Below are 144,179 nucleotides of genomic sequence, written 5' to 3' on the forward strand. Positions count from 1 at the left end.
ACTAAGTTTGCTGGGAGCTTCTTTATGCATATTTCCTCCTCCCCTTAGCCGTATTCATTCCTTCATTCATTTATTACATTTACATTGTGCTATAGTCAAACTATGTCTCCTCAAACTAAGTAAGATCACTCCATTATAAATTCATTCTGTAGTTCTCCATGGTAATTTTATCACTCTTTACAAATTAAGTATTTGTATGATGTCTACTCACTGTGCCAAAAGCTACAGTAGCCTCGGGATTGGGCACACTGCCTGACATAATAGGATCTCCAAAACATCACTGTTGAATGAATATATTACCATGTCCGTTTATAGTGCCTGGCATCTACCTGAGATTCACTTTATATCTGTTGTAAATAGGTAATCACTATGGAGTGTTGGAAGGGTAGAAAAAGAAGAAACACAACATGATCCTTATGTCAGGGAGCTTACAATTCACCAGAGGAAAAGGAAGTATCAAACCCATAGTTCTGAGTTAGGTGCTGTAGGAAATGAAGAGAAGGACAAGAGATAGCAGGCAGCATGGAAGGAAGACTTCTCAGTGGAGACCTGATACGGGGAATGACTTATGGGTAGAGAGAACATGTCAAGTAATCTGAAAAGCAGGATCAGCAAGAAGGGTGAGGAAGACCCCTTGGTGCAGAGGCCACTGCAAGGAGTCTATAGAATTTCCCCAGTTGCAGAACTGTCTCTGTCTCTGTCCTCGGGCACTAGAAACAAGTGATTTGCCTAATATCAGTGAATGAAGAGCCACGACCAGATTAGGGGGCTGTTGGAAATTTGTGATGGGGAAAAGGGTTTTTGAAAAGGAGAAAGAGCAGCACTGGGAGCAATAGTAAGGCTCTGATGGTAGTCTTGGAGCACAGGATGCCCTAGGGTGGAGAGCAGAGGAGGGCAAGTCTTGTGTGAAACGCAAGCGTGAGATGCTAAAAGGAAAGTATAATAATAGCTAAGCAAGTTTTGTTCTAGAAGGAGACAGGATATCCACGAGCCAAGCACCATCTATGTATCTCGTGAACCTCATGCAGATGAATGAGGATGGTTAGGGCAGAAGCCAAGCCAAGGAAGGAACATCACTATGACCACCATGAGGGGTGGGGACTTCTGGGTTGGGACACCTGCATGTGTGGTTGATCTTGCAGAGTAGCTGTAAAACCAAGACGTCACAGGCTAACCATTCCCTTCCCCTGCCCAAGCATTCACTTTGTATCTATTTGGGGTCATTTTAGCCTTTTGTCCAGTAATTGTTTTCCCCTTTATCTCCCAGTGTATCTGCCTCCTGAGATTCAAGATGGCCCCAGATGTAACTGTTCCATCCTCTTAAGGATAGGAATACTGGTACCTTCATCCACTACAACTCCCAGTCACATACTTTCCACAAATAATAAAGTCTGCTTTTCTGCTAGCAGTTTGTTATTTTCTCTCATCCTTGCTCCCCACCTTGCATACCACATATTCTAAATCCTGATTTGTTGGCTTCATTTCCCCTTTCTTTAAAAAAAAAGGTTTTGGTCACAATTTAAAAAACAAGAATAACACCAAAATCATCAACTTAAAAAAACCAAGAGGGGCTTTGTAGAGTGAGAAACCATAGCACAGAAATTAGAGTTTACCAAAAATACCCTTAGAGAGTGTCATCAATAGTGTCAACAATAAAATCCTGGGAGTTAGGAATCTGATTCTAGTCCTTCATTTTCAACAGAAATAATTATTTTTATGGATGACTGTTCCCAAGTGTTTGATGATTCCTGGATTCAGTGTTCCAGATGAAAGCATCTGTTCTAAACCCTGCTAAAGTACCTCCAGAATCATTTCTTCACATTCCCACATTTCAGTGAAGGCACCAAAATGTAGCTGGAAGTAATTACTTCAGACTAAGCCCTGATGCTAATGGCACTACCTCATTAGTGTTGTGGCTCAGTGAGGAGTCAGAGTGTATTTTTAATGAGTTTAGAATGGTAATAAAATAAAAGTGGAATTGTTGGGCAGAAGGAATATGTAATCCTATTATACTAATGTCTCAACGTAAAGGGAATAGTGACAGGAATTGTAGAGGATTGTATTACTTTTGCTCTCATCTCTGCCTTTAATGTTCCTGGCTGCTTGAGATCTTGCCCTTTGTGAAATGCATACTTCCCTCTCCACCTAAATCTCCCCTTCCTGCAGGTGTCAGATCAGATTTCAAGTTCTCTGTGAAGTTTTCCTGACCACAAGATGTATCTTTCTCTAAAAGCTGGTGGTAGTATTGTTTGGGCACCAAAAATGTTGTGTTTCATGCCTCAATTCTGTCTCCTTCTGTGGCAGTGCCACACACAAAACAACCTTGGTAGGTTAATTTATTTCTAAAAAGCATAAGAAGAGGATATGTAGAGAACATGGACAACATTAAATTTTGTTCAATAGTTTTTGAGGAATTAGAATTTTGAGGAATTTAGAGCACTCTGAGGGAAAAACAAATCTGAAGCCTTCGCTCTTATCCAAAATGTTATTGAAGCTTAATAGATATGCAAATACATCAAACTTCCCAGAATCCCATCCAGAAGTACATGAACATCTTTGTAAACATCATATGAACTCTTTGTAATGTGAGCACCATCAATGAATGATGGCCTGGAAAGACAAAATTATCCATATATCCATCCACCCACCAGTTTAGAAGCACTAAGTGTTAGTGCTAGGTGTTGGGACACAGAAATAAAAAAAATGTCATGAGTAGAATTCCTGCCCTCATGGAGATCCTGCCACCCCAAATGTAGGAGACAGAAATGAGGGTAGAACCAAACCATGAAGGACTTTTTATGCTGTGGTAAGGCATTTGCATTTTATTTTGAATTCTGAGGAGAAATGATGAAGATGTTAAGCAAGGAAATAATGGTAATGATTTATGTTCTAGAAATATCTCTCTGGGAGCATTAGAAGTAATAGAGTGGAGATGTGGCAAAGCAAGTTTGAATATAGGGAGGTGAGAAATAGACCATTGGATATTCAAAATAGTCTCTCCAAACTCTCTTTAAGAATAGGTATCCACATATGAGTGAAACATACATCTGTCTTTCTCCGACTGACTTACTTCACTCAGCATAATACCTTCCAGTTTGATCCACATTGCTGCAGATGGCATGATTTCATTCTTTCTCATTGCCAAGTAGTATTCCGTTGTATATATAAACCACATCTTCTTTATCTATTCATCAGTTGATGGACATTTAGGCTCTTTCCATAATTTGGCTATTGTTGAAAATGCTGCTATAAACAGATGACCTTGGGGGAAGGGAAGGGGAAAAAATAGTTACAAACAGAGAGGGAGGGCGGCAAACCATAAGAGACTCTTAAATACAGAGAACAATCTGAGGGTTGATGGTGGGGGGTGGAGGGGAGGGGAAAATGGGTAATGGGTATTGAGGAGGGCACTTGTTGGGATGAGCACTGGGTGTTGTATGTAAGTGATGAACCATGGAAATCTGCCCCAAGAACACACTTTACACACTGTATGTTAGCCAATTTGACAATAAATTATATATATATTAAAAAAACAACAGTAGAGAGTCAATCACCCTCAAACTAAAAAAAAAAAAAAAAAAAAAAAGAATAGGTATGTAAACCACCAGTTGGAGAGCTAAAGATATTTCTGGCTGAAAACTGTACCAGTTTAAAAGCTTTCTGATCATGCACACCAAAGACGAATTAAAGCAACCAGGGGCTTCTTGGCTTTATAAAAGGAATTTATTTTGAAAACAAAATTTGGTTATAATTATAAGCATTTTTATTAAACTTATGTGTAATGAGATGCTATATTTATTTAATTTGTTGAATTAAAAAAAGCATGGAGCTTTAAAAAATAAAGTTGCATTAAAAGGACTTGAAAATATTTTGTGGTTTAATAGAACTTTTTGTTCTCTCACATAGGATTTTATTTTATTAATAAGACATACTAAAATTCAATTTGTTTCCTTCATCATGACTGTGTTCTCTCCAAAGAGTTGAAGGATTCATTTTCATATAAAGGAATGCATAAAAAAATTATAAAATTCAATGAAAGTAATAAAATTTTGTCTAGACATGCAGAGAAACATTTCATGAGCAAAGATTCTTTAGTTGACACGCCAGAGAAATTCAGAGATCTGCATAGCTGTTACCCACCCTACTGTCTAATTTGGTTAAAAGAAAATAATTCCTTAGCCTAGATTTGGTCCTTCCATTCCACCCCCCCCCCCCCCCCACCTCCTACCTTGGAACAAATAGGACATTTTTAGGTTGAGCATCTTGTGGGGTCCATAATTAAAGATTCTACTGTGCACATAAATTTAGGTTATCCTTTTCAGTCTTGATGGGAGATTTATAACCCCACCTGTCAAAAAGTCAAAATTCTGTTGCTTATTAGTCCTAATAAAGCAGCAGAAGTTTCCTGAAGGAAATGCTGATGAGCCTAATTGTTCACAGCTGGAGGGTGAAGGGTTGGTTTTATCAATGAAATTTTAACCTTCTTCTTCCCCATTTTGGGAAGGTAACAGGATAGAGAGTTATTGTGCAAAGACCAATAGTATTTCTATATAGTAGCAATGAATAACTGCAAAATAAAATTAAAATAACATCATTTACAATAGCCCAAATCATAAAATGCTTAAAGGTAATTTTATCAAATATATACTGTACCTTGAAAATTATAAAACACTGCTGAGAGAAATCAATGAAAGCAAAATAAATGTAGGGAAATGCTGTGTTCATAACTCAAAACATTTAATATGTTTAAGATATCAATTCACTTCAAACTGGGCTAAAGATTTAACATCACTCTAATTAAAATCCCACCAGGCTTGTTTAATAAAATTTTTGGAGGGGGGGTATCTGGCTCCCCAGTCAGTTAAGCATCCAACTCTGGATTTCAGCTCCAGTCTTGATCTTGAGGTTGTGAGTTTGAGCCCCGCATTGAGCTCCACATGGAGCCCACTTAAATAAATTTTTTCTTCTTAACTTTTATAATGCAAATTCTAGGAATTCTAAAATCTTTGAAGAATTAGAACAATTTTGATGAGAAGAAAGTTGGATAACATATACTATGTGATTTCACAACTGACTATAAAGATATGGCAATCATTCTGTGTGATTTGGGACTTGACTGACACGTAAACAGACCAGTGCAGCAAAATAGAGCCCAGAAACAGACCCCCACATGACTTGGCAATTGATATATCAAGGTAATTTCACGGGGGAAAGGATGGATTTCTTCAATAGTGTTGGGAGAATTGAATATCTTTATGTAGGGAAAAAACCCAACCTTCAATACTTCCCTCATACTATATTCAGAAATTAATTCTAAGTGGATCATGGACATAAGTATAAAATAAAAATTAGAAGAAACAAAAATTAACATCTTTGTGACCTTGGGGTAGGCAAAGATTTCTTAGGAGAAATAAAGCACTAACCATAAAAAGAAAAACAGATCAATTGTTCTTCATCAAAGTGTAAGTATTATTAAGAAAATAAAGATGAAAAGACAAGCCTCAGACTGGAAGAAAATACCACAGTACATATATTTAGAGCTTTTATTAAGCACAACAAGAAGCAAAACCACCAAATTGACCAAATGGGCATATTTGAACAGGCATTTCACAAAACTAGATCTATAGCAAACACATAGTAGATGCTTGACATCATGAGTCATCAAGGAAAAACAAAACCACAATGAGAACATAATTCTTCCATGAGAATTGTCAGAATTAAAGACCCAATACCAAGTGTGAGGATGTGAGGCAGCTGGAACTCTTATATAGTTCTGATGAAATGCAAAATAGAACTATTAGAAAAATAATTGGTAGTTTTTAATAAAGTTAAATATACACTTAACATAAGACCCAGCGATGCCACTGTGTGGGTATTCATTTACCCAAGAGAAATGAAAAGACGTGTTTACAAAAAGACTTTTATGTGAATATTTGTGGAAGATTTATTTATAATACCAAAATGGAGACAACTCAAATGTCCATCAATAACTGAATGTATAAACAGATTGTGCCATATCCATATCAAACAAAAAAAACTATGAATTACTGATAGATACAACATTAATTCATCTTAAAACATAATGGTGAGTGAAAGAAACCAGTCCCCCAAAAGCATATGGTATATAAATTTCTAGAATAGTCAAACCTAACATATAGTGACAAAAAGCAGATGCGTGGTTATCTCATGCAGAAGATGGAAGATGACTGGATGAGGCACAAAGGAACTTTTGAGGGAGATGAAAACATATAAATCTGTCACACTGCAGGTGTATGTATGAGTAAAATGTGTGCATTTTATTCTATGTAAATTATACCCAATAAAGTTGATTCAAAAAGTAAAAAGACATGATATGTATCCAAATTGTATGGTTTTGTTTTGTCTTGTCTTTTAGAATGGGATTAATGTTATATATAGGTAGCACAGTGTCCAATATAGGAAGATATGATATAATTAAAAATTAATGATAGAATGCTTTTAGTGCATGATTTATGTTATATTTAAGTTCAGACTTTAAAATATGAACCTCCACAGTAAGTAACCAAGCAGCTTTTTGGTTCACTAAACAAAATCTTAAAAACACATTAGATTGTACATACTAGTTTATTCCAGATAGTCTTAGAAGTTGTTAAGCTCTTATTCCTTCTGTATCTTCATTTTCTTCTTGTTATTTTAATAAAATGAAAGTGTAAAAAGTATGTTACATTGGCTGATTTCAATCTAATGAAAGAATGCATCTGACAGCCATAAAGTATGGATGAGAAAATTCTAGTTCTCCTATTTGCAGTAAAGGAAACCAGCTAGTATTTGTTTTCCACTGGAAAAATACTTGCCTTTCATAACTTTTTTTATATACAATGGGCGAATTAGGGACCCCAGAGACATGTTCAGGGCAAGATGAAGGAAATGTTGCTGATTTTTTCTTTGGAATTTTGGTTACTCTTTATTGCATTATTCTTTTGCATTGTACCAATTTGCTAGCAAATGACAATTTAGTCTCATGTATAAACCTCTAGACTCTATCACTCTATGATAGAAAATTTTCAGAGCAGTTTGATGTGGGCATGTGTTTTGGTTCAGGTCAAAAAGTGTATCTTTGAAAATAACGACTTAAAATATGACCATGGTGGGGTGTGTGGGTGGCTCAGTCAGTTAAGTGTCCAATTCTTGATTTCAGCTCAGGTCATGATCTCACTCACAGTTTGTGAGATTGAGCCCTGTGTTGGACTCTGCACTGACAGCATGAATCCTGCTTGAGATTCTCTCTCTCCCTCTCTCTCTGCCCCCTGCTCACGCACATCTCTAGCTCTCTCTCTCTCTCTCTCTCTCTCTCTGTCTCTCTCACTCTGTCAAAATAAATATACAAACTTAAAAAAATATGATCATGGTACTAGATTTTTAAAAGGACAAGAATGGAATTTTTCTGTCATAAATTCAATTGGGTGAATTAAATGTATGTGTTGCAAAGCACTGTGTTGGGACTGCAGGGCAGACACAGATGAATAAGGCACCCACTATTCCAATATACTCAGAAAAACTAAATGACTGTCTTCATTTGAACATTAATTTACACATGGTTTGGTGACTGGAAATACAGCAACAATGTGATAGTACATCAGTGAGAAAATGAAATCGATGGCAAATAAAATGGAAACATTTGATTAAACAAGTCACTGTGAAGGTCATTAGCAATAAGAAGCTGTCTAGTCCATAAGTGTTGAACAGTAGTAGAGTCAGGACACTTGTGTGTTTATGAGAAAGAGGTGTGGGCGCAGAGCCCATGGTTTGGTGTGCAGAGGCCACTATTGTACATCAATACTAAGGCTTCCCTTTCCCTGAACGGATACAAGCTCCAGTCCAAGGGTGTGTGTTGTTTCTGCCCCTATTTCACCTCAGCTCAGCACCCTTGCACTATTGCATGGTAGTGGTCTGACCTCAGTATGACAGCTGAATTAATAAGGGCATGTTCAAAGTCAAATTATACTTTTATCTTTCAGGATGATACTGTGTTACATTCCACTTTTCCTTCCAGGAAGGAAGGGATTGACAGACTTTTTGATATCCTATTTCTGTGCTTATTCAAGTTGAATCCAGTCATTCTTTGGCCAAGAGAGACAATTATTTCCTGTATGTGTGTGGCCTGAAAAGTGTAGGCTATACATAGTGTTTTGGTATTTTCAACTGAGTTATGCTCACTGTTTTAGTAATGTCTACTTTGTGTGCCTATGTTTGCTGGACATTGTGTTAAGCCACTCATATAATTGATCTCATTGAAATCCTTTCAACCTTATAAGGCAGAAATTATGATGGCAACTTTACTGCTAATACACCTGCAAGCCAAGGAGGTTAAATGGCTTGCCCAGTCCCCCATATCATCACTGGCTGAACCAAGATATAAATGGGTCAGCCTCCCTTCCTGGGCTCTGCTGGATTGGTCACACTCAGATGTCCTGTGGAAAGAAGGAAACCTAGTTTTGAGATCTTAGAATAAAAAGAATCATTAGAGATCACTCTAGAAATGGAGGCCCAGAGGTTTTTCAGAAGGTCTAAGGATTTGCCCAAAGTCACGGAGCTAAAATAGAAGAGTTTGCCTGAGAGAAAAGGGTCTTTATTAAAGGGTTTCAAGAATCAGAACAACAGCTGTCATCAGCAAGCCTAACTAGTGAGTAGTTACTATTTAGGGGCCACAAGGAGGCAGATCAGTGCCATGAATAAAGGCTTGGATTTGTGGGGTCATCTGGGCCCCAGTAACATCCTTGGTCTGTCATTCACTTGTTGTGTGACTTTGGGCTATATGACTGCCTCCATTTTCCATTCTGGAAGATGGAAATGGTGATAGTAATAACTCCTACCTGGTTAGAGCGAAGATTATGTGGGGCCATCAATATGTAGTTACTACTATTATTTGTAGTATGTGTAATACACCAACCCAGTGACAATGCTTGAATAATAATAAACAACAACAATCAAAAAGAAAAAACAAAAACCTAGTTTTGATAGGGACAGAAAGAAGTTTCAAGGGATAAATTTGGTTTTTGTTTGTTTGTTTGTTTTTTCTCTCTGTGATTGTATTTTACTGTCTCCTCTTTGACTGTGCAGCTATGTAGTTACTGTTCACTGCCTCACCCAGACCACCTAAGGACTGGGGTAGGTGTCTGGGAATCTGCAGACAGATAGCCTCATTGTCAGGATTCATCATAGATATGGATCATAACAGCTGAACAAATTAGAGTGTTTTTTATTGATTTCTGTTTTTACATTAAAAAACACTTTGATTTGATTAAAAATATTAAATTACAAGCAAATAGGCATACAGATTGCATAGTAAGACATAGTAGAATTTCTGATTTCTTCAGCAGCTTTCCAACATAAACTTCTTTTCTGTGCCTTAAATCTAGATTGTCAGGTCTATGGAGAAATCAGGAAAAGGTTTCAAAAGTTACAAAACTGAAAGAAACATATTTCATTTTTATATAAACCATGATTATGATGCATACATTACTTCTACAATACTGATAGACATATTAATCAAACTTTAAAATCCTGGTGTGAATAACATTTGTATATATGTCTTGAATACTCTTTATGAGGGTCAATGTGGTTCTCATTTCTACTCTACAATCTTATTTATGGCTTTCCCCTAAGGAGCTAGCTTTCTATGAGAGTGAAAATTCAAAATAAAAAATAAAAAAAAATACACATCAAATATTTCAGAAGTCAAGAGTTTAAAAAAGTCTACAGGCTGTTTTTAACATAACACAGATCTTTGTCCTCAAGGTAACAATAATCAGAGTTCCAACTGCATATCTACAGAGCTCTTTGTCCAGGTCACTGTCTCTTCTCTGTGCCTTTTGATCTCTGGCTACTATGGCCTGCTCCAGGCTTGGGAACTTTCTCCAGGGCAGTTAGCTGGGACAATTGTTTCCATCTCTCAGGGGTCCAGGGGTCACTGGCCTTCCCTGCCTCATGTTTTGTGTGATTTTTGTCATTTGGCTTGATTTGTTTATTAGGAAAGGTGAATTTTAGTGTTTGGCAAGATTGTGCAGATAATGACTTATTCCTCACTTTCTAGCCCCATCTGCAAGGGTACTCAAATGCTCATACCTTAACTGTAAAGCCACATTGAGACTGGGAAGGATAGTAACCTGTTCTTTGGATGAGTTTTGTTTGGGCTAAGAAAAAATTTATTGTCTCCTATATCAACAGTATTTACATGCTTTAGATTGTGCTGTGTTTTATTAGGCCCACCTACTCTACTGAAAGGCTTTGACCACAAATGTAAGGTGATCTATTTGAGGTGGAGCTGTAGGTCTGCCAGAAGCTGAGGTTGCAGACTGTCTTCTTTAGCCCCTGTGTGAACTCAGCTCAAGAAACTCATGGGCTTTAATTTTTTTTAATTCTTTGTTTTGAAATTATTTTAGATTTAGAGAAAAATTGCAAAAATCATACTAATTAGGAAATTAGCATTGATACAACTTTATTAAGTAATCTATAGATCTTGTTCAATACCTGCCACTGTTCCATTAATGTCCTTTTTCTGGTGCAAGATCAACTTCAGAATCCCACATAAAAACACACTCATGTTAAGTGTACATGTAAGTAAGCTTTGACAAATTTATACATCATGTAACTACCATCTAAATTAATATGTAGAACATTTTTCCCATTCCCAAAAGAATCCCTTATATTTCCAACACACCCCAAAGTTCACTGTGCCCCTTCCTAGTCCATCCCCCACCTACTTGCAGCCATGGCAACCACAGGTCTGCTTTCTGTCTCCTTAGATGAGACTGTTTTTTTCTAGTATTTTAAGTAGATGCAATTATCTAGCATATATTCTTCTGCATCTGGCCCTTTGTGTTCAGCATACTTGCTTGGATATTCATTCATGTTGCTGTACCTGTAGTTATTTTTTTTTTTTATTGCTGAGTTTGGAAATACCACCACAATTTGTTTATTTGTTCACCTGCTGATGAATATTTGGATTGTTTCTGGATTTGAGGTATCTAGAGGAGAAATCATAGGAAGGTGGACCCTTCCCTGCCATATTGCTTACTCTTCCTCCAAGTGGGATTCTTGACTAACAAAGGTTAATACAAAGAACTAGGCTAGTTCTAGCAGGCTAGAAACCAGAATACCATTAAATATCCCTGATTCAGAGCACTTTTTTCTGAAAGCTGCATTGGTGAGATTTATTTTGGGCTTAAGGCTTTAGTGACGCTTCTTCTTCCCCCTGCCTTAAATCTGAGATGTCTGGAATTATAGATCTGGCTCCAGCCTAAATTATTCACCCAATTTCAGACACAAAGCTGGGATAAAGAGAAAGAGAGCCAGTATTGAGAATGTGGGCTCAAAACCAGACTGCACAGGTTCAAGTCTCAGCTCAGCTAATTGCTGGACATATAACCATTGGCAAGTTAATTCACTCCCTGGGCCTCACTTTTCTATAAAAGAGGGGTAGCAATAGCACCTTCTTCCTGGGGTTGTTATGAGGATTGAAAAAGTTAATAGATGTGTTCAGCCTGTCTGACCTCAGTATACATTCAGTGGATTTTAGATGTTGTTATTAAAATATTCAATATGTGCCTTTCATTCAGGTTTGCCTGGATGTTCCTAGAGGTAAGATTCACAGATATGTTTTTTATCTTTTCCATTACCTCTAAGTCTATCACAGGGCTGGACAGATGGTAGCTGCTTAATATTTCTTTTCAAATTGAATATTGATGTCCAAATCATTCATCATTTTCATAGTGATGAAGTTATAGCTATTCTTTTGTGGGTTTCCCAAACTGAGCACTAATATCTTGTTATCCTGGGTTATCAGTCTTTATAACATATATCATTGATGTATTTGTATCTCTGGGAATAGTATTTGAAGTTTAAATATCCTCTTGGAAAGGTGAAGATAGAGATTTTGCAGATGATAATGTAGGTGGTAAAGCATCAATGGTTAAGGACATGACCTAGGCTTAAATCTGACTTTACTTACTAGCTGTGAGAACTTGGGTAAGTTACTGACTACTAAGTGCCTCAATTTCCCCTCTGTAAAATGTAGCTAATAGTAGTACCCATGTCATTGAGTTATGCTGAGGAGTGATATATTAATGCAAATAAGGCACTTAGAAAAGTCCCTTGCACAAGGTAAGCATTCAATACATGTTATTTGTTGTTACTGTTTTTTGTAAGGTGGAATATCCCCAATTTTTGAAGATAGTTTCAATGTCAAATATTCTACTTCACTAGCTTAATTGTGCTAAAATTTATTGCCCCCTGTATCCCAATTAGGAATTCAGAAAATCTGATTATAGCAATATTGGCTTTTTAAAAAAAGTCTTCTTAGTACTAAGCTTACTTATGCACCTGCATGAGTATGTACTGAAAGAAGTGATTTTGTTTGCTTGGATTCCTTGGAGCTCTTCTGTGCAGTAAGTTTGGACAGATGGAAAGAGAAGAAAAAAAGATATTAAATTCCACATACTTACAGTCATGCAGCTAAGAGAACACTGAACTTCAGAAAACTCAAATTCATGTTCATTATTCACTGCCTCTGACCACTTTACCTCTGTGAGCCTCATTCTTAATATGGGGACAGTGTTACTGTCTGCCAACCTCAAAAGAGTCTTTCAAAGATTAAATAAGAAAATTGATGGAAAAGCCCAATGTAACCTATACACTGATATATAAATACATAATGTGTATATTTATTTGAGTGACTGATATTCTGGCAAATTAAATGTTCAGATAATAGAGAATTCTTATACATAACAAATTATTAACCAATTAGCAAAAGATTGAAATGCATTGACAAAATACTTAGCATCTAAATCATTTCGACATATACATATAACATGCTTTTCTCACTCATCTTTACCCATGATTAGGAGAGTATTTAGTTCCTGACACAAGAGCCTTCTCAATATTTCTGAAAGTTCCTCTGATGATATGCCAGATGTTCTCCCAAAGTACTGTTGTCTACCTCTTATTCTGGCTCTCATCTCTGCTATTGCCCTCTGGTCCTTGGACATTGCCTCTCCACCCATTACCCAATTCCGTGGTGATGTATTCTTCTATGACTCCAGAGTGGCACTGTACAAATGTTGTACACTGCAGAATCTGCCCTGCTCAAAATCTGATCATGCCATCTACTAAAGCCCTTCTGCATACTTGTTCTCTTTCAATTCTAAGATTTTTTTAATGCTCTTCCAAGTCATCTTCTGTCATCTCATGAATTCTTCATCATTCTTTATGTGTAAGCTTCAGTGCCATTCTTTCAGGGCATTTGTCCATGACCCGCTGTCAGCTTCAGCTTGCAGCTTTTCTCAGCTTGGGATGCTAGGTCTGTGTTTTGGGGGCGGGTTGACAGTTTGGTCTGAGAAGCTATAGTGTAGTGATCTGGTCTCGGGTTTCCTCTCTCAACTGTGTGTACCCTTTCCCTATGGTCAGTTGTTTTCCACTTGGAATTTCTAAATTAACCTATTCTATATAGGGTTCTATTTTATCTCACAGTTTCCAATATGTATATTTATATTTTAAAATATTTTGTAGAGGGCCCTTCAGGACTGCACACTGCCTAAGTTCTTCCTTCCTTCCTTCCTTCCTTCCTTCCTTCCTTCCTTCCTTCCTTCCTTCCTCCTCCCTCCCTCCCTCCCTCCCTCCCTCCCTCCCTCCCTCTTTCTCTCTCTCTTTCTTTCTTTCTTTCTTTCTTTCTTTCTTTCTTTCTTCCTTTCTCTTTCTTTATTTCTACAAATGTTTATTTTGTATTTACTGTGTGCCAGGGACTATTCTAACTTATGGAGACATCCAAAATATGTGAAATGAGGTGGTTGTTTTTTAAATAAAAACCAACACTCATTGTATTACAGACACCCAGAAATACCAGTAAATACAAGATATCAAGTAAAAAACATGCTGGATAAACCAACTTTTATTTTGCTTCTACAGGGTCTAGATTAGTTGATGGCTTTGAATTTGTGTTGTGTCCTACTCTACTATTAGGCTCTGGGCTTCTGGATAAGAAATTTCCTAAGCCTCATCTGCAAGACAAGGAAGAGTTCTGACTCAGACCATCATGAGGATTAGAGAAGATAAAGCATGCAGCGAGTGTGCTTTGCACAGAGAACAGCACATATTAAATGCACTAAATGCCAAATCTGTTATTATATTGGAACTTCCCTGTTAACCACATAAGTAGCTGATAGCACCAAAATTGATTAAAGCTATTAATTGTAGAGAAAATAGAAATGATTCCTTTGGGGGCTCTGACTAAATTATGGTATAGTGTATTGAGAAAAACACTGGACTAAGCATAAAGAATCTGAACCCCAGTTGATTTTTGACATTTTGACACTACATGACTATATGACTTTATGTAAATCATTTAATATCTTTGACTTTCTTTTTCTTATCTATAAAATTACAAGAGCCCGTATGGTCCCTTTTTATTAGAGTATACTAGAACTTTCAAACTGGTTTAGAGAATTAAAATTATATCCCCATAGGTCCTCTGTATCTCCTATTTCTACATTTTCTAGTATGATAACAGGACATATTTTCTTGTACGCAATTCTTTCTTCACAAGTAACATGCTGGAATATGAGTTTAAAATTTTAGGAAGAAGAATTTATTGTAGCTATGGAGCAAGATACTGAAGGTTAATTGGAGTTTTGATGCAGTGGAGACATTTGTGAGTGTCTTTTTTGACTGGTTGGACAGCTTCTTCCCTTCCAAATCTCCCTCTGATTATCAAAGGAGACATCAGAGGTTGTTCTCCTCTGTAGAATGCCATTGGTTATTAAAGTTTAGATGAAGCACTTCATTTGTTTAATGGAGTACATTTCAGAGAGAACCCATAGACACTTAAATTCTCTTTATTATTTTTGTTAAACTGTAATCTTTCCTAATATGAGATGCGTCTTTGCAGTTGAGGTCAGCTGAGAAATCTTTTTCCCTACTGTTCAAGGGGAAATAGGATTTCTGAATTTTTATTCTAAAAACTTTAAATTCCAATTCTTTCTTATTAGAAGATGTGACCCTTTCTTCCTCCATTTTATTGCTTAAAAGAACAAGGAAAACTATATCAGTATGAATAATGTTTTAGAAATTTTATATAAAACTCTTTGCTATTTATAGGTATAATGTAAAATAGTAACAACTCTTTGCAATGAGGTGATGGTCACCAGAGTCAGTATTTAGGCAAAAATTAGTAAGTGTTTATATATTCTATGAAGGGCTTGAAACTCTACCAGAATATTTTTATTGAAACACAAGATATTAAGGTGGGTAAACAATACTTTCCAAGTGGTTCTTCCCCTCCATTCTGTTGTCCATATCCCAAACTGCGAGCACTCTTTTTTTTTAAGTTTATTTATTTTGAAAGAAAGAGTGCAAGTAGGGGAGGGGCGGAGAGAGAGAGAGAATCTCAAGCAGGCCCCACACTGCTAGTGCAGAGCCTGATGAGGGGCTCAAACCCATGAGCCATGAGATCATGATCTGAGCTGAAGTCGGACACTTAACCGACTGAGCCACCCAGGCACCCCCAAACTGTGAGCATTCTTATTTTTCACCCTGGTTAAGCACTGGCTGGAAAGAAAAAAAAGAGATCAAGAGAGTGAGAAAGAGTAAGGGAGATAGCAGAAGTGGGGAGTGAGAGTTCTACCTGGAGGAGCACTAAAGATTTTATAAGTTCATTTAAGCTCAGTAAATATTTATTGATCATCTTGCTATAAGGTTAGGTATATCATTGTCATTTGATGGTACAAATGAATAAGGAAGAAAGCTTCTTCATTGTCCAGGAGCTCACAAACTTGTGAGAGGGATGGGTAAATGCATTTTTGACTACTATCAGGCTGATTTCTTGAAAGGGCTATCATAAAGACACCAAAGATGAGTATCTACAGAGTTAAGAGCAGAGACTCCCAAAGAAGACAGACCTGGTGAAGCTAAGCTCTGTTCTTTATATTTTGTGTAACCTTGACCAAGGTATTGACTGTTCTAAAGATCCAGTGTCCTCCTTTATAAATGGAGATAATGTCTGTCTCTAAGGGTCACTTTGAGAATTACAGGTATAGAAGATTATATGCATAGACACCTATATGCATTCACACAATGTCAGACATTTGGTAAAAGTTCTCAAAATGATAACTAAGTGATAGGAAAGTCCAGGGAATGGAGATATTAAATCCTACTGGGAGATTGTAGATACCCTCCTTGAGAAGGTGAGATTTTATTTTGATGTTAAAGAATGAACAGATCTCTGCTAGGAACCATGGGAAGGAAAGGCATTCTGGGCAGAGGAAGCTGTTTATTCAGAGGTTGCAAAGGACAGAGGAGGACCCAGAGAACCCAGGAGAGATTTGGGTGTGTTGTAGTGGGAGAGCATCTGGATATGCCAGGTAGTCAGAGTTTGGAGATTTTGAATGCCAGGTCAAGAAATTTGGACTTTAATTTTAGTAAGAGCTATGTATTTGAAATGAATCTCACAGTTTTCAAAGAGTTTTCTCACACATTAAAAAAAAAAGTCTGTGTAGCCTATGAGGTAGGTCAGGAAAATATTACATCATCTCACTACATACATAAAGAAATTTATTTTCAAATAAGAAAGAAGTACAAGGCTGCAGACCCAGTAAGTAGTAGACTTAGAACTGGGTCTCACATCCTTTGGCCTAGACAAAGTGTCTTGCCCTAGATGCTACCTCTGGCTGCAGTGAGTGTGGCTGAAAGTATTGATTAGGGGGCCTGGTGAGATCTTTTCTTTTAAGAAGGGAACTCCCCTTCAAGTGAATGGCATTGAGGAAAAACAGCCAAGTTGGGAAGACCAGTTAGGGGGGCGGGGCTTTAAGATAATCAAGGGGGAGATAACAGGGAGCCCAACTATGGAACTTCCAGAGCAACAGACTGAATAGCCTTCATGAATATGGAATCAACAGGATCAACAGGATGGGAAGACTGATTAGCCATGGAGGGTGAACTTTAAGTAAGGAGAAGGAGTTTATGGCTTTGATGTTTTGAATGTGACCAGCTGAGAAGGGGGATGTTCAGTCTCAGAGAATTTGAAGTGTTTTTATTATTCACTGTCTTTGCAGCAGCAAACCTTGGAGAAGTTGAACAAGATTGAAAAGTAGCTAATGACATTGGAATTGTGCCTTATGTTTACACAGCACATTCAGGTCTTTATCTCATGGTTGAATTAAGTAGCTGAGAACATCTGATATAATTATTATTTCTAGTTCTTTATTTTTCTCATCTATAAAATGGGGAATATAATGATTTCCCCCCTGGGCTTATATTGCGTTAGTTAATATATTTAAATCACAGCAGTGTCTGGCACATACAAATTGTTTCCCATTATTATTTTTGGTTTTATTGTTGTTAAGTTTCAGTTCTATAGGCTGTATATAATAAATGGGCTGACGAGGAAAATCCCACAGGCCACTTTTACAGGGATGCGAGGGAGGAGGAAGAGATTTGGAGAACTCAATCCCTGAATTTATGAATTTCAGTCTCTGATATAGAGTGGGGAAAAGGCCAGATCATTGTTGGCTTATTTTCTATTTTATTATGAATTGATAAAGAGAAATAGAAACCTTGAAATAGAGGTAATTTCTTAGAATTAGAATAGAATGGTCAGTGACCCTCATTGCTATGGAAAGCTAACTCTTAATTAAGAGTAAATTATTTGGGGGTGCCTGGTTGGCTCAGTTGGTTGAGCGTCCGACTTTGGCTCAGGTCATGATCTTGCGGTTTGTGGATTTGAGCCCCGCGTTGGGCTCTGTGCTGACAGCTCAGAGCCTGGAGCCTGCTTCAGATTCTGTGTCTCCTTCTCTGTCTGCCCCCTCCCCCATTCGTGCTCTGTCTCTCTCTGTCTCTCAAAAATAAATAAATGTAAAAAAAAATTTTTAAAAAGAGTAAATTATTTGGTTCCTTTATATTCACTTCTTGAGGAAATGGAATTTTTCATGGAGGTAGAATTGCCAAATAAGAAAGAGCCTCATAAATAAAACTCTTCATACAACACCCCTAGCATACTTTCAGGGAACTGGAACATGAGAAATATACTTCAACATAACATTTTAAAAGAAATCCTCAAACACAAAGTTTGTCATTGCAGAAAGGAGGAGCCGCTTCTAATTTCATTTGCTATGTTAAAATAAGTAAACAAAAGAAGAAATGGAGAAAGTAAGCTTTCAGGAGTACTTTTTCATTTACCTCCAGCCCCCCCAAGTACCTTTTTCCACACTGCCATTCTCTTTCCTTTCTTACTACTCTTCATTTTGATCCTATAAAGAAGTTGCAGGAGCATATGATCCAGTAATTCTACTATGGATACTTACCCAAGAATATGAAAACACTAATTCTAAAAGATATATGCTCCACTATGTTTATTGCAACATTATTTACAATAGCCAAGCTAAGGAAGCAGCTGAGGGGTCCATCAATAGATAAATGGATAGAGAAGATGCGGTATCTATACATAATGGAATATTACCCAGTCATAAAAAAGAATGAGACCTTGCTATCTGCAAAAACATGGATGGCTCTAGAGGGTATAATGCTAAGTGAAATAAGTCAGTCAGACAAAGGAAAATACCATATGATTTCACTCATTTGTAGAATGTAAGAAACAAAACAAACAAAGAAAAAAGAGACAAACAAGAAAACAGACTATTGACTATAAACTGATGGTCACCAGAGGGGAGATGGGTGAGTGGAGATGCATAAAATAGGTGATGGGGATTCAGAATACACTTATCTTGATGAGCACTTAGTAATGTATGACTTGTTGAATCACTATATTGTACGCCTGAAACTAACATAACACTGTATGTTAAATATACTGGAATTAAAAATAAATAGATAAAACTAGAAGAAAAAGATAAAATAAAATTAGATTAAATAAGCAAGAGAGATAGAGAGAGAGAGACAGAGAGAGAGAGAGAAGTTACATAAGTAACCAGAGTTTGGTCTTTGTGATGTTGAACTGAAAATAATTCCACCAGGGAGCCAGGGTTGAGAGGAAGAGGATACTTAGCTGGGCTTTAGCAATTTGGGATCACAGATCACATTGAGATTGAAAATCAAAGGTAGACTTTTACCCCCAAAATGTTTTAATGCAAATATATGCAAAATTTTTCTTATATTTTCAAGGGTTATGGACTGCCTTAGGCCAGTCCTGGGTCAGGAGCTGCACCTGTTTTGGGAGAGCTGGTAGGACCTCTGGGCTTCCTCCTTGCCAAGCCCAGAGGGAGCTAACATAGGCGGAGGAGAGGGAGCTAACATAGGAGGGAGGGAGATAAATAATATGGTGCTTGGGGTGAATCCAGTCCAGGGCTTACTAAAAGGGATTCGGTTTCGTTTCCAGATTCTTTTCTTTTTTTTCCATTCCATAAATACTCACACAGCCAGTTTTCTAGGAACTTTTGCCAGGATTGTTGGTATGGTAGCAGGAAACCTGGTATTAAGAGAGAAAGAAGGAGGAGTGGGGAAAGAAGACACACGATCTGAGTGAGCTGGTCATTTCCTCTCTGTGCCATTTGGGTAGTTAGGTGTTAGGAAGTATATGAGGCCACATGTATTTTCTAAGTATCAAAACAGAAGCTTCTTTTGGAATTACTGATTCACTCTCATAGTCAGGCTTTACAGGATTTTCCCTGAGAGAGCTCATTCAAGTTCAAAATTTTGAGGGAAATGGGGAGAAATACTCTGAGGAAAAATTGTATGAAAAAAGAGTGAAAGGGTGAAAAAAGAGTAGCAGTGTGTGGAGAGTAAGGGTGAGAGAAGTGGTTGTAGGATTTTATGATTAGATGCAACTCTCTTTGTCTCCTCTCTGTCCTTAAAATATAGTTGATTTGCATATAGTTTGCACATAGTAATTGCCTCTGGATATAACCAAAGAATATATGCAAAATTTGACATTGAAAAGAAAGTAAATGATCACATAATTTAAAATTGTGGGCCTGAAAATCATAGAGGAAATGATGACACAGGATGTAAAGCAGGTGGCCACGGAGCCTACCTTTGAGGCTTATTAACTCTGACTTTGGGAAAATTACATAACCTTGCCTACCTATAGTGTCCCCTCCTTTTTAGTATAAGCAATAGGTCTGTTTGGGAGATATTCAATAACATAAAATAACTCATTTATTCTACAGAATAGAACTACGAGGTAGATAACTATTATTGTCCCCATTTTATAATTAAGAAAAATACAGAGGTGTAGAAAAGTTAAATAAGTTGCCCAAGATGTTCCAGGGAGTAACTAGCAGAGCTGGGGGATTTAGACACAGCTGGTCTTGCTCCAGAGGCCATACCCTTAGCTTTGGTCCTTGTTGGTTTGCAAATAGGCCCCCATACATGGAGAGCAAGGAGAGACAGAAGAAAGAGGCAGGCCACTCCATATTGGCAGGTGGCAAGTATAGTAAGCAAGGGAACTCACCTACAAGAATTGTCTTCGGCAGCCACAAGAGTACATTTGTGTGCCTGCTGGCCAGAATCTTCAAAGTTTATATAGAGGCCTTAACTGGGTTCAATCCTGCATACTGTCCAGGTGGTCTCAACAGAACATCACTATCTCAAGGCTATTTGCTTGGAACCACTCCTACAGTAGGAACAATAGGCAGAATGTATCTTCCAAGGATAGAGTAGGGAGTGACCAACTCCAGGGGGTAAAGTGGCAGTTATGTCCTCTCAAAGACCTCTTCCAAAAATTCTTTACAGCTATCTGAAATTAATGCAGGTTGAGTGAAACATTTTTGAAGAGTAGAGTAAATTAGTTTTGAAAGAATATTATACATGTAGTATATTCTTAACATTGTTTTAGGAAACATTTTTCCTTCCTGTTTCACATATCTGACTAAAAAGTAGCAATAGCTATTTCTGTTCCCATAAGACTGTTTTTAAAAGGACCACTCTGGTCATAAGCTATGTAAATATGTATATACTTTTGGACTGTCTGGTAAGAAATGTTTTTGCTTTTATTTGGCTGAGACATGTATTTCATAAACTCTGCGTTGGAGTCTAATAACATGATCTAATAACAATGGATCTTGCTCATCCACTTGAAGTTGCTGAATCAATAAATGGTCCCACAAACCAAATCATTCTCCTGTGTTGTTGGAGTCTCCCAGTCAGCCAGCTTAGGAGGCCAGCCTTGTGTGATATTAATCTTTCTCATAAATTCCCTACCAACAGTTATTTATAAAAATATCTTTCTGCTTATTTGTAATGTCAGTCACTAACATAATGTACTTATTTACCAAACATTAAAACATATTTGTGGGAGAAGAGACTTATCTAAAAATGGACTGAAATGGAGATCAGCTTTTAAAAAAGTGGGAGGACCATGTGTCTAGAAAATACCCTAAAGCATCTTGCATAGAATTAAGATGCCATTGCCTGCCCTACAAATCTTTGTGTTTGTGTGTATGTTACTGTGATGAAAGTTGTCAAATTTCAACCCATCTGTTATTCTTTGAATAATTCAAGTCTCACAGATCACTTTACTATCAGTTTTCTTACCAGTTTTGTTGTTGGTATCACTACTTAAATGTCTTTAAGAATTTAAGTTTAGTCTGAAAATTCTCCAGTCACCTTAACCCACCCTAAAAGAGGACACTGTGTAAGTGTGAAATTGAAATGATGTTAAATTATTGCATATCTGCTGTCACACTAACATTGGACTGATGCCACATGTGTATCCCAATTTTTGGATTTGGGCCATTATACTAATAAGTCTGTGATATGCATTTAAAAACACTTTTTTAATGTTTATTTTTGAGAGAGAGAGAGAGAGAGAGAGAGAGAGAGAGAGGATGAGTGAGGGGGGTGGGTTGCAGAGAGAGAGGGAGACACATAATGAGAAGCAGGCACCAGGCTCTGAGCTGTCAGCACAGAGACTGATGTGGGACTCAAAACCATAAACTGTGAGATCATGACCTGAGCCCAAGTCGAACTCTCACTGACTGAGCCACCCAGATACCCCATGTGATATTCATTTTTTAAAAATCCAGCCATGACTACTTCAAAATATAATTCTTTGTCTTTTATTCAAGTGAAGAATGTCCAGACCACTGTAATTGGTCTTCACAGAAATGAGAAGAATGTCCAGCCTCAACTGTGAACAATACTTGCCAGGGCAGTAATGTCACCTCAGCCTCTGCAGTCCCCCTGCCCAAGGTAGCCACAGGGTCCCACTGGTCAATGAGATGAAAAAAAGGGGAGGAAAATCTTCCCTTGGGGTCTGTTGAAATAAACCTTTGCTAGCATTTTGTCTTAAGTCATTCAAGAATTGGCATTTTTCCAACTGTTTTCATGCAAGAAACAACAACATTATGCATCACATTAAAAATAACTTTCAGAAGGCTGCATGAGCAGGATGGTTAAGAGCTTGGGCTTTGATCTGAAAGCCTGGCTCTTGCCATTTTCTAGTCGTGTGACCCTGGACAGATTACTTAACTTCCCTAAGCCTCCATCTTTGTGTAAAGGGTGGGCAGTGATATCTACATCCTCGAGTATTATGAGAATAAAGTAAAATGAAAAGCATTTAGCACAATGATAGAAGGGCACAGTGACAAGCAGCTGCTACCTTATCAGTTTTGCCTTTGCCTCATCACCTTCCTTACTTGCTCTTCTTCCACACAGTGAATTTTGCTCTTCCTCCTCAGTTCGTCATTAAGATAGAAAAGCTCACCACAAGGAGTGTGTGTAAAGTGTCTTGAGATGACCAGAGAAGTGTATCACTCCACTGAGTGGTTATTTAGTCCTTAGTTTTTTTTGTTGTTGTTCTGTGGAGCAATTTTGCTTGTGCTGCTGTATTTCTGCCTGTGGATGATGGAAGAGTCCAGGCTACTCTTCTGAGCAAGACAGTCCAGTTTCATTCTTGCCTAACATTTTTGCAAGGTCAGTAGGAATGACATTTGAAACCTCATCTAGGTATTTGTTGGATAGTTTTAGTAATCTTAAGTGTTTTATTTTGGTTTTGTACTTTGAGGAAACAAAAGTCACGTTCTGTTCAGGGTGTGGAGAAGTTAAGAGTAGTAAAAAGAAATTAATAGGTATTTTTGCAAAGATACACTCAGTCATGTCTTTATTTGTCCATAAGAGTTCTAGAGTTATCAGGTCAGAGGGTATATGTTGATCAATAAGTTTGATTCAATGGTAAGGCTTTCATAGAAATTGATGGCATTATTGGTTTGGTTATGGGGCTATGTAAACATTCTATTATATGGTACATTTACCACATGGAGTTTATATTTACTTATTACTTTTATTGAAGCATACTGACATATAAGATTGTATAAGTTTCAGGTGTACAACATTATAATCTGTCAACTGTGTGCACTACAAAATGATCACCACTAAATGTCTAGTTACTATCCATATGGTATTTATATGGGAAACTGTATAAATAATGCTAAATTAGGACACATTTGTTCCTTTGCATTTAACCTCACCTTGAGGTCTACTTTTTAAAAAATTGGAACTCAAGATTTTCATTTGTGGGGGAAGTTTTGAAGGATATTTATTGATTGTCACCATGCTATCAATGATGACTGTAACAATAATCATGAAAAATGTATTTAGAGCATCTAATAAACTCTTATGTTCTTCAAAACCTGTAAAATCAATTCTGAACAGCATATGGAAAGCTAGAGGCAATTATTTGAAAGTGAGACTAAAGCAGGGTGGGATTTCATTTGAGAAAGTGAAATATTAATGAATATCAACATCTTCTTAATTTCTACACCATTGAAACTGTTTATACTAGTGTGTAATACAAAAAATACGGTGTCATATTTAATAAAAAGTTCACACTTCACATTATTTCCTTTTTATCACAAAACAAGTCAGCTGTAATAACTTCTGATGCTTATTTTTAGCTACTGTAGAATGATTTAAATGATAAATTTTCATTTTTTAATGTTTATATATTTATTTTGAGAGAGAGAGAGAGAGAGAGCACATAAGTGGGGGAAGGGCAGAGAGAGAGAGAGAATTCCAAGCAGGCTCTGTGCTGTTAACACACAGATGTGGGGCTTGATTCCATGAACCATGAGATCATGACAAGATCAAGAGCCAAATGCTTAACTGACTGAGCCACCCAGATGCCCCAAAATAATAAGTTTTCTATTATGTTATCAACATTTGTTACAGGGGCGCCTGGGTGGCTCAGTCAGTTGAGTGTCTGACTTTAGCTCAGGTCATGATCTAATCACTGGTAAGTTTGAGCCCCACACCTGGCTCTGCACTGACAGCTCAGAGCCTGGATCCTGCTTCAGACTGTTTACCTCTCCCTGCCTTACCTTACCCCACCCCTGCTCATGCTCTGTCTCTCGCTGTCTCTCTCTCTCTCAAAAATAAATAAACATGAAAAGATATTTACAAATTAGACCTTTAACAAAAGCCTCCAGCAGTGTTATACTAGGCCTCTACTCCTAATCTATTTGATAGGCTAACTTCTATCATGTGTGATTCGGTGAAAGCTGGGAGGAATAGCAATGTAGATGGTGGAGAGTTGGAGGTTAAGGGGATAAAAATGAATATTAATGAGTATTATTTTCTATTTATATCTCCTTAACATTTACTATTCTATGTGAGGGTTATATTCCATAATATTAAGATATACCAAATAATATGTTTATTATTCTGTATATTTATAAATCCTTTATTTTTTAAAATATTGTTTTAATGTTTACTTATTATGAGAGAGAGAGAGACAGAGAGAGAGCGAGAGAGAGCAGGGGAAAGGCAGAGAGAGGGAGAGAGAGAGAATCCCAAGCAGGCTCTGTGCTGTCAGCATAGAGTCCAACATGGGGTTCAATCTCACAAACTGTGAGACCATGACCTGAGTCAAAATTAAGAGTTGGATGCTTAACCAACTGAGCCACCCAGGAACCCCTATATATCCTTTAAAAATACTTTATTATCATCTGAATTTTCTCTATGACATAAGCATTAAAGGTATAATTTAAAATTTTTCACATAGTTGAGCAATTTTAGAGGCTGCTTTTGTTATTTCTCACATCACAAGGTGAAAAGATAGGATATATAGATTTTATGCCTTTCTGATACTTACTTTATTTTTCTTACTTAAGCAATTCTTTATATATATATATATACGTATATATATATATACGTATATATATATACGTATATATGTATATGTATATATATATATACGTATATATATATACGTATATATATAAAATTTATTGTCAAGTTAGCTAACATAACAGTGTATACAGTGCGCTCTTGATTTGGGGGGTACATTCCTGTGATTCATCACTTACATACAACACCGAATGCTCATCCCAACAAGTGCCCTCCTCAATGCCCATCACCCATTTTCCCCTCTCCTCTGCCCCCCACCCCCCAAGCCTCAGTTTGTTCTCTGTATTTATGAGTCTCTTATGGTTTGCTTCCCTTTCTGAAACTATTTTTTCCCCTTCCCTTCCCCCATGGTCTTCTGTGAAATTTCTCAAGTTCCACATATGAGTGAAAACATATGATGTGTCTTTCTCTGACTTATTTCGATTGGCATAATACCCTCCAGTTCCATCCACATTATTGCAAATGGCAGGATTTCATTCTTTCTCATTGCCAAGTAGTATTCCATTGTGTATATATACCACATCTTCTTTATCCATTCATCAGTTCATGGACATTTGGGCTCTTTCCATAATTTGGCTGTTGTTGAAAGCACTGCTATAAACATTGGGGTACATGTGCCCCTGTGAATCAGCACTCCTGTATCCTTTGGATAAATTTCTAGTAGTGCTATTGCTGGATTGTTGGGTAGTTCTATTTTTAACTTTTTTGAGGAACCTCCACACCGTTTTCCAGAGCAGCTGCAGCAGCTTGAATTCCCACCAAGAGTGCAGGAGAGTTCCCATTTCTCTACATCCTCACCAACATGTGTTGTTTCCTGAGTTGTTCATTTTAGCCACTCTGACCAGTGTGAGGTGGTATCTCAGTGTGACTTTGATTTGTATTTCCCTGATGATGAGTGATGTTGAGCATCTTTTCATGTGTCAGTTGGCCATCTGGATGTTTTCTTTGAATAAATGTCTATTCATGTCTTCTGCCCATTTCTTCCCTGGATTATTTGTCTTTTGTGGGTTGAGTTTGGTAAGTTCTTTATAGATTTTGGATACTAATGCTTTATTCAGTATGTCATTTGCAAATATCTTCTCCCATTCTGTCGGTTGCCTTTTAGTTTTGTTAATTATTTCCTTTGTAGTGCAGAAGCTTTTCATCTTGATGAGGTCCCAATAGTTTATTTTTGCTTTTAATTCCCTTGCCTTTGGAAACGTGTCGAGCAAGAAGTTGTTATGGCTGATGTCAAAGAGATTGTTGCTTGTATTCTCCTCTAGGGTTTTTATGGTTTTGTCTCACATTTAGGTCTTTCATCCATTTTGAGTTTATTTTTGTGTATGGTGTAAGAAAGTGGTCCAGGTTCATTCTTCTGCATGTTGCTGGCCAGTTCTCCTAGCACCATTTGCTAAAGAGACTGTCTTTTTTTCATTTACCTAGGCAATTCAAAAATAATAATAGATATGGATTTAGTAAGAAAAAAAAAAAACAAAAAAACCCAGTGACTCTTCCATCTTGTCATTAAATTTTTACTATTACAAAGTTATTTGTCATTTATTATTTGATGTAGCTTTAAAAATTCTGTTTTATCATTATTCTTAATTTGATATCTACTAAACCTGATATTATAAACTGATGAGGTTTTCAGGTACAATTATATTTTCCATTTTTAATCTCTTTTTCTTCAGAATATGTTGTTACCATGTTGTTTGGAATAGACACATGCGATATAGTTAGATAGTGTCTTCTTGAATATGACTTCATATATGAAGTTATTTGTTTATTAATTTGTCCTAACTTTTTGCCATAGTAGAAAACTCCAGATTTTTTCTTTTTGTATTTGCACAGATATAAAAGACTTTAAATTATCACTTAACTTTTAGCCACTTATATTTTAATTTTAAGTATGTCTCATATAGGCCTCAGCTTGTTAAATTTTATTTTTATGCCAGTGACCTATACCTTATATTGGGGTTTAGTTCATTTGCCTTAAAGATTTTAATTGATAACTTTCTACTACTTCCTGTTTTCTCCTATTGTTGCCTTCTTTTATTCCATTTTATAATATTTCTGTAGCAGATTATAAACTTTTTTAAAAAGTTTCTTTAAATTCCAATTAGTTAACCTACAGTGCAATATTAATTTCAGGTGTACAGTTTAGTGATTCCATATTTACATATAACACCCAGTGCTCAACAAGTTCCCTCCTTAATCCCCATCACCTATGAACCCATCCCCCCACCTACCTCCTCTTTGGTACCCATCAGTTTGTTCCCTATAGTTAAGAGTCTGCTTCTTGGGTTGCTCTCTCTTATTTCTCCCAATGCTTGGTTGTTTTGTTTCTTAAATTCCACATATGAGTGAAATCATATGGTATTTGTCTTTCTCTGGTTGACTTATTTTGCTTAGCATAATACTCTCTGGATCCATCTATATTGTTGCAAAATGCAAGATTTCATTTTTTTTTCATGACTGAGAAGTAATATTCCATTTATTTATCCATTTATCAGTTGATGGGCATTTGGGCTCTTTCCATAATTTGGCTATTGTAGATAATGCTGCTGTAAACATCAGGCTGCATGTATCCCTTTGAATCAGTGTTTTTTTTATCCTTTGGGTAAATACCTAGTAGTGCAATTGCTGGATGGTAGGGTAGTTCTATTTTTAAGTTTCAAGGAATCTTCATGCTGTTTTTCAGAGTGGCTTCAACAGTTTGCATTCCCACCAACAGTGTAAGAGGGTTCCCCTTTCTCCATATCCTCATCAACACCTGTTGTTTCTTGTGTTGCTGCTTTTAGCCAATCTGACGGGAGTGAGGTAATGTCTTATTGTGGTTTTGATTTGTATTTCCCTGATGATGAGTGATGTTGAGCATCTTTTCATATGTCTGTTAACCATCTGGATGTCTTCTTTGGAGAAATGTCTATTCATGTCTTCTGACCATTTCTTCACTGGATTATTTGTTTTTTGGGGGTTGAGTTTGGTAAGTTCTTTATAGATTTTGGATACTAACCCTTTATTCAATATGTCATTTGCAAATATCTTCTCCCATTCTGTCAGTTGCCTTTTAGTTTTGTTGATTGTTTCCTTCACTGTGCAGAAGCTTTTCATTTTGATGAAGCCCCAATAGTTTATTTTCCCTTTTGTTTCCCTTGCCTCAGGAGACGTATCTAGTAAGAAGTTGTTACTTCCTGTATTACTGCCTGTATTCTCCTCTAGGATTTTAATGGTTTCATATCTCACATTTAGGTCTTCAACCCATTTGGAATTTATTTTTGTGTATGGTGTAGGAAAGTGGTCCAGTTTCATTCTTCTGCATGTTGCTATCCAGTTTTCTCAACACCATTTGTTGAAAGGATTTTTTCCCTGTAGATATTCTTTCCTGCTTTGTTGAAGATGAATTGACCATATAGTTGTGGGTTCATTTCTGGATTTTCTATTCTGTTCTATTGATCTGTGTATCTCTTTTTTGTGCCAGTACCATACTGTTTTGATAATGACAGCTTTGCAATATACCTTGAAGTCTGGAATTGTGATATCTACAGTTTTGCTTTTCTTTTTCCAGATTGCTTTGGTTATTCGATGTTCCATACAAATTTTAGGATTGTTCTAACTCTGTGAAAAATACTGTTGCTATTTTGATAGGGATTACATTAATTGTATAGATTGCTTTGGGTAGTATAGACATTTTAATATTTGTTCTTCTGATCCTTGAGCACAGAATGTCTTTCCATTTCTTTGTGTCCTCTTCAATTTCTTTCCTCAGTGTTTTATAGTTTCAGAGTACAAGTCTTTCACCACTTTTATTAGGTTTATTACTAGGTGTCTTATGGTTTGGGGTGCAATTGTAAATGCGACTGATTCCTTAATTTCTCTTTCTGCTGCTTCATTATTGGTGTATAGAAATGCAACAAATTTCTGTACATTGATTTTGTATCCTGGGACTTTACTGAATTCATCCATTAATTCTAGCATTCTAGAATTCTTTGGTGGAGTCTTTCTGGTTTTCTATATAGAGTATCATGTCATCTGAAAATAGTGAAAGTTTGACTTCTTCCTTGCCAGTTTGGGTGCCTTTTATTTCTTTTTGTTGTCTGATGCTGAGGGTAGGACTTCCGGCTTCCAGCACTATGTTGAACAATAGTGGTGAGAGTTGACATCCCTGTCTTGTTCCTGACCATAGAAGAAAAGCTCAGTTTTTCCCCAATGAGGATATTAACTGTGGGTTTTTCATATATGACCTTTATTATGTTAAGGTGTATTTCCTCTAACCCTACTTTATTGAAGGTTTTTATCATGAGTGGGTGTTGTATTTTGTCACATGTTTTTTCTGCATCTATTGAAATGATCATATGGTTCTTATCCTTTCTTCTATTCATTGATTGATTTGTGAATATTGATCCACCTTGCAACCCAAGAATAAACCATGATCATGATGAATGATTTTTTTAATGTACTTTTGGATTTGGTTTGCTAGTATTTTATTGAGAATTTTTGCATCCATGTTCATCAGGAATATTGGCCTGTAGTTCTCTTAAGTGGAGTCTTTATCAGATTTTGGTATCAGGGTAATGCTGGCCTCATAGAATGAATTTAGATGTTTTCCTTCCCTTTTTTATGTTCTGGAATAGTTTGAGAAGCATAGGTATTAGCACTTCCTTCAGTGTTTGGTAGAATTTGTTTGTGAAGCCATCTGGCCCTGGACTTTTGTTTGTTGGGAGATTTTTGATTACTGATTCAATTTATTTGCTGGTTATCAACCTATTCAAGTTTTCTATTTCTTCCTGTTTAAATTTTGGTAGTTTATATGTTTCTAGGAATTTATCCATTTCTTCCAGGTTGTCCAATTTGTTGGCATGTAGTTTTTGGTAATATTCTCTTATAATTGTTTTATTTCTGTGGTGTTGGTCCTCCCTCATTAGTGATTTTATTTATTTGGGTACTTGTGCCTTTTCTTTCTGATAAGTTTGACTAGAGGTTTATCAATTTTATTAATTTTTTCAAATAGTAGGCTCTTATTTTCGTTGATCTGTTCTGTGGGTTTTTTTAGTTTCCATATAATTTATTTCTGCTCTAACTTTATTGTTTCCTTCCTTCTGCTGGCTTTGGCTTTGTTTGTTGTTGTTCTTCTAGCTCCTTTAGGTGTAAGGTTGGGTTTTGTATTTTAGATTTTCCTTGCTTCTTAAGGTAGGCCTGTGTAGCTATATACTTCCTCTTAGGACTTCTTTTGCTGCATCCCAAAGGCTTTGGAACATTGTGTTTTCATTTTATTTCTTTCCATGTATTTTTTTTAAGTTTTTCTTTGAGTTCCTGGTTGTTAAGTAGCATGTTGTTTAACCACAATGTATTTGTAGTCTTTCTAATTATTTTTTGTGTGTGGTTTACTTTAAGTTTCATAACATTGTGGTCAGAAAATATGGATGGTATGATCTCAGTCTTTTTGTGTTTGTTGAGGCCTGATTTGTTACCTAGTATGTGATCTATTCTGGAGAACATTCCATGTGCACTTGAAAAGAATGTGTATTCTCCTATTTTATGATGTAATGTTCTGAATATATCTGTTAAGTCCATCTGGTCCAGTGTGTCATTCAAAGCCATTGTTTTCTTGTTGATTTTCTCTTTAGATGATGTGTCCATTGATATAAGTGGGCTGTTAAAGTCCCCTACTATTATTGTATTATTATAAATTAGTTCCTTTATGTCTGTTATTTTTAAAAAAAATTTTAATGTTGGGCATCTGGGCAGCTGAGTTGGTTAAGTGTCCAACTTTGGCTCAGGTCATGATCTCACAGTTTGTGAGTTTGAGCCCCACGTTAGGCTCTGTGTTGACAGCTTGGAACCTGGAGCCTGTTTTGGATTCTGTGTCTCCTTCTCTCTCTGCCTGTCCCCCACTGGTGCTCTGTCTCTCAAAAATAAATAAATGTAAAAAAATATTTTTAATTTTTTAATGTTTATTTTATTTTTGAGAGAGAGAAAACGTGAGTGGGGGAGAGGCAGAAAGAGAGGGAGACACGGAATCTGAAGCAGGCTCCAGGCTCCAGGCTATCAGCACAGAGCCCAACGGAGGGCTTGAACTCACAAACTGCAAGATCATGACCTGAGCCAAAGTTGGACACATAACCAAGTGAGCCATCCAGGTGCCCCTCCTTTATGTCTGTTATTAACTGTTTCATGTATTTGGGTGCTTTCATGTTGCATGCATAAATATTTACAATTGTTAGATCCTCTTGTTGGATTGTCCCCTTTAGTATTAAATTTTTTTTTAACGTTTTTATTTATTTTTGAGACAGAGAGAGACAGAGCGTGAACAGGGGAGGGGCAGAGAGAGAGGGAGACACAGAATCCGAAACAGGCTCCAGGCTCTGAGCAGTCAGCACAGAGCCCGACGTGGGGCTCGAACTCATGGACCGTGAGATCATGACCTGAGCCGAAGTCGGACGCTTAACCTACCAAGCCACCCAGGCGCCCCGTCCCCTTTATTATTATATAGTGCACTTCTTCATCTCTTGTTACAGTCTTTGGTTTAAAATCTATTTGGTCCCATTTAAGTATTGCTACTCTGGCTTTCTTTTGGCATCCATTTGCATGAAAAATGTTTCTCCATCCCCTTACTTTCAATCTGCATGTGTCTTTAGGTCTAAAATGAGTCTCTTGTAGGCAGCATGTAGATGGGTCTCATTTTTTATCTATTCTGACACCCTGTATCTTTAGATTGGAGCATTTAGTCCATTTTCATTCAGGGTAATTATTGATAGATATGTGTTTAATGACATTTTATTACTTGTTTTATTATTGTTTCTGGAGATTTTCTCTGTTCCTTTCTTTTTTTTCCCCCCGTGTTCCTTTCTTTTCTTTGTCACTTTTGGTCTTTGCTTTACACTCAAAAAGTCCCCTTCAATATTTTTTGCAGGACTGGTTTAGTGGTCACAAACTCCTTTAGTTTTTGTTAGTCTGGGAAACTCTTTAACTCTCCTATTCTGAAGGATAGCCTTGCTGGGTACAGTATACTTGGCTGCAGATTTTTCCCATTCAGCACATTCGAACAGTCATGCCACTCTCTTCTGGCTTGCCAAGTTTCTGTTTAGAAATCTGCAGTTAGCCTTATGGTCTTCCCTTGTAAGTTAAGGACTTCTTTTATCTTGCTGCTTTTAAGATTTTTTTCTTTATCACTATATTTGGCAAATTTAATTATAATATGTCCTGGTGTTGGTCCTCCCCCCCCCCACTTTTTTTTTTTTATTTTTATGGGAGTTCTCTATGCCTCCTGGATCTGGATGTCTGTTTCCTTCCCCATATTAGGGAAGTTTTCAGCTATTATTCCCTGAAATAAATTTTCTGCCCCTCTTTCTCTGTCTTCTTCTTTTTATAAAAATAATGCTTATTTATTTATTATGAGGGAGACAGAGAGAGCATGAATGTGGGAGGGGCAGAGAAAGAGGGAGAGAGAATCCCAAGCAGGCTCCATACTCAATGTGGAGCCCAATGCAGGGCTCAGTCTCACAGCGGTGAAATCACAACCTGAACCAACATCAAGAGTTGGATGATTAACTGACTAGTCACCCCAGCGCCCCTCTCTCTTTTTCTTCTGAGATTCCTATGGTATGAATGTTATTACATTTGATGGAGTCAGAGTTCCCTAAGTCTATTCTTGTGTTGCATGATTCATCTTTCTGTCTTTTGTTCAGCTTCATTGTTTTTCCATTATTTTGTCTTCTGTATCACTTATTCATTCCTCTTCTTCTTCCAGCCTTGGATTCATTGCACCAAACCTATTTTCAATCTCAGTTATTTTTCATTTCTTTTTTTAACTATCCTTTCTTTAAATTTTTTTAACGTTTTATTCATTTTTGAGAGAGAGAGACAGAGTGAGCAGGGAAGGAGCAGAGAGAGAGAGGGAGACACAGAATCTGAAACAGGCTCCAGGCTCTGAGCTGTCAGCACAGAGCCCAATGCGGTGTTTGAACTCTGAATGGCGAGATCATGACCTGAGCCCAAATCAGACATTTAACTGAGCAACCCAGGTGCCCCTATATTTTTTATTTATAACTGATTCTTTTAAAATTATTTTATCTCTGTTGTATCTCCCTCAAGTCTTCCATTCTTTTCTCAAGCCCAGTGAGTATCCTTATAATTGTTGTTTTAAATTCTCCATAAGGCATATTTCTTATATCTAGTTTGATTAGATCTCTGGCTGGACCTTATCTTGTTTTTTCATTTGGGATGAATTCCTCCTTCTGGGCATTTTGTCTAAGTGTCTGCCTTCTCTGTTAGAAAAGCCCATTATGTTTCCCTCTTCTAAGAGTAATGGTTTTATGAAGATGCAGTCATATAGTGTCCAGGGCTTGGTGCTTGATTGAGTGTCTCTGGTGTGTGCTGCATGAGCTCTGCTGTTTGGCTGCTCTATCTTTCAGGCCAGTCATCTGCAGAGGCACTCCTTGCCTGCAGTGGGCAGTGTTTGTTCCTTGGCCACAATGTGGCAGATTTTAACTAGGTGTGCTCTGGTCTGCTTATGAAATGGGACCTGACACCACCTCCACCAGAACTGAAGCCCCTCAGAACTCTCTAGTTGGGAGATGTGTGGGTAGGGGTTTGTGCTGGTCTTCTGGGGAAGGGGCCCACTATGCTAGGACTGAGGCAAGCTTGACTGAGAAGGGCAATCTCACCATAGTACAGGGGTGTGCACTTGGTATAAGCAGGTTATGCCTAATAAGTAGCCAATGTGGGCACTGCCCTGCTTCCTGTAGGTGGTTCTGTGTTTATGCTGGGGCAAGGGAGAGAAATGGCACCAGCCAGCTCCTTTGTCCCTGAAGAAGCATCTCTGTGCTACTTCTTAAGGAAGCACTCCAAGAAGAGCAAATAATCTCCCTAATGTGTACCCCAGTCATTCTTCAGATCACTGTTTCCACACTGTCTCCAGGTTGTTTGTTGCCTTCTCTCTCAGGAGCAGGGCAGTGCCTTTAGCGATCTATCCCAGCCAAGCCCGCCAACCTTTAAACATCCTGTCTTTAAGCCCCACTGGTTGTAAGAGCTCACGAAAATCAGCTCCTCTCCCAGCCAATGGCTTTTTCCTGGTCAGTGGCTTTGGAGAGAGGTCCTCCTTGTGCATTCTCCTGTGTGCTCCTGTCTCACCTTTCTCTGAGACCATGGCCCCTTCCCCTCCACAGCACCTTTGATCCTTTTCTCCCGCAAACCACATCTCCACCCTTCCTACTTTCTTCAATGTTTCTTCTCTCCCTTTAGTTGTGGAGTTTGTTCTGTCAGTCTTCAGGTTGATTTCTAGGGTATTTAGAATGATTTGATAGTTATATAGTTGTGTTCGTGGGACAAGATGAGCCTAGGGCCCTTCTACTCTGCTGCCATATTGTCTGATACCTGATTTTAAAGTTTTTATTTCCAACTGAAAAGATTATCTACCAATCTGATTACCTATTTTTAACAACAATACATTTTGACACATTTGTCATCATTAGTTTTAATATACACTTCAACTAAATAAATTAACCTTTATCATTGTTTCGGAGGTGACATGAAATCTAAATTCTATGCTGGCATTTCCATTGGCATAGCCTGGAACACTTTATAAAATATTTACATGCATCTCAAAATGAGGTCTAATTTTACATGGTATTTCTAACCATTCCTTTTATTAATTTTGCAGTCCACTGGTTCTTGATAGTTATCTGTCATTTCATTCTTCTCACTGGAGTATTTTCATCAAATTTTTTCCAGGGTTTTGAGGTTTTCTTTCATTTTCAAAAGCTATCTTTTGTCTTCAAAGAAAAAAATGATCTTTGTTGGATTCTGTTCTTTTATAATGCCTCCTTTTCCCTTAGCTTTGGGTTGATGTCCCTTGAAGCCTGCCTTGTGCCTCAAGGCTGAGCATCAGGGCATTCTTACCTTTATAGTAAGATGGAGCCTGTTTTTTGAGGCCACCAATCTCTAGAAAATTAAGATGCATGGTCAAACAGATAGTTAGATGAGAGCAAGTGTAATCCTCACACCAGAGTGCTCTCAACTCACCAAGCAATGATTTCTATCATATGTTCTGCCATCAGTAAGGAAGTGGTCCTACACTCCTTTGATCTCCAACTTACTGTTCTCCAAACTGTGCCATCTTACCTGCCCAAGGGCTTGTGTTATGGCTTCTTATCATCTGATGGCCTGAAAAAAAAATTCTTCCCTTTTATTGGTGGATCTCAAGGCAAAATTAATACATTAGGTCATTCATTTATCAGGCCTTTCCCTCAACTCCTAAGAATCCAGACATACACAAGTTATAGGAGTAAAAATACTCCTTAGAAGGGGGCTCTGGAGGAAATTTGACCTTTGACTTCTCCATATGAGTTTATCCAGGTGTCTATACTCAGGTTACACAATCCATAGAGTGCAATAAAAATATCCCATTAATCACATCTTTATCTTCTTTTATGCCTTTCTACTCAAGACCTCATATTCTTTTGTTCATGTGTGTCAGACTTTAAAAATGTAACAAGTAGGTACCCAGGTATATTTCAGTGAAGCCTGTTTCCAACTGACTTTTCATATTTGTTCAAGATATCTGTATTGTAATTTGATTTCTTGACAGTCCACAAAATTATCTTTAATTTATTCCCAAGTAAAATTCCACTTTATTTACATTTTTGTTTCCTTTAATACATCGATTATTCTCAAATTGGTTATCCTGGTTTTTACCCTGGTTTGTAGGTTTCTTTTCTTTGTCATTGCTGTGTACCCTTGATGTACTTTCATTTGTTCTGTTATTGTCTTTTCAATATCACAGGTTCTTCGTTCTTGATGTCAGTTATGCTCATAATGGTCTTCTCTGATGCTTGACTGCTTTTATAGGATTTATAGATCATACAGTTTTTAATAGAATCTTTGCACCTTGTTTGGGTAAAAATTATTTCTTCTTTTAAAGTAGTGGGAATAAATTGCTCTCCAATCACATAAGCAGCTTTCAGACAATGGATGTTTTGTCTAGCTTCCTGTCCCTTTAGTAGTTGCCCTACTAATAAAATGTGGATTTTCAAAAATATTATTTTTGTTCTATATAACTTGTTGACAGTTGCTCTTACAGTTTCCTTTTTCAAATAATATCTTCTTGCAAGTTTTTATCTGAGTTTCCTTTTTCAAATAATATCTTCTTGCAAGTTTTTATCTGAGTTTCCTTCTCTTTTGGATTCTCTTTACCTAAATTTAGCTAAGAGGTCATTTGCTTTTCAGTCTGTCCAAGAAGTTCTCTCTTTTGCTTTAACTAAACTGAGGAGAAAAAAACCCAAGACATTGTGGTACGCTTATGTAAAAAGGCAGAGTGCTTGCCACCCCCAATTCATTTTTCCATCATCTTCATATTAAATTCATTTATATACTAACTGTAGAATAATCCCTGCCTCCATATTACTTAAACAAAAGGGTTGAAATAATAATAGTGGCAATAATACTTATGAGAATTTGTCAATGATTAAAAAGTATGCAATGTTAGAGTGCTTTCCTATCTTGCATGGTATATTGGATAGACAAATTGTCCACATTTACAAATGAGTAAACTTAGTTTCAGGGAAGTTCAGTGACTTGCTCTTGGTCACTTAGCAAAGCCAAACCAGTTATATAAATTTTGGCTGTAAAGTTTGAGGATCCTGATTTCTAAATTAATGCTAAGCCTTTCAACTAAGCAGAAAAATTCTTTTTGTCTAAGTTTTTATTTAAATTCTAGTTATCATACAGTGCAATATTAGTTTCAGGTATACTATAGTTAAGAGTCTGTTTCATTGTTTGCCTCTCTCTCTTATTTTTTCCCTATGCTTGATTGTTTTGTTTCCTAATTCCACACATTAGTCAAGTCATATGGTATTTGTCTTTCTCTGACAGACTTATTTTGCTTAGTATTATACTCTCTAGCTCCATCCATATCATTGCAAATGCCAGTACATACTTTTTTATGAATACAAATAAAATATTTTATATAAATATATATACACTCCATATCTTCCTATTGTTTTTTCTCAGATCTATGTTTAGGGTTTAGGTTAAGCTTATAGTTAGAAATAGGGTTGGGGCTTGGGGTTTATGGTTTAGGGTTCTGGTTAGTGTTAGGGTTAGGGTTGGGGTATGTGCCTGGTCTCCTGCAGTTCAGAGACCTCTTCAGAGAATAAAACCCTAGACTTCTAAGCAGAAAAAATTCTTAGTCCAGTAAGAGATAATATTACCCCAATAGGGTCTTTGTGATGCCCTAAAGTCAAACTAAACTGGTAATTTACCACATTTTGTTTGAGTGAGATATTCTGAAGATCAGCCACATAAGCGCTACTCAAAAATACCTAACGACATGACTGAGAAATAGTTAATGTTCCCCAAAGTTTGGATGCCTTTAAGAACTTGACTTCTTAATTTTGATCAGTTGGCCTGTCAAATCACACAGAGGACCATTATAATTGGGGACCATTATTCAAATATGCTAGTGACAAGAACCCTTTAATCTTTCACATTTCTGTTTTATCTCAAGTGGGCAATTGTAGGCTGTCAGCACTTCTGTGTGTTTGATCAATAACTTTTCCAACCTGTAGTGAATAGAGTGTGCTGATCAATTGAATGATATGACATTGAATCATAAATGTGTTTGCTTTCAAGTTGTGTAGAAAACTGTAATTAAAAGTTTAGGGATAAAGGAGTCATTGCATTTTGATTGCCCATGCATTAGCAACGTATAAGGAGTGAGCGAAGTCCCCGAACAACTTTCTCTTGCCTATAGAAGCTCCCGGGGGTTCAGTCCTTCTACTAATTGTCCATGTTAAAACACTTGGCAATCATTTTGTCTACTGTTTCCCTTCACCAGTCACAGTCAAGCAGTCACCAGGGCCTGTGGTTTTGATCATTCAGGTTCTCCAGAATTTGACCATTTATCTCTATCCCCAGTGCTTCCACTTTAGTTAAAGCTCTCATCATAGTTCACCTGGGTTACTGCAAATAGCTTCTTTACCAATCTCCATGCCCCCAGTTTTATACCTCTTCAGACCCATTCTCCACATTGCTGGTACTTGATCTTTATAATTATCTTAAAATAGTAAGTGGTTTCCTGTAACCTTTACGGTAGAGGCTAATAGTCCTTGGTAAGGCATATGATTATGATCTGACCCTTGCTGATCATTTTGCCTCATCTCTTGACACCTCCCTTGCTCTTCTTTAACAATAAGCACTCTCCACCCTAAATTACTCTTGGTTCCTCAAATATACCAAGTTCTATTTGTCTCAGAGCTTTATCACAAGCTTCTTCCTTTTCCTGGAATGCTCTTTCCTTTATCCTTGGCTGCTATTGCTTCTATATGGCTTCTAGGACTTCTTGCCTGAACTTTCTTATCCCCAGTGTTTGTTATGTCTGATGTCCTAAGACTCTGTACTTTCTTTTCTTTTATTGCACTAGATATTATTTGCTAGTGATTCTTCTTCCCTTTGATGTGAAGTCCTTGAGGGCTGAGACCATGCCTTCCTTTATGTCTCCAGCAGGTTGTATGGTGTTGAATCTAGAATAGACCCACAGTAAGTGGTTTTTTCCAGCTTCATTGAGATATAATTGACCAAAAATTAATATGTATTTAAAGTGTACAGCGTGATTATTTGATATACATATATACATTGTGAATGATTACCATAGTCAAACTAATTAACACATCCATCACCTCACATAGTTATTTTTTTGTGGTGCAAACACTTAAGATCTATGCTGTTAGCAAAGTCAATAGTATTCACTACAGTCACTATGCTATATATTATTAGATCCCCAGAACTTATTTATCTTAGAACTGAAAGTTTGGGGGTGCCTGGGTAGCTCAGTCGGTTAAGTGTCTGACGTTAGCTGAGGCCATGATCTCATGATTCGTGATTTTAAGCCCCACATCGGGCTCTCTGCTATCAGCACAGAGCCTGCTTTGGATCCTCTGTCTCCCTCTTTCTCTGCCCCTCCTCCACTCATGCTCTATCTCTCTCTCAAAAAAAAAAAAAAAAAGAAGAACTGAAAGTTTGTACCCTTTGACCGACATCTTTTCATTTTACCCATTGTCCAGTTCCTGATAACCTCTAGTAACCCCTATTCTACTCTGTTTCTGTAAGTTTGACTTTTTTTTTTTTTAATTCCACATGTAAGTTAGATTATACAGTATTTGTCTTCTTTGTCTGGCTTATTTTCCTTAGCATAATGTTCTTCATTGTGCACATAGCACAATTTCCTTCTTTTTTTAATGAATGAATAATATTCCATTGTATATATCTATATATCATCTGTATCTATATCTGTCTATCCATGTATCTATACATATACGTCTTTTTATCCATTCAGCCTTTGATGGACACTTAGGTTGTTTCCATGTGTCAGCTGTTGTGAATAATGTTGTAATTAACATGGGAGTGCAGATATCTCTTTGACATAGTGATTTCATTTCCCTCAGATGTATAACCAGAAGTGGGATTGCTGGAAGATATTAGCTGCGGGTTTGTCATATATGGCCTTTATTATGTTGAGGTAAATTCCTTCCATATCTAATTTGTTGACAGTTTTATCATAAAAGGATGCTGAGTTTCGTCAAATGCTTTTTCTATATCTGTTAAATGGTCATCTGAATTTTACCCTTCATTCTGTTTGCTAGAGTATCACTCTTACTAATATTTGTGTGTCAACTCATCCTTGCATCCTTGAGTCCTTTCAGTTTGCTGTTGAATTCAGTTTGCTAGTATTTTGTTGTGGATTTTTAAAACCTGTGTTCTTTAGGGATATTGGTAGTTTTCTTGTAGTATCCTTATTGATATCAGGATAATGCTGGCCTTGTAAAATGAATTTGGAAGTGTTTTCTTCTCTTCATTTTTTGGAAGAGTTTAAGAAGGATTGGTATTACTTCTTTAAACATTTGATAGACTTCATCATAAAGTCATTTGGTCCTGGGCTCTTTTTTTTGTTGGGAGACTTTTGAGTACTGACTCAGTCCCCTTACCCATTATTTGATCTTTCCACATTTTCTATTCATGGTTCAGTCTTGGTTAGTTTTATGTTTCTAGGAACTTACTCATTTATTTTAGATTATCCAATCTGTTAGATGTTGCCATTTTTGAAAAAGTTCTTGGGGCACCTGGGTGGCCCAGTCGGTTGAGCGACCGTCTTCAGCTCAGGTCACGATCTCACGGTCCATGAGCTTGAGCCCCGCGTCGAGCTCTGTGCTGACAGCTCAGAGCCTGGAGCCTTCTTCTGATTCTGTGTCTCCCTCTCTCTCTGCCCCTCCCCCACTTATGCTCTGTCTCTGTCTCAGAAATGAATAAAATAAACATTAAAAAAATTTTTAAAAAAAAGTTCTTTAGCCACCCTTGCCACAGGTGACTTCTTGTTGGTTGATTTTTTCTTTTTCCTGAAAATCCCTTGCCTGTACTGTGTTGCCCGACCTTTCCTTCTTACCCTCAGTTTCCTCTCTGTGCTCCTTCTCAAATTCATGCTAGTTTCTTATCCAGTCAGCTATCCTATAAGTTACCTCTTTGGCTAGCTCCATACCATATAGGCTATTACAGGCTACCCCATATTCAAAATCAAATCTTCCTATTATTATTTAGGTTAGGCTAGGCTACACACTTACACTGAGGTATCAAGTAACCACAAAATACCAGTGGCTTACCACATAAAGATTTCCACCTTGTTCACAAAAGGTCTGCTTTGGGTTATCAAGGCAACTCTCCTCTGTGCAGTGACCTGGGATTCCACCCTATAGTATTATCCTAAAGCTTTACTTCTGGAATAGGTGGTTTTTGGATCACTTTAATAGGAAGGTAAAGGGAGAGGGTGTCAAACCAGTTGATCTTTTAAAAATTTGTGTTAATAGATTTCAGTTATGTAAACAATCATCAGTTCAGTTTTGCTTCAATTGTATCCCTACTCACCATATCTACTCTTACTGGACGATTTTGAAAATGATCTCAGAAATTTCCTCTATAAATGTTTAAGTATGTACCTTTAAAAGACATGGATTCTTTCTAAAAGCATCATCAAAATACCATTTTCACATCTAAAAGATGACACAATTTCTTAATATTATCAAATAATCACTCAGCCCCACCGGCCCTTAGGTATTTTAGCCAGAAAGAGACACATTACACACATTATTGGCCAGAACTAGTCACATGGCTCTAACTAAAGCTGGGAAGGCAGTTTTTTGTGTACCCAGGAAAAGAATTATGAAGCAGGACTTGGTGAACACAACCTAACATTAGATAAGTTTTACTGAGCTCACTCTGCTTCTTTTTAAGCATTTCTTTCTTCCCTTGTGTTTATCAGTAAAGGTTCTCAGGCATATTGAGCAATGCTACTGTCATTAACTATTCAAACATGACATCTCAGAATTTTGGGACAGACACACAGATCTACTTTGTTTACTTAATTCATAAGTATTCCATTCTGATTCCTGCCCATACATTTCATAAAGGTCCAATTTAAGTGTTAACCTCTTTTGGAGAAAGGTTTTCCTGACCTAAAACTGGCAGTGAACTTTCACTCCCTAATTGTTTAAACATAGTAGTTATTGGTACTAGATTGCGAATTATTTCAGTCATGGTGCTTTCTTTTTGCAGTCAAATGCTCTACCACTGAGCTATACCCCCGTGGTGCTTTCTTTTTGAAGCACAGCCAGGATCTGATCCCTAAGTGAGTGGGTGCCCTGCCTGGTGATTTTGCAGCATGAAGTATCTGCGCATGCTGCATAAGTGAAGATCGAGTAGGTCAAGAGAAGGGTGAGCCACAGGTGATATGGTGATATGGTTCAGGGTGAGCCTAGACTATAAAGGGATGTAGGTCTTAAGGTCAAGAGGAGCAGCCACTTATTTGCAGAAATTTTATCACTAAGTTAGGTGGGAGGGTGTGCTAATCGACAAACCTATCTCCTGCTCAGCTTTTCTTATATTCCTGGGGGTGACAGTGGCACCGATGACATACTTTTTTATGCCATCTGTCATAGACTCTGGGTCTAGAGTTCTTTCTTGTCCAGCAAGAAAGTGGGACACAGGATTAAAATGCGAGAGATGGCTAATGTCCAGGAGAAGACAAGAGCCCCTATCAAGGGTCCTTGCTCCATTTTTATTAGGATCAGAAGACTTACAAACATGGTGATGGACGTGCACAAAGAGACAGTGAAACTGTGAACATTAACTCATGGGCGTGAGGGAAAGGGGGTTTTGAAAACGTGCCGTTTCAGGGATTTGGGTTAATACAAAACAAAATCCTGGCTCTGGAGGAAAGTTGTTTATAGCAGATGTGAGGCACCACCTCTGTTTACCTAAACTGGTCTAGGGGACAAGAAAAGCAGAGCTGTCTCAGGGTCACCAAGGCACCTTTCTTTTGCTAATTAGCTTGGCTCTGGGCAACTTTGCTGGCAGTGGTCTATAGCCCTATTTACCTGTTTACCTAATTTGGTCCTTCCTTCCTGTGAAAGCAGCTTCCTGCTATAGTACTAAATTAGGGGGCATTTCCTCCCTGAATACCTAATCTTATTTACCTCACAGACTTTTGTTCTATATTGGGGCCTTTGCCCCGCTCTCTCTGTGCCTATGTACCTAATCTTGTTTACTCAAACTTGGGTGTGAGCATCCTATGGCTTTCTAATTCCTTATACTTGTTAATCCGTAGGTGCAAGCCCAGGGAATTCCTAAACTTATTCCCCGCAGACATCAAAATTTCTTAGCATATTTATTGGCCTTGGCTGATTGAAATAATTTAGCTGACCTGGCCCCCAACTAAATCCTGTGTGCCTGATGGGAAGAAGGACTGCTGATGCCTGTGATGCACTTAGCAGTGAGACAGGAGGGACACTTGTCGAGGTACCCTCTGAAGCAGCAGCATCCACCTGATAGTCCATGCTGCTGCATCAGAGTTTTGATAGGAAGTTAAAATTCCATGTCTCATTCCTTGTCCAGTTTTTTAATCTGAAAGTTTAGTATCTACAGAAGTCTGCACAGTCATAGGCTTCCTTGAGAGTTTCTGAACTGATGCAGCGGAATGAGAAGTGGGACTTTCTAGTTAATTTAAGCATAGTTTCATCTAAAAGAAGATGTAAACTCTATATAGAGAAGATTTCTCTATATCATGCATGTTGTTCTTCAACAGTTAGCTAGTCACTTTTTTTTTCCTAATTAAGAAAGGTTTAGCTCTCATATGTCCAAAGTCCTGTATCTCTCTTATCCTGTATCTTCTCTCTTATCCCAGCAGGAATTTCTATAGGAGCAAGTGCTAGAACAGAAGTTTTCACTAAAAACAAAGGAAGTAAGTAGAGACAAAAGCAATACAACAAGACGAAGGAAAAAAAAGCCAGGATGTTGATTTGGGGACTCTTGACAGTGGAAGGAGGTGCCAGCCAACTACTGAGAGTAAGTATAGGGTCAGTAACCCTGAACTCAAAAGATGAGAACCATGATGTGTGTGAATGGACAATGATGGAGGATGGGGTTGAAGGCTGTAGTGATTTTCTAGAACAAGCTCTGGTGTTCCTGGTTTGACTTTATGAGATGGAAGAAACTTGATTAGTGGATGGGATGGCCAGGTGTGAAAACTAGGTGGAACACTGTGCACTCTGCAACCTTTGTTTATCTCTGGTTTGGATGTTCTCTGAATCTGCCAACTCATGTTTTGTTCGGCTTACTCTCAGTGGTGGGAGGTTTGGGTTTTATTTATACTTTTGTTGTGATAAATAACTTAGAATTTAAGATCCACCTGAAAATGAAGGTGTTTCCTCCACGAGCCAGCAAAATGGTGCTATGACACTTCCCAAGTATGACCATCTAGTAGCATGTCCTGGCCAGAGCCACTCAACTTGTTCTGTTCCACTTTCTGGCCACTGTAGGGTAGAGAGTGGTTCTCCCAGCCCTTGGCTGGGCATCAAGGACACCAGGAGAACATGTTAAAAGTACCAGTTCTGGCTGCTGTGCCCATGAGATTCTGATTTAGTACACTGAGTGGATTCAAATTTGGGAACTGATATCATAGATTTGCATGTAACTTGTTCTGTCAGAGTAGTGGCATTATATTTCTGTGAATATTAATCTTTAGAAACTGGGTAATTAGCACTTAACTATACAATCTGAGATTGTAAACAAACTAACAAAAAGCCCAAGTTAATTATGATTCTCCAAAAAATTGGAGCCTGCAGTAGACAACATAAGCTGGCAGTTTTCAAGGCAGACTAAATGTTGTGTAAATGGTAGCCAATCTCCACCTCCTAGTACTTGAAAGAGAGAAGAAGTGACACATTGTATGCTTCATCAAAGATGTTTGGCCTTTATAATGTTTAACATCTTGGCTTCCATATCCACATAAATGGATAACATTGGACCCGTAGGGAAAGACATAAAGAATCCTTATTAACATCATATTATTTTCCTGAAAAGATTAAATGGATTTACTTAAGTGACAGATATATTTCTGCTATAGAGAAATGTAAGAAAAAGCATGTGATACTTTTTAGGAAAACAATAGGATATGAAATGACAGAAAAGACTATTTAAGACAGAATTCATCATTGTTCCTTCTCTTTCTCCTGACTTTTCCATTTCTATCAATATCACAGAGACTCAAACCCTCAGATTTTATTTGTTACTGCCTTACAGGCTTTACTTTAGAGTGAACCACCACCCATAAGACAATTCTGGCCCCCACTGATTTTTGTAAGGCCCCCAAAATTGTTTTTACATTTTTTAAATGGTTGGAAAAAAACTCTAAAGATGAATGATATTTCATGACATGTGAAAACTATATGACATTCAAGTGCTAGTATCTATAAATGAAGTTTTGTTGGAATGCAGCCAACTGCATTCATTTACATATTATCTCTGGCTGCTTTTATAGTAACAGAACCCAGTAGTTACACAGAAGCATGTGACCCACAATGCCTAAAACACTTAATCTCTGGCCCTTGACAGAAAAAGTTTATCTTAGTAGATTATAAGCTTCTTGAGCCCAGGAACTATATCTTTCTAATACCTTTATCCTAAGAAACCACTAACACAGTGCTTAGCACAGAGTAAATTCTCCATAGAAGTTTGAAGAAATACGCGTTTAAAAAGTGATGTAGTACAAAGTGAGCTGCTCTTTTTTCCCTGAAGCAGCTAACCCAGGGACTTTACTCAGGAGGGTCTCAATATATGTTTTTTTTAAATTGAAATTTAACTATTCTCTCTCTTGTTGAAATCCGTGGTTCTCAAACTCCACCGTGTATCAAAACCATCTGGAGAACATGACAGAACACAGATTTCTGGGATATATGGTTGGCTTAGTTGGTTAAGCATCCAACTTTTGATTTCAGCTCAGGTCATGATCTCACAGTTCGTGAGTTCAAACCCTGCATCAGGCTCTGCACTGACAGCACAGAGCCTGCTTTGCATTCTCTCTCTCTCTCTCTCTCTCTCTCTCTCTCTCTCTCTCTCTCTCTCTCCCCCTCCCCCCTCTTAAAAAGAAATAAACATTAACAAAACAAAACACAGATTTCTGTGGCCCCATCCTAAGAGTCTCTGATTTAGTAGGTCTGGGGCAGGACCTGAGAACTTTCATTTCTAGAATGTTCCCAGGTTCCCAAATGGGGGTGAACATCAGAATCATCCAAGGAAGTGTGTTAGAAATACATATTTCTAAGTCTCATTCCAGAAATTCTGATTTAGTACGTCTGGGTTTGGGCCCAGGAATCTGCTCAACAAGGCATCCAAGGCATATATAACAAGGTGTCCAACTGTTTCTGGGATTTCTGGGGGTCACCCCTTTTGGGATCCACAGTGATAACATCCTCTGAGGTGTGAGTACTGTTTGATATTCATATAGTTAGTGCTTTTTTTCATAGACTAATAGATTGATGGGTTTAGAAGAGATCATCTAGTTTGCTAGTTTGGTTTCCAAAACTCAAATGACACCAGGGTTGGCTGAAGTATTTGCTTTTTTTTTTTTTTTTTTTTTTTTTTAAATCTCATACCTGGGAATGAAAAGATACATATGAAGTAGGGTGAAGAGGAGAGCTTATCGATCTGCGTTGTCTCTGGGAATGGTGTCTGGGGAGGTTGCTGTGGAGCTGACAAAATTTGCCTTTGGATAATGGCCCTACAGTTGGAGAAATACTGTTCCAGTCTAACTGCTGGGCTTTTACTTCATGGAGGAAACTACATAAGCCTACATGTTAATATTTCCATTAAATTCTCAGTTGCTGAAAAACCGATTAAGTTAAGAGAAAATCCTTTTCTTCATAAATTAGGACATAATGACAAAAATAATTTTTGTAATGACAAAATTGCTAGGCTCCAGTGAACATTATGTAAAGCTTTTAATTTACAATTTTATTTCTGGCTGTGTGATGCTCTAACAAATTTTCAGCAGTTATCTATTAACTGAGCTGTTAGAAGAAATGGTACACTCATTGTAAGCTTGTGTCAGCTCTGATATAGTCACATAGAAACTCAAGTTCACCTGGGCTGCACTGCTAAACAGTCTGGATCTCAGGCACAGTGCTTCCATGAAAGCAATATTTGACACAACATATTCCCCTGTCCATTCTCCACATTAATAAAGGAGCTGAAATGAGAGGCCATGTGTTGTAGCAGAGAATTGGGTTTGGAGCCAGACAACCTACTCTCACATGGGAGTCGACTGTGTACTTGGAATGACCTTGAGGGAGTCATAACAACCACTCTATGCTATTCCTCCACTGTAAGATTAAAGGGGTTTTGTTGGTAGCAGATGATTCTTATATGAAAGTATTCATGAGCCACAAAGCATTCTACCCACTTACGGCATTGTTAATGTGATTGCTAATGTGTTTGTTAACAGATAAACAAGACTCTTGTCTGGAAGTCCGGAAACATGTGCTTGGTGCATATAGTATGCAATCTGTACATGTTTATTGGATGAAACTGAGAGAATGAAATGACAAAGAAAATTTATTGGTTTAAAATAAATATGTTAAATGCTTTATAGAGCAGAACTAGACTAGAGGTAAGAAATGAACCAAGTGTGTGTTTTGCAGAATGTCACATTTGCTTTTTTGCAGGTATGTGCTTTAGATTTTGTTAGCAGTCTTAGACGTAGAAATTTACTTTATTAAATTTACTCTGTTAATAAGATAACTGTATTAATACTGTATTAGAAAATTCACTGAGTCTTAATGGCATTTCAAATCCACTTTAGATTTATTCAGGGTGAGAAAAACCCTGATTTAAACTGTGTTGTTGTTCAATACAAAGTAAGAAAGAATCTCACATAGCTTTTTTTATATATTGATATCTCTTTATTGTTACTTTTTTGATTTAAATATAGTTGACGTATAATGTTATATTAGTTCCAGGTGTACAACCTAGTGATTCAAGAGGTGTATACATTACGCTGTGTTCGTATATATTGATACTTCTGTAGCCTGTAAAGGGGACTGCGTTCTCATTCATTTCTCACTGGTTCATTTCAGATAGTTACTATTCAAAAGAAGCAGACCTTCAACATGTGCCCTCAGCTAGATGCCTCAACAACTAGAAGCATAGCAGATGCTTTTATAGAAATGTAGAAATTTGTATGGTGGCTTCAGCAAGAGCAAAAAGTACAGACTTAATGTATTTCCATATTTGTAGGTATTATTTTAATATAGGGTTAATCCAAACCCATTGAGCCCATGTTTATTTATTTAAAGAGCTAGATGCTGAGAAAATAATAATCCATGAGACACAACCCTGGCCCAGGAGCTTCTACTGGGAAGACAGACAAGTGAACAGGCAGTTACTGGGCGGTGTATAAGTCTGGGTGGGGCTGTGGGAGCACAGAGAGGCACCCACCTGGTCTAGCAGCCTGTGACAGGGCAGGTTTGTCAGAGGATGTGACATCCTCACTGCGACCTAAAGGGTCAGCGGGGGGTGGAGTTCAGCAACTTGTAAGAGTTGGTCCCAGAAGGTGAGGTGAGTTGATGGGCACTGCTCTCAGGACCTGGACACCAGAAAGAGAGCTGTGAAGACTGTAGTGATAAGTGTGTGAGGACAGGAGAAAAGGAGAGGGGGCCGCCCTCATGACCATGCTCCAGCCTCAGTCCAGAACAGGCCCAATAAGCCCATGAGCAGAGAGAGCAGGGGAACCACGTGCACAGGGTGAAGCAGGGTGGCCATGAAAGAGGCCCGTGACCAAGAAAGGAGTACTACCCCTCTCCTATCAACTGATGGGAACTGCATGTGGTTTCCCACCACTACGCCCTTGACCTGGGCTCTGGCCCTGTTCCAAATCAGTCAAACCTCAGTTTCATGCTACTTTGCTTCAATGAACTCTTTGTCGCACACTCTCAGAATTTGCTCCCAACACTCATTAGGTGGTCTGTGCTGTTGGTCTGTGGTCTGTGCTGTTGGTCTTGATGCCTGCTTCGTATTATTATAATCTGTCTTGACTCCACTGGAACTTGAGCTATGATTGTCACCCTTCTCAAGGTGACACGGTTGCAGATCTATCACCATTTGACTCTTATGCAGTCACTAGGACACTAAATGTACCACTGTTTTCCCAGTTTACCTTTGGGTGTCTGTTGGTTGAAGTTATCAGAACAAAAATTCTCAAATATATAAGGTGCTACTTTTCTTTTATCTTTTCTTCCAGCAGTAGAATTGAACAAAAAGTAATGGTTGTTGGTTACTGCATGATATATGATAACATCAGAGTGGGCTGGGTAGATGTGATGCCAGCAGCTGGTATGAGGACTCCCATAGTGAAGCTAATGGGAACTCCCAGGGAGAAAAGGATGGAAATGAAATCCCATGTTTTTAAGAAGGGATATCCCCAGCCTAACTGACATTGTGATTTGTTATCCATATTAGACAGATTTTAGAGCCTGTAGGCTATAGTCAGCACCATAACCCATGTCTTCTTGCTCTTGAAGTGACTCAGACTCCTGAGATAATCAGGAAAACGACTCCTCTAACTCACACACACATCATCTACTTGGCTAGAAATATAAGAGTTGGGGGTCCCAGGAGCTCATCTAGTCAAGTCTGCCATACTGTCTGAAGCAGATGCTCTCACTGCAATATCCTTGCACAGCAAGTTTCTTTCCATAATTCCTTAATTGCCATGATTCCAGACTTGCCAATAAGCAAACATATTCTCTTCGCCCACACTCTATTCTATAAACTTGAATTTCCTTCCTGAATGCTCTGTTCTGCCAGTGTATACTACCACTGTCCAGCCAACTAAGCCAGAAACAGGAGTCACATCTTGGACAAGTCCTCCTCCTTTCTTGTATGTTAGTATCTGAATCCTGGTTTTGTTTTGTTTTGTTTTGTTTTGTTTTGTTTTGTTTTGCTTTGTTTCTTTGAAGCAGCTTTTCTCCTCTTCCTTTTTTTCTGTTATCACTGTCTATCTCCACCAAGACAATTATTTTTGTGCTCTATTAGTAAATTTCACACAAGATCGATGTTTCTGTATCATTGATTTTGTCAGATCTCTCCTGTTTAAATCTCCAGAGAAAACTGCAAAATAAGTTTTGCTGTATACCTGGAATTTAAGGATCTCTACAGCTTGAGACAAATGGCAACCTCTTCAAACTGATTTAGTAATTATTGCTACTATATGGTACACAGTCTTTACTGTGTTTTTAAAATTTTTTTAATGTTTTTTATTTTTTGAGAGATGGAGAGAGACAGAGGGCAAGCAGGGGAGGGGTAGAGAGAGAGGGAGACATAGAATCCAAAGCAAGCTTCAGGCTCTTAGCTCTCAGCACAGAGCCCGATGCAGAGCTTGAACTCATCAATGCAAGATCATGACATGAAGTTGGACACTTGACCGACGGAGCCACCCAGGCGCCTTTGTACTGTGTTTTTACCATCCTCAGAAAAATGTCACATTTGTTCATAATGTTAAGGCTTTCTGATTCAGTGGCCCCTGCCAGACTGGTTCTTTTCCCATCATTCCAACTATCTAAATTCTGGCTAGAAAAGATACATCTTCCCATATTCTTCCCTTATTCATTAATGTCTTATTTCTTGAACTCCTTTGACACTTGGTGTTGGTGGCCCATACTCCATTCCACCTTGCAATGTGAGTGGGAATGTGTGTGTGGCTATTACTTGGAGTATAAGCAGATAGGGGACAGGTTCTGCACATCCAGTGAATTAAATGGTTCTGTTGAGAAGAGTTGTGCTAATAATAACTTTCTTTGGATGGTCCTGGAGAAGGTAGGTGACAAAAGAGTAAGATGGTGATACCTGCCTAGACCTATTATAGCTGGTGCCAGGTCAGACCAAAGGCCCTTTGAAGCATCAGTGCTAACTCAGAAATGTTGAGGGCAAAAATAGGGGACAGACTTGGCAAGGAGGTCAGATCACCAGTATCTGGCAATTAGAACAGAAGGAGTTAGGGCAGGGTGAAGTGCCACATGCTGGTCTTAAATGTGTTTAAATTGAAACTAGTGTCCTTGATAAAGCCAAATGATGTTCTTCCCCAAGGCGGAGGCAAGTCCTAAGAAACAGACTAAGCCACTCTAACTTTATATAAACGGAGTTTTTAAGTAAAAGAATCAGAGGGGTCATTTGGCTTTGAACACTAATGTTCTGATATAAGACAAACACTTGCTGCTTTTTAAAAAAAATTTCATATGTACCTTCCCCATGCTCAGGAAGTATTTTGGACTCCTGTTACTTCTCAGTGTTCCTCAAAGACAAAAGAACAGAGCTCTGATCATCTTTTTGAATTTAAGGCATCCTGGGATTAAAAATTTTTTTCTTGATTAAAATAGTTTGAATACAAAGGGCTATACAATTTAATTAAGTGCCAGTTGATGGATGCCAATTTCCCTACAGTCTTATCTCCCCTTTCCCAGTCATATATTTTTGTTATGAATTCCTTTACTCTTTCCTGATTAACCAACAAAAATGCATGACTAAATTGTTTAAGCTTAATTCTTGGCTTATTTGTGTTTTATATTCTATTTTGTTGGCAAGATATTTTAATGTCTTTCCTCCCACTAGCAGAATTTATGGCAGAAAAATTGCTTTAGCTTTAAAAAAGAGACCTGGCAGGGCAGGAATTTTCGGCTGATCACTTGGTTTCTGAAATTTTAGCAGAAATAAACAAGATGATTAGTTTGAAATGTAATTCATAGTCAATGAGTTTAAAAAAAAATACTTGAGTTGCTGATTACAGCTAGCTCAAATAGACCCCCTAAAATGTAATTTACTTTTGGAATGATTCCAAATGGATTCTTTCTGCTTAAATTTGCAAAATTTCCCAATGCTGTGTCAATATTTCAAATAGTACTTAAAAAGTTTATTAGTAGCATTGATCTGACTTTAATCATCTGGCCTGAATGTTGGTGGTATCTCGAATTTTATGAGCACAATATACATGAATCGAAAAGAGACATTGGTTTGGATAAATGCATAGCCCTGATTTTCCCCCATGCACTTTCACTATTGCCCTTTTTCTTCTAATGTTTTTCTTTTTTCTTTTTGAAAATTTTTATTATGGATAATTTCAAATTTACAGACACAAGAGAAGAAAGCAAAGTAAAGCTCTAACTATGCAACACTCAGCTTCAAGCATCATGAGCTGTGCCAATCTTGTCTCATTCATCTTCTACCTGCTTTTCCTTTCCCTGTGCTGATTTTTTTAAAGCAAATTCTGGATGTGCATGTCATTTCATGTGTAAATATTTTAGCATGATATCTAAATTATGATTCTTTTAAAAAATAACTTTAATACCATTATCACATCTAAAAAAATCGAGATTTCTTCCTTCATCAAATATCCAACTCAAATTCCCTGTTTTATCTCATATAGATTTTATAGTCCATATATTCAAATCAGGGTCTGAATGAGGTCCATCCATATATTATAATTGCTCAGCATGTCACTTAAATTTCTTTTGAGTATGGGTTTCTTATTCTTTTTTTCCCCTTCTAATACATTTTTTGGAGAAACTAGTCATTTATTTTTCTAGATTGTCCTACAATATAGATTTTCCGGGTTGTATTCATTCCCATGTTTTTACTTGGCATCTTGCTCTGTCTTTTGTATTTGTTGAATAATCTGGTCACTGCATGATCTGTCCATGCCTGACTATTCAGTGTCATCTCACAGAAGCATTCTGTACTCATCCAGAATTTGCCCACCTCTACCTAGAATGGTCTGACTGCTCAGCTCAAATGTTGTTTTCTTAGGAAAGCCTTATCTAAGGTAGGAACCTATCTCGTGCTCTTCTAGCACTTTTTTCTTCATAGCAATTATCTTTATAACATATTTGTTTGTATGTATATTATTTAATACATGTTTAAAAAACTGTCTTTTTTGCACACCATTGAATAGTCAGCACCTAATATAGCAACCAATCCGTGAAAATGTGTCAAAAAATGATGAATTTGATGATTAACTAAAATGAATTCTATACTATGCACTACTCAGCTTCAAGCATCATGAGCTCATGGCCAATCTTGTCTCATTCATTTCCTGCCTACTTTCTCCTTTCCCCTACACTGAATTCTTTTGAAGCAAATTCTAGACATGGAAGTCATTTCATGTGTGAATATTTTATATCCCCCCTTGCTTCTTGAATATTACTTAATACAAATGAGGTGACCACAAGTTGTGCTCCAGTTATTCTTTATCTTGGTCCTACCTCCTGGTCTTCCACATGTGGCTACTTTTCACACCCACTATCGTGTAATACTGCAGACAGCTGGTCAGTATTCCTCTAGGGGAGACTATAAAGGACATGTGGAATTTAGTCACATTTCTTTTGGTGGTCGTGATGGTCTTGGGAGCCTGCATTGCTTAGGGAGCTTTAAGGGAAATTTTCTCAAAATGCAAATGAACTCTTTATTTAAAAAGAGATGGTTATACTTATATATTAGTGTGCTTGGGGTGCCATGACAGAATACCACAGACTGGGTGGGTTAAGTAATAGAAATTTATTTTCTTATAGTCTTGGAGGCTGGAAGTGCAAGATCAAGGTTCTGGGAAAGTTGGCTTCTGACACCTGTCTTTCTGGCTTGCCAACAGCTACCTTCTCACTATGTCCTCACGTAGCTTTTCCTTTGTGCCCTTGAAAAGAGAGAGAGAGATACCTTTCTGGTGTCTCTTCCTCTTCCTAGAAGGACATCAGTTCTGTTGGATTAGGTCCCCACCTCACCTTTTTTCTGTTTTTGTTTTTTTGAGACAGAAAGAGAGAGAGAATGAGTGGAGGAGGGACGGGGGGTGGGGGGGGGGACAGAGGATCTGAAGCAGACTCTATGCTGACAGCAGAGCCCAATGCAAAGCTCGAATTCATGACCCGTGAGATCATGACCTGAGCTGAAGTCAGACACTTAACCGACTGAACCACACGGGTGCCACAAACCCCCACCCTTTTACCTCATTTAACCTTAGTTACCTCCTAAAAGGCCCCATTTCCAAATATAGTACAGTCATTAAACATTTGATTTAATATAATGGTTAAATAACAATTTTAAGTACTAAAAATAAAGTTTAAAACATACAAAAAGGGTAAAAGCAGGGCTACATTTAGAACGAAGATTTGAATACAAAATGTAATATGTATTTCTGAAAATCTTTGTAAAGTACTTAAAACATACTTATGTAACCGTGACATCTTAGATCAATTTATAAGTGGGCCTTAGAAAAATGATGTGAAAAACCACTCTGACATACCAATTAGTGACCCAAAGCTCAAATTTTATGAACTACAACCATGTCGTATCAAATGCATTTATGCCCCTTCTCATCAATGCCCCATATTCCTTTCATTGTTTTATTTCTTCTACAGTATTTATTTTCTAAAATACCATGTAGTTTGCTTATTTTGTTTGTCTGCCTACTTCAACTAGAATGTTTAATGATCCATGAGGTCAGGGTGTGTGTCTGTTCTGTTTGCTGTAGAATCTCTGGCTTCCAGAGCAATAGTTATTACAAGATGGGCACTTAATATACATTGGCTAAATAAGTAAATAAATTAGTAGTAAGTCAATTATTCTGTCCAATTGGATTTTAATAGTCAGGTTTTTAAAAAATTATAAATTAAATATTACTTATAATGCAATGCACCAGAATCACCTGGAGGGCTTGTTTTAGGGCTTATTGAACTCCATCTCCAAATTCTGGACTCTGTAGATCTAATGTGAGAATCTGCATTTCTAATGTGTTGTTACTGGTGCTGTTACTGGTGGTAGAGGAAACATACTTTGAAAAAACACTAACTTACAAAGACCAAAACTCAATAGCATCATGAAATTTGGGGGAGGGATATGAATTATTAGCATTTGGCCCTAACTCATGGTATAGTGCATCTGCTACGTTGTAATTAACTTGCAGAAGCACATGTAGTGGAACACTGGATTGGTGTGTTGGTAAGTGATTTTCTTGACTCCTTCGCAACAAATTAAAGGGAGTGCTGACTCCCCATAGGCTGTCATCTCACTCACGTATTTTAAATATGGACCTTCATGATGGCAGTAGATTCACAGAAGGCAAATCTTGGCTGTCCCCAGAGTGTCTTTGTTAATGTGATGAATGAATGGAAATTTCCCTTTGGAAGGCTGTTCAGGCTTTTCTTTTGGTAGAATGTATTTAAAAGTATTTGTAATGTAGCATGAAAAAAAAAATAGCATTCCAGTTATTGAGATAGTAGGATTTAGCTCTTCTCTGATACTTTTCATCTTGAAAATTTTTTGCAAACATTAACTAATGCCTCCGGCAATCCTTGGAGGCAATTTATACTCTATATTTTGTTCTTTTAAAGGTTGGAGACAGAAGTTTGGCTTCTATTTCATGCTTTTGTGGCCTGGCCTCTCTGCTTTTTGGTCTGTTTATGCACTGGTAGAGAGTTGGAAATCAGCCCTTAAAAATCAGATTCTCCTGCTACTCGGCAACCTCTTGAGGCCTGTTGTTTCCTGCCTCACTTGTTATTTCTGACCATCCTATTTTTCATGTGCAATGATTAGTTACTAAGGCAATGATCTTAAGGACTCTGACTCTGTTTATCATCCAGTAGGGAGTGAACTTATAGGAAAAGAGAGGTCTTGCTTTTATAGACATTCTTTTGTGTTAAAAAAAACAAATATTATGCTGAGTGAAATAAGTCAGTCAGAGAAGGACAGATATCATATGTTTTCACTCATATGTGGATCTTGAGAAACTTAACAGAAGACCATGGGGGAAGGGAGGGGGAAAAATAGTTACAAACAGAGAGGGAGGGAGGCAAACCACAAGAGACTCTTAAATACAGAGAACAAACTGAAGGTGGATGGGGGAGGGGGGAGAGAAAACGGGTGATGGGCATTGAGGAGGGTGCTTGTTGGGATGAGCACTGGGTGTTGAATGTAAGCCAATTTGACAATAATTAATGTTAAAACAAACAAACAATGAATGAGATGTATACAGAATTATCAGCAAAATAAGCACAACTCTGTTGGCCTAGAAATGTTTTCATTAACGTGCTCACTGTATTCAATAATTATTGGGTTAAATTTATCTCATAACTCTTCCTATGTTCTTAAATTTTGAGGGGATAGGAAGCCTATTATCAGAAAGTATATTTTTTATTGGATAAGAAAGCATATACACAAAGTCCAGAGGATCAGACAAAATATTTCTTTCATTTTTAAGTATACCACAGCCACCTTGACCAGTAAGGAGAGGGCAGGTGCTCTTTCTAGTCTTTCTTCTTCCTTCATCATTGAATATTTGTTGAGTGCCTAGTACAGACTAGGTACCTGTCTAGTTCTGGGATTAGAGCAGAGAACAAAACAAAGGTTCTGGTCTCATGGACTTAGATTATAGTAGAGGGGAATAATTAATAAATAAAATTGTATGTCTGTATTAGAATTAAGTGTTGATAATGGCGCTTGGGTGGCTCAGTCAGTTGAGTGTACGGCTCTTGATTTCGGCTCAATACATGACTTTGAGGTTCATGAGATGGAGCCCCACATTGGGCTCTGTGCTGACAGCATAGAGCCTGCTTGTGATGCTCACTCTCTCTCTCTCTTTGCCCCTTCCCTGCTTGCACATGCATGTGTATTTCCTCTCTCTCAATATAAATAAATTAAGAATAAATAAATAAAATTGAATTAAGTATTGATAAATACTGTGTAGACATTAAGACAAGAGCTTTCAAGTAAGATGACACATGGTACAAGTCCAGAAGGCACCAGGGGAATGAGCCACTTAGAGTATTGAGGGAAAAGCATTCTAGGCAGAGGAAAATTAGGCACCAGGATCCTGAGGAGGGAGCATGGCTGATAATTCAGGACCAATAGGGAAGCAATGGGCTGCAGTACAATGAGTCAGGAGTACAGTGGTACCAACTGAAATCTGAGAGATACAGGAGTATACAGAGAGTTACAAATCATGTCTTCTCATTAAAAAAAATGTTTATTTATTCTGAGAGAGAGAATATGCATGTGCACATGAGCCGGGGGGGGGTGGTGCAAAGAGAGAGAGAGAGAGAGAGAGAGAGAGAGAGAGAGAGAGAGAATCTCAAGTAGGCTCCATGCTGACAGCACAGGGGCCAGATGCGGGGCTCGATCTCACAAACCATGAGATCATGACCTGAGCCAAAATCAAGAGTCAGATACTTAATTGATTGATCCACCCAGATTCCCTGAGTCTCCTCATTAAAAAAATTTTTCATAAACTAGTTGGAGGGTTAGGTTAGGTAGGAGACCCGATGAATAGATATTTAAAGTTTATAAGATATTGTCCAGAATTGGGTAAAAGCCCTAAGATATGTTACCTAGGTTTTCCTCTAGAAAAATTGCAGATTGAATATATGGATTGTTTGAAATTTATGCTTTTTCATAGCATTAGAAATTCAAGACCTCAAGCTTAGCTTCTTATTTATCTCAAAAGAACTCAGGTTTCATCTCTAAGTGTTGTGCCCCTTAAAGAGAATCACAGTGAGAATTTGTGTGTAGAACTTGGTTCATTCTGTGCCTTTCTATCATATTCTCCTCCTACTCCTATTATACCTGCACTAAGACTGAATTTCAACATATATTACATCATGCAAACAATCATATAAGAATTTAGCATTTAATTCAGTCCTCTGTTAGCATTAAATTTTTAAATGAACTAATTTGTTGTTGACCATTATGATTAGAATAATCACCCCATTGGAATGTATGTACAGTAGAGATAAAGGGAATTAAAACTGAAGGCTGATTCTTTCTTCTATGAATAGTTAATGTTATACCCCAGGAGGACCATCATCTGAAAATGTACTTGGATTTCCTTTATGACTCTTGCCCATTTAAGCTGGACTAAGAATGTTGGTTTGCAATAAATAGTGGCATAAATCAGGAAAATAACCAGTCTAATTTTGATTGGCAGAATCAATGTCATTGGATCTATTTTTTATAGTTCTCAATTTCCTATGTCTTCTAATGTGGTTTCCCTGCATAACAAAAAACATCATTGAATTTTATTTATGAGTAATTTATTTGGTATTGGTTTTTCATTACTTTCTCACAAGGTGCCTTGAGGTTTGGGGTTATTTTTATTATGTATTTTACAATCATATGGCCTACTTACAAGGGGAGAATGTTGCGTGGGGTTGAGGGTACCAGAGATCCGACTTGCCTAAAAATGACAATGATATATCTTTTCATCATTTTGTGAAGCAATGGAACCCCCACTGGAAGGGTGGGTGATTTGAAGGCTTTTTTTCTCCAGTAGAGGTGACCTCATCCATCCATCCATCCATTCATCCATCCATCCATCCATCCATCCATCCAAACCCTCCCTTGAGCTCACATTTCCCTTCAACTACCATCTCATTTATAAATTCCCTTTTCATAGAAAAAAGTCATAATTATTGTATACACATATTGCCTTTATACCTCTTTTCTTTCTTGAATGCTTTCCAGGTAGTCTTCTGTTTTTACTATACCATGAAAGTAATTCTTACTGAGGTGATCAAGAATCACAATTTCAAAGTTCTCACCCTCATCTTGACCTTTCAACTCATTAAACTCTCTTCATTTTTTTCTTCCTCCATGAAATACTTCCTTCAATTTGTCCTCACTCTTGTTTAGATTTCCTTTGGCTTCACCTTTTCTCAGTCACCTCCTCATTTCCCTTCTAAATTTTATAATACTTCAAGGCTGATCCATAGATTTCTTCTAGCCTATGAATTGTCTTCTTTATCTTATCTTTATAGTGATCTCATCTAGTCTCTTGGCTTTAAGTACCATCTGGATAGTGCAACCTCAACATTTAGGTCTTCTGCTTGGACTTCTCCAAACTTCAAACTCATATTAAATTGTCTAAATTATATCTCCTACTGGTTATAAAAATATGCATCTCAAGTTTAATGTGTCTAAACTGGACTTCTGATTCCCACTACCCCAACCTGTACTTCCTGAAATCTTTCCCATCTAGTAATCACTAAGCCCACTGTTCCAGTTTTTCAGACAAAAATCTTAGATTGCCATAGATTCCTCTTTCTCTTACATAATACATTTAATCCATCATAAAGCCTGTTGACTTTTTCCTTAAAATACATTCAATCTTTTAACCTCTACCACTACCATTCTAGTTCCAGGTACTATCATTACTTGAGACAGTTTTCTAATGTGGTTGTCCCTTTTACATTTCCATAGCAACATGAGGGTTCCAGTTTCCTAATCAATATTTGCTCTTATCACTCATTTTCATTTTAGCCAATTTAGTAGGCATGAAGTGGTATCTCATGGTGACTTTAATTTTCATTTTCATTATAATTAATGATGTTGAGCAGGTTGACCCATCATATTTAATTGCATCTCATCCCATGATACCCTCCAGGTACTCTTTATCTGTTCAATCTCTAATTTTTTTCATAGCACTTATTACCTTCTGACATGATGCATAATTTATTTATATTTACTGCTTATTACCTCCTTCCCTGATAATCTCCCTTCCCAACTAGAATGTTAGCATGGAATCTTCCCCCATTTTGCTTGTCAATGTAGCCCAAAGAGCCTAGAATAAAACCAGTATTTATTTGGTATTAGATACATATTGCTTGAGCAAATGAATGATCAATAGCCTTGGATTACTAGGAGTACCACTGCTGAGAATGGGATAGTTTCCAAGACTCACACAAAAGAAGTGAAGTGGAAGCTTCCTGTCCATTATTTCCCTTCATCATCCCTGTGCCACTTGTACTTTCTGTGTCTGTCATAGGCAGGGACCAGGTGTCTGAGTAGCATGACTAGTCACAGTTAGCAGCTACATATATAGATATATATATACTGCACTATATGGGGATTCTCACTTGGAGAACATGATGGACATGAAAAATTACTGTGAAAGTGACAAAGTATTCAAGTGAAACACAATAGCTTTCATGGTAGTGAGATACACACACACACACACACACACACAAGGCAATACCTTTGCAAGAAAAATCAGTGGTAAAGTAGGAGACAAAATACTAGATATTATGCTGAATGTGGCAAATAAAAATGGAATAAGACCTACTACCTGCCTTGAGGAGCTTGGCTTGCCCTACTTCCATTTCATTCACTCCACCAGGGATATGATGTAAACATGTCACTCCCATGTCAAGAACTCATCATGGTCTCTTTGTTCTCCATTAAGTCTATATTCCTTAGTGGAGCATTCAGGCTCCTTCACAAACTGGCTCCAGCCATCTTTCTTTCTAGTTTCAGTTCTTTTTTTTTCCCCTCATCCAACTCCCAGCAACACAAGAATCAAAGTTCCAGGTTATGGGCTCTTTCTGACACAGAATACTCATTTCATATCTATTTGCCTTTTCTCCTGCTCCATTTGCATAAAAATTTCCCAAGCCCCCCACTATACATTTCCACATACACAACATGCACACAGCACCTTTCCACAGTTAATAAAATCCTCCTTGTTGTTCAAGACTTGATACTTTTGGGGCAACATTCTTTCATGATTTAAGCAGAATGAATTTCTTCCCTTCCTATACAATTATGATACTTAATACAGTCTTATTTTGATTTTGGTTTTGTTTATGCTTGTTTCCATCAAATATGAAGTCCGAGACCAGAGGTTGGGTCATATTCATGTTTTTGCCCAATATTCCCCCCTCCTGTTGCCTATTGTAATTGTTTACTGAACATTGAAACAGAATAAAACAAATAATAAATAGACTCCTCTTTCCTTGTACTTAGAATATAATGAATAGATTTTTTTTAACGTTTATTTATTAATCAGAGACGGAGAGAGACGGAGCATGAGCATGGGAGGGGCAAAGAGAGGAGGAAACACAGAATCCGAAGCAGGCTCCAGGCTCCGAGCTGTCAGCACAGAGCCTGACATGGGGCTCGAACTCACAAACCGTGAGATCATGACCTGAGTTGTTGTCGGCCGCTTAACCGACTGAGCCACCCAGGCGCCCCTGAATAGATTTTTAAAAACGTAACTAAAATGATAATCAGATGCATTTTGACATAAAGTTATTTGCATCATAGGTACATTTGCACAAATGCAATTATAGTAGATTAATTTTAAATCTCAAAAGCAAAAATGAAAGAGAAAAATCACAACTTAATAGTGTGGATACAATTCACACTATTGCTCTCACTGACTGCAGTCCCAGGAGAAAGCAGGAAGTAAGAGATATGGATTGGTTCTTCTCTTTGTCAGTTCCAGATCCAGCTCCTGTGAGTCCTCTTGGTGTGAGCATCTTGCTGTGGTGAACAGGATTCTAGTGTTTAAAGATACGCATTTTTCATACAACGTGGCCTCTGAGAAGAACCCAACTACTTTATTTGGTACAGCCCCTAGATCTGGAGGGAGATGCATCTTTGGGGATGGCATGTCCTTCTTCACCATCAAGCCTTTAATAGGGTCTGAAGAGTATTTAACTCTACATGATTTTGCTTCATTTGTTGCCTTTTAGACCTGATTCCCACATGAGGTATTACTCCACAGTAATCTGTCAGCACTGTGGTACTAAGTACCGGTCATATTTCTAATAGAGTAGCTATACTTACGGACTTTCTAACTTAAAAATGTAATGGAGAAAGTAGATGATTCCAAGTAGAGCTGCAAAGATAGTTAACATTTGTGGAAGATGAATATCTAAGAAAGATTTAATCATTGTACTTGCTCTTGTTGTGACAAAGAAGGTAGATAGATGCCCTAAGACAGGTCTCTAAACGAAAAATGATTTCTCACATGGAAAATGGTGGCCAGCTGTTCTTCTCCGCAGAGTACGCAACAGCAGGGAATGTTTAAAATGTAGCATGAGGGATTTATCTCAGATACAGAAAGATTTTCTGTTTGTCAGACACTTAGATGACTTCTTGAGAGAAGTTATAGAATCTCTGAATGTGGAAACTTTTCTTTTTAACCTCATTCTGTCTGGAATAGTTCATACCCACATTTTTCATAGTATGTTCTAGTATTTTATGGGCTGTTAAGGGAAGTTACTCAAATAAAGATTCTGTTATCAAATGCATTTCAGAAACACTAGGTTTAACAAAGTTAAAAAAGAAAAAGCTCTACTGAAGGGCTTTATGGCATTTGCTTTATACTTTGTGAATTTCTGGTTAGAGTTAGGGACATGTAGTAAAACTTCTTTCTAAACTTTATTTAATCATATATAACCCATTTTTTAAAGAGGCTTTTTAAAGGATTGGTGTTCTGTGTTACTTTCTGGGAGATATGTTGACCTACATATTTGAAGTGGACTTTCACATAATGTTGAAAAAATTTTCACTTGCCACATTCCTACTTTTGAAAACAATAACAAAGTAATCCACAGAGATATCTCTTTTTAAAAACCACCTAAATATGGATTCCTTTGGAATAATTTCTTTTATAGTTTTAGATGTCCAGTGAGCCATAGTGGAGTGAAAACAATGAGTGTTCAGAAGCAGAAACAGATTTATGGAATCTTACTCCTCATTCTGGTTTCCGAGCACATTATTTGTGCTAATGTAGAGGCAGAGGCTATACATGTGCATGTTGGGTTTTGCTGTAGTGAGGATTGCAGCTCCAAACACTTCTAATGAAATGAGAGGTGAGTATATTCATAAGATAGTATAATTTGGGGAGGACAATTTCACCTAGAATAGCTAGCTTACTCACTACTACATTACATGACATCTTACCCATGGAAAGCAAAACTATCACCCTACATAACTCTTCACTACTTACACTTGCTCTAGTAAGTTCTCAGGGTCTTGAGTGAATCTTTTGGGAGCTACATAAACGTAACTGGACAGATGTACGGGAGAGAAGTTATCTCCACATCTACTTAACTGTTAATCTGAAATGAGGCAAAAATATATAGAAGAAACAGTGAGGGAAGGGACATACAGAACAAGGTGACATATTGTCTGGATGATAATATACTTTGATATTGTATTGAATGTGTGTGGGATTAAGTGACCTATAATGTACACTCTTAGAGGTGGTTAGTTAGCACTTGAAGTGCTTCAAGAAGCACTTGAAGGTCCCCCATTAGGGATCTAAGTTGCTCTTGGTTCTCCAGAAAAACTGTGTGTGTGTGTGTGTGTGTGTGTGTGTGTGTGTGTGTGTGTGTGTGTGAAAGAGAGATTTATTTTAAGGAATTGACTCATGGTGATCATGGGGGTGGGCAAGTTTGAAATTTGTGGGACAGACCAGAACCTTGAACAGGCAGGATTTCTATGTTGGAGTCTTGAGGAAGAATTACTTCTTCCTTTGGAAGCCTCAGTCTCTGTTTTTAGAGCTCAAGCTGATTGGATGAGGCCCACCTAGCCATGGAGGTAAGGTCCTTTACTTAAAATCCGCTAATTATAAACATTAATCACATATAAGAAATAACTTCCCAGCAACATCTAGACTGATGTTTAACTAAACGATTAGAAACTATAGCCTAGCCTGAAAACTATCACAGAGTCTACACTTCCGATATTGTCAAAATTCCTACCAGAGCTTTGTTCTTTAGCATGAGAATTGTTAGAAAATAATCTTACATCATTGAAATAAGTAGTGGTCAAACTAAGTGGCCGGCCAGAAGGAGTGTACGGGCACTATTGGCCTTAAATTAACAAGATCCCACTCTGGCAAGCCCAGCAGGCTTATGGAGCTAGAACTGAACTCTGTTCGGGTGTGTTTCCCTACAGAAAAGACTATCCACTGTCCTGACTAGAAGGTAAGCTGATGCTGCCTCACAGCACTGGACATCCTCCTCAGAGTGAATCTGTTAAGCAAGATTCTCCTAAAAGGCCTGAAAACAGAGGGGGTCTCTCTGAGGTTCCAAGAACAGGTGGTGTAGACTTTATCTAGTTGCGCATAAATGTTTACATCCCAGCAGACCCTTGTCTAAGACTTGTTTTCATTGTTACGTCCCATCTGGCTCTTATCGCTAGAGGCTTTTACAAAGGTTTTGGCTGTTTTCAGATAGCCAAACCAGCTCAGCTTAGTTCACAACAAAAGGAATTTGGAAGTCAGTATCAAAAAACTATCCATTGGGAGAAACGCTGTGATTTCCTCTCCATCCCAGCCAACTACCGTCCTTTTTTGGTTTGAGTGACTTCGGTCAGCAAAGTCTAGTCTTCTGTCTCCCACAGATGTAGGTCTTCATTATGATATTCATGTAAGAATAATTGAATGCCAGGGGTTGTTGAAGAAACCATTTCACTCTTTTTGTTTCCTGACACTTAAAATTCTTTTTTTTTATTAAAAAAATTTTTTTTAACGTTTATTTATTTTTGAGACAGAGAGAGACAGAGCATGAATGGGGGAGGGTCAGAGAGAGGGAGACACAGAATCTGAAACAGGCTCCAGACTCTGAGCTGTCAACACAGAGCCCGACGCGGGGCTCGAACTCACGGACCGCGAGATCATGACCTGAGCCGAAGTCGGCTGCTTAACCGACTGAGCCACCCAGGCGCCCCTTAAAATTCTTAAAGGAATTAATTAATGTGTTGGGGCTTCACTCTTACCTTTAATGTAATTTTGGTACACAAATTTGGAATACGAATCACACAAAGCTTCCTCTCTTGTATATAAACTTAGGAGATGTGGGTTGATGCCACTTGATGGAAAACAGTCCTTTTAAGAATGCATTTTCCATACCATGAAACAGTGAAAATAGGGGTATGAGAGTCTGAATTCTGAAAAACACAGATATTTGACCAATTCAAAAACATAGGACCTTTATTACATTTTATTACCCCATTAACATTTTCCCACTTAAGTTATGGAAGGTAGATGTTTGCATACTTAAAAGTGGAGAAAGGGGAGTATTCCATCAAGTGAGTTTTTTCTTAAAATAGCTGTTTAACCACCTCTTAAGAAGCTAAATAATCCATCATGCTTTATTACCATGAACTTGGAAGTAGGAAAGTGGATCTTGTCCAGAGAGATACACTGTATTTTGATTTAGAAGATATTTTGCTTTTGGATGAATACATTGATTGATAACAGGAATCAGCTACACTATTAATAGTAGCTCCCCCAAAAGCTCTGTTATACAAATAAATCTCTCCCATCTTTCTTAGCTGCTAAATTAGATGCTTACTAGATTTATCTTTCCTTTCATACTATGTGGCCTTGAAGTAAGCCAAGAATTTCTCTGCAAATTTGTTAAATAAAGCAAAGTGAATTCTTACCTGTTTTTAGGAAACAGTGCTCTAAACTATTTAGATCTTTACAAGTGAGTGAAACTGGAATTTTTGACTCTTTCTTTTTGTTTATTTAATTTATTTTTTTTAAATTTTTAATTATTTATTTTTGAGAGAGAGAGAGCCAGGGAGGGGCAGAGGGAGTGAGACACAGAATCTGAAGCAGTCTGAGCTGTCAGCACAGAGCCTGATGTGGGGCTTGAACTCATGAACTGCACGATCATTACCTCAGCCAAAGTTGGACGCCTAACCAACTGAGCCACCCAGGTGCCCCACTTTTTGTTTATTTTAGATTATAGAATGAAGGGCACCACTTTCTGTGTGTCAAACTGTGGTGACAGATGAATGAGAAGTATTCCTTGAGTGAAGACAACTCAGCAGATTTTGGTGGACAAATGTTTTACTAAAGCAGTACTGAGTAATGTTAGAAGGCTACTTTATCCACAGGAACAAAACTATTAATGCCAGCTTCTAATTTATACAGATCTATGTTATCTACCTTCTCATTTTCTCTACCTCTGTTTTCTCCACTTCATCAAAGCTAACTTCACGGTATGGCTCCATTTAGGATTCCATAACCTAGGGGTTTAGGGACTTAGGGTGCCATAATTCAGACCTTACCTGAACCATACGCTTCTCCAACCAGGGCCACAATGTGGTGAATGAGGTGCTGCCTGGGCATCTAAGGAGCTGTTGACTTGTTCACCTCTTCTTGCCTTTCTGCTCTGAGTTGGCTCTGAGCACAGGAATGGGGTTTGCTTAGGTTTTCTCTCTTTGGTTCTCATGAGTTACCCTGGTCTAGTGTCATATCAGGTGCTCACACTGTGGTATAGTCTTGCCTGAAGCCAAGTGATTCTGATGGGGGGTCTTGGTACTTTACCTAATCTCCTGCTTGACCCTTACTCAAGTAGCTTTGGTCCTACCATGTGAACACATCTCCTACACAGCAATACCACTGCTTAGATTTTACAACTGTGCCCACTTAAGTGAATACCCAGCATTTAATGCTGTGAGAGTGGGACTGAAAAGCTAGCAATATTCTTCCAAGTGAGCATTTGTAGCTAAGTGGATATCTGTCCCCACATCTGCCTGATGTCAGCTCATCCTGCCTTCCCACAACAGTTTCTTGTTGCCTCAGTAACCATACTGCTTGTGATGGTTAATTTTTATGTATCATCTTGGAAGGTGTTTTGAGATGAAATTAACATTTAATTATGTGAACTCAGAGTAAAGCAGCTTGTCCTTCATAGTGTGGTGGGCCTCATCTAATCAGTTGGCTTGAATAGAACAAAAAGACTGGTCTTCTCAAGCACGAGGGAAATTTACAGCAGACTGTCTTGGGATTTCCTCTGCACATTGGCTTTTCTGGATCTCTACCTGCTGACCCTCAGACTGGAGCTGCACCATCAGCTCTCGTGGGTCTCATGCCTGCCAGCCCACAGTGCAGATTTGGATTTGCCAGCCTCCATACTTGCATGAGCCAATTCCTTGTAATAAATCTCTTTCTGGATATATACACATCCTATTGGTTCTGTTTCTTTGAAGAACCCTGAAAATTATAATGTCTTATGTTGTAGTACCTCAAACTGTAACACTATTATAAATGTTTATGTTAAATTTGCCTCTGTATATATGCATGTTTTTACTGTGGGAAAAATGAGGCTTCACATTGACTTTGGATCAGAACTCTAATAGGTAGTTTTACTATCCACAGTCAAGGGAGAATGTCAGCCCCAAAACCTTCTAACAAAACCTCAAAGCTTTTGTAGTTGCTGTTTCTTCTTCTGGAATACTCTTCCTCCTGAGAGTTGCAGGGATTATTCCCATATTTTGATTTAGGTCGATACTCAAATGCCTCTTCTCAAAGAAGACTTCTTCAACCACAGTCTAAAATAACCCCCTTTATCACCCTGCACAGCCTTACCTTAATTGATATTTCTTTATAGCATTTACAACCACTTGGTATTTTATTATGCATGTATTTATTTCTTTGTTGTCTAGCACTCCACTAGCATGTGAAGTCCAAGGACTTTGCTTTATTCACTGCTGTATCCCTGGTGCTCAGACTTGCTCAGACTAGATTTTTGAATAATATTTGTTGTCTGAATGAATAAACGAATAAATGTTCTATGTAATAATAGAATAATTAACCCAAGGCTTGTGAATTTATGTACCACTCAGTTTGAGCAAAATTAGAATCCTATAGCAAGTGTTATATTACTTTAGTGAAAAATGTAATTTCCTGTAGCAAATACGTTACAAGGTTGAGAGGTCATGATAAAATTATATTATTGGGAAGTTAACAGAAAATTTTATGGAGTAAAGACTTGTGGATGAAAAAGATTAAAAAAAGTGTGGTTGTGATGACAAGTAATAGAATATGTATGGATGTCATGTTTAAGATCTTTGTCCCATTTGGCCCATTTCCAGATGTGCTGTTTATTCATGGGCCCTCTGTGGTCCCTGGAATATGAATGCTCTCCAGCCTTCTCTAGCTTTTCTTACTGAGAAGGGCAGTTTCAACAGAGCACTTCAGTGCTTATGTTAAAATAAACAGGGAGAAGAGGGTATTTGTATATAGTTGTTTATTCCCAAGGTATAATATTGTGGCTAGTACTCATGATGTGTGTGTTAAGTGCTAGCATAAGCAGGTGGTTCATACAAAGTAATGGGACAGACTAATTTGTAAGGAGCTCCATTCTGGAGTTATCTCTCTCTAGGTTAAAGAATAGCTGTTTCTCTATTCAGCTGGCAAATTGAAGCAGGGATGCCCATTGCTAGAGACCCACAGGGTTGAGATATTCCTAAAACACTGTGGCAGTCTTACCTGGCAACCCCAGCCCGCTGTACCTCATCCGCTAGCAGAGTGCATTTCAACTACATAACAATTAAGCAGTGGACAGGCTGGAATTACTTCCCATATCTGAGGATGGCTTTGGGGTTCAGAGCCAGATGGGCTGTGGGAAGAGAACAGGCTTTGGAGTCAGCCAAATGTCAGATTAAAACCCAGCCGTGCCCCTCACTGGATGAACTTGGCTAAGTTATTAAATCACCTTGAGCTGTAATTTCTTCACCCGTGGCATAGGACTAATTGTACTTATCTGGTAAGGTTACCAGGAAGGTTCATCTGGCTCACAGCTGACACTTGAAGAGATGATAATTTTTCTCCTACTGTCCACCATTTGCAGCTTATTAGGTGTTTTCTTTTTATTTGTTGGCTTTTTGGGTTTTTTTTTTCCCCTTTGACATGTCTACCTCTCATAGGACACATGAAATTTATAATTTGGAAGGAATCTTACAGATTAACTAAGCCAATTCCTTCCTCCATCTCCTTCTTCTACTTTACTCTTATACACACACACACACACACACACACACACACACACACACACACAAAATTTTCTACTTCCTTTCCTGTTTCTGGTCATATCCATAGATGATGAAGAATGTTCATGTATTGTATACTCCCCAGGTCTCCATAAAAAGCTATGTTTCTTTCCAATTGGAAAAGATTTATTCATGATTTTCAGTCTCATAAACCCTCCTCCTTTCTAGCAATTGCTTAACACAAACCATGAATGAAATTTCAGTGCTAGACCCTGTCCTTTCCCATCCTGCCCCTTCTAGAGAAGTGATTTCTAAAAAGGCTTTGCCTTATTTCCCTTTGAACATTTGGAAACATATAAGCAGAATGTAGTTTGCATTTCTAAATAAAGCTACAAATTTGTGTATTCATGTTCACATTAAAACAAACAAACTGGAACTTCAGTATCTCACCCCACTTAACCTAGAAAAGTTTTTTTTTTGTTCTTATAAGATGTCTTTTTAACTGAGGTATAATTTAACACAATAAAATGCACTGATCATAATTTTTCTGAGGAGATAAGGAATTTTAAGCTCATGACATGGTTTGTAAGAAGTTTAAGACTACTGATTAAAAGCAAAACCGAACCAAAAGAGTGATGCAAAAAATCTAGTTCAGAACTCAAAACCCAGAAGTGGAAAATATCAGTGTAGGGACACCGAATTTTCCTCAGCTTCAGCTCGCTGATTATTATTGCATGTGGCAGTGCCTCTTGCGGAAGAAATTGGCCTTTGAAAGGCCAAATTGTAAAAAAATTTTAAATTGTAAAATCTATAAAATTGTAAGGCTAATTGTAATCCTAATTAGCTTTACCATTGGTAGCATTAACAAGTATAAGGATTGCTTGGATTAAAAGTTCTGTGATATTTTAAATAAACCTGGTACTCTGATTCACTCCATTAAAAATACTGTTTCATCTTCTGTGGTCAACAGCAAAAGCATTACCCTGCAGAAAACTCTTAAAGCATACGCCAGCTCCTCAGTTTTGCCACTGTCACACCTATATATGGGGTATAGTGTATGGTGTACAGACCTGTGTATAGTGTCCGCATTTGCTGGCTTAGCATTTGTGATGAAAATTATTTGTGAGGGACCCAATGGTCTAAGATATATGCCACTTTTGAATAGGGATAATACTCACCTCCATCACATTGCTGTGGAGATCAAACAAGACTTCGTTGGTACCTGGCACAAATTTAGATTGCCATGGCACAAGATTCATACAGGGGAATTATTTAACTAGTGAATAACCCGTCTGATGGCCCACTCCCCACGCCCCCTCGTGTAACTGGAGTTCTGAACATATTTCTCAAGAATGTCAAGAATTGTGCGATCAGATGATGTATGATAGGTTTCAGTTGGTTAAAAATGCTTAGCCTTCTCTGTTTTGAAATTCTTCAATAATGAAAATAATAAATGTCTCTGAAACATGTTGATTCCCCCAAGCAAGAAAGTTATTAGGAGAAATGATGATATCAAAGAATGAATGGTAACCAAGAGCAACAAACCCAATTGGAGAATTTCAAATGGCAAACACTGTATCATGATGAAAAAGATCTCCTCAAGTGTCAATTCTATCAGACCATTAGGAGACACCCTTGTGTGCTCAGCTCAAGGCTGAGAGAACTTGCCACTCAACTTCATGTCCCATCTACTATATGCTAGTGCATTCTCAGAGATCGATTACCTTCACGGGAATTCCCTTAAAGCCACACGAGTGCCTGAACACCCCAGTGATAAATATATATAGCCTTAACTGCAAATTTTTCCTAACACATTTTTATTGAGTGTCTATTTTGAATGTGCCTGGTCCTGACATGACAAATTTGAATACATTTAGCATACCCCTGAGGAATTTGCAGTGTGATGGAAAACATTGCCATATAAAGAGATATAAAACAGTGAGCTAAGGGCAACAGCAGAAGTCCGTGGAGGGTGCAGGGAGTACCCAGGAGAGGGCTGTCTAAGCTGGACGGTGGGGATGGAGGTGTGTGTGGAGTAGATCTAGTTACCCAAAATCAACTATGTTCCTACAGCATAAACAGACACAGTGAGAGAAAACAACTGCACATTTAGATCCATATCTACCGAATTTCACTCTCTGGATTGTTCAATAGCCCCTCCTTCATCCATGGTTTCACTTTCCATGGTTTCAGTTACCTGCAGTCAATTGTGGTCCCGCATCTCATCATATAAGCATCTTATCACCTCTCATCAATACAAGAAGAGGGGTGTACACAGTATAGTAAGACATGGTGAGAGAGACCACATTCATGTAGCTTTTATTATATCATTATAATTGTTCTATTTTATTATTAGTTATTGTTCATCTCTTCTGTGCCTAATTTACAAATTAAACTTTATCCATAGGTGTGTATGTATAGGAAAAATGTAGTATATATAGAGTTTGGTGCTGTCTGGGGTTTCAGGCATCCACAGGGGTCTTGGCACACATCCCCTGCAGGTAAGTGGGGACTATTATAATTGAGAGTATAGGGGGAAGTAGCAGTATCTGTAGTCCAAGAAGAGAGGCAGAAAGGAGAGGAAACCCCAAAGGGGGATGCTGGGACCCCCTAACTGCAGCCTTAGCTGTGAATTGGGTTTTGCCTCCTACCTGTTGTACCACCCTTTTCTGGACAGCTGTGTCTAATACTTGTCAGTGGGAAAGTTTATGCATTTTCAGATACGTGGCCTTTGACGTGAATCCAGCAGGGAGTCTAGATGCAGAGGCTCAGCCAGGCCAGTTGTCAGCTTCACAAGTGTCTTAATCCGGGGCAGAAGGGGAGAGCTTGGCTGTCATCAGCTTCCGGGAAGATTGATAAATTGGAGGCAGACAGCTAGAGCCTAGGGCTGCCAAATAGATCTTTAGGATGGAAATACAACTGCTGTATGTAGAACTCTGTGAAACACCCACACACCCCCAAACACATGAGGATCTTGTTTAGAGTTAGATCATGTATTAGAAACGATAATTGTAATTAATATCATGAGGCCTATTGTCTACCTCCTCGGGAAGGCAACAGCCTGCAGTGGATGGAATTTGTGTTGTTTGGGCAGGGCAGGCAGGGGTGCCTCTTCCTCTCAGGCACACTCACCCCCACACTGCTGGCCACAATGCCCGAGTCCAGGGAGAATGTGTAGTGTGGGCATATATATGGATTTGTGTGTGCCCGTCTGTCTTTGGGTAGGAGTATGCAGGCATCGATAATCTGTGTCCATCAGTCTGTACACACGTGCGTGTGTGTGTGTGTGTGTGTGTGTGTGTGAGACAGTGTCTGCCTCTGTGTCTGCGTGTATCATATGTATCTATGTTTATGTACATGTGTGGGCATATGCCTTTATCTGTGTCTCTGTCTCTGTATACATGTGTGGATATATGTGTGCATCTGTGTGTGTTTGTTTCACTGTCTACATCTGTCTTGTCTGTGTATATATGTGAAGGATTGTGTGCATGTGTCTGTATGTTATTGTGTACATGCGTGGACATATGTATACGTCTGTGTGTCGGACTGCCTGTACCTGCGTGGGTCTGTGTGTATATGTTTCCCCTGTGTGTATATGTTTCCCCTGTGTGTATATGTCCCATCCTCTGGAAGCCGAGCTTCTAAGTTGCACTTAAGCCCCAAGCTGGACTTCCTCTGTGGTGACTGATAGCACTGAGGAAGGCCGCTGTTGTTGCTGCTTGGCCGTCTGCGTGGCTGTACCCATAGCAGCTAAACAGTAATGTGGGCTTACACTCGGTCACCTCAGAGACTCTTAACGGGAATGTTGAGAAAAGATATCTACCTCTTTGTGGCTCAGGAAGACCCTCCCAAGCCAGAAAATGAAATTCAGTCTCAGTTATATCTGCTGCAGGGAATCTATTAATATCCCACTAATTGTCTTCACAGGTTTGCTATGAGGTAACGTATGTGTGTCAGCTTCAAGTATAGAGAAGTCTAAAGTCATGTTAATTATAGGCAGAAATACTGTGTGTTATCAGGGACTGTATCATTAGCTGTTTTAATTCTCACTTCTCTTAGTTCCTTGTGTGATCAGAAATATGCACCTTCCCATTGGCCTCTTTTCCCAGAAACAAATGCACTATGTTAACTTTGGAAAATGCCTCAAATGCCTTCTTTCTGGTTCCTCGAATTGTGTTTGAGTTTTATCTGAATTTATTTGGCTGAAATCAGCTATAATTTTTAAAAACAATTTTGTCACACAAACTACAAGAATGTTTAGCCAATTTTTGATCCCCGCTTTTCAAAATTGGGATCCTCTCCCAGTCTTTCTTGTGCTTAGAAATCCAGACATATCTTAGCGACATATTTTTGCCTCATTTTCCAACTTTGTACTTGGCAGGTGCATGTGCAATGTAACAAAATACCATCTTAGATATTTTAAATCCAACTTGGCTGATTGGGGAGGAGGGAGGGAAAGGAGTGTTATGAACGGTAGTGTTTGAAGTTAAAGAAGCGTTGGCGAATATTACTGTTTTCAAAATTAACCCCAGGGAGTGTGGGAGTTTTGTCTTTAGCTGAAAATTTTAAAAATAGGGGCGCCTGCGGGGCGCCTGGGTGGCTCAGTCAGTTAAGCATCTGACTTCGGCTCAGGCCATGATCTCACGGTCTGTGAGTTTGAGCCCCGTGTCGGGCTCTGTGCTGACAGCTCAGAGCCTGGAGCCTGCTTCAGATTCTGTGTCTCCCTCTCTCTCTGCCCCTGTCCCACTCGCACTCTGTCTCTCTCTGAAATAAATAAACACTAAAAAAAAAATTTAAAAAAAAAATAGGGGCGCCTGGGTGGCTCAGTTAAGCGTCTTGACTTTGGCTCAGGTCGCGATCTCACGGTTTATGGGTTTGAGCCCACCTCAGATCCTCTGTCTTTCTGTCTCTCTCATTCTCTCTGTCTCTCTCTCTCTCAAAAATAAATAAACATTAAAAAAATGAAAATAAATCACAGATCCACTCCTTGCCTCTTCAAACCAGTGCTGTGGAACAAGTAGAATGTGGTGCTTCCAGTGTTCAGAGCTCATGCTATGGGATCTCCACCTTATTCACCCTATGATGGCCTTGTGACTCAGGGTAACGTAACTCAAATAACGTGGACTTTCAGAGCTGGAGCATGTCTGCAATCACTCAAGCCCCACTGAGCCCTAAGCCTCAGGAGGTCCTTAAAGGCAGGAAAAGCCACGACTTGACTCCGGGCTTGCTGACTCCTGATCAGCAAGGATCAGCAAGGATGCTGTCCTCCTGTGCACGTGAGACTCTTCAGCAGCTTCCTAGTGACTGCTAGGTGAGGGTTGACTCCACAACAGGGCATGGGAAAACCTCACTTCCCATCTCCTGCCCACATGCCTGGTCCAACTTACTGCCATTCTTCCCTTGCCACTTTACACTCAGGAAATGCAAATGTCTCATAAATACATGGTAGCATTTTACATCTTCCTGTCTCAGTACTTTTTGTACTTTCTGCGTAGAATGCTCTTAGCTACTAGTGTCATTTGAGAGGTACCAAGAAAACTCTCACATGAGCACCTAAAACATCACCATTAATTCCCTTTATACTCAGCTTTGCTTCCATTGGTGCTCCCCCTGCCCCACACGCCTGCCCCCATAATTCATGTCATTTCTGTGAAGACAACAACTTAAAATTGCATTGGTACTGATTGAGTTTTCCAGATGCTTTGCTGCCAGGGAGGACTAGGTGCCCGGGCAACAGGGATGCTGAAAGGGGCAGGAAGCAAAGAACAGGGACTTCTGAGGGCAGTCTCATTTGATCAGAGTTTTGCTCAGGTCCAGCCTACTGACCACACCATACACCTGTCAGAAGTTTTTGGATGGCACTCGGGTGTCAGAGGTGCAACATGGGAATATTTAGGTGTGTTACGTTCTCACCTGTATGGGGTTTCTCTGTTCAGTTCAACACATTGATCAAAATATGTACACGAATTATTCATTTATTCAATGAGAATCTGAAAATAAGAATCAGAGTTAAAAACCAACACAAAGAATTAAATGAAATTTCATTTGTCCTTCATGATTGTGCTTTCAAAAACTAGATGTTCTGAAAAAAAGAAAGAAAGAAAGAAAGAAAGAAACCTAGCTGTTCTGATTATTTATTGCTGGGTAGCAGACCACTACAGTCGTGGCTTACAATAACATTTATTTTGCACATGAGTTTGCAATTTGATCAGGTCTCTAGGGGGGCTAGCTCCTGTCCGCTCCACTGGGTGTCAGGTGGGGCAGCTGGAAGGCTCATGTGGAATTATCTGACAGCTCCCCTCACTCACATGTCAAGCAGATGATGCTGGCTGTCAGCTCAGCTGAAGCTGTCACCAGGACTACCCACGGGTGGCTGCTTCCTGTGGCCCGTGCTTCCTCCCAGGGGCGTGGCTGGGTTCCAAGATGAGTGTCCTGAGAAAAGGAGCCAGGAGAAAGCCCTATCTGCTTTATGACTTAGCCTAAGAAATTATGCAGAATCATTTCTGCCACATTCCATTCATCCCCACAGCCACAAAGCCTCTCAAATTCAGGAAGGGACATGCGGGACCAGAAATACTGCTTTGGCCATTTTTAGAAAATACAATCTGCTACACTGGAGCATACAGAAATTTTAATGGACTTGTTATTGCTGGTTTTCCCATTTATTCCAGCCACCAGAGTCTTCATGGTGGGTTGTGTGGGGGCCAAGAAAGTCTTTTACACGACTAAGTAATTACTGTATTTGGTTTCTTTGTTAATGAGACCTGCCCTCCATCACCAACATCTCTTTGTCCAGAGAGAAAAGCTTTCGTGCATATAGCAATTAGATCCATGTGGATCAAAGGTTTTTATTACAACAGCTTTAAAAACAACCTCACAAACTGTTGTACAAGATTAAATTCTGGCCCATCCACTTTAGTATTTAATACTCTGTACAATTGAAAGATTTACAGGAAAATTTGAAATATTGATTTGAGTACATATAGATGATCTTTGCAGCAGGAGTTGAGCACAAAGTCTTTGGCCAAACATCTGTGTTTTCTGGAATGTTTTCTGGAATGTAATTAAAGTAGTTGTCTAGCAAATCTGTCTATTTGCATAACATTAATTAATTGTGTTTAAGTAGTTTAGTTTTAATTAAGCTTTTCTTCTTTAAAAATTAAAGATAAGGAAAATCACATTAAGAATTTGACCTTGACTCAGTCTGTTAAGCATCTGCCTCTTGATTTGAAATCAGGTCATGATCTCATGGTTTATGAATTCAAGCCTTGCATTGGGTTCTGTGCTGACAGAGGGAGCCTGCTTGGGATTCTCTCTCTCTCCCTCTCTCTCTCTCTCCCTGCCTCTCCCTCACTTACACTCTCTCTCTCTCAAAGTAAATAAATAAACTTTAAAAAAAGAATTTGGCCTTGAGAAAAATAATACAAGGTTTCAAAATTGTAGCAGTATTGCGATATTTGGGATTATGTAATGCCACTTAGCTTTTGGATATTTGAAATGTTCTGAAGCTTGTCTTTTGTCTCATTCAACCTGCATCATCCTAAGGCCATGTTTATTTTTGGATGCCTGGAAAAAAACCCTGAATCAGGAGATAGAGTCCTGGTTCAGCCCTATTCGTTGAATGGCCATAAAAGCAGAACACTACACTTGGTGGTACCTCATTTGTAGAATGAAAGCATTTGATTAAACATTCTCTAAAATTGTTTATGAATAATATATAAGAATGTCATTTACTGAGAGCATAACAAAACAAAACAATATGAAGAATTATTTTTTTCTGATGCTGGGCTAGTAATTAGAAATAATCAAAACCATATATTTTACTTAGAAGCACACTTCAAAATCTTTTATTTCCCAACAACCAATTATTCAAGGTTTCTTGAGACATTTCAGGGTCTTGTTTGGATTTGATTAAGGGAGTAGTCAGCCCTTAGCTTCTTTTATATGACTTCATTACAATTTGAGAAGCAGATGGTTACTTAATAGATACTATTTGATAATGGCAAAAATAGGACAAGTCTCTTCACATCTTAAATAGGTCTTAAAATAACAGTCTTATAAAGCCTTGCCAGTAATTAGGGCTGTGTCCATATTACGGACAAGCAAAAGGAGGAGGGGACCTTTGTTGTAGGATAGTTACTAATGCCAAAGTCTTTCTTCTTTGGGTATTATAAGCTATAATATCCCTTAAAACAGTATTATATTCATTCTATTTTGTATTAATCAAAACATTCTTTTGATATGAACAAAAAACAATAGCAAACTTTCGTGTATCCCTTATAACATGTCAGATACAATGCTGTGTACTTTATATTCATTGCCTAATACGATACCCACTTTTAAGGAGTCTTTTTCAGCATGACTTCTACAGTCATAGGTTTTGGATTCAAATTACTGCTTACCTAATAGTTGTGATGACCTCACATCTCATTGCCTTGACCTTTGAGGATTACATGAGATTCATCATGCAAAATACTTAATATAGTGTTTGGAATAGTAAACATTCAATAGACATTAACTCTTTATAATTATTATTGTCACCATCAGCTCTGTCAGGTAGGTAATGTGGATAATTTTTGTGTGGCTTTAAACAGTGAAGTAATTTGCCTGGTCACATAGCTCTTAAGCAGTGGAGCTAGAAAGATAGTTGTTGTTTAATGCCAAATTTTTTAACTTCTAAACCATAATTCTTCCTAATAATTAAAATGGTGAAACTTAGTAAAATATTTCAGTTCTTTCAATTCTGTTAAGTGATCAACCCTTGATACTTCCAAGGATCCTGGGATCAAAATCCCAAGTAGTTTCATTTTATGTGGCCTTTCTCATCTAGAGTTTCTGGATCTGGGAAAATAGTTTATGGGGGGGGGGGGTAGAAACAAGATTGTGGGTGCCCCTTTTGAACAGTCAGGAGTCTTCGTGGATTGAATTATTCTTTCTAAAACTTTTGATCTCTTATTCTTTTTTTTTTTTTTAAAGAAAATTTTTTTTAACGTTTATTTATTTTTGAGACAGAGAGAGACAGAGCATGAACGGGGGAGGGTCAGAGAGAGGGAGACACAGAATCTGAAACAGGCTCCAGGCTCTGAGCTGTCAGCACAGAGCCTGACGTGGGACTTGAACTCATGGACCGCGAGATCATGACCTGAGCTGAAGTCGGCCGCTTAACCGACTGAGCCACCCAGGCGCCCCTTGATCTCTTATTCTTATCCTAAGAGAAACTGATACAATTATGTTTCTTTTTTCACTTTTGTAAAAGCCACATTAGAATGGGTCAGGTGTCTAAAATTTCTGGGGATTGATGAAGCAGAAGTAGTTGATGAAAGCTCTCAAAATAAAGTCATAGAATGTGATCAGATATTCATTCACATGCCAGATTAAGTGTGATTTATTCACTTCAGTGCCAAAAAGCAAATTCCTAAACTACTTTAGGAAAACATGAATAAGAATGGAAAAATATACTGGAATGAAAAAAAACGAATTCTAAGCAGAGGCTTGAGGTCAGAGCAAGACTACCCATAGGATGACAGGTGCCATTCAGAGTGTTGAGTTAGTGTAAGTCCCTCTGTGTAAGGCACCCATGGTGGGGATTGGACAAGATCGAGCCTACTGATACAACTCAAGGAGTTCCAGATTTAAAGGGAACCAGACCACAGCAGGGGTAGGGAGCCCAGTTGCCTTTAGCTTGATTCTCTGTTTGACATCTCACAAAGCCATTCGTTGAAGAAACAGGAAGAGCAAACTGGGCTTGTCAAGAAGCCGTTCTACTGAGAACACCAGTAAATAAGTCAACGTGTGTTTTTCATAGTTCTGATGTCCACTGCATCACACTCTGTATCAGTGCATGCCCTGTGCATATGTGCATGGCTAAATTATAAAACTTATCCTGTCATTATTTCCTCATCCTGAATGCATTTGCTATGCCTTCCTTTTCATTTATTCTTCATGTCTGAACTTATTTTTAGTTTCATTTCTGTTTTCAAGTGCATCACATTCCTCATTTCTTGCCTCTGCTTCTCCTGCGCAGATGCTGATGAGCCATAGCTCTCAAGACCACGTATATTTAGAACCCGATCAGACAGTGTTGTAATTTTTGCTTCAACTGTTAAACATAATTCAGAAAGCTCCAGAGGAAAAGGAAAGTCTATTTATTCACCCATATTTTTGCTTACTATGTTCTCTCTTTCTTCTTCATGTAGCAGGTTTCCTTCTATCGTTTCCTCTCTGTTTAGGGCACTCCCTTCAGCCATTGTCTTAGGGTAGGTCTGCTGGTGGGTGGCACATTGTCTTAATTTGTCTTCATCCAAGAATGGCTTCATTTCCCCTTTCTTCCTGAAGGATACTTTCACTGGAGGTAGAATTGTCAGTTGACAGCTCTTTCTCTAAGCATTTTTCAATATTTCGCCATTTCCTCTGGCCTCTGTGGATTCTGGTGGGAAATCCACTGGCGTCTGAGTTATTTTTCCCCTATCGGTAGTGCTGCCTTCAAGAGTTTTTCTTTGTCTTTAGCTTCCTGAAGTTTATGATGTGACTTGGTATGGATGTTTTTTTGAATTATCCTGTTTGGCATTTGCTTAGCTTTTGAAACTGTAAGTTTATGTCTTTTGCCAAACTTGGAAAGTTTTCTTTTTAACGTTTATCTATTTTTGAGAGAGAGAGAGAGAGAGAGAGAGAGAGAGAGAGAGAGAGAGAGAGAGAGAGAGAACAAATGATCAGGGGAGGGGCACAGAGAGGTGACACAGAATCCGAAGCAGGCTCCAGGCTCTGAGCTGTCAGCATAGAGCCCAACGAGGGGCTTGAACCCATGAACCATGAGATCATGACCTCAGCCAAAGTCGACACTCAACCAACTGAGCCACCCAGGTGCCCCCCACCTTTTTTTTAATGTTTATTTATTTTTGAGAGCGAGAGAGATAGACAGACAAACCTGGAAAGTTTTTAGCCATAATTGCTTCTAGTACTTTTTCAGCCATGTCCTCTCTCTCCTGTCTTTTGGGGACTCCGGCGATATGACTGTTTGATCTTTTGTTATAGTCCAGATCTCTGAGGAGCTATCTGTGGATTTTTTTTTCCTCCAGTCTATTTTCTCTCTGTTGTTCAAATTTGATAACACATTATTCTGTCTTCCTGCTCACTGACTCTCCTCTGACCCCCTCATTCTGCTATTGTACCCATTCATTGAGTTTTTAGTTTCAATTATTGTATTTTTCAATTCTAAAAATTTCCACTTGGTTCTTCTTGTATCTTTTTATTTTCTGCTAGAACTTTCTAGTCCTTTGCTGAGGCTTCCTATTTTTTTCATTAGCTTTGATCATGCTCATAATTGCTTGTTGAAGCATTTAAATTTTTTTTTAATGTTTATTTATTATTGAGAGACAGAGACAGAGCACAAGCATGGGAGGGGCAGAGAGAGAAGGAGACACAGAATCTGAAGCAGGCTTCGGGCTCTGAGCTGTCAGCACAGAGCCCAACACAGGACTCGAACCCACAGACGGCGAGATCATGACCTGAGCCGAAGTCAGACACTTAACCAACTGAGCCACCCAGGTGCCCCAGCTTGTGGAAGCATTTTAATGATGTCTGCTTTAAAAATCGTTGTCAGATATTTCTAATATCTCTGTTATCTCAATGTTGACTTCTGTTGATTATCATTTATCCCTCATTTGGGGATCTTCCTGTTTCTTGGTATGATGTGTGAGTTTTAGCTGAAATGTAGATATTTTGGGTATTTTGTTGTGAGACTCTGGATCTTATTTAAACCTTCAGATTAGGCTATCTTTCTTTGACACCTCCCTGGCCAGGCAAGTGGGGTCTCACCTTGTCACTGCCAGGTGGGATTAGAATTCATTTCACCTGTTGGCTTCTGTTGACACCACAGTGGTGGTAGTGGGAGGGTCCCCTTGTTACTTCTGGGCAGGGGTGAGACTTCCTCCCCACTAGGTCTCTGCTGACACTTCCCTGGCAGAAGGATAGGAATGCCTGTATACTGCTCCTCCGTGACCTCCATGACACCAAGTGGGTGGGGGCTGCCTGGCTGCCTCATTACCAGCAGGTGGTGGTGAAAGTCCTGATTCTCTAGGAGGCCTCTCCTGACACCCACCAGGGGTGGGAAGGAGGGATGCCTCATTACTGCTGGATGGGGGTAGAAGTCCAGGCTCCCATGTGGTTCCCACTGACACTGGGAGTCAGGGAGGTGCAGGGTTTGTTGCCACCCAAGTGGAGATAACAGTCCCAGCTCCTTATTTGGCCTTATATGATACTATGGCAACAGGGGAGGCGGAGGATTGAGGCACTTTGTTACAGCCCTATGATGGTGGAAGTGTGGCTCCCCACTTAGCATATGCTGGAATGGTGAGAAGGGGCCACTGTGTTATCTGTGGTGTCTGGCTAGAGTAGAACAGTTTTTGTCTAAAAGTTTTCTGTCTTTCTAACTGCTCCTTTCCTGATCCTTTGGCTAGAAAGAACAGGCTTCCTTTGGGCCTTTTTGTCTGCCCATGCTGGCAACCAAGTTGCTGGCTTCTCCAGTTCCAAATCCGGGATACATAAGGCAAAGAGAAGAGCCACCATGTCATTCCTTGGGTCCTCAAGTCCCTAGCCAGTCTGCCTTCTTCTCACCAACTTTCAGAGTCTTCATAGATTTGTTTTACTTACAATGTCCAAGGCTCTTCTTCATACTTAACAGGCAGAATGGGGAAATGTATGTATGTTCCATTTTCCCAGAAGTGGAAATCAACTGCCTACATTTTACACAGAATTACTTACATGATCCATCATTGTCCTTGTTGTTGTTCATTTATTTGTTCACTCCCTCACTCGTGTAGGAGCTCTGAGGGAGAGCCGGCCACTTAGCACTTGTCAGTGCAGGAAAGTCTAGTGCTGGCGTGGGGGGAGAGGCTCCAGAGGAAGGGGAAGCCATGGCCTGGCCTCTTTCTCCCCGAGTACAGCTTCTTGACGTCTCTGGTTCTGTTGCCTGCTGCCACACCGATTCCCAGCCAGGCTTCCCCAGACTCAGCCGGAACCAATAGGATTATAATAAGACAAGGAATGTAAATATTAAATATTTACTTATAGTTATATGGCTGAGCTTGTGAATAATGAATACAAGAATTTTACAGGAGAAAAAAACTTCTAAGGGGACTTTTTTTCCTTTTTTTGTAACATGCCATTTAAAGAAGTTTTTTGGGGAAATAATCTCCCACCTGGTAAAAGATGCAAAAATAGAATAGTGAAAGGAAAGCCCATATACCCCTTACCCACATTCACCTGTTTCTAACACTTAACACTTTATTTTCTTTATCATTTGCACACTGTCTCCCTACAACACCCACCCACACACACACACACACACACACACACACACACACTAATTTAACAGACCATCTGCACTCAAATTTTTCAATTGACTCAATATCTTTTATAGGATTTCCCCTCCAGGACAGGACTCAGTATAGCATCAAGTATCACATACATTTATAGAGCCTCCTTAGTCTCCTTTCATTGGGAACAGTTCCTAACTGTGATTTTTTTTAAAAAACAATAAAATGGTAAAACTGTATCTGTCTCATATCATTAATGTTATTTATGGGTACACTTAGCAGATTGTGAACTTATTAACTTGCAAAAAAAGTAGAATTTCAGTACTCAGTAGTAGTAAAAAGGATCTTGCAGCAGCATGTAATTAAATCAAAAAATGAAGCCACAGCAAAACCATAAAAAACCATAAAATGCTTGACCCAAAATTAGAAAGTTGTTTATGTAAAGTTAGAATGGAGAGCATTGTTCTTTTATCACCTAAAAGCTTCTGGGGGTGATTAATGAAAGTGCATTTGTACAATTTACACTTAAATTAAATGCTTGCAAAATTCTAAAATGACAGTTTTTAAAGCCTAGCTGGAAAATTTGTTTTATTCTAACTTGCAGTCAAATATTGCTAATGTGCCTGTCCTGATAAATCCCCTCTGGACATGCACCATAAAAGCACAAGTGAGAGCAGCACAGTGTCTTTCCTTATTTTAAATGCTGAATTCTGAACAGACTCCCAATAAACCCATTTCTAATTTGGAGGTTCCATTAGCCTGCAAATGAATGATCACCTTTATATGCTAGGGATAATCTCTATTCCCTGAGACTGCAGTGGTGTTTCTCCAACATGCTTTGAAAATGCATCTGAAATGCATCTTCTTAGTATGCAGCAAAACTGAACATTTGGCAACCAGCTCCAAATCTGGGATACATAAGGCAAAGAGAAAAGCCACCGTGTCATTCCTTGGGTCCTCAAGTCCCTAGCCAGCCTGGCTTCTTCTCACCAACTTTCAGAGTCTTCATAGATTTGGCAACCAGAGTTTACCTTCTGGTTCTTGCGTGTCACTGGCTTGCCCTGGCTCTTTTGTGCTCCTTATTGAGATCTCTAGTCAGAGCAGAGTTTTCCTCACAGCCAGGACAGGCTGGTTTCATCTCCTTGGAGGCCAGAAAAACACATGGTTTGCTCTTCACTTGAATTTCCCTTTTCAAGAAGAGGCCTTGCCCTGTTCCTGGAGATGGAGAGAGAGTACTTCTCTCAAAACCTTGGACTGATGAGGTCTGGATTAGACCAGACATTGAAAGATCTTTCCTATTGAAGAAGCGTGTTAATCTCTGTAATGTTTGTATTAGGATTTTAAGCAATGTGACACCTGTCAAGATATTTTCAAATCCGAGTAGAGATTATTTTAGATGAATTACGGCTTCTTGAAATCCTATCTCTTTTCAGTGGTTTAGAAAGAAAATCATCTCCGTTTTATTTTATATAGATGTCTTGGGTTATTGCATCGTGTTAGGGGCAGGCTCTAGAGGCAAGGCTGCCCTCATTGCATTCCTCACCAGTGAGCATGTTACTGAACCCCGTAAGTCTCAGTTTCCTCATGTGTAAGATGATAAGAATAGTAGTGACTTCCTGGGATTTGAAGAGCAGTAAAATTTTAAATTAGATGATACCTTTAAAACCAGTGTACCTCAGACCCAGGCACGAGGTTCCCATCCCGTGCCTTAGACTTCAGAGGATTCCACTCTGGCTCTCCTATAGCAATATTCTACAAAATGAAGAATCTGGGATGAGTGGAGGGGTAGCAAGAAAGTGCTCTCCCTTCTCCCTGTCTCTCATTGCATGCTGCACCATCCAGAACAAGTTCTAGGCACTAGAAACTCCAGATCCCTGCCCAGTTGTCCCCAAGTCCACTTACAGGGTCTTTATACACTTCTTTTCTGCTTCTCCTGAAGGGTGACCTCCCCCCTGCCCCCTCTGGTATGAGCATCCCCCCTCCTGAGGGATGGCCAGAGAGTGGCAGTTAGTAGGGCTGTGGGGAGGAGCTTGGGTTCTCAGTGTGGGTGTCTACACATGCATGTGGCCCCTTGCACAGTCACCCAGAGTGAGTGGGAAGAAAAGGGGGGTGACCTGGGACTGCCTTTTCCTGAGCTTCCATATTCCTACATGGAATGTCAAGGAGTCTGAGCAAGCTAAATTCTCAGTCTCATGGCCTCCCCGGTTGTTATGAAGGCATATTTGTCAAATAAGAGACCAGATGTATTTTATGTGTTTAGCTCTATTTGTACGTGTGCCCCAGACTCCACGAATGTTGGGAGTGAGAGTGTGTTTAGGCAGTGACTGGCACATAGTAAGAACTCAATAGGGGCGCCTGGGTGGCTCAGTCGGTTAAGCGTCCCACTTGGGCTCAGGTCATGATCTCGCGGTCCGTGAGTTCGAGCCCCGCGTCAGGCTCTGTGCTGACCGTTCAGAGCCTGGAGCCTGTTTCAGATTCTGTGCCTCCCTCTCTCTGACCCTCCCCCGTTCATGCTTTGTCTCTCTCTGTCTCAAAAATAAATAAACGTTAAAAAAAAATTTTTAAAAAAGAACTCAACAAACATTGTCATTATTGTTGTCGTTGTTATCTTCTGCCACATGTGGCATGTGGCATTTCTCTGAAATGGGTGGGAAACCAGTCCTTCTCTCACCCCTTCATGGTCAAATACCAGCTCTGTTTCTTACAAGAGAGAGTAGATGACTATGAAGATTTCACGGATGGTTTTGGGGAAGGCAGTGGGGGAGGCAGTGTAATCTGGACTGGAATGAGCAGACCATCGAAGGTGACTACCCTCGCCCTTTGCTGTGGGTTCTGTCCAGGGTCTGTCATCCTGCCGGCTCCTATTTGGCACAGTTCTCAGACTCTGGTGGCCTCATTCCCTCAGACTATCCGGTACCAAAGTCATTTGATAAACACAGGGGTGTGGACATCTGCTACTTCAACTTTCTCTTAGCTTCTGCCTAATTTTTTTCTTTCATCTTTTAAATGTTGGTGCTTTTATAAGAGACTTAGGATGGTTCTGTCCTGTGGTAGGCTCTTGCCTGAATAAAGGTACCCATAGTCTAACAGCACCCATGCCTCTGGGACAGGATCTTTGGCAGACAGCAGTTTATCTCAAGGATTAAGGTGCTCAAACCCTCCTCAGGTGATGCCAGTGGCCCAAAAATATCTTGCTGATTTTGCATCTAAGATGGTTTTGTAGTAGAAGCAATCTGACAGAATACCTTAGCATAGGCCTTTGTGTTAGAGAAAATACAAATTCTGGTCAAGTTCCAGTCTTTTCAAATAAACTTCTTTGCATGAAAGAGATCCCACCATCTGATGCCTTTTTGGGAGAAACACATAGAGTCATTTTAGCTGTGAGTGATGTGCCTCATTGGCAAGAAGCATGACGACCACAAAAACACAGAACTTGGGTTTCACCAAGTTGGGTAATGCTAATGACAGAGATCATTTATGGCATGCTTATTATATGCCAAGGCTGTATTCAGTGATTCGTACATATTATTTAATCAATGAGAAATTAATATGTCCAAGTTAACAAAGCTAACACAATGAGGAGCCAAGATTTGAACCACATTTAATTAAAAAAAAAAAGCTAAGAGATATGAAACCTCACTACTCTTTTTGTTTGCGAGAGGAGGGCATTTTTCAGCCTAATGTATGTCCAATGTAAATAAGGAGAGGTGCTTATAATTATAGCTGCACGGAACTTTAATTTTGATTAGCAAGAACAGTATTATCTTGAGGGCTGGCCAAAATGAGTGAAGGGAAGTGGGAGGTACACGCTTCCAGTTATGAAATGAATAAGTCATGGGGAGGAGATGTACAGCGCAGGGCATCCAGGCAGTGGTACTATAATAGGGTTGCTTGCTGACAGATGGTAGCTACGTTGTGGTGAGCACAGTATAATCTATAGATTGGTGAAATCACCATGTTGTACACCTGAAACTGACACTGTGTGTCAGCTGTACTTTAATTAAAAAAAAAAAAAAAAAGAACAGTGTTATCTCCTGGAAACAGTGATGACTGCCATCCCCAGACACGAATTTTTATAATTTATATTACCTTATATTGTTTATAGTAAAATAACCCCATATATTGTTTATAGTAAAAATAATAGTACAATTTGACAAACTTTTCTCCAATCTTCACAATAGCAGATAAACATGAAATAAAACATTCTCAATTCTTTCCTCTGTTTTATCACCTATTCTTCCCTCCTGGCTGCCCTCCTCACCATAACCCCCTCCCCTGTCATCTAATCAAGAGCAGTTTTGAGCCATTTCCTCCCGGACAGCTCTCAAAATTATCTGTTTTTGTTTCCCCACTATCACTACCTTGGTCCAGGCCAGGGAACAGACTGTAGAACCAAACTATTGGAGTTGTGATTCCAGCTCACTGCTGCTTACCAGCGGTGTGACCTCAGTCAAATAACTCAACATCTCTGTGCCCAGTTTTCAGTCTGTAATTTGGGAATGATAGTACATAGTTCACAGGGTTTTAAAGATTAAAGAATAGATATAACACAAAAAAGGTACTTAGAATAGTGCATTGCACATGTAAGGTGCTGCTGTCCTTAGCCCATTATAAAAGCTTTAGGAACTACAGTCCTGTTCAATTAACTACATGTTCATAGTCATTTTCATTTTCAACTTATTTTGCCGGGAAAATTATCCACTACTTACAAGTGGGCAAAAGAAAACTTGCTGGCTATCCTTTCAGTGGAGCATTGGTATCTTGTCCAGTGGAACCTCCTGGCATTATCGGATTCTGTAGCCGTGGGCATCTTTGATAACCTTTGCATTGATTAGACTGTTTTACAACATTGCATGTGTAAAAGTTGTAGAAAACTCACAGTAAAGCAAGTGATCTTTGTCATAAAAAAAAGGAAAGGAATTTTGTCTTAAAAAAGATACAATTGATTTCCACACTGTGGAAAAGATGACCTCAAACATTATGTTTTTCTGCCCTAGATGGTATCAAGCACTTTTGTATCTGTTAGCAAATATATTTCATAATTCCTGGTTGTATACATGTATGTGTATGTTCATGAATTCTACTTAAAATTTTGTTTTAATATTTACTTTGAGAGAGAGATAGAGTCCAATGGAGGGAGGGGCAGAGAGAGGGAGACACAGAATCTGAAGCAGGCTCCAGGCTCTGAGCTGTCAGCGCAGAGCCCGATGCGGGGCTCTAACTCAACAACCATGAGATCATGACCTGAGCCAAAGTGGGACGCTTAACCTACTGAGCCACGCAGGCACCCTGTGAATTCTACTTTGAAATAGTTTTAACATCTTAGTGGTACCTTCCTCAACTATTGAGTTAAATGAAATCTTTTTACATGTGCAAAGCTCCCAAACAATATAACTAAGCCAAATGAGAGTCCCTGATTAAAAATTTACAAACCTTCCTTCTCTCATCATTTTCTGAAACCCAAGGAAGAGCCCCAAGTTTGTCCTAATGCAACACTGAGAACTGATAAACTTGTTGCTGGTTATTTTCTTCTCCCTTTCTGTTTTCTGCCTTTTTCAATAGTGCTCCTCACTATCACGGCAGGTGCCAGTATCCCATGGTGGTGGAGACACCCCATTCCCCACACCAACCAGCCTTATCTACCCTGGTCTCACCCAGTGCCCCTCCTTGATTGTCACCTCAAAAGCAGTTTGTGTCCTGGGGCACCGATACAGCTCAGTTGTTTGAGCGTCCGACTTTGGCTCAGGTCATGATCTTGAGGTTCGTTAGTTCGAGCCCCACAACAGGCTCACTGCTGTTATCCTGTCAGCACAGAGCCTGCTTCAGATCCTCTGTCCCCCTCTCTCTGCCTCTCCCCCACTTGCGCTCTGCCTAAAATAAATTAATTATTTTTTTTAAAAAAGCAGTTTGTGTCCTGAGTCTTCCCTCATCACCATCCTCAGCTTATCCCCTTATCAGTTCTGATCCTCAGTTCCTCAGATCATGAAGGCTGATAACAGGCAATATCAGAAAATCATTCATTCATTGAGCTAAGATTATTTGTTGAGCTCCTGCTAAGTGCCAGACACTCTGTTAGGTGCTAGTGATAGAAGAGTGAAGACAACACAATTCATGTCTCTAAGAGCTTTAAAGTCTATTGAGAGAGACCAGCAAACCAGAGATTTGGATACAGTGTGTAGGGACAGTGACTCAGGTAAGAACAGTAGCTATGGGAGTGAAGGGAAGTGACGATGAAAGGGATATGGAAGAGAGCATTCTGGGAAGCACAAATTCTGTGGCTTGATCCCCAGGAAAAGACCAACAGAATCCTTCAAGCTAAAGTAGCCCTAAATGGCCAACAGACCTCGTGTTGCCTTCAGAAAGATGAGGGTCCCTAAGTAGATGGCCTTAGCATAGAGGAGCAGAGAGGAAAACCTTTAGCGTCCTATTTTTGTTCCCACCTCTCAGTGTCCTTTGTGATGAAAAACTCCACAGAAAACAAGACAAAAATGGAACGCTTGGTTCTGTGTACTTGAGAAAGGCCTGGAGAAGAGGGGTTCCTTCACTTGGGGAGAGCTTCATATCCCGCCTTGTGCTAGTAGCAAACCTCTGGTGGCATTTGGCTGGCTGTACCTCCTGTACCTGAGGAGAAAGCGTTATGTTCTTCCTAGTAGTTAAGTGCATGGCCTTTGAAGTACATCAGGTTGAAGTTTAAGTTCTGGTCTCTCATTTGCTGGATGGTGACCTTGAATATGACATTAAACCACTCCGAGAGAACCCTCCCTTTCCTGCCTGTATACAAGTGCTTGACACAATGCCTGGCACATGGGAAGTAATACTAAAAGGAGGTGATATTCAACCTTCCAAGCAAAGCTTATCAACAGTCGACAAACAATGCAACCTGCTGTTGCTTGCAAAGTTTTGTCCAAACAAGCATGCAGAACCATTTTTACATTTGCTAGTTCGGAAATATGAGGGTGATAAGTTCAAAACCATCTATTTCCATATGGGTGACAGATTCTAATGCAGTGCAGAGTTTAGCGATACTGAAATATTCCTGTATTACACCATTTGGGTGTTTTATATCCCTTAGAAAAGTAATCATCTCAGTGTCCTTTTCATGTGTGTGTCTCAGCCCAGTGCACCCCTGGTCTACAGCAGAGATGAGCCAATTTACAACTCTGTCCGGCGCTTTTCCCCCAGGCCATTCCAGGACTGACTTGAAGGGATGGCAGTAGGGCTGTTGCAGGACTTGTGCAGTTTCTCTGAGCAGGAGAGACACCTCTGCCTTTCCCCATTCACAGCATCCCCCACCCCACAATGCACTGCATTTTGGAATTATGCCACACAACAATCCCAGAGTCTCTACTCGCTGTGTTTCCTGGGAATCATGCCGTTACAGCAATATGCCTACGCATGTATTTTTGTATTCAGGAAATTTGGTTCAACCAAATAGTGTCAACAGCAGCTTGGGGAGCAGCATACATAAAGACCAGGAAGATATCATGTCTCTGTTCTTCCTCCTCACTTCCCCCACCCCCTGACCAACCCACTAGAGAGCACAAAGTTGAATAAGTGTCATCTGCCAACACAGGGCTATTCATGCAAAGATATATTGACAGCATGAACACTGGGTCAGAGCCAGGATGAGCCATCATCTCTGATAGGACAACTGGAAGAGAGACATCATTGTAGTATTCACAGAGGAAAGAAAGCTTGAATTGGGCTTTGAAAGATGAGCAGGATTTCATCAGGTGGAGATACTACCATCCACCACAGGGCTGTTGAGACTACCATGTCCAGTAGCAGGCAGAGGAAGAGCAGTGTTTGGGTGGTGATTCTGGGGAAGATAACCAGTTAGTAGGGCTAAGGGAGATTCCCAAGCTAGGGAACTGTGAAAAATATGTGATGCCTGACCTCTTGTTTCTTGACGCTGTCAATAGAAATCTATTGCCAACCTATTGGTACTTACTCATCTCAGCCCAGCTAAGGGGGTTTCCTGTGTAATGCTCACCAGTGTTTCTAGGAATGTACAAGATTATAGACCTCTAGGTCTACCCATAATAGTTGCTCATTATTGTGAGATGTCAGTGAGAGAGCTGACTTGGCTCTGTCAGCATCCTTGTCCACGTAAAGCCCTTCCTGATGTAGTTGAGAAAGCAGTACTATATCCATATCTTTCTGAGGACTGCAAGACAGAAAATTCTGATTTAGCTGCCTCATGCCCCCACTTACTCCCATTTCCATTTTTCTTCATGTTCTAATTACCACAATAATATGGAGTACAGGGAGAAAAGCAAGATTTTGATGAGGAAATGGGTACAAACGAGTTTAGTATTCCCTTGTTAAGTGCAGTCCCAGCGGGATGTCTGGAGGTTGAGCTAATAGACAACCATGGGAACTAATCTCGAGCTGAAGAGCTTGGTGCAACTAAATCCAGGTGTAACCCATGGCAGAGTGAGAAGGGAAGATGGGGTGGCGTAGTTGAGGACGTTCACAGGTGACGTTCCCCATCTCAATGACAGGATAAGCAAGATCTTCTGGGAGAGCAGGAGGATGAGGTAGATTAAGGTCCAAGAGGAAAGCAAGACATGTTGGAATTATTGCATTGGAGAGTTCAAAAGATAGGTGATCAGTAACGAGTGAAGGAATATCTAAGCAACACTGATGCTTAAAATGCAGTGGGAAACCATGGGGTTATGGAGTGTCTGTCATGCTGTTCAGTTATAATAGCTTTTACCACAAGGTTTGACAACCTAGGAGGAAGAAGAAAGTTGGGCTGGTTCTGAGTTTGGGACTGATCAGAAAATCCGGCAGGGGATTTCTGCTCATGCTAGCATGTGATTTTAGTGTCTGGTGGTTTTAGGTGCTGGTTTGTACTTCCCCATGCCTACCCCAGATAAAGCTATCTAGCTGCCTCCGTGTGAATGCATGTGATGATACATGACAAACCCAAACCGACTCAAATAACAGAAGGAATTTGTTGGTTTATGAAACAGGATTCAAGATTGTAACTTGCCTCACAGGATCGTTATGGGGATTAAAGAGATTAATTGTGTAAAGTGCATAAAACAGATTTTAGTTCAAAACAGATACTCCATAAAGAATTTGGCATGTTAACATTATCATCCAGAATCCATCATATCTTTGTATCTATTCTGTCTACCATGTTGTTAGCTTCTTCCTTGTTCATGTCCAGTGAAAAAAGACCTGTCTTCTAACTTCTCTCCTGGAAGGGTGAGGAGCCATCTTTCTCAAACATCTCAAAACTCATTGGTCTGATCTGGGTCTATAACAACGTCTGTGGCAAAGGAAATGTCATTTGCTCATTCGCATTGTCTCAGTAGGACAATCACGGTGGTTGGAGAATGGGTTTTTTAATTGCTAGATAAAGCAGAGCCCATGCTAGAGTTGAGGGTGATCCATATTCCTGTCTAGATTACATGACTATTACATCATAAGTATTAGTGTGGTATTTGCTAGAGAGACAATCAAGAAGTTCACTGCAATCACTGAAGGTTTTAAGCAAAAAAGTACAGTTTTGCTTAATTAAGACTGAACAGAAAAATATTCTCCTGGGCCCCCGTGGAATTGTTTTATTGTCACAAGATAGAGATAGGATTCTCCTGAACAAAGAGCTGGTCTTGCTGTGTAATTCCTGTCAGAAAAACCACTGTATTAGTTTCCTGTGGTTCTGTAACAAATTACTTGAAGCATGCTGACTTAAAACAACAGAAATGCAGTCCCTCATAGTTCTGTAGACCAGCATTTCAGAATCAGTATCACTGGGTTGAAGCAAGGTGTGAGCAGGACCATACTCCCTCTGGAGGCTCAGGTCAGCATCTTCGAATCTCTCTCTGCCCTCTTGTCACATTACCTTCTCTGTGTAATGATGCAGGTGTCCTCTTACAAGGATGCAGGTGTCCTCAGTTTTCAAAAGTTCACATTACACCACTTTGCTTTTATGAAAGACTTGTGTTGGTACCTGTTTTCACTAAGTAAAAGCAATCCAAAGAGGATTTTCACTTTTATGAAAAAAAAAGCAAAAAGAAGAGATAGCATGCAGTAGTTTTTTAAATAAATTTTTTAGTGTTTATTATTTTTGAGAGAGAGAGAGTGAGATATACAGAGTGCAAGCAGGGGAGGGGCAGAGAAAGAGGGAGACACAGAATCCGAAGCAGGCTCCAAGCTGTCAGCATGACAGCCCCAACAGGGGCTCAAACCCATGAACCGTGAGATCATGACCTGAGCCAAAATTGGCCACTCAATCGACTGGGCCACCCAGACACCAATATGCAGTGTTTGTTTTACAGCAGAGACTTTATAGAGGCAACGGGCACCCTGGGCAGCAAGAGTGGCTCCGTCAGGCTCCTGCCCGGGAACCTCACTCAGCATCTCAGCCTCAAGCTGCTGTAGCTTTGAACTGTGTGAGCATCTGTGCTTTATCTTGACTTATGTTGTGCCTCTGTTAGCAAGATGTGTCTTAAGATATCAGAAAAGCCTAAGAGAGGTTATTTTTGGGGTCTTGGAATGCTAAAAAATATTTCCATTTAAATTAAGGTCAGTGGTGTCATTTTGGTTTACAAAAGATTTAATAGTAACACTCACTGTACTATCATAGTAGGGAAAGCCTGTGTACATGGGATTGCATTTAGAGTCCACCCTGATAATCCAGGATAATCTTCCTGTCTCAAGACCTTTATTTTAATCACATCTGCAAAGATTTTGCCACATAAAGTAATATTCACAGGTTCTAAGACTGGAACTTGATATCTTTGTGTGCCATTATTTAGATCAATTACTCTAAAATAATTATATTCTGTATTGGCAGACACCCTTAGATAATCGATAACCCAGTATAGAAGAACAATTTGTTATTTAGAAGGATATTATGCAATTACCACATACCCTTAATTGCCAGACTTCATCTGTTGAAAACAGCTTTTGAGAGGAACAAAAAAGAATAAACACTATACTAAATGTCCACATCCATCCTGATTTCAGAAACATAATGTGGGGAAATATGCATTTTAGAATTGAGGAAATGTGGTAATTTATCTTGGGAATATCACCAGGAAGTTACATTGTTTAAAACTAGATGTTTTATGGATAGTTATTGAGATTTTCCTAAAGAGCTATCAAAGGTGAGTGATAATACTTCCCTGAAAATTTTCCAGAGTGAAATCATCATGGCTATGAGTAGAGCATAGGATCCATCCTTTGCTGGTTTGTTGGAGATCTCAGAACTATTTCTAAAGGTAAATTTTGGCCATTTACTCAGATTTTTTCCTTGAGCCACCTCTGATCTCTTTTTCTACATTTCTCATATTGTAGTAATTCACCTTTGTCATCTGCCTTGATTACCCCCCCCCCCCCCCACCAAATAATATAAGGCTATAGGATAACGGAGAGAAGAACAAACTGAATTGACTGAGCATGCAGCTGTTCTCCAGGGAACCACATGTCACCAAGGGTTTTTACTTCTGTTTCCCCAATTTCTCTTGAACCCCTCCACTTGTTGCAATAGCCGCTGTACAAGGAGAACGACTCCCAAAGATGCCAACACCATAATCCCCAATCTGAATATGTTCTGTTACAAGGCAATTGGTCTAAAAAACAGAATTAAGGATGCTAATCTGCTGATCTTAAAGAGATTGGCCTGGGTTTTTCAGGGAGGCCCAATGTAATGGCAGAGCCCCTAAAGGGGCAAGAGGGAATGGAAGATTCAGAACCAGAAAGTTGACATTGCGAGGGAGAATTTACCAGCCATTGCTGGCTTTGAAGATGGAGAAAGGGGACCATTATGTGAGGAATATATCACCTGCTAGAGGCTGGAAAAGATGAGGAAATGGAGGGGCATCTGGGTGTCTCAGTCAGTTAAGCGTTTCACTTTGGCTCAGGTCATGATCTCATGGTTCAAGCCCCACCTTGGTCTCTGCACTCTCTTTCTCTCTCTCCCTGCCCCTCCCCTCATGGTTCCTCTCTCTCTCTCTCTCTCTCTCTCTCTCTCTCTCTCTCTCTCTCAAAAAAATAAAAATAAATAAACTTAAAAAAAAAAGATGAGGAAATGGATTCTTCCCTTGAGCCTCCAGAAAGGCACACACCCATACTGACTCCTTGTTGATAGCCCAGTGAGACCCATTTTGAACTTCAGATCTCCAGAGCTGTAAGATAACAAATGTGTTGTTTTAAGTTACGAAGGTTGTGGTAATCCTTTCTAGCAGCACCGTTGTGGTTCTGCACATCCTATTCCCTAGGTCACTGAAACAAACCTTGATATGATTTCCCGCCTTGCCCCCTTCCACCACATTTCTACACCGTGGTTACAGTTGTCTTAATAAAATGCTGTACAAGAGGTCTCAGTCACCTCAGTCACCTTCCAGTGACTCTCTTCTGCTTTTAAAGCCCAAAGTCTCTAATATGACCCCCAAGGTCCCTTCAGGATTGCTCTGCTCTAGATTCCCCTCGACCATCCACCCAGCCTGAATTTCTTCCAGTTCCTCAAAAGCCTCTCACTCTCCTCTCTCTGGATTCTCTGCTCAGAGGACTCTCCTCCCTCCCCGGGTGCTCCTCTTCCTCTAGACACTCATCTCCATAAAGTAGCTCCTTAGTTGTTGCTGCTTCCTGACTTTCCTGGACTCCACAGCCAGGCCAGATGCCCTCCCTTCTGCTCACATGAGACCCTGGTCACCACTCTTACAAGTCATCTTGTAGTTGCCCATGTTTCCTGCCAGCCTATAAGCTTCCTGGGGACAGAGACCCTGACTGCCTGAGCAACCAGCACAGTTCTTGGCACCCAGCAGGCCCCACTTTGTATGTAATGTCTGTACCCATTATTCAGATCGCAGGAATGCTGGATGTTAATTGGGCCAAACCATTTCAGTTCAGGAATTTCCCCCTTTTGATGGTTCTACGAGGGCCCACACATACTTTTATTCTCTCTTCTCCTTCCCTCATTACTTAACACTGTACTCTTCCCTGGGTGGCTGGGTGGCTCAATCAGTTAAGTATCCAACCGGCAGAGGTCATGATCTCACCGGTTCGTGAGTTCTAGCCTCACGTTGGGCTCTGTGCACAGAGCCTGCTTGGGATTCTCTCTCTCTCCCTCCCTCCCTCCTTCTGCCCCTCGCCTGCTTGCACTCTCTGTCTCTAAAAGAGGTAGAAAGAAAGAAAGAAAGAAAGAAAGAAAGAAAGAAAGAAAGAAAAAGAGAAAGAAAGAACTGTACTCTTCCCATGTTGTCCAGGGTAGGCATGTGAGAATTACATCAACCAAGCCAACTTTCCCACCCGCCATGGTTATGTGCTTGAGGAGCTATACAAATCCCCCTGCACAGTCTTTAGGTCTAGAATGTGTTTCTTCTCCAAACATGGAGCCCCTCAGATTTATGCAAACAAAAGTAAAAACGTGGAGATGGAAAAGAGTCCTTGAACCTTCAGAGATACAAACTGAATTCTAATATTACAAGAATAATTATCTAATTATCTAATATTAGTAATATTATCTAATATTACAAGAATAATTATCTAATTATCTTGTAATTTCTAATATTACAAGAAACTAGAATGGAGGAAATAATAAAGGTAAAGAAAAGCAAAGAACAAAGATACATTGCACGTTGTAGCTAATTTTTTAATTTACAGAGGAGGGTGTACTTTTAGTCTATTTCTTGTTATAAAAATCATTTAATCTTTTGTTCTTTTGTACTCACATCAGTCAACTAGGCTATTTTTTCAAATCTCCATGATTAAAAAGCCTGCCCTTTTTAGGTGGATAGACATGAAAAGAAGAAAGGGTTTATCTAATGCCAGTCTCCCCCAGATAGGATGAATAGTTAATTACTCTCTGTGGGGTCTAGCTTGCTGTAGTATAGCCCCAATGTCCTCATATCTGCTGCTCACTGCACCCTGGCTTAGGAAAGCCAGACTGGCCTGGTAGTTTCAAGTTATGCATTTCCCTGGTTGTATGATGTGCACTGAGGTCTATAACTAGGCCCTGCTAGGCTCCCCGGAGTCCCTTAGGTAAGATGACAAAGCTCTGCCCAGGCTCTGCATGTGACTCTGGTGGACACAAACCCTTATATTTGCATGCTAATGGCATTTTGTTCATGTGCAAGTGGCATGTTTGTTTAGATGTGCACTCTTGCCTTCTGTGTAGTTTTGTGTACAGGCATGTTTAATAACTTATATAGTTCACTTATTTTGGAATCCTTGGCTTAGATATAATATATCATTTCAAATAGAAGTTCATAAATCCATGAGTAAAAACATAAGGTAAAATGACAGATTCCTAATCATTACTCTTTGTTTTTGTGGTTTTTGTTGTTGTTTTTTTTAACGTTTATTTATTTTTGAGACAGAGAGAGACAGAGCATGAACAGGGGAGGATCAGAGAGAGGGAGACACAGAATCAGAAACAGGCTCCAGGCTCTGAGCTGTCAGCACAGAGCCCGACGCGGGGCTCGAACTCACGGACCGCAAGATCATGACCTGAGCCGAAGTTGGCCGCCCAACCGACTGAGCCACCCAGGCGCCCCTGTTGTTTTTATTTTTTGGTATTTTTGTTGTTGTTTTAAGCTCAGAAGTCAACTGTGTATCATAATGCCTAGGTACACTACTTCTGCGGTAATTTTCTGAAAGCCCAAGGTTGGAAAGTGAAACAGTCTTCTGCTTGTCCTCAAGTAAGTGTGTGACACATATTTACACTTTTCAGAACACTATTTATTTTACTTGTCTCCTCCAGTATATGGAGTTTTTTGTTCTTGTTTTTTTTTTTGACAATGAGCATGACCTTGGAGGAGGTAGAGTTCTTGGACTTTCAGTCTCAATATTCTAAACATTCTACTGGAGTTCCTAGCCAGTGCAATTAGGCAAGGAAAGAAATGACATGCATATGTCTTAGAAAGGCAGAAAAGATGATTTTGTTTATATAAAATCTTAAGAAATCTTTGAACAAAGCTACTAGAACCAATAAATGAATTTAGCAAACCAATGGAACACAAGATCAATGCACAAAAATCAGCATTTCTATATTTGTAAGCAGTAATTAGAAATTACAATTAAAGAATAACCATTACAATAGTACTAAAAAAGTTAGGGCAACTTTAACACAATATATGCAAGACTCAAACACTGAATACTACAAAACATTGCAGAGAAAAATTAAATTAAACCTAAAGAAATAGAACAGTATACCATGTTCATTAAAGAAGACTCAATTTATTTAGATGTCAAAAACTCCCAAATTGATTTATAAATTTAATGCAGTTTCAATCAAATTCTCAGCAGGTTTTTCTTTTTTTTTTTCAGTTTTTCTTTTTTTTAATGTGAAATTTATTGTCAAATTGGTTTCCATACAACATCCAGTGCTCATCCCAACAAGTGCTCTCCCCACTTTCCCCTCCCTCCCAACCCCCATCAATCCTCAGTTTATTCTCAGTGTTTAAGAGTCTCTTATGGTTTGCCTCCTTCCCTCTCTGTAACTTCCTTTTTTTTTCCCCTTCCCCTCCCCCATGGTCTTCTGTTAAGTTTCTCAGGATCCACATATGAGTGAAAACATATGGTATCTGTCTTTCTCTGTATGACTTATTAGCATAACACTCTCCAGTTCCATCCACATTGCTACAAAGGCCATATTTCATTCTTTCTCATTGCCAAGTAGTATTCCATTGTGTTTATAAACCACAACTTCTTTTTTTTTTTTAGGTTTTTATTTATTTATTATTTTTTTCAATATATGAAATTTATTGTCAAATTGGTTTCCATACAACACCCAGTGCTCATCCCAAAAGGTGCCCTCCTCAATACCCATCACCCACCCTGCCCTCCCTCCCACCCCCCATCAACCCTCAGTTTGTTCTCAGTTTTTAACAGTCTCTTATGCTTTGGCTCTCTCCCACTCTAACCTCTTTTTTTTTTCCTTCCCCTCCCCCATGGGTTTCTGTTAAGTTTCTCAGGATCCTCATAAGACTGAAAACATATGGTATCTGTCTTTCTCTGTATGGCTTATTTCACTTAACATAACACTCTCCAGTTCCATCCACGTTGCTACAAAGGGCCATATTTCATTCTTTCTCATTGCCACGTAGTACTCCATTGTGTATATAAACCACAATTTCTTTATCCGTTCATCAGTTGATGGACATTTAGGCTCTTTCCATAATTTGGCTATTGTTGAGAGTGCTGCTATAAACATTGGGGTACAAGTGCCCTTATGCATCAGCACTCCTATATCCCTTGGGTAAATTCCTAGCAGTGCTACTGCTGGGTCATAGGGTAGGTCTATTTTTAATTTTTGAGGAACCTCCACACTGTTTTCCAGAGTGGCTGTACCAGTTTGCATTCCCACCAACAGTGCAAGAGGATTCCCATTTCTCCACATCTTCACCAGCATCTCTAGAGTCCTGATTTGTTCATTTTAGCCACTCTGGCTGGTGTGAGGTGGTATCTTGGTGTGGTTTTGATTTGTATTTCCCTGATGAGGAGTGCCTGTTGGCCATCCGGATGTCTTCTTTAGAGAAGTGTCTATTCATGTCTTCTGCCCATTTCTTCACTGGATTATTTGTTTTTCAGGTGTGGAGTTTGGTGAGTTCTTCATAGATTTTGGATACTAGCCCTTTGTCTGATATGTCATTTGCAAATATCTTTTCCAATTCCGTTGGTTGCCTTTTAGTTTTGTTGATTGTTTCCTTTGCAGTGCAGAAGCTTTTTACCTTTGTGAGGTCCCAATAGTTCATTTTTGCTTTCAGTTCCGTTGCCTTTGGATATGTGTCAAGTAAGAAACTCAGCAGGTTTTTCTGAAGAAATTTATAAGGTGAATGTAAAATCTATACAGAAATGCAAATAACCCAGAATAGACAAAAACCACTTGGAAAAATAAGAATTATACTGCCTAATTTAAAGAATTCTTATGAATGCACATTAAACAAGATAGTGTGGTATTGATTTAATCATTGACATATTTATTAGTGAAACAGAACACAGAGTACAGAGATAGATCCAAATGTATAGGGTCAATTGATCTTTGATGAATTTCCAAAGTAATTGCATAGTGAAAGAGTTCATCTTTTTGATTGATGGTATTAGTACAGTTGGATATCCATATGGAAACAATGCATCTTAACCTTTACCTCACATCATATATAAAAAAAATGACCAAAGGAAATATATCAATGGCCAATAAGCACACAAATGATTCTCAATATCATTAGTCATTAGGGAAATGGAAATCAGATCCCTAATGATATAGCACTATACACCCATCAGAATGGCTAAAACTTGAGGAAATAATACTAACAAATATATGTCTGATGAGAAGGTAAATGGTGTGCACCAGTCTGTAAAATGCTTTGGCAGTTTTTTTTTTTATCAAATCAAACATGTGTATATTGAATGTTGGGACCCGGAAATCCCACATTTAAGTATTTATTTACAGAAGAAATTGAAAACACATGCCCACACAAATATTGTTATACAAATGTTTGGAGCAGCTTTAAACATAATGGCTCCCAACTGGAAACAACCTAAATGTCCAATAAACTGGTGAATAAACAGATTATTGTATAACCATATAATGGACTACTACTTAGTAATAAAAATAACATTGTATTGTTACATGCAACAATATGGATGAATCTTAAAACAATTACGTCAAGTCAAAAAAGCCAGACACAAAAGATTATATACTATATGATTCCATTTATGTGAAACTCTTAGTAACAGAAAGCAGATCAATTTTTGCCTGGTGCCATGGATGAGCAGAGGTGATTGGCCACCAAAGGGCACAAAGGAATTTATAGGAGTGATGAAAGTGTTCTCTGTCTTAATTGTGTCATGGTTTCATGAGTGTGTAAAGAATTATCCTTTTCCACCTTATTCTGCACCATAGTATTGTTCATCACTTGTTTAATATCCAGCTAACAAATAATTTACAACAGTATCCGTCAAAATCTTTACCAAAGATCACAAGAAATGTAAACTTCAAAGAGAAAATCAGACCAAAGTGTCATGTTTTATTGAAGAATAGAAGATCTGTTTGAGATGCATTAAGCATTCACGTTTCTTCACTGGGAAACAATTTACCAAAATTTGCAGTAATTATCTCTGGGTCATGTGATTATTCTCAATTTATTTTTTCTTTTTAAGATTTTCTTATTTGCCAAATGCTCAAGGATAAATGTCTTATTACTTTAGCTATTAGAGGATGTCATTTTAAACTGAGAGGAGACAAATTAGGTGATGGCGACTTTAACAATTAATTAATTAACTTAGTAGTTTTAGTGGTATTCCAAAGTGAAGATAAAGGGCACTAAGTTTATCGGACAAATACAGAATGAAAAAATGTTTTAGTAATTTATTTTCATTCTGAGAGTTTATTTTTTTATCTGGTTCAAACAGAAAAATAAGGCATTCGTTAAAGCAAAGCTCAGACTAAGGTATACAATGAACAAAAATCACTAGCAGTTAATTTTACAGGATTATTGAAGCTGGTTAGGTACTTTCAGCTTTTCTCTGGTGAAATTATACAAATAAATCATGTTTTATCAACTGTGCTTCTGGAAGAAACCTGTCTCTTGAGAAATGAAAAAAAAAATAAAGCCACAAATATCCCGCATAGTAATTTTTTATCTTCTTGTACCAGGCTGAAAGCACTTCCTGCTTTAAAAATATTATCACGTGTGGGTAGCCCCTGATGTAAATATTCAAATGACGTTGGTCATTTCCGAAATAAATTATCATTTTTTAATATGCACTGGAGAGAAAGGAGAAAATGCAAGGATGATTCATCATTTTAATGGTTATTTACACAAGTGATTGGAAGATTGTTTTTACTTTGATATAGCAGCAGTTCCTGAGGGAGAGATTCCTCCTCTCCCATTTGCCCCTTCCCAGCTCTAAGTGCTGTGTGTCTGATGTTCTCCGCCTTCGCACACAGCAGGGAGGAGAATAATTGGGAAACGCAGGGATAAGGGGATAGAATTGGAAATCAGTTCTAACAATGATCTGTTACTGCTGTAGTGAACGCACCGATTGCAAAGATCATAGTTACATTAGTCATCAGGGTTATATTTATCTGTAATGATCAATCTGTTTGGTCTGGCTTATATTTTTCAAATTAGCACACTATTAAATTGGTATTCATAGACTGCCTGACTGTTCTGCTTCAACTTTTCATTTTATTTTTAAAGCATTGTAGAATTCCCATTGCCCTTTCTCTTTTTAGCATCGCATATTTTATTTCTGCACTACGAGCAAAATCGCCTTTGGAAAATGGTGCTTCTAAGGTTATGGATTTAATTTAAACCCTGAATCAAAGAAAAATGTCAGAACCCTTTTCTTAAAGCTTCAGCAAACATGAGTGCTAGCTTTCCTTTTTTTTTTTTTTTTGTATGAGGCAGCTTTCTTATTTTACTGTTGCTAGTGCCTTAGAGCTTCTGAGTATTTATTTCCAGACACCAGAGAACCACTGGGACATCTGTCATAGGCTTCCAAAGTTTTGTGACAGTCACTTTTTACTGTGTAACAGACTACTTCCCAAGTTTAGTGGACTAAAATAACAACAGTCATCTATTTGTGCAAAATTCTGCAAACAGGCTGGGCAGCTGGGCAGCTGGGCAGCTGGTCTCTGTTCCATGTGGTATCAGCTGGCCAGACTCACGTGTTTGCAGTCAGCTGGTGTTGTGACTGGGTCTGGAGCATCCAAGACAGACTTAGTCATATGTTGGCACCATCATCATCTATGATGGCTGGAACAAGTGGGTGGTGGTTTAGCCTTTCCTTCTTCAAAGTGGTCTTTTATCTTCCAAGGTCTGTCTCTTTACATGAGGTGCAGTTCACGAGGAGGCTGGCTTGGGCTTCCTTGCATGGCATCATATGGCAGCAAGAGAACAAAAACAAAAAGAATGAGGCTTCTCAAGGTCAAGGCCCAGTTCTTGTACAACATTGCTTTTGTCATGTCTTGTCAGTCCAAGAAATTAATAATATTGGAGAGTTGTATCCAAGGGTATGAAATCAAGGAGGAGTGACTCATTGGGAGCTCTTTTGTAGCAATAAGGCCTAGTTATTCTGAGGAATGTTTTTTTTATCATTTCATTACAGTGGAGGCAAATAACAAGTCATATATATTTTTCCCCCTTCAGTGACCATCTGAAATCAGCTCACTATTTCTACACGGGAACTTGAAAGTAGTTGTCCAATAAGAAGAAATTCAGTAAACCCGAGTGAATAGGTGCAGGAGGAATCCTCCAAGTGAGTGGGTACTTGGTCAATAGTTGGCTGATTAATTTGAAAAGTCAGTTAAGTATAAGGAATCATAAAACAAATTATATATAATCTCACACACTTTGTTCTAACCTAAAATGAGCAAATATGTATGCATTCGTCAATATTTTAATATCAGTCCCAGGGCTTTTCTTTTTTTAAATATTTTTTAATATTTATTTGTTTTTGAGAGAGAGAGTGTGTACGTGGAGGAGGGGTAGAGACAGAGAGGGAGACACAGAATCTGATGCAGGCTCCAGGCTGCGAGCTGTCAGCACAGAGCCTGCTGCGGGGCTCGAACTTGGGAATGGTGAAATCATGATCTGAGCCAAAGTTGGACACTTAACTGCCTGAGGCCCCAGGTGCCTCAGACCCAAGGCTCTTCTTTGAGTAAGCATCCACTGTTTAGAATACCACTTTATCTTTCTTGTATTAACCCACCAGTAATGATAGCCAGTGATTATCAATATCAATAGCTTTGAAGTGGAATGAATACAAATATGGTTGCATATCAATCTATTTAGAGAATTTGACACTTATATATTTTCTTTCAAGCTCTTACAGTTGTCTCACACCTCATTCACAGCAATTACTTGGGCCACTTGGTGATTGTGACATTATCTTTCTACATCACTTAAATGGTTTTCATTAAAAGAGCATTAAGTCCCTTTACACTTATATTTTTATCAATTTCCAGATACGTTATACAATTTTGATAAAAAGTACAACCCGGATAAATTTGGGAATAAACTCAGTTGACTTTTAGCAGTTGTGCAATTCAAAACAATGGAAACACAAATGTACGAGCATACCAGAGAATGTTTATTGGGCTGTGGGCATCCACCAATATGTTTTACAGAGGAAATGGGGAGTATCTATTAACTGATGACCTGATGAAGTGGACATTATTTAAAAGAGTTTTTATTATAAGGGAAATAGGTAATTTATAATAGGTGGATCAGTACCAACTATGAATTTTACTATTGTTCAAATAGTATTGAAATGATTCAATTACTGGTTGATTAATGTGAGCTGGTCATCAAAAAATCCTGCATCTTAGAATGTAAAATAAAATTCTCTATGCCTGGTGATTTGGAAGGTCTCAGTGCTATCACCAGAAAATTACCCATTTCCCATTGAATATTAGTTCACCTGGATGCTCATTCTGAAACTCCACCCCATAAGGACTTGCTGAATTCAGTGGTCTAAATTTGCTGATATGCCCAGTTGTTTGGTTATCAGCTGTGTGCAGGATTCCAACCTGATAAAAGGGCTGTGATCCTCACTCAAACTTGACGGCCATTTCCTTCTGCAAAAGTATTAGTTTCAGTATAAAAATGTATAAATCAAATAGGATTTATTTTCTCCCTGCTATTTTGGACAAACAAGATATGTTGCCATGTCCTGAAGGAAACTGAAATGTGTTTGCGCAGTCATAGGACTTTTGGAAATGTCTGATCAGTTCCCAGTGTATCTGTTACTGAAATACAAACTGTTGTAGAAAATACAAACTGAAATACACATATATGTTCAAAGAATTTGAAGTCCTTGATCTTCTATTGGTAAATTAAGGGGAAGGAATGTGTTTTTAATGTTCCTGTACAAAAGGAATGCTCATTCAATTTTTAATTTGGTAACACATGGGAAAGAAAAGGATTGAAATAGTTTTGATTAAAATTAATTTAACACATATGGAGAGACTTGTCATGAGACTGGTGTCCACTAATATGCTACTTTGTTATCTCTCCTATATGGAAATTCCATTAGACTCTGATAAATATAGATTGAGTAAACAAATAACCAATGAATGGATATTGGAGAAACACCATATTGTTTGTATTGTAATGAAATCCAAAAAAAAAATCGAATCTCAGTTGTAAATTAACCTACTGTTCAATAGTATCTTATGATATCATTAATAAAGGTCTTATTATAATTCCAAATGAAAAGTATAGTCAATAAATTAAAAATAGCAAAAATTAGAATTCACTGAATATTATAAAAATCCCACACTTCTTTACATTGCTTATTTAAAAGAGCATTTAGGGGCAGCTGGGTGGCTCAGTCTGTTAATGGTTGGACTCTTGATTTCTGCTCAGGTCATGATCTCATTCATGGTCTTGAGATCCAGCCCCACATCAGGCTCTGTGCTGAGCACAGAGCCTGCTTGGGATTCTCTCTCTCCTTCTGTCTCTGCCTCTCCCTGGCTCACACATGCTCTTTCTCTCTCTCTCAAACTTAATAAATAAATGTTAAAAAATAAAAGGACATTTAAAATAGCTTTCTCATGGCTATAGGTGGCCTTGGATACCAGCTGCCATGTATTTCTGGAAGAATTAAAATACCAAGGCCATTTGTAACCCAGGCTTAACAAGTGGAGAGAGGTTCTTCTGCTAAAGTGGTATTACTATTTTGGGACTTGCCTGTAGAGCTCCCAAAATATCCTTCTGGTATCACGATTAGAAACTTGAAATTATTTGTCTCCTCTCATTAATAAAATAATATTCTCACTCCCTGTTCTGTGTTAATTAAGTCTGGCAAAAAAGTAACAAATGAATGTTCATTAAGTAAAATAAATATTACTTCATTTTAAAAAGTGTACTACAGTTTTAGTTCATACTGGTCATGCCTGTATAAACCAAATTTCAAAATCAAAGCACAATACTTTTTATTCAAAAATAGTGGGTTTTTTTTGTGTTTTTTTGATTTTTTCAGTTTTGTTGTTGTTGTTGTTGTTGTTGTTGTTGTTGTTGTTTTTGGTTTGGTTTTTGACCTCATATCTTTCTTGCACTTCAAAAGTAGATTGATAGTACATCACATGAGTAAGTATGGCTGCTTGGGGAGGGTATCTCTCAGATTGAGTAGTGGTACCTATCTCACAGAGTTCTTGTCAGAATAGAGCAGTTAATTCATGTTAAGCACTTAGAACAGTATGGCACTGCAAATGCAGTCAGACCCACGTCTCTGCCCTCCTTTGCTTCTCCAGCCTGTCCCCTGGAACCCAGCCTGGGTCACTGCCTTTCCTTCCACAGGTCTTCAGGCTCCCACCTTTGTTTCTGTCCCCTCAGTTCTCACCTGGGCAGCCTCAGGGATTCATGGGTCGTGGATTCAAGTCCCTACTCAGCTCAGAGCCTGGCACTGAACCCCATCTCATCCACAGGAAAAGTCAAAGCCCCCACGTGGGTGCATACACTCCATGCTGCCTGGCCTTCCCTGTTCTGTCCCCACCGCCTGCTGCTGGCTTCTTGCCCCCTGCCACCCGAGGCTCCTTGCTGCTGCTGGAGCTCCACAGGCTTAGTCCTGCATCCGGGCTTTTGCATTTGCAGTTCCCACGGTCCAGAGTGCTTTTACCTCAGCCTTGCATGGCTCACGTTCTGCTTCCTTCAGATCCTGTGTCCCCACCACAAGACTTTCCCTGACCTCACTGCATAAAATTACCAGCCCCTTACCTCCAGCACTTCCTCACCTCTGACCTTTGTTTTCTCCCTTAGTTCTCCTCACCACCAGATAGATCACATACTGTTTTGTTAATTGTCTGTCTCCCACTACCTGAAGAGCAGATATTTTGTAAATGTGCTCAGCACATCAGGCTCATGTCAGGCCTACAATAAATACTTGTTGGATGAATGAATGCTGCAGGTATGTACTTTGAATACATGCACTACTCATGCTGTTGGTTTTTTTTAAGATTCATTGTCTGAAATTAAAAGTAGTGACTGAGGTATAAGGAAATCATTCAGTCATTGTAGGGAGAGAGCCTCAACTACCTTACAGCAAATCCATAAAGGCACCTGCCTTTACTACTGTGCTGCCCTCCTCCCTCCTGTGGCCAGGACTCCAAGCTTCTAGGTTCTCAAGTTCACTTTGTAGTTATACTTTTCCTTGAAAACCTAATGGCTCATTCCTATTAGTATATAAATGTTTCAGATTTCTCTCATCTTTAAATAAGCAAATAAACAGACCTCCTTGAACCTCTTTTCTCCCCTCCAGCTATTCCTCCCCTCCTTTCTCTCCTTTCCTAGGTCATGTCCACGTTTCAATGGCAGCTACTCCTTGAGAGAGTTGCCAGGGTCGCTCTCACTAGGTTCCTGGTGGCTGGACCCAGTGGGCTCTTCCTAGACATTATCCTCATTGACCTCTCAGCTGCATTTGACCTTGTGGACCACTGACTCCTCCTCTATACTGTCTCTTCTCTTGGCTTAAGATATATCACAGTCCCTTCAACTACTCTTAACCTCTTTCTCTGTGGCTGTGCCAACCTCTTGCACTCTAGCTTGCTTTTTCTTTTAAAAAAAAATTTTTTTTAAATGTTTATTTATTTTTGAGACAGAGAGAGACAGAGCATGAATGGGGGAGGGTCAGAGAGAGGGAGACACAGAATCTGAAACAGGCTCCGGGCTCTGAGCTGTCAGCACAGGGGCCCGATGCAGGGCTCGAACTCACGGACCACGAGATCGTGACCCGAGCCGAAGTCGGCGCTCAACCGACTGAGCCACCCAGGCACCCCTAGCTTGCTTTTTCTTAAGAGGTCTCTTTAGTTTCAACAGTTTCGGTTACAGCCTACATGCTGACTAACTCTCAAATCTATATTTTCACCCCATATTTTCCCCCAAATATCAGAGCCATCTACCCCACTACCTAAAGAGCATTTCCACCATTTGCCCTCTGCACCTCCAACCCCAGAATATCTAAAACTAAGCTCATTGTCTTCTTTCCAAAGCCCACTCCTGGTCCTTTATTCTCCCCACATCCTCCCTGTGCTTCATCTGAGTGAAATGTTTTCAGTGGCCTGACTTTTATTTGGGTGTTGGTTTCTCTCTTTGGAAAGCCTTTACTCTTCTCCCTTTTACCCCCACCCCTATCCCTGGATCCCGATTCTTGGTCCAACATCACTCTCCCTGCTAAGACCTCAGTGAGTACCTGGTCCTCCTGGCTGCTCCTGTCATCCCTTGTTCCTCTCTGTCTCAGCCCTCACCACACTGTATTGAAATAAATTGGTTTTCTTCCACCATGAGAGCTTCTTGAGGACAAGGACTACATTCTTTTTTCTTTTCTGTCCTCTGCACTTAGCAGAGGGCCTGCCACTTTGTAAGTGCTTAATAATTGTCTGTCGAAAGAAAGACTGAATAAGTGTGAGTGTATAAGGGCTACAGAGCTCTTGGGAGAGAGGACAACTTGGTAATATTAAGCAGAGTTTCTTAATGGGAGACATGTTGGCATTTTGGATGGAACAACTCCATTTGGTAGAATTGTTAAAGTCACCCCTCTGCTCAGAGCCTGGCACCTGTCCTAAGCATTGCAGGATGGTTAGCACCACAGTGGTACCCTCAGTCACTAAAATCAGAAATGCACCCCCTCACCCCCAAACACACACATATTTCTAGATGCTTCTTGTGGAGATAGCTTGGCTTGGGCTGGGAATCTCTGGGCAAAGGTTGGTGCTCTGGGTAGTGCAGTGGTTTATACAGTGGGAGTACTCGGGGAATCAGAGAGAAGTAGACCTCTTATTAAAACGATCTAATTGTATAGATTCCAACTGCTGTACTGAAAATCAGAAGGGAGACGCCTGGGTGGCTTAGCTGGTTGAGGATCCAACTCTTGATTTTGGTTCAGGTCATGATCCCGGGGTCATGGGATCAAGCCCTGAGTTGGGCTCAGTGCTGAGCGTGGAACCTGCTTAAGATATTCTCTCTCTCTCTCTCTCTGTCTCTCTCACTCTCTCTCACTCACTTCCTCCCTCTGCCCCTCTCTTGAGCTTGCTCTCTCTGTCTAAAAAAAAAGAAGAAAATCAGAAGGCTGATGCATTAAGAAAAATGTGGATCTTCACTAGAAACAGATGAAGGCATTAAACTGCTGCAGAGTCGGTTAATTTTTTAGCACTCCTTACCTTTATAATGCCCAGCTTCAGAAAAGCTATCTGTCATTGTGCTCTGCACATCTTGAGTCATTGAAGTTTGATGCAGTTGCAAACACTGAATCACAATCAGAGCTCACAGAACAGTAAAATCCAGACTGTGACTGGAGTGCTTTCTATGAATTCAGATTCCTAGGTGCCACCCCAGACCCACCACTGGACAAGCTCTGAGAAGCTTGGACATTTCAACAAACTTCATAGGAGATTCTTAAGCACCCTCCTTTGAGAACTATTGACCCAGACCATGTTCTTTTGTGAATGGATCTCGAGAAATTTCCTGATTTCTGGCTATTTGTTTCTTAAAAGGGCAAAGATTTACATGATTAATTAAGGCATATTAACTTTAGGGAGGGGAGTTTTGGCATTGCAAATTCACACGGCATTGAAGAAAATGGATGTGACTGTGACTACCAAAAGAAAAAAAAATTCTGTCAATTTTCCAGAAAGCGTATTTTCTAACAAGAGTCTAATTTCTGATGGACTAGTCCACTTTGGTATGGTTTTTGCCAATGTCTGTCTGCAAGTGAATCAAGTTCTCCAAGACATAAGAAAAATAAGGAGAAACTGCATGTTCTTCTATGTTTGAACATTCTTGGGTCTCGTGCAGGATAACATTTGGTGATCCAACATGTCTTAATTCCAGAATACTCAAAGATGTTACAATGTCCATGTTTCTCATAGAGATGTATGGATGCACAAATACTTTTTTCTGGGGGCGCCTGGGGGCTCAGTGAGTTAAGCATAGGATTCTTAATTTCAGCTCAGGTCATGACCTCGCAGTTCATGAGTTCAAACTCCACATTGGGCTCTGTGCTGACAGCTCAGAGCCTGCTTGGGATTTTCTCATTGCCCCTCCCCTGCTCGCTCGCTCTCTCTCTCTCTCTCTCTCTCTGTGTCTCTCTGAAAAATAAATAAACTAAAAAAAAAGACTTTTTTTCTGGCTGATTCTGTCATCTTTTTTTGTTCTATGAAAGAAATTTCCAGAGCTCAAGTTTTCAGTGAGAATTAGGAGTGGATACCCTAGCCTGTCCATTTAGAGTTTCTCACAGGAAGCCTAATATGATCCGTGTCCTGTAAATGAAATCCGTGTCCTGTCTGCATTCCTGGAAAGGGAATACAGGATATATTGCCTCCCAGGTCTCCTCAGAGGACAGTTACTGACTAGGCACACACTTCCTGCTACTTCTGTCTCTTCCCTGAGTGGATCCACCAACCAGAGTGCTAATCATGCTACAAGGTATTGTAACAACAGCAATTCCAAGAACATGTGGATCTGTCACCCTGGCACCTCACAGAATTTTGAACATTATTATCACCTTAGGTTGTAGACTTTTAAATTGAGCATGACTGGAATTCCACTTGATGTTGGCATTTCAGAGAAACTTCAAGAAAAACTGCTCACGTGTTTAAGATTATCTGCTCTGGATGATGAAAGATTGACAGACTTTGGAGTGAGTTCTTGACACACTCTCACCATCTTGAAATAGAGATGATCACTCATCTTTCACACCTAAAAGCGCTCAGTGTAAGGAAAGGTTGTCTCGAGTGTCACTGGGTTAGTGGTGGAGAAATAATGGATGATATCTTGACTGATGGGAACAAGTCGAAGGCTGTTGACAGGTGTGTCGAGAATGGTTTGGGGGAAGATGAAAGAAGGATAGGAGAGAAGCAGAGCCGGGTCTTCAGCGTGGTCTGGGCTCATCCTGGCTGTGGAGCCAGCGTCACTGCACAGAGGTCCTGTGGTTGCACGGGCTCTGATGCATCTCCAGGTGACAGAGCTAAGGGTCCTTCCCCCCTGGGGGAAGTTCGGAATGGAGACAACCACATTTAAATACTTAAATATAACAACATATTGTAAATGTGTACTAGTGGATGGTTTTACACAAATAATTTTATTTATAAGTTTTTTTTTTAATGTTTATTTGTTTTTAAGAGAGGTGGGGGACAGAAGATCCAAAGCAGGCTTAGTGATGACAGCAGAGAGCCCGATGCAGGGTTCGAACCCACAGACTGGGAGATCATGACCTGAGCCGAAGTCCGAGGCCCAACTGACTGAGCCACCCAAGTGCCCCCAAATCATTTTTATTTATTCACACAGCAGCTCAAGGAGATGTTATTGGCCTTAATTTTCAGAGAGACAAACTAAAACAAGACATAAGTCTAAAATCGTGTGGTTATAAAGTATCATAATCAGAAAAGTCAGGGCTGCTGAATCCAAATTCACTTGTCTTTCCATTTTTCCAAAGTGGTTTCCCATCATTCTGTCACAAAAACTGAGGCTCAGTATTCTCATTCCAAGCCACCAAGAAGGGTTTTAAAAGGGCAGAGAGGGGCGCCTAGGTGGCACAGTGAGTTAAGCGTCTGACTTCAACTCAGGTCACCATCTCACAGTTTGTGAGTTCCAGCCCCACGTCGGGCTCTGTGCCGACAGCTCAGAGCCTGGAGCCTGCTTCAGATTCTGTGTCTCCCTCTCTCTCTCTCTGCCCATCCCCTGCTCGTGCTCTGTCTCTGTCTCTCAAAAATAAATGTTAAAAAAAAAATTAAAAGAGCAGAGAAGGGAGGTGGCGGATGGGCAGTATGGGTGAAGAGGAGTGAGAGGTACAGGTTTCTAGTCAGGGAATATAGTCAATGGTATTGTAGTAGCCTTGTATGGTGACAGATAATAGCTACAGTTGTGGTGAGTGCACCATAATTTATAGAATTGTCCAAACACTGTGTTGTACTCCTGAAACTAATGTAACATTATGTGCCAACTCTACATCAATTACAAATAAATAAATAAATAAATAAACAGCAGAGAGTATAATAGTGCAATTTAGAAACAGTTTCATTCAATAAAATCCCTGCTTACTGGTACTTAAAGGATTAACTCCTCGGCTATCAGCCAATTCAGTTATTTACCAAGGTTCATTTCCTGAGGAAATAGACAGCGGTGGTCTTACTGTAAATTCACTTGAAAAATAAACAGGGTAGTGTCCTCTGAGGTCATTCCTAGAAGTCATCCATACTCCTTTTGTTATGTAGTAGACCACTCATTTGAAAATGTCCACATTTTCCTAAATCACCTTAGAGTTTTTTCAGGTCTGTCCATTATGGATCAGAAGCAGTACAATTAGCGCCCACAGCGACTGTCTGAATTGTTCACAGCAATTCCAAATATTGAAGGAAACAGACCAGTAGGGTTAGCTATATTTGTCAGTGGCAGTTTATTGATATGATAATTCAAATGTTATAACAGGAATTAAGTACAGGTTAAGGTTACAGACCAAATGCTTCCCAGGAATAAGGAAAGATCCAGGCACTTAACGAATGACACAAGCTAACTTGAATGAGATAAAGTTTCTTTGGGTATTTTTTAGTTCTGTGAAAGTTACATTTATGAATTTCAAGTCATATTTTTCTCTTGATTTTTTAAAACATGAAATAGAAAATATATATCTTAAGCATAGTTAACTTCAAGTAAGTGAATGTTTGAGAATGGCAATCAGACAAGTAATAATGATGCATGCATTCACATGTGACAGTAAGAAAATGACTAAGACCATAAAAAGCTGGCCCAAATCATTGAATTTTGAAGAATGTTAAAAAAATCTAAAGGAAATGACTGAAATCAAATGTAAAATTAAGATTTAATCCTATGAATTTCATCAACAAATAATCTTTGTTTATTATCTGGACTACAGGCCCATTTTCCAGACTTCAGCCTTTGGACCTTTGGCTGAAGTCAAGAATAGTAGAGTTGAATGCTCTACTATTTTATATATTTATATTTATATTTATATTTATATTTTACTTTGTTATATTTTATTTTATATTTTTCTATAAAACTTAGGAAGCTAAGTTTCGTACATTTTCTGAATATTCTCTTTTCTAAATCAGCTTTCCATAATGCCATACCTTTCAGGAATGTAATGTTCATTTTGTGTAATAGGAAACAAATTTTTATTTAAAAAAAGAAATCTCTGTAGCCGAGGATCCTGAAAATTGAGTTTGTTTGACTTCTATTGTGGCCCTTAAAAGCTGACTAGATTGGCCAATGAAACAAAATGAAGTAACTATCCCAACAGATTTAACTAGTAGCTATTTAAACATTTCATTAGTGAGCTGTTTTCCCTGAAAATTAACTGAATTCTTTTTTTGAAAACTCACAGATTGACAGGAGACACTTGGACTCCTTTCATTTCCTTTAAGAGCAGTTCTTAATAATATAATTGAAGTAATAATTATTTATATTTTTTATAATACATTCTTTACTTAATTTCTTCCAGCTGTGGTTTCCTCAGTTGTAAAGTAGAGACAACAGTAATTTCACCTTAAAGAATTGTGAAGATTACATGATCTGATGACAGTAACACAAATATCAAGTATCAGCTTTACTAACATAGATTATTTGGACCTCTTTTTGTTAGGGTTTAGCTTTTTCCCTTAGGCAAATTCTCCCTCCCAAAGACTACGTCTTATTCAAATGTCACAGATGCACTGGCTGGATGGAAGGAAATAACAATATCCTCACCAATTTGACTAGTTGTGTTTAAGGAAATGCTGTTAGATACTAAGATCCCCTTAAATGATCAAATAGTTCTGTTTTAAAACTTAAATAGCATTTAAGTTTTCTAATGTTTTAATTAAAAGGATTAAAATTCTCAGTGGATTAAAGATTATTTCCATGGCAACTAATTTCTTTCTTTTTCCTTCAGCACATTAAACTATATTTCTGTAGTTAGTCTTTTAAAAGAAAATAAGCTCTTCCACCTCAGAACTACTTAAAATATCAAACATAGTACCTTATGATAAATTTTTAAAATCCAAGTCAGAAAAAGATGAAAACGCAACAGTAAGAGAGTCCTCCGCAAACAATGCAAATGTTGAACAAGACTGTGAGAACGAAAATCCAGTGGCTATTCATGCCGGACTTCGAAACGGGCTTGAAAAACACCATTCTGCTTCAGTTCAGTGAAGCTTTTGTTGAGTTATATCAGTGCAACTCTGTTTTTCAGATGGGGTAGGGAATAATTACTGACAGGATTTTTGTATGACACACCTGTAAAAGTCAAAATCAAGATGCACTTAAATTTATTCAGATAGACATCTCTTGAATTATTCATCTTTCCAAAGGAAAATAATCCTACTTGACTCTTCTGGGGACCTCAAACCCCAATCTAGTTTAAACACATCTAAAGGGGAAACACACAAAGTGTGTATTGTTTCTGCATGAGTCTGTGATAAATAAAAAAATATATGTATATGTTTTAAGAGAGTATTTGATTTAGAAAATCAAAATAAAGTATGCTACTTTTCATCACCTGATTGTTGAAGAATCCTTTTAATGAAATTAAGCTTTGTTTCATAACTGATGCAATGATTGTACATGATTAGGTGAACTCCAAAGGAATTTTCACCTAACCAGATACCTGGTAAGAAAGGATATTTGCTTTCAGAAATTTAGTGTTACTAGGAACAAAAAGTATCTGCATATTCTTCATATGGAGGGCTATGGTTGATAGTAGAATCAGTAAATTGCCATAAATACTAGCAATTCCATTCTATGATGGTTTGGGCTATTTGTTACAGCAAAGTTCCTCCTTTGATTCTGGCCAGCTTGAAGTCTCCCCGTAAACTTCATGATTCTGCAGCTGCAGACAGTGTCTGAGCACAGAATATAGGAAAGGCCTTCTCTGCTCACAGAGTTTATATTTGTTTCTCTCTCCTAGGGAATGGATCAGGCTTTTAAGAAATTAATTCTGTGATGAAGAGAGGAAAAGATCCCAGGTAGGTTTTTTATTACTACATGTCATCAAGGAAACAACCAGCTTGGGAATTGCCTCACCAGGTTGCCTGGACATTCCTTAAATCTGTTAGTGACCAGAGAGCTTAGCTTGATATATACATAGGGAGATGATAGATAGACAGATAGACAGATAGATAGATGATAGATAGATAGATAGATAGATAGATAGATAGATAGAACAAAATTTTAAATTATACTTCTGGTTATGATGTGCTCTTATAACCACTTCTAAGAAGCAGCAAGGCAATTTTTAGACACAGCTGCCCAGGAGAGTTGCTAGGGCAAGGCCTGAGTAGGTTAGCAGAAGGGTATTTTTATGCTGCAGTTGTAGCTATGGTATCCACTAGCTGCCTCCAGAGATGGCACTTGGGATTTGCTATCCCCTCACTGGGGAGATTAGAAGGTCCTTGAACTGTTCTTGCCAATTAAAGATATCCAGAAAGAAGCAGTGGGGCATTCTGAGGCTCATGGTTTTCTTTGTCCAGCTAGCTCTTATATGTCACTCATCACAGCTTCCTAAGCTCTTGTGTGGGCCTTTTAAACTAATGCAACTTGTCTTCCTTAGCCTTTCAATAGAATCTACTTCTGCCCCATATTAAATTGATCGTTTTGATAGGGCAGGACAGGGGAGCAAGCTTGGCATTTAATTGTCCAGAGACTTGACAAGCACTGATCCTGTTTTTATTAGTTGGGCATTATCTTGGCTTTTCTACATTAAAGGCCAGTCCCATAGGCTTATTTCCAGTACCTTTGGTGACAGAGTTAGAGGGAACCTATTACATGCCAAATATGTCTACTGTAAATGTAGCAAAAACAGCTGAGTCATGTAGGGGTGCTGATTTGGCTGCTTTATAGTTTTGAGTCAAAGAAGTTAGTAAGCTAAGTCTCTTGTTTCCTTAATTGGTGCAGACATCCAGTCCTCCTTTGCATCTGCTTCTGGATATTGGAAATGTTGGCCTGGCTTCTGTTTTGTTTTTGTTTTGTTTCCATATACTTTTGCATTGCTTAATACTTTTCACAGTATTTGCCAGGATTTCAATGCTAAAAATATATATCATGCCAGACAGAGTCTAGTGGCAGAAGAAGAGGGAAATGAAATAAAACAGAAAAAAAAATCAAGAGAAAGAACTATTTTGGCAGAAATTTTGTACAGCTTCCTTTCTCCATAATGTAGATTCTTTACCCAAGGAATTTCCACCACCTTGTGTGAACAGAGAACAGAGAGCGAACAGAGAGCATGTAGGAGCAGGTGGCCAGCAGCCCTGGGACGGGGTGGGGGACAGAAACTCAGCACCTGACTGAGGTAAGGAGGATTTCCTAATGCAAAACTTGGAAGTAATCTTATCCCCGTGAGCTAAAATTTATTTAATGCTTGTAGCTTTTCCCGAGTAGCTCCAAATCATGCATTATTGGGTGGTTATTTATTTTAATATTCTCTGTCAATGGTTTTCTTACTGAGGGACAATTTACCAGTGTTTGATTTTGATAGTGGAATATTTGGGGACAAAAGAACAAATAAACTCTGCCTCATTTAGAGCTTTTTGTACAAACAAATGGCTTAACATTTTCAATCTTTCACGTTATGTCTCCACCATGCAAGTGCCTTGAACAACCATGGTAGCAGGGGAAAAAATGTACTACCTGAGGGCTCTCCAGTTAGATCCCCAGCATAACTGGGCCACTTGAAATCTTGGAAATGTCTTTAAGGAAGCAGAATATCAAGAAGCATTGTAACTTAAACACTGTTTTAGGTACCCTGCATTGGTGTCTTCCTAAGGCAGAGTAGTTAGACTTTTCAAGCTTTAGGAGGATGTAATCTCCATCTGAATTAATTCTTTCCTGTGTCAGTCAACAATAACATTTCTCAAAGTCTCTTCCTGAAAATATTAGTTCTGAGAGATATCCACAACTGTTCTTAAATGGGCAAGGTGGGAACGGGGAGTTGCCTGGTCAAATAAATTCAGGAAGCAAAGGCTTTGGCAAAGGTAAATGATTATTGCAGGAGCCTTTAATATGCTAAGAACCCTGTGAAACTTTAAAAAAAGAAATACGGACACAATTGCCCAAGGGATGGTTTTTAGGAGATAAGCATTTCTTAAGACAAACATTCCAAAACACATAATTTGGGGAGAAACATTCAGGATTATAATTCAGTTATCATGCCCAGTTTATGCTACAAATAAGAAACACCTTGAGCTGGGATTAGTAGTGGTGACCTTGGTTCCTATGAATAGTATTTGGTTTTTGCTTACATCTATGTTATGAGGTGATAATGTAATTAAGCCATTGAAGACTGAATTAGAACTGGGTGTGTCTTGTGTTTTTATTGATATAAACCTTAGACATGGGGGTGATGTGTTGTGATGGTTGCGTCAATGATAGTGTTTTTACTTCCAAACTAGTCAGAATGAAAACAATAATAACAAAAATTAGAAACACTTTTAAAAAAACGGACTCAAAGAAAAGCAAGCAGTGAAATATTTTGTATATGTCTTTTGAGAAGCTGAGAAGTCACACACAAATAATGAAATAGCTTCTGTATTTATAAACTTCTAGAGGACAAATAATACACTTATTCATGTTTGTACATCTTTAGTATGTATTTACTAGATAATTGATGATGCTTTTAAATGAATGAAAACAACTCATCAGAAATTCAGCCTTCATACATCATGCTATTGGAATGTCCTGCTTTATCTACAAGGATAAAAAATTAAAACCTTTCTCTATATTTTTAGTTTAAAACTTTAGGAATAAAAATATTTTCAAGTGTTTTCTCTTAAAATTTGAAATAGTATAAACTAACTTTGATGAGGCAATAAGACTTTTTGTTCATAAATATTTTTGTCCCATCACAATGAGTAATTATTCTATAAATTCTGGTTATTCTAAGCAGACATAGTCTTTTCTCATTCCTTTTTGTAAAGTCATGGTTGCCAGCTGAGTATACACGTACAATGATTGACATGACGCCTTTAGTTTTGTCTTCCATTAATGCTTTGTCAAGGGCTCTCTCCAGATGGCCCTTAAAGTTAATGGGTTGCTTGTGTTCCTCCAGCCTTTCCATAACAAAACTAATTCATTTGCCTTGGTAACTGAAAGTATAATGCATCTGCCTGTTTACCCCCTGAATCTTAGGATCATACTCATAGGGAGACTTGTGCTTGTGTGTATGTGTGTGTGTGCGCGTGTGTGTGCACACATGCACACACTCATCTTTTTCTTTAGTCTCATTAAACAAAAGCATTGGTGTTTGTCAGTTATGGAATAATTTTAATATAGTGTATGGTGATAACATCCATCAGGGGTGTGAAGTAATTTGTATCTTCAAAAATGGCCTTAGATCTCATGATGGAATACAAAATAAAGGCGACACACAACGCAAAAAATAACTGCTATTATTGTACTACTAAATAAGGTTTAAAAAGTATAAATCAGTAAAAAAAATTTAAAGCTTAATTTGAAAACCAGGTACTATTTGATAGAAACAGAGAAAGATAAACATTGAGGATAATTGAAAGAGTACACAGTGAGTCAGAACTATCATTTTAGTACCAAGAAGTTCTGTACGAAAATGAAAGGAAATCCAAAGATGAAAGAAGAATGAGTATAGTTATTATAGTATTTATTTAGAATACAGGCCTATATGAAGCTTATTATTTTATCCTACTGTGTTTCGATTTTATGGCCACTTATTTCTTCATGTGTAGTTCTAAAGACTCATTTTTTGAAGTTATTGCTTCTCAATATGTTCTACTTAAAGCCCAAATAACAGAAGACCTGGAAAAACTCCTTTTTATACTTTTTTGGGTCCCTGGATAGTGTAATACAATGAAATAAAATCATTTCAAGTATCATGTAGATGTGTATTATTTTTTTCTTGGCTAATTCTTTTCAAGAAAGCCAGCTTTAACGGCCTGGCTACATTTTGTTCTTATGAAAGATACACTGCAATTATGTTATAACATTGTGCTGAATGTGGTTCCACACAAGAAGGATGGCAGAAATTCTTTTAAATTTCATTTTGCCAAGACCTAAGGAAGAGATCGATGCTATAATCTTTCCTTTTCGATTCACATAAATTGCCAGTAACTGTTTTCTTGAATTAATATATATCAGTTCAATTTAGAAAAAAAATTATTTTGAGGGATGAAAATGGTTCCTTTTTACAGTAAAAGGGTTCAAGAAACACCAACATAGAAGTTCTTTTCTCTAAGTCCACTGCAGTAAAGTCAACTCTTGCTGACAATCCCAGATAATGACCATGGCTTACATTTATGTAGTACTTTGCAATTTTCAAAGTGTGTTCTTGTCATTATTTCATGAGAACTCATATTAAGTGTGCAAAATAGGCCAGGATGAAGAGAAACCAAGGTCCTGAGATATGAAGTGACTTGTAGAAGATCACACCAGCAGATATTTGCAAATGACATATGTGATAAAGGGTTAGTATCCAAAATCTATGAAAACCTTATTAAACTCAACACCCAAAAAACAAATAATCCAATTTAAAATGGGCAGAAGGCATGATCAGACATTTCTCCAAAGAAGACATACATGAAAAGATGCTCAACGTCACTCACCATCAGAGAAATACAAATCAATACTATGATGAGATATCACCTCACACCTGTCAGAATGGCTAAAATTAACAACACAGGGAACAATAGATGGTGGTGAGGATATTGGAGGAAGGGGAACCCTTTTACACTGTTGGTGGGAATGCAAACTAGTGCAGCCACTCTGGAAAACAGTGTGAAGTTTTCTTAAAAAGTTAAAAGTAGGTACCTCGGTGACTCAGTCAGTTAAATGTCTGACTCTTGATTTCGGCTCAGGTCGTGATCTCATGGTTCATGACACTGAGCCCTGCATCAGGTTCTGTGCTGACAGTGCAGAACCTGCTTGGGATTGTCTCTCTAGGTTATTACCCAAAGGATACAAAAATACAGATTTGAAGGAGTACAGGCACCCCAATGTTTATAGCAGCACTATTGACAATAGCCAAACTATGGAAAGAGCCCAAATATCCATCAACTGATGAATGGATAAAGAAGGTGTTTATTACTCAGGAATATTAGTCATCAAAAGGAATGAAATCTTGCCATTTGCAATGTTGTGAATGGAGCTAGAGTATATTATGCTAACTAAGCAAAATAAGTCAGTCAGAGAAAGACAAATACCATATGATGTCACTCTTATGTGGAATTTAAGAAACAAAACAGATGAACATAGAGGATGGGGGAAAAAAGAGAGAGGGAAGCAAACCATAACAGAATATTAACTATAGAGTACTAACTGAGGGTTGATAGAAGGAGGTGGGTAGGGGATGAACTAAATGGGTGATGGGTGTTAAGGAGGGCACTTGTAATGAGCACTGGGTGTTATATGTAAGTGACGAATCACTAAATTCTACATCTAAAACCAATTTTACTGTATATGTTAACTAACTAGAATTTAAATAAAAGCTTGAAAAAAAAAGATCATACAACTAATGAATGACAGTACTTGGTTGGATTGCCACCGTGGTTTACACTCTCAGGTGTGTGTGTGTGTGTGTGTGTGTGTGTGTGTGTGTGTTTCATAAACAGAATCGTTGATAATATGGTTCAGCAGTTTAGAATAATTATAATAGTTAACATCTGTATAATGCTTTTCACTTTACTGAATGATTTCATGTCCTTTACCTTACTTAAGTTTTATGGTAACTTTAGCCGTATCTATTTTTATCATCTGCATCCCCATTTTACAGATGAGGAAGCCAAGGCTCAGAGATCTCACGTGACCTTGGCTCTGGCAGATCCTGGACTGAGGTGTTGACCAGTCTGGAAGGTCTAAAAACGAGGCAATATCAGAACATTCCATTCCTGTGGTAACAGTGCTGTAGTGCTGGAACACATTTTATTTGGATCTTTGCAATTACATGACAATTTACTATGAATCTTTTCAGGGTGAAAGAATTCTCTGAATGCCATGTGAATACTCTGACTTCTTCAACAAACACTTAGGTTCTTCCATGAACCTAGAAGGAAATCAGCCAAGATTCTGTATAGCATAGTGCCAATATGAGAGATTCATAAAGAATAGCTTTCATATTGTCATTCTTGATTTATATTCTTTACGACTGGCTTTCTTCAGAATTAAGCACTGTTAGATTTCCACCTTAACATAGAGAGGGGCTGTTGCCGTTACTTCTACTGCTTCCCACCCATTCAGTGCGAGCAAGCTGATCTCTTGAACATCAGCTGTGAATTCCCAAGACCTTCTCTCAGCCCTTAGCATGCTTGATTTTTCTAGAATGAAGAATTTGACACTGTTTAATTCCCTTCTTTTGAAAGTTCTCTTTCTTTGCTTCTGTGGTATTTTTCTGCAACCTCTGTATCTGGTGGCTACCCTTCTTTAACCCACTCTGAATTTACAGGCATCAGAGATAATTAATCCATGATTATATATTGTCTGCGTACATAAAAAGCCTTAGTTGAGGCGCCTGGGTGGCTCAGTCAGTTGGGCATTCGACTCTTGATTTTGGCTCAGGTCATGATCCGAGGGTCATGGAATCAAGCCCTGAGTCAGGCTATGCACTGAGTGTGGAGACTGGTTAAGATATTATCTCTCTCTCTCTCTCTCTCTCTCTCTCTCTCTCTCTCTCTCTCTCTGCCTCTATCCACTTGTTCTCTCTCTCTGTAAAATTAAAAAAAGGCTTAGCACTCAGGGTTTGCAGTAATACAGTTACTTTCTATGGCTATTTTTTTCACCATTTTCCTGTACCCTGTAAACCCAGCCCTCCAGCCAAACTAAACACTTGGCAGTAATTGGGAAACAAAAATCTACCAAAATTCAACTTGAGGAAATGTTACAAAGGGAATCACCTAAGGGTTTCTTTAAAGTGAGAACTCTTCTTATTCACCTAAAATGTGTTTCCATTTGAGTTGTTTTTTACTCATAATCAGATTTCTTTCTAAACTTGAATTACCTATAATGAGAATGAGAATGCTTACTTATTACCCCAGATGTTCATATAGAAACTTGTCCACAAATGGCCATAAAAGCAGCATCCATAATAGCCAAAAGGTGGAAACAACCCAAATATCCATCAACTGATGTATGGATAACCAGTATGTGGTATATCCATACAATGGTATATGATTCAGCAATGAAAAGAAATAGACTCTTGATATACATGATCTAACATGGATGAACCCTGAAAACTGATGGCTAAGTGAAAGAAGCCAGTGACAAAGGACAAGATATTGGTAATTTTTATTTATAGGAAGTGTCTAGAATAGGCAAGTCCATAGACACAAAGTAGATTAGTGGCTGCCAAGAGCTGTGGGGAATGGAGAATTAGGGTGTGATGTCTAAGAGATGTGGAGTTATGGGGAGGGAGATGAAAATATTCTAAAATTGTTTGGGGCAGTATTTGCACAGTGCTATTAATACACAGATAACCACTGAATTATATACTTTGAATTGTATGGTATATGAATTTTATCTCCATAAACCTTTTTTTAAAAAAAGAATAAAAGGTCAGCAAGATGGCTGGATAAGAGGTCCCCTGTTGTATTCCTCTTTGGCAATAATAATTTGGCAGCCACTCATGGACAAAATTGCCTTGGTGGAAGCTTTTGTGGAGGTGGCTAAATCTGTGGCTGGGACCACAGAAATAGAAATAGCTCTTTATCCCAGAGGACTCAGCCACAGCCCTCTGTGGCTTGATCCTGTCACCAGCATCATATACCAAATGACCCAGAAGAAGTCATATCCACCTAAGTAGTAAGCATACAGACCTCTGTCGTGTCTGTAGACCCTGAAGTGTCCTATGAATCAGCTCTAGATCTTCTTGGTTATGATCTGGGAGATCCTTGAGGTAAGTCCACCAAACTTGGCCTGATGGTAGAGTCTAAAAGGGTCCAATAACTGGGCTTCAGACCCTTTCAGCCACAGTTCATTAGTAGCCATGCTGGCACAGGAACTCAGCAGGAAACATTCCCAAGTACCCCCAGAGATCTATGACTAGTCCCCACCTAGTCATAGTCTATGGATTGACCTGTTGGCACAGGAACCAGGTAGGAGAAGTTCTGGGCCTACACATGGCTCCAGGCCCCTCTCAACTGCAGTCTGTAAGCAGGCCTGCCAGTACAGGGACGCAAACATAGACATGTCTGTCTGCTCCCCCATAAATTCTGAAAGAGCCCCACACTCGGCTCCAGCCTCCTCCTAGCTACAGTCTGCAAGCATTTTTGTGAGTCCAGGGACCCAGAAGGAAACACTCCCATTTACACATCCAGAGATTCTGAAAGGGCCTTAGAGGGGCACTTGGGTGGCTCAGTCAGTTGAGCATCAGCATCCGACTTCAGCTTAAGTCATGATCTCACGGTTCATGGGTTTGGGCCTGTGTCAGCCTCTGTGCTGACAGCTCCGAGCCTGCAGCCTACTCCAAGTTTTATGTCTCCCTTGCTTTCTGCCCCTTCCCTGCTCATGTTCTGTCTCTCTCTTTCTCTAAAAAATAAATAAACATTAGAAAAAAAAAATTTTTTAATGAAAGGGCCTTATAGTTAGCTTCAACCCCTCCCACCCACAGTCCACAAACAATCCTGCTGGCACAAGGACCTGTCAGGAGACACTCCTGTGTGTACCTCAAGAGATTCTGAAACAACCATATACTTGGCTCCAGTCATGGTAACGGGGCAGCCCAACCTACCCAGGGACTTGGTGGGAGACACGCTCATTCATGTCTCCTGGGCAAGATCTGCAGACATAATCTTGCCTGTGGACCTTGAAATAGCAGTAGGGCTCAGTTCTAGCACCTCTCAGCCATGGTCCAGGGCTAGTCCTTTTCACCCAGGGACCTACCCAGTGACCCAGCAGGAGTCTTCCAGGGACCTGGTGGGAGTCACATCTATGCACACCTGCTATCAGGTCCACTGTCTGAGGACCTAACTGTGGACCGTGAAGTGGACTCTTGTCCCAGCGCAACCCTACTGAACAAGGTATTAGGGTCAGTCCCGTCCACCTGGGGACTAGACAGAATCTGCCAAGCAGTTGTAAGAAGGAAGTTTATAGTGATAAATTTCTACATTAAGAAGAAAGATTTCAAATAAACAACCCAACTTGACACCTGAAGGAATTAGAAAAAGAAGAAAAAACTAAGCCAAAAGTTAGAAGGAAGGAAATAATAGAGATTAGAGCAGAAATAAATTAAATATACTTGAAACACAATAGAAAAAATCAATGAAATTAAGTGGTTGTTTTTTAAAAGATAAACAAAATTAACACCCTTAGCTTAGCTAAACTAACCAAGAAAAAAAGAGGAAGGACTAAAACAAAATTGTCAATGAAAGAGGGGACATAATTGATACCACAGAAATACAAAAGAAGCTACTATTAACAATTATATGCCAAAAAACTAGATAACCTAGAAGAAATGAAAAAGTTCCTAGAATCATACAACCTACAACATACATAGCAAGTCCAAATTATGAAGAAATAAAAATTTAACAGTCCAATAACAATTGGAGAGATACAAGCAATAATAAAAAACCTCCCCCCAAATAAAAGCCCTAAACTAATGGCTCTTTGGGTGAATTCTACCAAACTTTTAAAGAATAATTAATGCCAATGCTTCTCAAATTCCCCCAATGTTTGAAGAAGAAGGAACACTCCCAAACTCATTTTATGAGGCTGTACCATTACTCTGATACCAAAGCCAGATAATGGCACTATAAAAGAAAAGAAAGCTACAGGCCAATATCTCTGATGAAAATAGATGCAAAAATTCTGAACAAAATACTAGCAAACAAAATTCAATAGCACATTAAAAGGATAATACCCATGATCAAGTAGGATCCATGCCTGGGATGGAAGCATGATTCAGCATGCAAATGGCTAAACATGATGTGCCACGTTAATAAATGAAAGGAAAATCATTTGATCCTCTCAACAGATGCAAAAAAAGAATTTGACAAAATTCAACACCCATTCATGATAAAAACTATCAACAAATTGGTTATAGAAGGAACATACTTCAACATAGTAAGGCCATATATGAAAAGTCCACAGCAAATATTATATGAAATGGTGAGAAGTTGAAAGCTTTTCCTCTAAGATCAGGAACAAGACAAGGATGCCTGCTCTCACCACTCCTATTCAACATAGTACTGGAAGTCCTAGCCACAGTAGCTAACTAGGCTAGCAAAAAGAAATAAAAGGCATTCATATCAGAAAGGAAGAAGTAGAATTGTCTCTGTTTATGTATTATATGACCTTATATGTAGAAAACTCTAAAGACTCCACCAAAAAACTGTTAGAACTAATAAACAAATTCAGCAATGCTGCAGTATGCAAAATCAATATGCAAAAATTAGATGCATATCTATACACTAACAACAAACTATCTGCAAAAAAGCAAAGAAAACAATCATAAAATAGCATCAAACAATAAAAATACTTAGGCATAAATGTAAGGAGATAAAAGATCTGTATATGAAAAACTCTAAAAAACTGATGAAATAAATAGAAGAAAACACAAGTAAATGAAAAAATATCACATGTTCATGTATCAAAAGAGATAGTGTTGTTAAAAATGTCCACATTAGCCAAAGCCATCCATAGATTCAATGCAATCGCTATCAAAATTTCAATGGCATTTTCCACAGAAATGAAAAACAGTCCTAAAATGTGTTTCGAATCACAAAAGATCCTGAATAGCCAAGGCAGTCTTGAAGAAGAACAAAGTTGGAGGCATCACACTTCCTGATTTCAAAATCTTACAAAGCTAGAGTAGTCAGAACAATGTAGTACAGGTGTAAAAACAGACACATCAACCAATGGAGCAGAATCAACAGTCCATAAATAAAGCCATTCATATATGGCCAAGAAATATTTGGCAAGGAAGCCAAGACTACTCAATAGGGAAAGGATAATCTCTTCAATAAATGGTATTGGTTATCCACATACAAAAGAGTGAAACCAGACCCCTATCTTACACCACCCAGAAAAATTAACTCAAAATAGATTAAGGACTTAAACATAAGAACTGAAACTGTAAAAGTCCTAGAAGAAAACATAGGGAAAAACTCCTTGACATTGGTCTTGGCAATAATTGTTTGGATATAACACCAAAAGCACAAGCAACAAATAAAAAAATCAATAAGCAGGACTATATCAAACTAAAAGGCTTCAACACAGCATGAACAAACGAACAAGAAAAACAAAACAAAACAATCAACAAAATTAAAAGGTAACCCACAGAGCAGGAGAAAATATTTGCAAGTTGTATATATCTGATAAGTAGTTAATATCCAAAAAATATAAAGAACTTGTATGATTCAGCAGCACAAAAACAATTGGCAAAGGATCTGAATAATCATATTTCCAAAAAAGACCTATAGTCTGCCAACAGGTACACAAAAAAGTGCTCAACATCAGTAATCATCAGGGAAATGCCAATCAAAATCATAATGAGATATCACCTCACATCTGTTAGAATGACTATTATCAAAAAGATAAGACATAACAAGTGCTGGTAAGGATGTGGAGAAAAGGAAACCTTTGTGCACTGTTGGTGGAAGTGAAAACTGGTACCGCCACCATGGAAAACAGTATGGAGGTTTCTCAAAAAATTAAAAATAGAAATACCATATGATCCAACAATTCCACTTCTGGATATATATCCAAAGGAAATGAAATCACTATCTTGGAGAGAAATCTGCACCCCCATGTTCATTGCAGTGTCATTTATGTAGCCAACACATGGAAACAACGCAAGTGTTCATTAACATGTACAATGCAATATTACTCAGCCATAAAAAGAAGGAAATTCTGCCTTTTGAGACAACATGAATGAATCTTGAGGGCATTAAGCTAAGTGAAATAAGTCAGACAGAGAAATACAAATACTGTATGATCTCACTTATATGTGGAATCTAAAAAGTCAGCTCATAGAAACAGTAAAATGGTGGTTACCAGGGGCTGGGTGTGGGGGGACTGTGGAGACACTGGTCAAGAGGTACAAACTTTCAATCACAATATGAATAAGTTTTGAGAAGTTCACGTACAGCATGGTGACTATAGCTGACAAAACTGTAGCATATACTTGAAATTTTCTAAGAGAGTAGAGCTTGAATGTTTTCAATACACACACGCACACACACACATGATTTAAAAGAAAGCAAATTAAAAAAAACAGGAGTCTTTTGAAACTTTCATTTTAGAGAGACAAACAAGCTTCCTAGTCAGTTAATTTTTTCAAGAGTTACTTAAACATAAAACCAAGAGGGGATACTAAGAAGACATATGAGAAATATCAGGTAATTGTTATGCAGTTTCTTAATACTATTTACCTATTTTCTCTAACAACACAGATCACCCCTGAGGTGGCATCAGACAATATTAAAACTTCCTAATGCATGTATTTTGACTATGCAATAAATATTTAGGGAAGCCAGAAGCCACGTATTAACTTAGGCCTTATCTATAAAGGAATATCATGTTAATTATCTGAACCAGATTGACAGGTATATTCAGAAAGTAAAAGAATTAGTAAAATAAAATTTCCTCTGAATTCACTAGGCAAGCGTCATATGTAATGAAGTTGTTTTTCTATATTATATCAATGGAGCCTAAAATCCCTAAGTCATATGTGTTGAACAAATAAATAAAAATGGTTGAAACAGCTGTACAAGTAGATAACACTTCAGTACATATTCTATACAATTAGCCAAGGATCCACTTTAGTCTGAAGCCAGAGAAAAGAATGCTTTCATTCTTTTTTGAAAATCATGTGATATAGTGGCTCTCAGAACCTCTGTTAAGGGTTGTGCAGTTGGTACTGGATAGAACCAAGATATTTTGGTTGCTGTGGTCTGAATGTTTGTGTCCCTCCCACACCATTCATATGTTGAAATCCTAATGTCCAATATGATGGTGTGTAGTATGTGGGGGTCTTTGGGAAGTGATTAGGTCATTTAATTAGGCAGACACCTCATGAATGAGATTAATGCTCTTATAAAAGAGACCCAAGAGAGCTCCCCTACCCCTTCCACCATGTGAGAAGTCTGCTGCCCCAACAAAGTCCTTCACCAAACCATGCTGGCTCCATGACTTCAGACTTCCAACTTCAGAACTGTGAGAAATACATTTCTGTTTCTAAGTCACCCAGACTGTCGCATTTGTGATAGCAGCCTGGACAGATGAAGACACTAGTTAAATGAGATAAGCGAAGTAAAAATTGCTCTGGGATAAAGCAGTATTATTTCCCTCTAGAAACCTGCACTTCCTTATCAAATGGTGTAAATAAGTAAGGATCAACAATCCTCGGCTTTTCCTCTAGATCAGCAGTGATCAAATTTCAGTGCCGTAAGTATTAGTGTATTTGTTATAATGCATAGCCCTAGGCCTTTCAGTGACATAGTGGGTCTCGGCAGGGACCCAGGGATCAGCTTTCAAAATAAACACCATAGTGATGCTGATAGAAGTGGTGTGTAGGCTACATTTTGAGAAATACTAGCATGTGAATTTTCCTTATCCCTTGATGCTTGCTATCAGATTAAATGTATCAATGGTAACAGCTAACAAATAAAAAGAGAAGACTTCCCTCAGACTATTTGAGCTAAGGTCACAATAGGTGGCTCATTTTCTTTCTTTTTTTTTTTTTTTTCAATATATGAAGTTTATTGTCAAATTGGTTTCCATACAACACCCGTGTGTTCATCCCAAAAGGTGCCCTCCTCGATACCCATCACCCACCCTCCCCCCCTCCAACCCCCTATAAACCCTCAGTTTGTTATCAGTTTTTAAGAGTCTCTTATGCTTTGGCTCTCTCCCACTCTAATTTCCTTTTTTTTTTTCCTTCCCCTCCCCCATGGGTTTCTGTTAAGTTTCTCAGGATCCACCTAAGAGTGAAAACATATGGTATCTGTCCTTCTCTGTATGGCTTATTTCACTTAGCCTCACACTCTCCATTTCCATCCACATTGCTACAAAGGGCCATGTTTCATTCTTTTTCATTGCCACGTAGTACTCCATTGTGTATATAAACCACAATTTCTTTATCCATTCATCAGTTGATGGACATTTAGGCTCTTTCCATAGTTTGGCTATTGTTGAGAGTGCTGCTATAAACATTGGGGTACAAGTGCCCCTATGCATCAGTACTCCTGTATCCCTTGGGTAAATTCCTAGCAGTGCTACTGCTGGGTCATAGGGTAGGTCTATTTTTAATTTTGTGAGGAACCTCCACACTGTTTTCCGCAGCGGCTGCACCAATTTGCATTCCCACCAACAGTGCAAGAGGGTTCCCGTTTCTCCACATCCTTTCCAGCATCTATAGTCTCCTGATTTGTTCATTTTGGCCACTCTGACTGGTGTGAGGTGATATCTGAGTGTGGTTTTAATTTGTATTTCCCTGATGATGAGCGATGTTGAGCATCTTTTCATGTGCCTGTTGGCCATCCAGATGTCTTCTTTAGAGAAGTGTCTATTCATGTTTTCTGCCCTTGTCCCAGTAGTTCATTTTTGCTTCTAATTCCCTAGCCTTTGGAGATGTGTCAAGTAAGAAATTGCTACGGCTATTACTGGGACCTTATGAAGATAAAAAGCTTCTGCACAGCAAAGGAAACAACCAACAAAACTAAAAGGCAACCAACGGAATGGGAAAAGATATTTGCAAATGACATATCGGACAAAGGGCTAGTATCCAAAATCTATAAAGAGCTCACCAAACTCCACACCCGAAAAACAAATAACCCAGTGAAGAAATGGGCAGAAAACATGAATAGACACTTCTCTAAAGAAGACATCCGGATGGCCAACAGGCACATGAAAAGATGTTCAACGTCGCTCCTCATCAGGGAAATACAAATCAAAACCACACTCAGATATCACCTCACGCCAGTCAGAGTGGCCAAAATGAAGAAATCAGGAGACTATAGATGCTGGAGAGGATGTGGAGAAACAGGAACCCTCTTGCACTGTTGGTGGGAATGCAAATTGGTGCAGCCGCTCTGGAAAGCAGTGTGGAGGTTCCTCAGAAAATTAAAAATAGACCTACCCTATGACCCAGCAATAGCACTGCTAGGAATTTATCCAAGGGATACAGGAGTACTGATGCATAGGGGCACTTGTACCCCAATGTTTATAGCAGCACTCTCAACAATAGCCAAATTATGGAAAGAGCCTAAATGTCCATCAACTGATGAATGGATAAAGAAATTGTGGTTTATATACACAATGGAATACTACGTGGCAATGAGAAAAAATGAAATATGGCCTTTTGTAGCAACGTGGATGGAACTGGAGAGTGTGATGCTAAGTGAAATAAGCCATACAGAGAAGGACAGATACCATATGGTTTCACTCTTATGTGGATCCTGAGAAACGTAACAGAAACCCATGGGGGAGGGGAAGGAAAAAAAAAAAAAAAAAGAGAGGTTAGAGTGGGAGAGAGCCAAAGCATAAGAGACTGTTAAAAACTGAGAACAAACTGAGGGTTGATGGGGGGTGGGAGGGAGGGCAGGGTGGGTGATGGGTATTGAGGAGGGCACCTTTTGGGATGAGCACTGGGTGTTGTATGGAAACCAATTTGACAGTAAATTTCATATATTAAAAAATAAAAAATAAAAAATAAAAAAAAAAAGAAATTGCTACGGCTGAGGTCAGAGAGGTCTTTTCCTGCTATCTCCTCTAGGGTTTTGATGGTTTCCTGTCTCACATTCAGGTCCTTTATCCATTTTGAGTTTATTTTTGTGAATGGTGTAAGAAAGTGGTCTAGTTTCATTCTTCTGCAGGTTGCTGTCCAGTTCTCCCAGCACCATTTGTTAAAGAGACTGTCTTTTTCCATTGGATGTTCTTTCCTGCTTTGTCAAAGATTAGTTGGCCATACGTTTGTGGGTCTAGTTTTGGGGTTTCTATTCTATTCCTTTGGTCTATGTGTCTGTTTTTGTGCCAATACCATGCTGTCTTGATGATGACAGCTTTGTAGGAGAGGCTAAAGTCTGGGATTGTGATGCCTCCTGCTTTGGTCTTCTTCTTCAAAATTACTTTGGCTATTCGGGGCCTTTTGTGGTTCCATATGAATTTTAGGATTGCTTGTTCTAGCTTCGAGAAGAATGCTGGTGCAATTTTGATTGGGATTGCATTGAATGTGTAGATAGCTTTGGGTAGTATTGACATTTTGACAATATTTATTCTTCAAATCCATGAGCAGAGAATGTCTTTCCATTTCTTTATATCTTCTTCAATTACCTTCATAAGCTTTCCATAGTTTTCAGCATACAGATCTTTTACATCTTTGGTTAGATTTATTCCTAGGTATTTTATGCTTCTTGGTGCAATTGTGAATGGGATCAGTTTCTTCATTTGTCTTTCTGTTGCTTCATTGTTAGTGTATAAGAATGCAACTGATTTCTGCACATTGATTTTGTATCCTGCAACTTTGCTGAATTCATGTATCAGTTCTAGCAGACTTTTGGTGGAGTCTATCGGATTTTCCATGTATAATATCATGTCATCTGCAAAAAGCGAAAGCTTGACTTCATCTTTGCCAATTTTGATGCCTTTGATTTCCTTTTGTTGTCTGATTGCTGATGCTAGAACTTCCAGCACTATATTAAACAACAGCGGTGAGAGTGGGCATCCCTGTCGTGTTCCTGATCTCAGGGAAAAAGCTCTCAGTTTTTCCCCGTTGAGGATGATGTTAACTGTGGGCTTTTCATAAATGGCTTTTATGATCTTTAAGTATTTTCCTTCTATCCCAACTTTCTCGAGGGTTTTTATTAAGAAATGTTGCTGAATTTTGTCAAATGCCTTTTCTGCATCGATTGACAGGATCATATGGTTCTTCTCTTTTCTTTTGTTAATGTGATGTATCACATTGATTGATTTACGAATGTTGAACCAGCCCTGCATCCCAGGAATGAATCCCACTTGATCATGGTGAATAATTCTTTTTATATGCTGTTGAATTCGATTTGCTAGTATCTTATTGAGAATTTTTGCATCCATATTCATCAGGGATATTGGCCTACAGTTCTCTTTTTTGGCTGGGTTTCTGTCTGGTTTAGGAATCAAAGTAATACTGGCTTCATAAAATGAGTCTGGAAGTTTTCCTTCCCTTTCTATTTTTTGGACTAGCTTGAGAAGGATAGGTATTATCTCTGCTTTAAACGTCTGGTAGAACTCCCCTGGGAAGCCATCTGGTCCTGGACTCTTATTTGTTGGGAGATTTTTGATGACTGATTCAATTTCTTCGCTGGTTATGGGTCTGTTCAGGCTTTCTATTTCCTCCTGACTGAGTTTCGGAAGAGTGTGGGTGTTTAGGAATTTGTCCATTTCTTCCAGGTTGTCCAGTTTGTTGGCATATAATTTTTCATAGTATTCCCTGATAATTGCTCTTATCTCTGAGGGATTGGTTGTAATAATTCCATTTTCATTCATGATTTTATCATTTGGGTCATCTCCCTTTTCTTTTTGAGAAGCCTGGCTAGAGGTTTATCAATTTTGTTTATTTTTTCAAAAAACCAACTCTTGGTTTCGTTTATCTGCTCTACAGTTTTTTTAGATTCTATATTGTTTATTTCTGCTCTGATCTTTATTATTTCTCTTCTTCTGCTGGGTTTAGGCTGCCTTTGCTGTTCTGCTTCTGTTTCCTTTAGGTGTGCTGTTAGATTTTGTATTTGGGATTTTTCTTGTTTCTTGAGATAGGCCTGGATTGCAATGTATTTTCCTCTAGGACTGCCTTCGCTGCATCCCAAAGCATTTGGATTGTTGTATTTTCATTTTTGTTTGTTTCCATATATATTTTAATTTCTTCTCTAATTGCCTGGTTGACCCACTCATTCGTTAGTAGGGTGTTCTTTAACCTCCATGCTTTTGGAGGTTTTCCAGACTTTTTCCTGTGGTTGATTTCAAGCTTCATAGCATTGTGGTCTGAAAGTATGCATGGTATGATTTCAATTCTTGTATACTTATGAAGGGCTGTTTTGTGACCCAGTATGTGATCTATCTTGGAGAATGTTCCATGTGCACTCGAGAAGAAAGTATATTCTGTTGCTTTGGGATGCAGAGTTCTAAATATATCTGTCAAGTCCATCTGATCCAATGTATCATTCAGGGCCCTTGTTTCTTTATTGACTGTGTGTCTAGATGATCTATCCATTTCTGTAAGTGGAGTGTTAAAGTCCCCTGCAATTACCATATTCTTGTCAATAAGGTTGCTTATGTTTATGAGTAATTGTTTTATATATTTGGGGGCTCCCGTATTTGGCGCATAGGCATTTATAATTGTTAGCTCTTCCTGATGGATAGACCCTGTGATTATTATATAATGCCCTTCTTCATCTCTTGTTACAGCCCTTAATTTAAAGTCTAGTTTGTCTGATATAAGTATGGCTACTCCAGCTTTCTTTTTGCTTCCAGTGTCGTGATAAATAGTTCTCCATCCCCTCACTCTCAATCTGAAGGTGTCCTCAGGTCTAAAATGAGTCTCTTGTAGACAGCAAATAGATGGGTCTTGTTTTTTTATCCATTCTGATACCCTATGTCTTTTGGTTGGCGCATTTAGTCCATTTACATTCAGTGTTATTATAGGAAGATATGGGTTTAGAGTCATTGTGATGTCTGTAGGTTTCATGCTTGTAGCGATGTCTCTGGTACTTTGTCTCACAGGATCCCCCTTAGGATCTCTTGTAGGGCTGGTTTAGTGGTGACAAATTCTTCAGTTTTTGTTTGTTTGAGAAGACCTTTATCTCTCCTTCTATTCTAAATGACAGACTTGCTCGATAAAGGATTCTCGGCTGCATATTTTTTTCTGTTCATCACATTAAAGATCTCCTGCCATTCCTTTCTGGCCTGCCAAGTTTCAGTAGAGAGATCAGTCACGAGTCTTATAGGTCTCCCTTTATATGTTAGAGCACGTTTATCCCTAGCTGCTTTCAGAATTTTCTCTTTATCCTTGTATTTTGCCAGTTTCACTATGATATGTCATGCAGAAGATCAATTTAAGGTACGTCTGAAGGGAGTTCTCTGTGCCTCTTGGATTTCAGTGCCTTTTTCCTTCCCCAGATCCGGGAAGTTCTCAGCTATTATTTCTTCAAGTACACCTTCAGCACCTTTCCCTCTCTCTTCCTCCTCTGGAATACCAATTATGCATATATTATTTCTCTTTAGTGCATCACTTAATTCTCTAATTTTCCCCTCATACTCCTGGATTTTTTTTATCTCTCTTTTTCTCAGCTTCTTCTTTTTCCATAATTTTATCTTCTAGTTCACCTATTCTCTCCTCTGCCTCTTCAATCCAAGCCGTGGTTGTCTCCACTTTATTTTGCAGCTCATTGATAGCATTTTTTGGCTCCTCCTGGCTTTTCCTTAGTCCCTTGATCTCTGTAGCAATAGATTCTCTGCTGTCCTTTATACTGTTTTCAAGCCCAGCGATTAATTTTATGACTATTATTCTAAATTCACTTTCTGTTATATTGTTTAAATCGTTTTTGATCAGTTCATTAGCTGTTGTTATTTCCTGGACGTTTTTTTGAGCGGAATTCTTCCGTTTGGTCATTTTGGATAGTCCCTGGAGTGGTGCGGAACTGCGGGGCACTTCCCCTGTGCTGTCTCGAATAACTTGCGTTGGTGGGCGGGCCGCAGTCAGACCTGATGTCTGCCCCCAGCCCACCACTGGGGCCACAGTCAGACTGGTGTGAACCTTCTCTTCCCCTCTCCTAGGGGCGGGATTCACTGTGGGGTGGCATAGCCCGTCTGGGCTACTTGCACACTGCCAGGCTTGTGGTGCTGGGGAATTGGCGTATTAGCTGGGGTGGATCGGCAAGGTGCACAGAGGCGGGAGGGGCAGACTCAGCTTGCTTATCCTTGGGTGATCCTCTTCGGGAGGGGCCCTACGGCCCTGGGAGAGAGTCAGACCCACTGCCAGAGGGATGGATCCGCAGAAGCACAGCCTTGGGTGTTTGCGCGGAGCAAGTTCCCTGGCAGGAACTGGTTCCGTTTGGGATTTTGGCTGGGGGATGGGCGGGGGAGATGGAGCTGGCGAGCGCCTTTGTTCCCCGCCAAGCTGAGCTCTGTCGTCTGGGGCTCAACAACTCTCCCTCCCGTTGTCCATCAGCCCTCCCATTCTGCGAGCAGAGCTGTTAGCTTATAACCTTCCAGATGTCAAGTCCCGCTTGCTGTCAGAACACACTCCATCCGGCCCCTCCGCTTTTGCAAGCCAGACTCGGGGGCTCTGCTTGGCCAGTGGGCCGCCTCTCCGCCCTGGCTCCCTCCTGCCAGTCAGTGGAGCGTGCACCGCCTCGCCGCCCTTCCTACCCTCTTCCGTGGGCCTCTTGTCTGCGCTTGGCTCCGGAGACTCCGTTCTGCTAGTCTTCTGGTGGTTTTCTGGGTTATTTAAGCAGGTGTAGGTGGAATCTAAGTGATCAGCAGGATGCATGGTGAGCCCAGTGTCCTCCTACGCCGCCATCTTCCCAGGATCCCCTGGTGGCTCATTATCCATGATGATAATATTGTGGCCACTTGGTGAGATGAGAAGGCTGGAGGTTGGATGATACTGAGAAATGCTGCAATGATAAGAGATTGTCCACTTTGAGTTAGGTGAGAAACACTGAAGCCCCAGTTCCTGCAGATCCAAATGTCCATCAAAATAGGAACAAAGGTTCCCAGTGTTTTGTAAGCAAACCCCACATTCCACTCTGTACATTTCTCTCAGAAACCTCCAAAAGGTCACATCTGTGAAAGAGGGATACTGGGGCCAGCAACAGCTTTATCATATTTAAAAAAGGGACATTTACTTGAGGCATCTGGGTGGCTCAGTCAGGTGAGGTTCAGACTCTTTATTTCAGTTCAGGTCATGTGGGGCTTGAACTCACAAACTGTGGGATCATGACCTGAGCCGAAATCAAGATGCCTAACTGACTGAGCCACCCAGGGGCCCCTACCCGGATTTTTTTTTCAATAAATACAGTATAGTACTGTAGATGTATTTTCTCTTCCTTATGATTTTCTTAATACGATTTCCCCTTCCCTAGCTTACTTTATTGTAAGAATACAATGTATAATACATAAAACACACAAAATATGTTAATCAACCGTTTGTGTTATTGGTAAGGCTTCTAATCAACAGTAGGCTATTAGTAGTTAAGTTTTTGGGGAATCAAAAGTTATACATGATTTTCAACTGCACAGGGGGTTGGCACCCCTAACTCCAACATTGTTCAAGGGTAACTGTAATATGATAAGGATTACAGAGGAGTGCACAACTACCTAAGAGTAAATGGAGGAAGGGGAATGCTGAGTGTGGCTTGCCCATGGAACTGGCTAGATCTAATGTTGCAAATGAGAATTGTGGTGAAGTATTTGGGAGGTTAGTGCCCTGCAGTGGTTAAGGAATTGGAAGAATTGGCACGTCCAGGTTCAAATTACAACATTATCACTGAGTAAGTAGCTGGTTGACTGGGCCAATGCTAATGCAAATGCAAATGCAAATTTACAAATTTCCTATTTAATTTTAGCATGGAAATAATATTGCCTACTTCAAAATGTTTAATATGAATTAAAGTATGTTATACATTACAAAACATGATACCTGGCAGAAAGAAAATGGTCCATGAGTAGAGACTTTCTGGAATGATGGAAACGATTGAGATGATGGTTACATGGGTATTTACATTTATCAAAACTCCCTGAACTGTACACTTAGTTGCACTAAATTATATGTAAATTATGTAAAAATTTTGATTTTAAAAATCACCAATTATCTCTTGTAACTTTTTGGGCTTGGTGACTTTATTTTTTAAAAAGTTTTTAAACAACTTTCCAAGTGGCATGAACTAGACTTGTTAGCCTGAGTCTTCAGTGTCTAATGACTCTCCAAAAGTCCCCCAAAAAAGGTAGAGTCATCCTACAGTGCAGAGCTAAGAGGAAATATTCTATGTGCCTCAGAAGGCTTTGCATTTTTTAATACTCCTATACTGTAATTTTATGTGTCAATTTGCAGGGTGTTTTAGGCTAAGACTAACATTTAAATAGGTGAACACTGAGTAAAGCAGATTGTATTCCATTATATCAATGGGTCTAATCCAATCATTTGAAGGCCTGAATAGAACAGAAAGATCAACCTCTCCCAAGCAAGAGATGATTCTCCAGCACACAGCCTTCAGCTTGGGACTTGAATCAAAACATCAGCTGTCCTGGGTCTTTAGCCTGCTGGCCCATTCTTTAGATTTTAGACTTGCCAGCCTCATAATAACATGAACCAGATCCTTATAATAAATCTCTCTTTTTATATTTATACATTTTATTATTTTTTCCCCCTTCTGGAAAACACTAACACATATACTAAATTATGTAATGAGATGCTTTTCTTTATAGGGGTCAGTCCCTCATGGGATTTTTAGAGGTATATCTTCCTGTAAAGAAGCACTTTCTAGTGAAGGTGACACTTAATAACACTTGTTAATTTGGCACGTGAATGTGAAAGGGGGAACTGAAATAAATTCATCATGTGTGTTTAGTGCCAGATACCCTACTAGAGTCATTATATAAAAGGCCAATCCTGGTATAAAATCAAATAAATTAAGCACTGTCAAATCTATACTATCAAATTGTGTTGTTTCTTTTTTCTTTTCTGCTGATTTTGAAAAGCATAGAAGTTATATTATTATGGAGACAATAAATCCTGGGTGTTTTCAGCCTTTGTTTCTTAAACTGACTCCTCCTTGAGATAGCTCTCCAAGGAAAAAATTGGTAAAAAACTTTTAAATCCTTTAACTGAAGAACTATATTAGCCATAAAGTCCATGACAAATTTAATAGTGCTTTAAAAACAACAAAATTTCATTAAAAAAATATGTGCCCATGAAGGATTACTTCATCGGATAGTTTAGTGTAAAAGCTGAGTATATGTAAACATAATGGACTTCTGAAGTGCTTTGTACACACTCTTCAAATATTTGTTGACTAAATGAATGGATCAATAATGTAGCAACAAGTAGAGAGCTGCAGATGCATTTTATTATAAGCATGCAACTTTAAAACCAAGAATTGGCCAAATCACCATAAGCAGGGAGTAACGTGGACCACCACTTCCCACAGGAAACCTCTGAGACCTGCACTGCACACAGGGCCTGACAAATAACACACAGTGATAAATGTTTGCAAACTGAATCATTAAATGTAGGGTCTGTGTGGGAAACAGAATTTTTTCAATGCCTGTGATAGGAAACTGCCTTCTAGATGAAATCGCCATGTGATAAGCTCCCGTGGCACTCACAAACCCCAATTTATGGAGTCAAGTGAGTTTTCCCTCTACTGCATCCTGCAGAGACTTGAGCCAGAGGGGTTCTGTAGCAGGAGCTTCTTTGATGGTTCACGGAGCAGTTCTGCTGAGATCTCAGCCTGCAGACAGACTGTCTGGGGCGGCGGGGGCGGGGGTGGGGGGGTGCGCTTGTTAAACACAAGGTCTGATTCAGAAGGTCTGGGTGGGGTCCGAGATTCTGCATGTCTAACAAGCTCCCAGGTGACGCCAACATGGCATCCATGGAACACACTTGGGGCAGCAAGGTCGTAGAAAAAGAGCAAGAATCCTGAATAACCAGGCAGACTAAGCAGATATGGGGTGATGGAAGACACTGAACCTGGAGAGGACAGGTTATGTGACCACATATGAGTCACTTAACTTTTCAGAATCCAAATTGTCTCATGGGGAAAATGGGTATAATAATGATGATGATTGGATGATAATGACACATTATGAGATCCTTATAGAATTAATGAATAACTTAATGTAAAAATGTAGGCACATGCTCCATACACAGCCTTTGTTCTGCAAATGCTTACTGACTGAACGGTAAGCACAGGTCACATGCTCTCCGTAGGTCAGAGGACTCAGCGCCTCATCCCCCCTAGTGCCAAGCACAGGTGCTGAGCAGGTGCTCAGGCAGTGTTTGCTCAGTTCAGTTAGCACAGCAATGGATGCTGTAAAGACACAGACACCTGGACGATGGCTCCCTGTGGCACCAACAGGAGAGAATCTTCACCGAGAAAACAGTAACTTTGAGGCCTTGGGTAACTTCCGGGCTCCTCTGAGCCAGCGGTGGGAGACAGAACCAGCTCTTCCCAATAAAGGTACGGTGTTAGGGTAGCTGATCTTTCATATCCTTCAACATAAATTGTGTCTAAATCGCCTCCCTGTGATACAAGGCCAGGCCTGTCTGGAGGAAGGCTCAGCTGCTCTTGGGCACAGCCCACAGCCGTGATTAGTGCCTTAGACTCAAGTCAATCTCCGGATTCTCTGACTCCGGCTCCCGGCCACCAGTATTGCCCCGGACGATGCTCTGCTGAAGGTCAGGTGAAGGTCTTGTGAACAACTTGTTGAGGACGGAACAGAACTCCCAAGCAACACAGCAGGAACATAGGTAGAGGACACTGAGAATTACCCTCAGGTTCACTTAAATCATAACACCTCTTTCTGATGAGGAGTCAGAGACACTGAATCTGTTAGCACCTTGAGAAAGCCTGGTTTCATCCACTTTCAGTGAAAATCTAGGGTAAGTCACTTGATCTTTGTTAAAAGAAATTAGATACTATTGAAATCTGATCAAAGTATTTAGACAAAGTGTTTTTAAAAGGTGTTCTTTCTCTCCCTTTCATAATCTATTGATCCCAGGAGAAAAAAGAAGCTGGTATCATCTTACTGAACGATTGATTCCAATAAATATGGTTCAGAGTTGGATGAGTATCCAAGTTTTGCTCCTTTAATGGCTGACAAGTAATTGCTTCCATTTAATTTCACACCATATTTTGAAAAATTCCTTGTCAAATATATAAATTAAGATTGAACAAATTTTCATAAAATGGCTTTAATTTTTAAGGTCATAATTGACATATAATCTCTATGACTATTTTCTTTTTTTAATATTTATTTGTTTATTTTGAGAGAGAGTATGAGCAGAGGAAGGCCGGGGGTGGGGTGGAGAGAGAGAGAGAATCCCCAATCAGCTCCACACCGTTAGTGGCCTCGAACTTGTGAACCATGAGATCATGACCTGAGCCCAAATCAAGAGTTGTATACTTAGCTGACTGAGCCACCCGTGCACCCCTTTGACTATTTTCTTTCTTTTAAAAAAAAATTGTTTCATGTTTATTTATTTTTGAGAGAGAAAGAGAGAGTGTGTGTGTGTGAGCAGGGGACGGACAGAGGGTGACACAGAATCTGAAGCAGGCTCCAGGTTCTGAGGTGTCAGCATAGAGCCTGATGTGGGGCTTGAATTCATGAACTGTGAGATCATGACCTGAGCTGAAGTTGGACTCTTAACCAACTGAGCCACCCAGGTGCTCCTGACTATTTTCTTTTCATTAGAATTTCTTTTTTTTTTTTTTAATTTTTTTTAAATGTTTTTTATTTATTTTCGAGACAGAGAGAGACAGAGCATGAACGGGGGAAGGGCAGAGAGAGAGGGAGACACAGAATCGGAAGCAGGCTCCAGGCTCTGAGCCATCAGCCCAGAGCCCGACTCGGGGCTCGAACTCACGGACCGCGAGATCGTGACCTGAACTGAAGCCGGACGCCCAACCGACTGAGCCACCCAGGCGCCCCCTTTTCATTAGACTTTCTTACACACATATTACATACACATATTTGCTGCTCCAGGTTAGGTAGGTTCTAGGCCAGAATAATCCATTATATTAATATATTCTTTATTAACCTTGGGAAAAATATTTCATGAACAATAAAAGATTGCTTGCATCTTTTAAAGAAGTTTTTATTTTAATTCCAGTTAACATACAGTGTTATATTAGCTTCAAGTGTATGATATAGTAAGTCAACGATTCCATACATCACCTGGTGCTTATCAAGATAAGTGCACTTCTTATTCTGCATCACCTATTTCACCCATGTCTCCTGTCCCCCTCTCCTCTGGTAACCACCAATATGTTCTCTATAGTGAAGAGTCTCTTTCTTGGTTTCCCTCTCTCTGTCTCTCTCTCTCTCTCTCTCTCTCTCTCTCTCTCTCTCTCTCTCCCTTTCCTTTCTTGTTTTTCAAATTCCACATATGAGTGGAATACGTATATGGTATTTGTTTTTTTCTAACTGACTTATTTCACTTAGTGTTATAACCTCTAGTTCCATCCATCTCTTTGCAAATGGCAAGACTTAATCATTTCTTATGGCTGAATAATATTCTATTGTATCACCTCTTCTTTATCCATACATCTATTGATGGACACTTGGGCTGCCTCCATATCTTCACTATTATAAATAATGCTGCTATACACATACCAGACTTATTTTGCTTAGCATTATACCCTCTAGTTCCATCCATCTCATTGCAAATGGCAAGACTTCATCCTTTTTTATAGCTGAATAATATTCCAGTAGTTTGATTACTCACTGAGTAGTTTTATTTTTAACTTTTTCAGGAACTCAAAAAGTTTTCCACAGTGGGTGCACCAGTTTGCATTCCCACCAACAGTGTAGAGGTTTACTTTTTCTCCACATCCTTGCCAACACCTGTTGTTTCTTGTGTTGGTGATGTTAGCCATCTGACAGGTGAGATTATATTGTATTGTAGCTTTGATTTGCATTTCTCTGGTGTTAAGTGGCAATGAGCATCTTTTCATATGTCTGTTGGCCATATGGATGTGTTCTTTGGAGAAATGTCTATTCATGTCTTCTGTCCTTTTTTCATTGGATTATTTTTGGGGGGGGGGTGGTTAGTTGTATCATTTCTTTATGTATTTTGGATACTAACCCTTTATCAGCTATGTCATTTATAAATATCTTCTTGCATTGAGTAGGTTGTCTTTTAGTTTTGTTGTTTCTTCCACTGTGCAGAAGCTTTTTATCTTGACGTAGTCTCAGTGGTTTACTTTTCTTTGTTTCCCTTGCCTTAAGGGACCTATCTAGAAAGAAATTGCTATAGCAGATATCAGAAAACATACCGCCTATGTTCTTTTCTAGGAACTTTATGGTTACGTGTCTCAAATTTAAGTCTTCAATCCATTTTGAATTTATTTATGTTTATAGTGTAAGAGTGATCCAGTTTTATTGTTTTGCATGTTGCTGTCTGCAACTTTTATTAATCTTTTTTCAGGCTTTGCATAGGAATTGGCTATGTTACTAGTCAGATGGATCCAATTACTTATAATCTTACAGAATCTGCATCTTAATACCTCTTAGAAGATCAAGGACAGTTGTGATGATGGCCTTTTTAGAGAAAATATTTTTAATGGCATAAAACACATGTAGTTGACCTCTCCTCTTTCATTTTTACTTTACTTTCATTTTTACTCTCCTTTTTCATTTTTACATTTTAAATGATTTTATATTGTTTTCCAATGTCCTGGATACATGCCACCTGCTATTAAAAGTAAAAATATAAATTATCTCCTGTAATATGATGACATAGTTCTGCTAATACCTAGAAACATCCAAAATAGACAACAGGTCCTATATTATGATTTTTTTTTTTTGCCAGACAGAACATCTTTAAAATCAAATCCAGGGGGGCGCCTGGGTGGCTTGGTTGGTTAAACGTCCGACTTCGGCTCAGGTCACGATCTCACGGTCCGTGAGTTCGAGCCCCGCGTCGGGCTCTGTGCTGACAGCTCAGAGCCTGGAGCCTGTTTCAGATTCTTTGTCTCCCTCTCTCTCTGCCCCTCCCCCATTCATGCTCTGTCTCAAAAATAAACGTTAAAAAAATTCAAAAAAAAAAATAAAATAAAATCCAGGGGCACCTGGGTGGCTCAGTCAGTTAAGCATCTGACTTCTGCTTAGACCATGATCTCACAGCTCATGAGTTCAAGCCCCACATCTGGCTCTGTGCTGACAGCTCAGAGCCTGGAACCTGCTTCATATTCTGTGTCTCCCTCTCTCTGCCTCCTTACCCGACTCTCTCTCTCTCTCTCTCTCTCAAAAATAAATAAGCGTTAAAAATTTTTTTAAATCAAATCCAACATTTTTAATAGAAGCTCTCAACATTCAATTGACTTACAGTCAGTAAATGGTTCTATGCTACAGATCAGTTACCAAAGGCTGTAATTTGTGGTCATTTAATCCTGGAAGATCCACCAGGAAGCAAAACTCGAATATTCTTCACATATTTTAGAGGATTTGTCTATGGCTGTGCATGTGGTTTAAAGCATGAGGGATTTTTTTGGTTCTAACATCTTAAATAATGTTAGCCATGCTCTATGTATATATCAGGCATCCCTGGCCCATTTGCGTATGTATTGAAGTAGACACAGAACTTCTCCCTTGAGAAGACACTGGCTCTGTCCATCAGTGTTCTCTTGGTCCACCTAATCCTCACTCTTTCATGTTCAAAAGAGGACTCTCACTTTGCCCACCACCTAGCTGGTTACGAAGAATGGGAAATGCTCTTCAAACTGGAACATTTCTGCTGCAAGTTCTCACCAGAGACTGCAACCTCAGAACTCTCTGCCATCAAATTCTCACCAACGCTTAGTTCTGAGAAATAATGTTTATGAAGAAGCCAACCTATTGGTGTTCCTGCTATTGTCTAAACTGACAGTTATTTTAGGGTTTTTGCTGTTTCCTATGCCCTTTTCTCCTAGCTTTCTCTATAGATTCCTTCCTCATTTCAGTCATGTCTCTATTCAGATATGTTCACATTAGAAAGGTCTTTCATGCGAACTCTTCCTAGTGTAGCAGTGCCCACCACACCCCCCATCATGTTCTCTGTCACCTCCCCCTGGTTTAGATATTTCCATAGCATTCATGACAAAGCATTTATTTTATCTGTTCATCTGGTATGTGCGTTCCCTCAATACCATATTATTCACTGACATCTGCCTCTCTGAATGCCACTGCACATAACAGGTGCTCAATAAAATTGTACAATGCTCGAATGAGTATAAACTAAAGAATATGTAGTCCATCCATTCCTGTATGTATTAGAAATTTTACTCTTGTATCAAGATGTTCAGATCATCTGAAATCTGGGGCATGCAGGGCACACTGCTTTGAGGCCCCTCATAGAATTGCCTTTAGCAAGTTATACCTCAGCATTCTGTTCTTGTCCTATACTAAGTGACATTGCAAAAAACAGCCATGTGAAATTATTCTTCATAACTATAGGTTTAGGGATGGAGTTATGGCCATCACCTGGACATCAACAGGTGACTTCTTATACAAACAGAGGCAAAATTCCTTTCCTGAATTACAGATTTGTTTTTAGATGACGGGTAAGTTTCTTTGCTAGTCAGATTTGTGCCCCTGAGGAACAGCTGTGGGTCTTATATACTACACTTCTCTGTTGGCCAGTCTTCCTCTTCCTCTTGGGTTTATTATTTTCCCTCAGTAATTCATTTTGTATGATTTTTGTATATATTTTCACATGCTATCTCCATTACTTTGTGGAAAGAAAGGGCAAAAAATAAATAAGTAAAGCATTGAATTAAAATTCTTTGTTTGTTTGTTCCCTCTGAACTCAACCAGGATAGGAAATATACATGTCATTGCTCTCCCTGAATGATAATCATTCTTAGGGACAGTATCTCTCATGTAATACAAATGTTAACATATTCATTATTTGAAGGGAGAGTACTTTACACATGTGAATGTGATTTATATTTACTTATCTCCCTTCAATAGCATCTTCCCTGTTTTCTCTCTTTAGGCCCCATCTATTCTCCAAGATCCAGTTCCACTTCTACTTCCTCCCAAGAGTATGTTCACACCTCCCCATCTTTCTTTAGTGTTTTTGCAAAACATATTGAACACGCATCAATAAGCAAACCAGTCATGTGTTTTTATTTCTTATGTTAGTATCTTGAACTGTGCTTTAAGCCTTGTGTTGATTTTCAGGTCTTTAGTCTTGTCCCCTGAAATAAAACTATCTATTTCTTTAAAGTGCTAAGGTTTTTGGTAAACCTACTTTTCCTACAAGGGTGTATAAACCAGGAAGTCCATTTCAGTCTCTCTTGAATTAATTTACTTTGGGCTTCATTTACCCTCCCATGTGTTATAAAAGAGCATTTCACTATGAACAGGGAATCTTGGGTTCTGGACCTCACACCAAAGTAACCAGCTACATGGGCTTTGGTAGGGGCTGGATCTCTCTGGTCTTAGTTGCTAAATCTAAGGCTAAAAAATACTCTCAGTGATGTTTTCTCCTCTAGTTCCAAAATTTCAAAAGTGTCTAGTACTATTGCCCTTGATATCAATAAACTAGTAGCCACTATTATGATGAATAACTTGTCTCTATTGCAATCAGTATTATTATCCCAAATGCAAATATGTTAATATGCTAAAATAGCTTATATTTTAATAACACTTGACGTTCTAATTGAACACATGGCTTGTAATATTTACATGTAGGCTCTAGATTGGTCAACTACAAATTCATGAAAAGTTACTTTTTTAAATGTTTGAGTTGTTTAGTGACCTCAAAATTGACTTTAATGTCTTTCTGCTGATCTTTGCATTCATCGTTACTATTGACAGTTTTTATAAAAGATGGAGGTTTTAAAAAGATAACATATATGGGACACCCGGGTGGCTCAGTCAGGTCCAACCTCAGCTCAGGTTATGATCTCGCCGTTCTGATCTTTGAGCCCCATGTTGGGCTCTGTGCTGACAGCTCAGAGCCTGGAGCCTGCTTCGGATTCTTTGTCTCCCTCTCCCTCTGCCCCTACCCCAATCATGCTCTGTCTCTCTCTCTCTCTCTCTCTCAAAAATAAATATTAACAAAATTTAAAAAATATAACATATATATATTTGTCTTCACTTATGTTTAAGAAATGACAGATGCTCTATTTTAAAATCAGTAATGTGACAGGTTTAATCTGAGTGAACCTCAAGGGTACACTGATGCAAAGTTATTGCATTTCACATATTTGAGGTTGTGAGCCATTTTAAAGAAAAACAAAATATTAGTAAGATCATGATCTTGTCTTATATACAA

The 144,179-nt window shown here is 38.9% G+C and overlaps 1 long non-coding RNA gene across 1 annotated transcript; it reads left to right on the plus strand.

The window, feature by feature from the left end:
* The first annotated feature begins 43,318 nt into the window (after positions 1–43,318).
* On the plus strand, positions 43,319–114,554 carry LOC128774965 (uncharacterized). The gene is made up of 3 exons (XR_008419539.1): positions 43,319–43,470; positions 113,181–113,238; positions 114,432–114,554. It is a non-coding gene; the product is annotated as an uncharacterized LOC128774965 (long non-coding RNA).
* The last annotated feature ends 29,625 nt before the right edge of the window (positions 114,555–144,179 follow it).

The sequence above is a fragment of the Panthera pardus genome, unplaced genomic scaffold, assembly GCF_024362965.1.
Source record: "Panthera pardus isolate Hobbes unplaced genomic scaffold, ASM2436296v1 HiC_scaffold_6, whole genome shotgun sequence".
NCBI lineage: Eukaryota > Metazoa > Chordata > Mammalia > Carnivora > Felidae > Panthera > Panthera pardus.